The sequence below is a fragment of the Accipiter gentilis genome, chromosome 2, assembly GCF_929443795.1.
Source record: "Accipiter gentilis chromosome 2, bAccGen1.1, whole genome shotgun sequence".
NCBI classification, from domain to species: domain Eukaryota; kingdom Metazoa; phylum Chordata; class Aves; order Accipitriformes; family Accipitridae; genus Astur; species Astur gentilis.
Genome location: NC_064881.1, coordinates 27,361,948 through 27,506,126, shown reverse-complemented (window position 1 = coordinate 27,506,126; position 144,179 = coordinate 27,361,948). Strand labels below are relative to the sequence as shown.

Here is a 144,179-nt window from a genome sequence, read left to right as displayed (position 1 = left end):
TATCTTGCTCAGCCCTCATTTTTTTGGTACAGAAGTTTATATGAAACAACCCAACTTGGGGCAGGACGAAGAGGCACGTGCGTGATTCAATTCTGTGACACGGATGAAGATACCTTGAGAAACCTTCTGTAAGGTTGTTCTCAGAGGTATAGTTGGTTCGTTTGCCTGTGCCATTTTCAAAGCTGTGTAGTAGCATGTTTTCAGTTTACCTGCACTTATGGAGGCATTTTCCATAGAGGCACGTGGTTGGATCCATAGTCTGTATTATTCAGCCTTTACTGTTGGGAACCCGCGAGATGCTTTGGGAGCACGGAGAGGTACCGCAGTACACGAGTGAGGCATACACAGCGTGCGCTGTGACTCGCCGGTCAAAGGAGCCCAGGGGCAACGAGGCCAAGTGTAGAAAACCACCGTGATGTGTCATGCACCATGGCTTGTGCTATGGCACTGAACTGAAGTAGTGACCTATCTTCTGGGTGGTTCAGTCACAAGCAGGGCTGCTGAGGGCAGAGCATCCTACCCACTGGTCAAGGCAGGATTTTTACAGAAGGAAAAATGCCCAGCAGTGTAATGAAACACATATCATAAGGCATTTGTGTCCAGAGGAAAAAAAGCAGGAAGAAAGCAGCAAGGTCTCACTGCCTAAGTGGTCTTCATCTTGGCATTATTTGACATTTGAATTCTTTCCTTTACAGCCCGAGTACCATCCAAAGAAGGTTTGTTACCAGCCAAGTGCATCGCCTTGTTTCCCAGTACACCTCTGGGAAACAAGGCGATGCACCTCTGTTGTTACTAGCTGGGTCCATCCAAATTCACGTGGATACTACAGACAATGCTAGCAGATCTACACATCAGGCTGCAACGTTTGAGTTCGAAAGTCCTGTAGACCTGTTGCTACCTTAAATGCATGGACTCAAAATACTGAAAACAGAGGCAGATAACTGAACTATTACCTTTTTTCTGCTCTTTAGACTGTTTAGCAGCTCCAGGTGACTATAGGGTTTAAAGGACTCTGACATGTCAAGTCACAGGGGTTGGAGGAATGCTTTTTTTTTTTTTTTTTTTTAATCCCAAATGGGTACTTATTTAGATGACAATCATATTTCCAAGAATAGGTCAGCATGCTGGGATGCTTAATAATGATAATTCTCAGCTGTATGTGCAGGCTTGAGCTGTCAGACTGAGTTGTGACATAGCTTTCCCTGCGGGCCCCTGGGAGTGATCGTAAGGTTTTCAGTCTTCTTCTGAGGCACAGAACAGCAGTTCAGTGGAGAAGGAGGTCCCACATAGATAATTTGCTGTAATTGCAGTGGGACGGACTGACATTGGTGAAACTCAGTGCTGCCTAATTGGCAGTTTTAACATGATATGAAATCTTTCCTGTCTTTCCCCAAACAAGAAAACGATAAAGAACCTGGTTGCAAATGCCAGTTCCTGCATTAGGACTCCAAAAGGAAGCCTATGGCTCCATACTTGTTGAAAACGGGGCATGTGATAGCAAGATCATGGGCTTAAAATGCGCTGGAGATATATCCTGACTAGTAATATTAATGATCTGCTTTTGACCCGCCAAGGTCAGCCTCACAGACCTCATCGAGATGAAGGATTTGGGGGCACAAAACACCTTGAGCCCTAAAAATCCTCACAAAAAAAAAGCTTTTAAGTATTGATTTGAGCTTGAGAGAGTTCTTTTTAGGATGACTGAAAACTGAAACCTCAATCTAATTTATACCAAAAAAGCATCTTCCAAATCAGTTACCACATTTTCTAAGGGAAGAGCAGTTTGACATGGCATGACTGCATTTCTTGTGTGATGAAGGCAGTTGGCGTAACACAACCAGCTGCCTTGTAGCATATTATTCCTTATGTGGTAACGTCAGAGCTCACTCAAATTCAGAGTTTATTTCTGCAGGAAATAACGTTCAAAACTACAATTTTGTCTCAAATGAGAAAGAATGAACAATATTTCAAAATTTGCTTCAAAATAGAAACATTTTTTCTTGTTTGGAAACATTAAAATCATCTATGAAAACATTGTTTTGCCATCACAATATTACCATAGCTTATTGATTCCATATTACAGTTGTTAAAGTAAAAATGAATCATTTAAATCTTACAGAAATAAAATACATCAGCCTCAATTTAATTTAATGTTTTGATTATTTCTCATAGACTCTCAAATACATCAGTCTGGTTTTGCAGAACAGTTTGATTTCCTAGATGAAAAATTTTTTGGGTGGAAAACAGCTCCCACAGAAAATCTTCAGCATGATACGGAAAATACTGTTTTATTTTATAAAACGTATTATTAACGAAGGAGTATGACCAGCTCGTGAACTCGCAGGCCACAATCTCATCTTTACCCAGTTCTTACGAAAACATCTGCACGCCTTCCACGTAACGCGTTTCAGGAAGTGGCTCAGGTTTGGGCAACCGCGCCGTGGGGATGCCGGGTGGCACTTGGCAGTCACGTCTGCTTGTGTACAAAGCAGCTGCTTATCTTCTGGTATTACCACAGCCTGGCAATCTCTGACCTATGGACAACGGAAGGACACGACACACGGGTGACAAACATCTGTCTTATCTCAACACAGGCTAAAAAATTCATCAGGGAAGGCTATTTTCCCTCTTTGCCGGAGACTTCCAGATGGTGCCCGAGCGGGCTGCCTTGGCAGAAGGAAATTAAGTCCTTGTGTCCTCAGAGAGCTCAGTGACACTAGGGGAGAGTTTTCTCGGTTGAGCAGCAGATTTGATAACATGCAGGTTTCTCTCCTGACGTTTAGAGGGCCCTTAAAGGTTACCGCCATTTTCACACCCCAGTGGGTACCGCCTCAGTGGAGTCCCTCACTGTCCATCTGCATCCTCAGGCTCCTGGAAAAGGCGAGCGGTAGCAGTTAAACCACCTACAGCACTTCCCGGGTATTGACATTTATAACCCCAGCGTTCCAGAAAAAAAAAAAAAAAAAAAAAAAACCGAAAAAACCTCCCCAAAACCCCAAATCAACACCACTTTTTGGGGGGGACAAATTTATTCAAAAAAGAAGGTTGTTAACGTTTCTCCTCCAGACGCCTTCCTGCAGAACCTGCCCTCCATTCACCGCTCCCGGCTACGGCCACCGCTGACGTGCCGCTCTTATCTTTGGGGTCTCCCTCCGCTGGGGGCTCGCCGGGGGAGGCGGGAGCCCGCGGACCCTCCTGCGGCGGCACTGCGGCTGCCGACAGGCCGCGGGGAGGCTCCCCGGCCCGGCAGGCCCCGGCCCGCCGCAGCGGCACGGCACGGCCCGGCACGGCCCGGCACTCCCCGCTCGGCACGGCCCGGCCCGGCCCGGCCCGGCCCGGCCCGGCCCGGCACTCCCCTCCCCACTCCGCTCCGCTCCGCTCCGCCGGAGGAAGCCCGGCCCTCCCCGGCCTGCCCCGCTCATTAGCCCTTGACGGGGGGACGGAGGGAGGCAGGCCCGGCCGGCCCAGCCCCGCCCCCGCCCCGCCGTCCCTCCTCCCCGCCCCGCTCCCATTCATTCCCAGCCCCTTCCTCTGCGCTGCTTTCCCTTCCCCGGCGCTGCCGGCCCGGCCGCCTCCCCGCCTTCCCCGAGAGCCCGGCAGCGGGAAGGGCCCTTCGCGCCGCAGCCATGGCCGCCGAGGGGGTGGACGAGCGTTCCCCGCTGCTCTCCGCGCCCGGCTCCGGCAACGTCACCCCCACCGCGCCGCCCTACCTGCCGGACAGCAGCCCCCGAGGTGAGCCGCCCGGCCGCCGTCGAGCCGCCGCCCCCGGAGCTGTGCCGGGCCGGGGAGCGTGGAGGGGGGGCGGGGGGGGGGACGCACGGGCGCCGCGGGGCTGGCGGCGGGGCGGGCAGGCCCTGAGGGGCTCGGCGCGGCCCTCGGGGCGGGGGGGGGGGGGAGCGGGCCCCTGCGCCCGCGGCTTGGGTGGGGGGTTGACGGGGACGGCGACGGGGACGGGACGCGGCGCCTCCGCCCGGTCGCGGCGGCGCGGGGGATGCCCCCGCCTTTGTCGGCGGGCGAAGGTACCGCCGCGGCGGGGCCGGGCCGGGAGCCGCCGGCGGGGGGGAGGCCCTCGCCCTGCCCCGGCGGCGGAGGACGGGCTGGGGCACAACAGGTAACGCCGCGGAGGGCCGGGTAGGCCGTGCTCCGCGCCGCGCTCCGGCGTGAACTCTTCGGAATGGGGGGGGAGGGGGGGGAATAAATAATAAAAAAAAATCGTTTGCAGTGGCAGAACGAGCCCGAACCGGTCTGCTTATTGTAACTCGCTCGCATGTCGGAGCTTGCGAGGTAATTGTTGGACTTCGGTTCCCCGCTAATTAGGAGGAGGATTAAGTAAAAGGTCCGTCGCTGTGCGCAGCTGAACTCGGCGCAGCGAGCCGCAGGAGGCAGCTGGGAGAGGTGTCTGTCAGGCGGGCGCCTGGAAGCAGAATGCAGTCCCCGCGTCGCCGGGCCGTCTCCGCGGCCGGCCGGGGGCGTTCGGCAGGCAGGAGGTGCCCGCTGGTCCGCCCCTGCCCCTGCTCCTGCTCTGGCAGCCAGGTTTAAATGACGAGGGGGGCTCTGTGCAGTGCGGTACTTGAAGTCCAAAACCACTAGGCTGTCCTTGCAAACGCGTTTCAAGGCCGTAGCTGGTTTTGGCTTTGTTTTTGAAGCGAGTCAGATACTGTGGTCACAAATCCGGAATTGTGGCTTAACGATATGGTGTTAACTTTCCTGCGCAGACTTAGGAAAATTATCTTGTTGATCAATACTGAATATTTAGTAAGCAGGTGAAAAAATTTTACTTGGAAAATATAAATCAGGAGGTTTACCGAATACATTAATAGATTTCCCCCCCCCCCAACCCCCCCCAAACATTTTAGAGCAGAAAGCGAGGGGGGAGAAAGCTGAAGGAATCAAGACTAAATGAGATTAGTGCAGCTTTGCTAGCAGTAGCCTTTAAAATGTAAGATTACAGTCCTGATCTCACTGGCTCCAGTGTGTTGGCCCTTTCTTAAGGGTTTTTATGTAATTGTATAGATTTATGACATATGTATGTAACTAGAGTGCTGTGAGTGAGCATCTGTCTGTTTTGAATAATATTGAACCTTGTGGAAAGCTAGTCCTCTTTGCCTTGATAGGAAAATGTATTTCAGTTAGTGCTGTAGCTGGTGTTGATTCTTTACTTTCATTTGAATTGCACGAGTGACTATTGGCCTGAAAAACAGCAGAGGTTAGGTTTTGGGTTTGGTGGTTTGGTTTTGTTTTGTTTTGCTTTTTTTTTTTTTTTTCAATCAAATTGTGTAGGATTGGTATCATCCCGTAAGTTTTGTAGTTTAAAAAAATATCCAGAAATCCACCTTAGTTTAAATTCTGGTATTCAGTGGTTTTATTCTTAGTAGTCCTTATCCTGCAACTATTACTTTTGCGTATACTTCAATCTGTTTTTAAGAAGGTCTTTATAGACTTAAAAAAGTAATGAAAATGCATTAGAACAGTGACTCTTTCTTGAACTCAGAGTAAGACTCATGACTTGGAAACAAGTTGGACCCCAAATGCTCCTTTCAGTCAGTAGCTGTGCCCTGCCACGCCTTCAGTCCATGCCTGTAACTCGTGTTAACTAGCTTGGCACTGGTGGTGGGGTATGGTGCCTGAAACAAGTGGCTTGTTCCCAAAAATGAGGCAGGACCATAGAGCCGTCTTAAATGTCAAACATTTCTTCAGAAGTTGAAGATCTCTTGTTTGATCAGTCCACGAGCAAGCATACTAGGTAGCACTTAAAACTGCTCTACAAAACTTATAAAAAGATATCTGCAGAACAAAATTTTGTGGAGCTGTGACATAGACCCTGTAGCTGTAGTTTCCTTGCTCTGTCAGTTATCCTTAGTGAAAGGATCTGTGCAAGGTAAACCGCCTTTTCAGTCTTTATCCCTCTCCCCGTTGCAAATCTAGACGCAGAGGGAAGAAGCATTCTCATGGGGCGATGGGGTTTGCTTCCAAACCCCTTTCTGCAGAGCTACCTTGCTTAACATCAGCTGACTGGTATGGAGCAGCAGAGGAAGGAGGAAGTCTTTTGCCCTCCAAACTACCACCTGAATGTACAATAATAGATTTATCCCTGTAATTATCTGTGGTGCCCAATATGTCATCCTGAGCTTTAAATTAGAGAGGCCGTGGTTTGAAAGTAGCCTCATCTTCTCTTGTTGGGCTGCAGCTGAGACCCAGCGGACCCTTCTCAGTGTAAACTGGTGGGTGGTTGATTCCTGGTAATGGCTCAGTGTTTGTTCCTAAGGATGGAAGTAAGCAAGAAAAATCTTTTCAATGTGGATGCAGGGCACGGTAATTTTTTTTTTGTAATCAAATAAACAAAACAAATCCCAAAACAAACTCATTTCTGTTTGACCCAGGTAAGCTGCAAGTGGTTCCCAGTGGTTTCTGCCCTTTGAATACCAAGGGAGGAAAGTGCACAAGCATGACAAGGAATTTCTAAGGTTGAATATGTAATATCTTCCACTGCATCTCTATCCTGTGGGGCTGAGGAGGGAATCCTAGGTTAGAGTCAGATGTACTGCATGGTAGGCACTCTGGTAATTTTGCTGAACTAACTACTGTTGGGATTTTTTTATTTTATTTTTTTTAAAGAAAAACTGATAATATAGCTGTAAACCAGTATGTCAGCAGCAGGAGATTCAGTGTCTCATTAAATGTGTCCTGAAACCTCTGGTGTGTACCTGAAACTTGCCTACCATCCAGTCACATGCAACATGATGGACCTTTATGAACTGGTTTTAGATGTTGTAGTTAGCCTGAAATTCAAGCTGTCAAAAAAAAAAAGTCATACCAAAGTATGTTAAAGTGCTTTGAAACCTTTATTAAGGGGTAATGAGCAGCGAACTCTGAGACAATGGCTTTATTTTCCTTTTCACTTCTACCCCCAATAGTTTCTTTAAACTTAATTTTGGTGGCTTTTGCTGGTTTGTTTTTTGGAGCTCTTCCAAGTTCACTTTTTCTTTAAGCATGAAGGTTGCAGTGCCAAGATACCTCTGGCTTTCTGCTCCATAGCAAGTGTTATTTGCTGCAGTACCACTCTGAAAAGCAGCCATTATTCGTTTGCTATCTGACATTTGCTGAGCCAGCAGGACAGGAACAGCGAGGCTGCTTACCTGGAAGCTGAGCAGCTCCAGTATGAGGCTGGAGAAGTGGCTGGCAGTGTCTGTAGGTGGTCGCACACCTCATCTAGACGACTTGCAAAATCCTGAGTTGTCACTTACAAGTAGGGTGTAGAATATTATAGATGTCTAGAAGGGTATAGTTGTCTGTTCTTAAAGTATTCCAGGGTCGTAGAAAGCTGAAAGGCTGGGGGTGTGCGTGTGTGTCTTTTTACTTCCTAGTACCCTTTAAGATACTGTGTGCTTTACCTTAGTACAGCTGCCCTGTGCCCAGCTGTTAAGGGTTGAGAAGTTGCACTTTAAATGGAGAGGACAAAGCAAAGAAGTTCTGTAACACAAGTGTTGCTTTTCAGAAAAGCAACCTCAAAGCTGGGATTGAACTGTAGGGGTGTCTTGACAGAGTTTGGTGTTCAGTCTGCTGGACGTGCCTTTTGTTTTATGGCTACCTATTCTCCTAGCCAGAAAGCACGTCAGCTGCTGGCTGCAGGAGCAGTTAAGCAGCCCGCTTATGGCCAAAACCCCCTTGCAGCAGCCTTGACTTTGCCACTCACAGCTAAGACACAGCTGTTCCCATCATCCAAAACTCAAACCTGGTTTCTGCAGTGGTCTAGTAGGCTTAAGATTGTTTCCAGTAGCCAAAGCGTGTGTGGCTTGCGGTTTTCTCTTGTGTGTGTTTTTGTTTGTTTAGTATCTTGTAACGTCTCCTCTCTTGCATGTGGCAGTCTTGTACTGAAAATAGGGTATCACAGTACTGCAAAATATTGGTGCTGTTAAATTTTTGACTGGATGCTGTATTTTCTCAGAACGTAAATACTCAGAAAAAAATCAGAACAACACTCTTAAGTTACCTGATGTTTCTTAAGCATGTTGGTTTCTGCAACTGGTGTATCAAAAGCTGAAGGTGTTCACTCGCTCAAGTAACAGAGCATCGGTTTGTATGATTACTTCAGAACTGCATTGTGGCGTATAAGTTAATTTTGTTTCTTGTCTGAAATAATTCAAGTATGTTGGATGGGATTCTGAGACCATGAAGGTGTCTACCTTCCTTCCGCTGCCTCTGAGATAAAATCAAGTGTGAGTCCAGATTGTTTGTAGGCCAAGTAGCAAAGAGAGAGAGAGCACTGAATGGCAATGCTACTTCAAAGCATTGTGATGATTTTTTGGATCTGAAGGGCAGACAGGGTTTCTTACATCCCTCCAGTTTATGACATTCACTTTAAAACAGAGTGAAGGAGTGATGAGTGCTTTCTTATGGGCTTAAATTTAATACTTGGGCTTGTCAGCTTTGATAGCAGCCAATGATTTCCCTTGCCACCCCCCAGCAGATACTATGCTGTCCAGTGCTGTTTGTAAACTGAAAGTAGGCTGATCTCCCATTGCTTCTCTCAAGATTTTATTGGCTGCTTGGATATAATTATGAAATAATTTACTGAAGTCCAAGGCTGCAGAGTAATTCAAACTATTAGTATAAAAAAGTTAACTATGAACTACTAAATGTGCCCATTCCTTATTTGCTTACCTGAAGAGCCCTGAACTTCTCTATGAAAGAAAAGCTGGTGCTATTACATGCCAAATAATTGTGGTAATAAGCTCGTGAGAGGTTGCCGTGTTGAATTGTTTTCATTCCATGGATTCTTAAACAAACCGAGAAGGATCTTGAGCGTTTCCTCCCTGGTTTGTCAGGGGCTCAGGACTGGCAAAGCTGAAATCTGCTCCTCCACGGGTGCCTGAGGCCACTATGTTCTCCCTTGTGTTAGCCTGTCCTAAGTGACTAAAGGCCTCCCTGTGCATCTGTGCTTTGGCTCTTGGACAAGAAAAATCTCTGGAACCCTTAAAAGCAGAAGTTCTTAGGGTTCAGTTCATCTTTTTTTTCTTCCAGATAGCATAAATTTGCTGTTGTTGCACTCAAAAAAGAAGCACTTCATGCCACTTCCCATCCAAGACCTGTTTCCTTAACAGGACTTTTCTGTATTTTTACCTGTAGTATTTGTTACTATATGAGAAACACTTGTCTATGTTTCAGTCTCTCCAGATGTTTGTAAATGCTGGTTATGGGTCTTCTGTCTACTTGTGTCTTGTTTTATCATCTTTGTTTTTTTCTTCAGAAGCCAGTCTCTGGTTGCTACTAATCTGTGGTGAGTTTGGGGTTTGTTTGGGTCTCCCCCCCCCCCCCCCCCCCCCCCCTTTCTAAAGTCTGTAAAAAGTTGGTTTGAAAATAAAGTTGCATAGATGAGCCTTTCTTTTTTTCTGGGGTGATTTACAGTGTGTTTATGTTGCTGGTATGCTTTATGTACAACTACAGTTGATGTTTGTGTACGCAGAAGTTGTGGGGAAGGGGAAAGCAAACAGGTTTGTCTTGTGTTTATACTAATCATTAACTTTGATTTTTATTTTTTTAATATTTTTTCTTTTTTGAGGCTATGACTCTTAGAGACTGTTTTTGCTGATGGTGGTTTAGGATCCCCGGGTTGGTTTTTCAACTGAGATTTCCTCATCTCTTGCAGCAGAGCTTCCTCCTCCGTATACTGCTATTGCAAGTCCAGATGCCAGCGGTGTTCCTGTAATAAACTGCCGTGTGTGCCAGTCGCTAATCAATTTGGATGGCAAGCTACACCAACATGTTGTTAAGTGCACAGTTTGCAATGAAGCTACGGTAAACTGGTTTTTTTGCCTTTTTTTTTTTTTTTTTTTTTGTGGAGGGAAGTGGGGGGAGGTTGAAGTATGTTGTTGGTAGAATTTGTGTCCTCACTGACAAGGGTGAGTCCCTTCCTGCCAGCCCTGCAAAGGACCTGTCAGCACAGCTGACCACTAGTGTAGCTAGCGTGCAAGTGCAAGGGTTGCTGGCGCACAAGGATGGTCATAAGCTGTTAAGAATAAATCTTTGTGCTGTTGAGCTGGCTGCACAGGATGTTTCCTTCTGAGGAGGACAAAAAGCAAAGATGTTGTTTAAGTAATTACTCTTCTGTGAAGAAGGGTGAAACTGGTTTTGGTGGGATGAAGAGAAATGAAGAATTATTGTAAGAGTGGAAGAAACAAAGTAACTAACCCACACCTTTCCCTGGATGTATGCTTTCCTCCTGCAATAGTATTTAGTCAATTTGTTAGCTTGCTAACAGACCACAATGCAATGATTTTGAAATGCATAAATTGTAGGTTCTTTTCCAGTGATCACAGACCTTTTTGTTCATCCTCCCCTTTTCTTAATTCAAGTCTACAGTATTTGGCCTCATGCTTCTATTTTTTTTTTTTTTTTGCCTTCTTTCCAGTTTTAGTTTCAGGATCTGATACTGTAGCACTCCACAGCTACTGGGGGCATTTGCATGAAAAACACTGGATTGGATTTATTTTATGAAAAGAACTCTAAATGATGTCCAGAAAACAGGAAGCCTTAAAACTGTAGGAAAACTTTTTTTTTTTCACTTAGAGAGTAGAGAACCTGCCATTAATACTTAATTTCCCTGCCAATATATAATGTTTCGAGCCAAACAAAGTATCTTGCATTTTTCGATTGGCTGTATAAAGGGGAACCAGAAACTTGACTCCCAGATTGGAGAAGGATAATTTCAGTACAGTTTAAAATAAGATTACAGTTCAGTGATGTCTACAAATTCTCTTGGTGACTGAGAACCAGACTATGATTCTTTCACTGTCGAATAAAGCCATTGTACCAGGCAAGGAGGCTTGTTTGATGTTTTCACTGTTTTTAAAAAAATATACCACTACTTAAGCTTACATTTAAAAAAAAAACCACAAACAAAAACACCAACTAAACTGAGGTCTTGAATTCTCCGTTGCTAAAATATGAATGTTTTTTCCATTAGTTTGCAGAATCTCTCATTTGTTCTAGTGAGGAAACTTGCACTTCTTCCTCCGGGAAGAGAGAGAAAACTTCTCATTTTGTCTTGACTCTCAAGTTTCCTCTGTAAGAGGAACTGTATTTCTCTGTTAGCAAGAACTTGTCACTGAAGTCATTCTGCTTTGTCATACTTTTATGAGGAAAAAAGTGAATTGCTATGACTTCTGATGTGTGTTCCCTGGTGGGTTTTTTTTGTTTGTTTGTTTAGCCAATCAAAAACCCTCCTTCAGGGAAGAAGTATGTTAGATGTCAATGTAACTGTCTCCTTATCTGTAAGGATACGTCTCGGAAAATAGGCTGTCCAAGACCAAACTGGTAAGAATAAAAAAACTGTAAGTGCCTTGAGATAGTTTTCTTTAAAGCAGTGGTGTTCTTTGTGTTGAGTATTTAAAACTAAAAGAGGTTCAAGCCTGGGCCTCTGTATGTGGACACTTACAGAGCATTACTGAATTACTGTAGAGACAGGTTGTACTAGTGTCAATTTTGAATTTCTTTTTTTTTTTTCTTCTAAGATTAAAGAGGAAAAAAATTTTTTTATTTAGTGGTAGTCTCAAATGTGTGTTTCCTATTTTAGCTACTTCATAAAGAAATAATAGTATAAAAAACAATAGAGAAGAAAATCACCTCTTGTTTCTGGGACTTCACATTCATAATTTCTTGCAAACTTAATTACTGTAAACAAACAGGTTGGTGACTTTGCCTAGTTCAGAGTGGGGACTTCAGAATTAAATGGTAGACACAGCAATAGGTTGGCTTCGGTCCCATCCTGACTTTTCAATCTCCTCTCAGTTTTTTACTTTAATTTACACATTTGTTATAAAAGAAACAAGTGTGATTGCCATAGTGAGCATTCTTATTGGTGGGCTTAGGGTGTTAAAGATCCCACTGAGGTAGGAGTAATTTGATTGTAAGTGGTGCAGCTCTGACAAGAGGAATTGAGATGAAGGCTAGGTCTGCAGATACATAGATGGGAGCTCTACCACACCAGTTGCCTTAGTCACCAGTCTGTTGGCTATTCTGGTTTTGAAACATAGTTTGAGACTTGAGGGGACTTTTTGGGTTTGTTTTGTTGTTGGGGTTTTGTTTGTTTGTTTGTTTGTTTTTTAACTAATGCAGCATTGGGGAAAACTTTAAAACATTCCAAATATTTTCTGGAAGTGAAAAGATGTTCATGGGATGCTTCAGTTGTAATACATCATATGGTTGGTAACAAAGCTGAATCGGAACCTCCCTAATTTTATTAAAATAATTTCAAAAGTATGCATCCTGGCAGTTTCCCTAAGATAGCCTATGTATTTGTCTTACTAGAAGATGAGCAAAATAGGGATAATTTGAAGGAGAGAGTTGGGAGTATACCCTAAATGGAAGGCTCCAGATTAAAGGGAGGCCATCCAGAATACAATTTTGGTTGTATATGGAGAGAGATGCAGTGCAAGTTAAATAATGCTTTAATTTTTCCCTTTACTTTTTTCATGCTAGGAAGTCTGATCCTCATTCTGATTTGAGTTGGTTAATTTGGGTACTATCATTTTGAATGGACAAATTGTATAATTAAACTGGAAACACATTGAACATAAAAGCAAATACTACAAAAAGGTTTTTTAAAGTAAATTGATTGCATTTAGTCAACCTGGGATAGTTTTCTTTTTTAGGTCACTCAATTTGAATGGAATTTTTACTGTACAAATGTGGATATGCTGCTTATATTGACATAGTTGTCAGTAGTGTGGGAAGGAGTATCTGACTTGGGAAGGAGAACTAGCTTATGGAAGAGTCCTTACTCTTCCTACATGTTTCACATGGGTATGTACATTCCAAGTCATGGGCTTGCTCAGCCTGGGTATTAAGATTTCATTTTCCTGAGGAGTTTTTCTGCCATATGATGGCAAATCTTTGATCTCTACAGGGTTCTGGCTGATCTTATAGTGAAAGAGAATGTTTTCAAAACTGAAAAGGAATGCTTTGGAGAGAGACCAAAACTGGGTGCATCATTTGTTTAAAAAGCAGATTATGGTTTAAAAGTATAAAATAGTCAGTAGTGACTGAGCTAATTGCTTAAACGCATCGTCCTTCTCTTTTGCTAGCTTAATTACATGTACATCTAATGTTCTTAACACAGTAGACGCATCATTACTCTTGGTCCAGTAATGCTGATCCCAGAAGAGCAGCCAGCTCAGCCTGCCTTGCCAGTTCAACCAGATGGAACTAGAGTGGTATGTGGGCACTGTGGAAATACGTTCCTTGTAAGTAAAGCGCCAGATTCTCCTTCTCACCTCACTGTGCTGTCCCTCAAGCTATTTGTTGTAAGCGCTTTTAAGAGCATATTGCCTCACTCTATGGCATTGTTGAGGAACTAAAGCTTCTTCTGTGCTCATATTGCTATGGATGTATGGTCTGTATTTGCTTATCTTTACACGTTTCAGGAAAACTCTTAACAGTCTTTCTGTGCATGCATGGATAAAGCCCAAAGTCAGTCATACTGCTTAGTGATGTGAGAGTGGACGGTGCTGGAAAAGGAAGTTATGCTTCCAGGTTCTGTTTAGGCTTGCAATGATGGTTATGTTCTGCAGTGGCTAAGAGACCAGTTCTGCCATTGCTGTATGGACCCCTGAAAGCTGTTTGTTACAGCACTTGCCCTTAGAGTATCTGTCAGTTGTTATGGAACTGGAGATTTTGGTTTATATGTGAGGCTGACAGTTAATCCCATTTCTGAAGTGGAAGAATGCAAGAATACTCTTGCTGTTGAACTGTTTGTAGTCTTTTACATGGATGAGGGATTGCCATACTTGAATTTTGATTTAGGAAGAGTCTCTGCAATACACACCAGTAAGTTAGCTTTAGCTTCATCAACGAGTGGTGCTAGAATGTTTGTCAGGTTTGTGAGTTATGGCAAATGCCTAAGATGGCTGGTATAACTGAAGGACCTGCATAGTCACCAGGGTGGTGTTAGGTTCCTGAAATAAAGGAGCGTAAGATATGTAAAGGCCAGAGAATACTCAAGGGCATTTTGTGAAAGGAAAGAGGAAGCATAGGGGATGGCACTCCGTGTTGGCTTGTATCAGCAGTGAGAGAAGGGTTTGCTTGTGATGGGCTCTATAATGGAATAGAGTTGTTCCTTCATATCTTTACTTCATGTATATGGATCAGTGAGGTGCACAGTAATGGCTTAACTACTATAGTAGATGATGAATGCAGGGAACAGGAGATGGCTCTTATGCTTTTTTTTTTTTACAGGGGATCTAGGGATTTGATTATGAATCTACAAGTAATGTGGTATCTGAGAAACCATTAAGAGACATGCTTGAGAAATAGTCTTATCTACTAAATCTGCCTATATATTTAAAACCCCCCATATATTCCTATTATAATCTTCACTGAAGAACAGCAGTCTGTAACTGGAGATAGCTGGAGTGGGTTTTCTGTTTGCCTTTTTTTAAATGCAAGTCTAATGTGACCTTAGCTAGTAAGAACATTGTATGCAATATAGAATAATGTTACTAACAGAAAACTGCTGGATCTGCGGAAGAAGGCTGTCTCAAGTACATATTCTAAACCAGGAATCTTTTATTAAAGGTTGCCTTTTCTTTTAGCTTTTTTTAAAAATATAGTAGCATGTTGCAAACTGTTAAGTACATGCATGAACACTGAAGTTTGATAGAGAGTCGTAATTTGATTTTGTAATGCAATTATGTTTTCTAGCACAGCTTTGAAACTGCACAGGCAAAAGCAGCACTGTAGAAGAGTTATGGTACTAAGTTTTAATGTGGTCTCTTAACAGGCCATCTCTACTATGTGATTTTTATTTTATTTTTAATTAGGGAGAGTCAGTGTTATGGAGTAAAATTTTCATTGCTAAGTTATTGGCCTATCTTTGGGGGCTTTCGTAAGCGTGGGAGTTTTATTTATCTTTATCTCCTATTTACTTTCTGTAAATGCAGCCCAAATGAGTTCTGTAGTTCACTCTATGAACTTCTTCAGGTGAACATAAGGAAAAAAAAAAAGCTATACCCATAAAGGCTGGTTTTGCCCATAACTACTACTGCCTTAAAAGACTAAGTTTTCTAATTTAGAATTGTGCATGTGACTTAAGATCTGATGGTTGCTTTAGGGAACTGCATTGTTTTTAATTCCCGTAGTCCTATCTGCCAGTAAGACCAATTTACCACTTCACAGTACACTGAAAAGAAACCCTTAAAACATTAGAAATTTGAAGATTGTATTCTTTTATGATGAGTTATCAAGAAACAAACCCCTTTTTCTCACTTTACACAGCTTTCCCAACACTCTTTTGCTTCTGCCTTTTTCTGCTACTAAGTTTGAGATTCTGCAAATAAATTTTTTTAGTTAAGAAAAATCAGAAAATTTGGGGGCTTTGAGAGTGAGCAGAGAAGCAAAAAAATAGAAGTGCTTTAGCCAGCCTGGAAACTCAGGGTATTTCTGCCCTTTGAGATCTCCACATTGTAAAGGAAATACACAATGCTAGATGCATCTCTCAGCAACTTGGTAAGGTATCTCCTTTACTTTACATGGCAGTTAAAAAAAAATAAAATAAAAAAACTAGACAAGCAAAGCTAGAATCCCTGTGGTGGAAAAGTTAAATTGTTGCTTGTTCTGTGCTCTTTTAAGTGTCAACTTGTTCACCACCTTTCCAAGAAATTTTTTTTTTTTTTTTTTGCTTCCCCCCCCTACATGAAAGCATAAGTATGGGCTGTGCTTTCCCTGCCTCTGCACGTGGGGGGTGTGTTCAGAAATTATTAGAAGCATGCTCCATGCTATGGAGTGCCTTGAAGTTTTTCTGTCTCAGCTGGGAGAATGACTTAGTACTGAAGTGACACCGTAGCTGAACTATCACTAGTTACTCACATTTTGTTCATCAGATTATTTTTTTCCTTGGGTAACCTGATAGGAGTCTCTTCTGTGTTAAGGTTTCCACTGTTTCTAGCAGATCTGGAGTTCAGACAAGCAGAAAAAGGGCTAGAATAGAAAAGGAGGGCAGGATGAAGGTTTAACTGTCTTGCTAAATCACAGTCTGATTCATTTTGGGCTTTTTAAGAGCTTCTGGAATTGGGCTGTGGCTGTTAACTGTTTGTCAGCAGTAAGTCATTCCCCACAACCCCTCTCCCAGTGGCCTCTGCCTGTGATGATTTGTGGCTGTCGGAGGCTGAGTTGCCTTTGGAAATGGTGGTGGGCAAGGGATGGCTGTCCCTGTGTTGTCCCCCCCTCTGCCATCCTCCTTTCAGAGACACCTCAAGGACAAGAAGCCAGGAGCAAGCTATGGAAGCTACAGGCTGTGGGCTAAGCACTGTGGTTTGTCAGTTGTGCTCTCTCAATTTTGTTTTTTTAAAAGTAATCAAATATGAGAGGTATTTCTTCTAAAATAATTCAATAGAAAACCCTTTAAATTCTTTAGAAAACTAAGAAATGCTTTAATCCACAGAAGTATTTTGCTTTCCCAAAGGACCTGGGGGGAGCAGAGGGCAAGCTTTTTTTGGCAGAGCACCTGTATGTAGGGAAGTGAGTGTACGTATGTATATATGTCTCCCCCCCCGTCTTGTATTGAACACATTGAGAACTATTTTAGGCTCAGAAGGAAGAAAGTTTGACATATTCTTCTGGTAAATCCCTTGATGGATGTCTGGTTTTGTCCAGTGTTGAAACATTTAAGAGTGCTCTGAAATCCTCATCTGTGTTTCAGTACATCTAACCAGGGATTTGGGCTATTGTTTATTGTATTGTTTCAATGGGAAAAATACAGTTTGTATTGTCAGCAGGGAGCTAAATTTCATGTAACTGTAGCCTCAAGTTTTCTTAACAACATGACTCAAGATTAGGTACTTTAAAGCTCTCTGGAATATGGGTAAAAATACCAGCTTTAAACATGATTTAAACTACTTGTTAAACCCACCAAACCTCCAAGAATTAGTATGTGCATGAAAATAACCTTTCCCTACTGTGCTAATGTGATCTGAATTCTTGTAGTTTGAATGTCTTGTTGCATTTTTGCTTTATTTTTCTGCAAATATTTCCGGTATGTGCAGAAGGCATCATAACAGTTAGTGCTTCTCTTACTTCCATGTAACTCTCAATGAAAACAGGTTATCAATGCCTCTGTTTTTTCTGTCAATATTTAGAGCCCAAGCGCATTTCAGTTTTGTATCCATTAGTAATTAAGGCTAATAATCAGAAATCTTAAAATAAATAAAACTCTAGGAACATCATTAATGAGTAACTACTTTGGATACAGAGTTGCCTAGCCTGGAATAAAACTAGTGTACAGGAGTGAAGTTGAATTACAAATACAAAAATTATAAGCCCTGGATTTAGATTTGCTTCTGTTTCTGGAATTGCCATTTAAAAAGCTGAAACGACAGCTCTGAAGAGGCCTGTCTCCATCCTTGGTACTGACAACCGCACCTTATCCCAGTTTTGCTGTGTAGAACTAAGTGAAACTGAGTATTTTTGACAGGAGTGCAGGCAAATAGCTAACTTGCTCCTCTGGCAGGAATGTGGAAGTAGAATTAATGCTCCTAAAATGCATTGCTCAGGTGGGGAGTATTACAGAAGCTTTCATTTTATTAAGGGATAAAATACAACTGTGCTAAATCAGTTTGGCCAAGTCTTTGTAAACATATACATTTTAAAGAACAACTATGTAACTGATATTGTAGTTGGATACTTCAGAACCAGGAAAAAAATGATGGAGAATTAGCCCCATTAAAGGTAAATGAAACTGAGGGAGACCTTCAAGAGGCAGGAAAAAGCACTCTAAATGCTACAGATCAGAACCTTGCTCACAGGAAAACCTGCTTATACAGGCAAGGCATTACAAGCCACATCCTCTTTCTTTGCACATAAAATCATAAATTCATTCTCAGTGTTTAAATGGTGCTGTGCTGTAGCTGGGTCCTGTTTTCCATACAAGGATGGGCTCTGATTTTGGTTTGTGTTTGTAGCAGTTATAACGACACTATTCACTTCAGTAGACAGACTTCTGATTTCTCACAGAGATAAGGAGGATCCGAATGGAGGTATTGGTGGTCTGTGCTGTGGCTTCTTCCCCTGCTAGTAACTTGCAGTGTGACTTTTGCATAAATTAGGAGCGGACGGGAGAGGAGAATTATATTTCACCAGGAAACTGTGCTAACTACCTCCAGTTGAGAAAGGCAGCGGAAGAGAGCTGTAATTACAATATAACTACTTACAGAGTGAAGAACAATAATCTTACCCCTTGTTCAAGGCAAACATGTTTAAAATACTTGTTTAATACTTCTATTATCACAGGATTAAATTTAACAAAACCTGCTGGTTTTAAATGAGCATATGACCATGTATCCTCTGGTTGAGGTAGTTCTAGGCATTACCTTCATTAAGGCTGTTTGCCACATAGGTTTTAGTCTGTGCATGGAAGGTTATGACCATACCATGTATGGTTTTATATATCACCTTTTTAAAATATCATGTAAGTAGCCAATAGCGTTCTCTATTGATATAAAACTTATAAAGACATCTACTTTCTAAAGTATTCTTTAACTAATCTTTCTGTGCACACTTAGTTTTCACAAATGATGCGACTGTTGGGGGAAGATGGGAAAATGCATCTGTCTAATTGTGCCAAAGAAAACACATTTATTTTGATTCAGGGTGTATTCATAGTCGTGGAAGTAAGAGAAAAAAACTGTATTAATATTACCATGTTGCTTATACTGCACCCGTGGATGAAACCATATTACGTCAAGCAAATCTTGTAATACTGAGGCAAGTCATGGGAAATGTTCACATGGAAATCCCAGTTCTATGTTGTCACTGACAAAAGGGCATCACATTTATGGAAGAAAGCAAGAAACAAGTCAAAGAAAGCCTGAGAAGCAAAATGTTTTCACAGTGACATTTGGCATGAAGTACAACAAACATTTTCTCACGCCAGTTTTTCAACCTTTTTATTTTTTCTTTTTACAGTGGATGGAACTGAGGTTTAACACACTAGCAAAATGCCCACACTGCAAAAAAATGTAAGTTCTCTGAAAGCAAGGTTACATAAATTAACTGTTAAATAAGTTGCCAGTGTTTCTTCTGTAAAAGTCTTTTGAGTAAAATCTGTCTGTTGTGCTGATTATTTTGCCGTGCTCATCTGAATTTCAAGGCTAAAGAGCATGTTATGTGCACATGAATTCTCTACTCTTTATGCACAAATCGGTAACTTTGACAAATCCAACCTTCCAACCTGCATTTTGTTAAAATGCTCTGATTTAATTGCTAGAGGCAAAAAATAAGCTGCTAACAATAGACAGGAATGTGTTGCTAAAATTAACAACTTGCATCCCTGAAATTTTACCACTTCATGCAGTTAATCAGATGTCATGTTTAAATGCAGTACTTTGAATTGCCTTATTGTAAAAGGAGGAAAGGAAATAATCTTGTCTTAATTTGAAAGAGGTTTTACTGATTTCATAAAACTCAACAACTAACTTGTGTTAAGCTTTTTAATGCATAGCTTGTTTAATGTTTATGAATTACTGTGGAATAACTTGTCTATTCATTTGTTATTACTTCAGTAAGAGGGAGAAAAGTTAGAATACAAGAGCTCTAAAGGTTTTTTATGTTTTGGGTTTTGTTTGGGGCTTTTTGTTAAGTAGTTGTTTGGCCTTTCTTATCTGAGGTCCAGAATACTTAGTATGAATTGTTAAAAGCTACACTACTAACATACTTTAAATTTGTTTGGAATCTCAACCACAGGGTGTGAAATAAGACTTAAAAATATTACTTCAGAGACTTTCTTGTCCTGCTGATTTATTTAAATATTTGTCTGTCTTTGATGGGCAGGTACGATTTCCAGTTAAAGGAGCAAATGTATTTTCCACTGGGAATGGAGAGCCACAGCTGTGTTACATGTTGTAGGAAAACGATCAGGTCCCTTAGGAAGCAGAAGGCTTAGGATAAAAGTGCTGTAGGTGTTGGCATGGCCTGGCCTTCAACAGCGATTGAAATCTTTTACTGGAGTATTTGATAGAGAAGTCAGTCTTGTGGTGTGTTTAACCTCAGGAGTGTAACTGATGGGGTGTGGAGTAGTGGATATGTTCTAGTTTGCTTAGGTCAAATAAACTCACAGTCTTGATGAGATGTTGCTTTGCAGGGGTGTTTTTACTGACTCTAATTGCATTCAGCCTTTTCAATCCTGGGGGGAAGGGCTGGTGTTTTTGTGGTTTGGTTTGTTTGTTTTTAAACTAATTGCCATTATGCTTTATATTTTATCATGTCTGAAAAGCTGAACATGACCCAGCAATGTGTGCGTGCAGCCCAGAAAGCCAACCGTATCCTGGGCTGCATCAAAAGAGTTGCGGCCAGCAGGTCAAGGGAGGTGATTCTGTCCCTCTACTTTCGTGAGACCCCAGCTGGAGTACTGCGTTCAGCTCTGGAGCCCCAACATAAGAAGGACATGGACCTGCTTGAGCAGGTCCAGAGGAGGGCCATGAAGATGATCAGAGGGCTGGAGCAGCTCTCCTAGGAGAATAGACTGAGAGAGTTGGGGTTGTTTAGCCTGGAGAAGAGATGGCTCTGGGGGCACCTTATAGCAGCCTTTCAATACTTAAGGGGGCCTACAGGAAAGATGAGGAGGGACTCTTTATTGGGGGTGTAGTGATAGGACAAGGGGTAATGGTTTTAAACTGAAAGAGGGTAGATTTAGATTAGGTACTAGGAAGCAGTTCTTCACTGTGAGTGTGGTGAGGCACTGGAACAGGTTGCCCAGAGAGGTTGTGGCTGGCCCATCCCTGGAAGTGTTCCAGGCCACACTGGACTGGGCTTTGAGCAACCTGGTCTAGTGGAAGGTGTCCCTGCCCATGGCAGAGGGATTGGAACTAGATGATCTTTAAGGTCCCTTCCAAACCATTCTATGACTCTATGTAACACTTGATAGCTGACCTCAGCTTTTTTCTTGACTATCCTCAGGTACAAAATTATCTGCCATTTGGGGTTTTTTTGGTTGGGTTTTTTTGTTTTTTTTTTTTAAGGTTAAACAAAAACCCCAACCCCAACAATAACAAAAAAAACTTCAAGCAACAGACTAAAAGTCATACGCTGTGATCTTTTGGTTTGTCTTCTGTTGATTTGTTGCTTGTATTTTAAAATCCAGCTGGAGTCTAAGGATTTCTTAGTATTTTTTTCTGTAAAGTGCAAAGCATGTTATCTGTATGAAATAAAACCAGAGCATCTCTGCAGTGCAATTTGAGAAAATTACAGCTTGCGTGGCAACTGAATTGCAGAATACAAAACAAATTTTAACAAATAGGCATTTCTGTCCTTGGGCTGAGGATGCAAACTATGGAATGTTGTAATTTAGCTTTGAATTAATTGCCTGGTGTCTTCCTGCATGTCGTGGTTTAACGCCAGCCAGCAACTAAGCCCCACACAGCCGCTTGCTCACTCCCCCACAGTGGGATGGAGGAGAGAATCGGAAGGTAAAAGTGAAAAAAAAACCCAAACTCGTGGGTTGAGATAAAGACAGTGTAATAGGTAAAGCAAAAGCCATGCACGCAAGCGAAGCAAGGAATTTATTCACTACTTCCCATGGGCAGGCAGGTGTTCAGCCATCTCCAGGAAATCAGGGCTCCGTCACCCGTAACGGTTACTTGGAAGACAAACGCCATCACTCCCAATGTCCCCCCTTCCTTCTTCTTCCCCCAGCTGTATATGCTGGGCATGACGCCATATGGTCTGGAATGTCCCTGTGGTCAGCTGGGGTCAGCTGTCCCGGCTGTGTCCCCCCCCAACTCCTTGTGCCCCCCCCAGCCTCCTCGCTGGTGGGGTGGGGTGAGGAGCAGAAAAGGCCTCGGCTCTGTGTAAGCGCTGCTCAGCAGTAACGAAAACATCCCTGTGTTATCAACACTGTTTTCAGCACAAACCCAAAACAGCCCTATTATAGCTACTGTGAAGAAAATTAGCTGTATCCCAGCCAAAATCAGCACACCAGATTTGAGATGTGATGGTCAGGAGTTCTGCACTTCCAGCAGCATAAACGTTCCTAATGTATGGATTTAGAGCACAGCATAGGTGAGGCAGAGCTTTGAGTCATGATGATGGAATCAATAACTGCAGTAACCTGCTGCTTTCGGCCAGCTCTTTGTCAGAGGTCGTCGTACCTGTAGCTGAGTAGTCAGAAGGGAATGTAGGGTTCTTTATTTCAGCTTATTAATGCAAAACTACTTTCATTAATAGCTGACTAGTTAGATGCAAAACTATTCATTCCTTCTGTTGACTCATTTGATGATTGTCACTGAAAAAAGGATAGTGTAGACTGAGGCAAAAGGCACCTTGAATCACTGCAACAGTAGGTTTTTCAAGATGACATCTGCTGAGACTTCTAGATTCTCAAATAATTTCATGATTTTGTTTCAAACATTTGTTGTTTCTTGTTTGTTTTTTAATCCTATCTACCTGCTACCATTGTGGTCACAAATTTATTGTTTTGTGATATACTTTTTTGTTGACTGTGTCATCATGTCCCCGTCCCCTCCCAAGTAACTTTTTTTGCAAAATAACTTGGGAAATATAGGACATAGGTTGTGATGTGGAGAATAAAATCACTTATTTGGTAAATGACCAAATCTCTTTAGAAATGGACTACAAACCTCGTCATGCCAGTATAGGTAAGGTATTTGCAGAAGCCCTACTGATGCATAGTGGTCTGCCTGACATGGACCCTTAGTTGCACATTATCTACTGCATTGGGACAAGAAATGTAGGTAATAAGAAAGTTGTTACAATATAGTTTTATAGTGTAGAGGATGATGCCTGGGAATGTGGGAGAAACTGTTTCTATTTACTGTTTTAGTGTTCTTTTGTGTTTCAAAATACAAAAGACTAGATGTGTATCAGCCTGTTTCCCAGAAGGGTGAGAGGTTTAAGGAAGGCTTCTGGTATTTTTCTCATTAAATGACGGAGAAGAAGCAGGAACTGGTTTTTTGGCTGCTGCTCTCTTTCCCAAGCTGTATATTAAGTAATGTAGAAATGTCAGGATCATGAATTCAGTTACTAGAAGGAGAATTGAATAGTACAAGTTTTTTATTTCAGAATGCCAAATCTCTTCCCCACCTGCCTCTTTAGAACCTACTTATTTTTCTTTCTAACTTCCGACAAAATGATGGACCCTAATGAATTTATAACACTTTTGCCCCATAAAGTCTGCAGGACCTTTAGGAAAGAGAGAGATGTTGGAACCCTGTCACTACTGTGGAGGCTAGTTTCAGCAGTGCTATTCACCTTCAAAATACTGGCATTTTGATCTTCCTCTTAAAAACCTTTTTAAAAGCATGTCTGAAATCCTGGCAATAATTCCTATTATTTGGAGCACAAGCAGACCCTGCATTCTTTCCTGTGCTACTCCTTTAATAGCCTCCTTCACTTGTGGCAGTTTTCCCCTCTTCTAATTACTGCCTGATGCTAAATTGGCTTTGGTGTCTTTTATATCTGCTGCCGCTGCCCAAAGGTCTGGCAGGTGCCTTTGCTTCCTTAGCAGCAGCTCAGAAAGAAAGAGCCGTTGCCTTCTGCATAGCTCTGTAGTGAGTTCACCCTCATTAGTCCCACAATGGAAACAGCTGCTTCTGTGACTTAAAGCTGGGGTTAAAAGAACATTTATAATATTTCTGAACGTGCCTGTTACAGTTGCCACAGTTGGTAGGGTTTGGGTAGGGTTTCAGCTTTCTTTATTCAGAGTTAGTTTGGGGGGTTTTATGTGTAATTTGGGGGTAGTAGAGGGAGGGAAACCTCACTATTTAGAGTGGCCTAGTGGCTAATATCACTGTTGGGAGATGAAAAATTATGATTTATTGGGATTGCTAAATATTCCCAGGTCTGTTATATGACCATAGAAACGTAATATATTTATTTCATCTTTGTTTTTTTGTGGAAAGAGAAAGACAGTTAAATTAAGACATTCTTTATATTTCCTTTTTTTGGTATTTGAGGTGATGGTTTCTCCCCCAGCCTTTCTTACTGGATAGGAGCTTGAGAGAAATATGGATGGGAAATACACACCACACCTGCGATATTATGATTACTAACCCAAGATTGTAAGTCAGACAGCTCTGAAAGGGAAGGTCTCTTTCCCAAAAAGAACTTTGTCTCAGTGTGAAATACACAGTGCAGTAAATATCATGCATGTTTTAGGTGTATTGAACATGACATTTCTACCTGCTTATCTTAAGGTATCCAGCTCTGTAATAGAATTAACTTTCTGAGTACGTAGCCAGGAAATCCTGCAAAGGAGGGAACCTAAGGTCAGTTTGGCAAGCTCAGTGCTCATCAGTTCAGCTTTTTGGAGAAGTCTTCTCCCTGTTCCCTTTTATAAAACTCCTGTTTTGTTTGGTTTTTTCCTTCATGTAACTTGGAATCAGACAACATACCCCTCTTCTAGAATGGCTGTAGAAGTATTTAGGGTGGCTTTTGGGGAGAGTGTGGGGGGTGGGAGAGTGTGGTTAAGATACCAGTATTTCCCCAATTGGGAATTCTTCCATCCTAATCACACCACACACCTCCCCCCCCAAATCCCATCCTAAATGTGTATGGTGAGGCTTTCAGTAAGAAGTAATTTCCCCTGGGGAATTAATGAGCAGAACAGGTTTCAGACTTTCCCTTTTCTTCTGAAAATGTATAACAGATGGCTTGTTAGTGGTCAACTGTATTCAACCCTTGCCTTGCAAGATGAAGCTCAGCATGTTAGCTTGAGGACTGTGGTTTGGGTTTTGGTTTTTTTGTGGGTTTTTTTTCTTTCTTTCCTTGGAGCATTTTAGAAATTCCTTGTAAAGAAATAATATTGGAGTAAAGCTGCTTAAACCAATCTATTTGAAGCTAAGATGAATGCTTAAAAAAGTCTAGTCACATGCTAAGCATGAGGCCTTACTATGTGGTTAATTAACGGGAGCAAGAAATTTGGTCAGTCATATGACAGATGTATTACTTCAATAGTTCAGCAGTGTTTTTTTGTTATACATTTATCTTGAATATGCTGAACTATCATGAGATGAAAATTACTTTCCCTTGCATCTTTGAACACAGAGTACAAGCATCCCAGTATTTCCAAAGGCATGTTGATCTCCCAGAATGGGATGAAGTACTTAACTAATGACAGCATGTTTCAGGATGCTTCAAAACTACCTCTTGGATGGTACATATTTTTTGAAAGCACTTCTGCCTCTAGTCCTTTCAATGGACCTATGTCTTCACTGTGTTTCAAAGGAATTAAATCATGTTTCTAGTTTCCTCATTAGTATAGCAGTATGTGATTACAAATGTGTGACTCAAGATGCATTTGCTAAACAACGCTGAGCTTCTGGAATAATTTTTCTAACCTGCAGTAAAGAATGTAATGTTTTATTTGCATTTTATATTCTGCTTGACTGAAGCACTGTAATAGCTTAATGTAGCAGGTAGAGACAAAGCTATCTGTCTTGGAGTTCATAGTCTAGATGATGAGTGACAGAACTTCCAGGGGATTTATTTACCGTGGTTGTCAGCAGTGATTTGTGCAGCTCGTGTAACTTGTGGTAGAATTCTAAAAGAAAATTGGAAAGTAAAAAGAACTTGTCATGTTTTTGAAGTTACTAATACTGACTTAAACGTGTCTAAAGAATTTCAGTCTTCAGAAATGTTGAACATGAAAAAATTTTCGTGTTTGTCACTAAAACGGTTTGGGTTTTTTATCTTCAAGAAATGGGGTAGAGTTTAGCCACTCAACAGTATTGAGTGAACTATTCCAGGAAATAGTGCAGGTCATTACTGTTAATGACATTTATAGGTGGTAGAAGTGATTTCTAGTTACTTGGATGCAGTGAATGTATTAAAGCCATGTCTGATGAATTGAAAGTCTAAAGGGCATCTTGCAACCTACATAGAAGCTGCAAAGAAAACTTGGGTTTTGTAATCCAAAGGCTATTCAAGATAGTTATCTGGGTGCACTGGGGATATAGGAGGTAGACACACTCAAGCTATAGGTGTGGCGACACACTCTTTATTGTAAGTACCTAGATTTTTAGATACTAGATAATCTTCACCAATAGTTCCACTTTAGAACAAAGATGTGGGCTCTGTCTTTTACTGCTTGGTATAATTCTAGACTTTGCCTACAACTTTATAAACTTAAGGTGGTGTATGTGTATTGCCATTCTCTTCCCCTCCCCCCATTTAGACTGAACAGTTACTATTTATGTAGTTTGTTTATTGTTGGTTGGGGTTGTCTTTTTGAATTTAAAATGCCATTTATTTTCTAACAGTTCTTCTGTTGGAAGTGCACTGCCACGGAGACGCTGCTGTGCTTATATTACAATTGGAATGATATGCATCTTCATTGGAGTTGGATTAACTGTGAGTGATGTACTATGATATACTTGCAACTGTGTGCATGGGTGTGTGTGTGTGTACAAAGGAGCTCCCTTGGTTGACCAGCTCGTCTTTCCCAGCATTTGAGTAAAACCTCCCAAGTTTGTGTAGTTTTTGTCATCTCTATTAAAACCAGGGACTTAATCATCTGAGTTAGCCAGAAAAATGAAATGTTCCTTAAAAAAGTGTTCTGGCACTTTGAGAGTCTTCTCTTCCTGATGTTAAATTTGACTCTTCATCTCTCTAAAAACTTCAGTTTTATGAAAAATGGTTTTACTTCACTGTAGAAATACTGGAACATCTTGTTCTTGCTAGGGCTCTCAAAATGTCCAGGTTTCCAGAAATACATATTGCTGTATAGCCAGGAATGTTCGTTGCACTGCAGTGGAGGGGAATAGGATTCCAAAAGTTAGAAACGTATATATGCCTTTATAATTTGTACAAGCTATACAGAGTAAAACCAGATAATAAGCTATTATACAATCTGAAGGCTCACGTTGTTGTTGCTCTATTACTTGGAAAACTCTCTGGCTTGCTTGGCTCTGAAGTATCTGGAACTGGTTATTAGAGTCAACTTTCTACCCGGCAGTCCCAGAAAAGTACGTATGAGGAAATAACCTGCAGTTGAATTCATGTGTGTGAGTCTCATTATACCTATAACTTGCGTTATAACTTGAATAATTTTTTATTATTAAATAAAGCTTAAATGAATTATGAAGGATTTTCCAGTTTCCCTAATAAAAACAGTGGCAGCCAGAAATAAAAACAGCGAGACAGATTTCTTTTTATATTATTTTTTTAACAACCTTACTGAGTTTGAAAATGATCAAAATGTTTCTCCATGAGGTGTGTCCAGAGGCTTGTGTAGCTTCCATCCTTGGAGTTTTTTGGGACCCGGCTGGGTTAAAACCCTGAACAACTTAGTCTGACCTTAGAGTTGACCCTGCTTTGACTGGGAAGTTGGGATTAGAAATGTCCCGATGTCCCTTCCAAGCTCAATTACCTTATGATTGTGTAAAACTAAGCTAATAAAATATCTGATTTATACTTAACAGAGTAAAAAAAGGTGCCAAAATGCTGCTTCTTAATATAATTTGCTCTTCCCTGAAGAGCAGATAGTGCTGTATGTTTGACACTTTCGTTTTCTCTTTTTAGGTTGGTACACAAGATTTCGCCAGGCGGTTTCACGCAACATATGTTTCTTGGGCTATTGCTTATCTCTTAGGTTTAATCTGCCTCATTCGAGCCTGCTACTGGGGAGCCATTAAAGTCAGTTATCCAGAGCACAGTTTTGCATAGAGAAATTGTTAGATTATAGCAGATGAACATCTAGTAATTCTGGATATTACATCTTGGACACTTTTAAAACCTTTCCTCTAAGGATTCCATTCTGTTTAAAGTAGTTTTAAGACTGGGGGTCTCTAAGAACAAATGTTCATTGCACTACATAATATGCAAATAGTTTGTTTTGCTGCTAGATTCCCTAGCTCTGAATACTAAAGCTGTGTTTACATGTTCATAACTCTGTCTTTATAGGTGTTGAATTTTATTTCAACAGACAGTATTAAGTTTTACATTTCCTTTGTTATGTTAAAATCCGTCTGCCATTTTTCTAGATGATGAGTAAGAATTCAAAAGCAAGAGTGTTTATAAGTGTTTCTACAGTAGCTTCACATTTGTACTTAACATTTTAACTAAAATTATATTAAAGTGGCTTGCTTTAAAACCTAAGCAATAAGCATTTTGCTTGAACTGCTAACTGTATCTTTTGCCTAAGATCATAGTGACCTTATTCAGGAAATGAAAGTTATGAGTGTACTTCAAAAGACTGACACTGTTGCTAGAGAGACATTTGTAAACACTGTATGCTTTGAGATTTTTCAGGTAGAGATGCTATTTTGGTAGTCCAGTAAAATTTCCATTTATCCAGAATTGGATTTCAGTTAGGATAAATGATTTCTTCCCAAGGATCCTGGGACTTAGGTGTTTGGTTTTGTTTTTTTTTAACTGGCAAATCCTAAAAGCCATGCTCGGATTTTGGAACTTAACTCCACTTATTCGTACAAGTTCCTTTACAGGGTCTAAGGGAAGCATTTCATATGACTTGTTTCGTAATACTTCAGTGTCACGTAGGTGACAATAAGATGGTGATGGGTTGCCTCTTACTTTCCTCTGATCATGTCAGGTTTTCCCTGTTTGGGAGAGTTATGCAGTGGTCACTGCAAAGGGAGACACTGTAAATTCACATTAACTGCTGTAATAAGAAAATGAGTAAACTGTTACTTGGACCATTCCATCAAAGTACATCTAGTCAATTTAGCACTGACTTGCTAAGAGAATACGGAAACAGAAAGTTTTTTCTAATGATGTATTCACAAAGGATTGAGGGACCAGTTCTTGCACTGCCCATCTTTATAGTTTTAAACAAGTTTTTGCTAAATTTGGAAGGAATGTCCTGAGTGATTTAGATGACTGTAGTAATTTAGATAATGGGGTCAGATGGGTAAATTAATGTGGATGTTTCAGGGATACATGTAATTTAAATTATCTATGTTCCTGCTAGGACAAAATGATATTCAGATAAGGATTTTGGAGCACAATAAATGTAAATGATCAAACTGTAAATGATCTGTCTTTGTATGATGCTAAATGTATAAAAGCAGTAGCTCAGGATTACAATGTACCTTTTACAAATAAACTAATAAAGAAATAAAGATTATTATTCAAACTTAATATATTTTGTTATTTATACATAAATAAAAATACCCAAGTGGAAGAGTTTCCTAGTATGATACAGGAACAACAAAGGTATTGTGCAGCAGAGGCGGGCTCTGCATTTTTGCCAAATGGCAGCCTCAGGAATGTAAGAGAGCAAGAACAAATTGCTGGGGTTTTGATGTTTTGGAAGGAATGAGGAAGTAAATAAGGGATGAGACCACTGTTGGGATTATGTCGTCGTTAGTCAATGGCTTATCGGGGGAATATGGTAATATACTTTCTTCTTTTCCTAATGCTGTTTACATCCCTTCACTGTAGGGATTTGCTGTGCTCGTTTCCATCTTAAACCTTTGAATACTCTTTCCAGTTGTCTTGTATTTCAAAATACTGCCTGCCCTCCACATCCTGAAATAAAGTAGGCTGGGGCTGTACAGAAAATCATCCGCTGCTTTTGTAACTTAAGGGATGGGAGAGCCTGGGTATAATGTTACATTAATGAATCAAAGGAATTTGTACTTTTTTCCCCCCTATGTTAAGCTGTACTTTATTTCCTATCTTGTGTTCTCATTTTTTGTCTTGACCTTTTTGAGCAGAAGGGAAGATACGTGGACAAAGTAATTTATTTTTGTCTGGATCAGGATAATAGCATGATATTTGCTACTGCTTCCTTTTGCAAAGTGAAACATTGTAGTTACTTCTGTAAAATATGAATGTATTGTGTCATGACATTTCAACCACTTCTGGGTACATAAGAATCATGTTATTTTCACCATGTAAGAAAATTAATGGTAGAATCTGAAGGGCCTCTACAAGGGACTTGACTAGATCTGGCTATTTGTGGAGTAGGCTTGTTTGCAGACAGTCATGATGTTCTGTGCTGAATACATCTCAATCCATTGACCTTCTCTAAATTTTAACTTAACAAAAATAAAATAATCCTGTCCTGTACATACTGAGCACTATAATCATAATCGCTCATTTCTTTCATTGGCTTTTAATAGTCTTTTCCTCAATGTATTATTTTTGTGTTAGATGGGGGAGGAAGTTACCCAAATTCACAGTGAAGGGCTTCTATGCTTTCAGGTTTTATTTTCCCCTTCCCTACTCTCTTTCTACTCCTTCCCACCAAAGAGTTTTATATAAACTGAGTGATGTTGACTAGGAACACTTCAGACCTTAAACTGTGTTTTATTTTTTAATTACAAACCTACTGATGAGTGAGTGTTTTATTGGTTTTATTTGTACTCCTCATACATGTTGATAATAAATACTAGAGGGTCGTGTTTCTGAAAATTAGATGATCAGGAGATCTTTGTCACGAGTAGCATGTTGAAAGAAGCTAGAGGTTTCAAATCAGTCCAATAAGAAATTTACCCTAAAGTGCTTGGAGAAGATGCTGAAGCAACCATGGAGCCATTATTGGTTATTACTGACAAATGGATGATGAGTAATACTTTCTTTTTCCTAGTCTTTCAGACATAGTGTATGTCTTCACAAACAGGGAAAGCCAAGGCACCACCTTAACGTGAAGTGGTAGAAAATCCCTGTAACTAACTAGGACTTGAATAATAAATAGCAAAGCAACATAGCAGCAAAGATGATTTGTCATGTTAGATCAATCTAACTGCCTTTTCTGACAAGGCAGAAATACTGCACTGAATGCAATGTGCCCTCTAAAAATATTTGTGGAATGTTCTTCTAAGCAAGCTTGAGAACCACATCAGTAACATTATTCAAACATAGTGATTATCAAACTGGAGGATCTGGCAAATACATGCCAGCTATTTGTAAATACTTAATATTTTTGTAAAGTTAGTGTGCTGTTTATTTCATCTATTTAACTCGTAGCTGGCAGAAACTGAGAGCAAGCTGAACAACTGGATTAAATTAACCCATCCTGTTTCCCTATTTATTTTCATTCTTACATGTGATTCAGATTTACAATGCCAACGACTGAGCTTTCCCTTTGAAAAAAATTTGTTGTGGAGTAGTAGATAATTGTTGAAGAAATTAGTATCACTTAACTACATTTGTCTCATTAGCCATATCGGATTATGTCCCCGTTCCTCCGACTTCCAGTTGTGTCCGTCCCTATACCATGGCTCAGCAGCAGAGCTGTACGGCCATAAGAGTGTCAGTGACTGCACTGTACACCCACCACTGGGGTGGGGGTGGGAAGCCTGCTTGAAAGTTACTTAAAAAGTGCCTCCTTAATTCAGATTTCTTTCAGTGATTTTATTGGTACAGTCGATATGCAGCAGATGGCATGAAGGTGAAGAAACAAAAGGCTGGCGGTCGTGAAGGAGAGGGGAGAGAGGAACTTAACCTGATTTAAGTTATTTGCAAGATTTTGTTATGGTTATTTAAGCCAACAAGAAAAGAATATCTAGGCTCAGTTTCCTACAGATTTAACCACAAAAGGGCTTTTATTTTAGAACAATAAGGCTACTTGTTAGCCTGATTAGCTAGTAACCCATCATGTTACACTTCACTGAAGGATGGAGCAGTCTACCAGGGAGGTATCCCTGTGTCACTTTTTCTGCTTTTATACTCATCTGTAGGCATGCACTGTTGGTTGCTTTTGGAAAAAAGGACATAGAGCTAAACAGATTTGGGATCTGGACCTGTGTAGTGGCTTTTATGGTTCCTTTTTCACAGGTTATTAGCAAGAACTGTGTTCAGCTAAATCTTGTGAACTGAAACAACAGATAGGACAGAGTATGGACTGGAAATTGCAATGATTAAGTAAAATGATTATCAAATGGGTTTAAGAACACTTATAAATAATGGCTAAAAGGCAAAACTGAATGGGAAGCATGGGTTCATAAGGACAGTTGTATATTATGGTTTTATCCAATAACACTGTATCTGTAATGGAGAAGCAATTATTTCAAAGTAAATGCAATACTAGCTCTGTTGCATAGCTTTATATCAATTTGTAATGACATGGTTATAGTTGCAGCTTACTTGAATTTAAGTGTGCTGCTTAGTGTTTATAAAAAACTGGGGAAGGGACAAAGAGACTGAGGTTAGAAAAACACCTCTGAGGGCATGCTGCTTATTTTTCTTGCAATATTTACTAGGGAAAATGATGTGGCTGATGGAAGTTCCAAGACTGATTTTGGTAAAAACTGTGTGAGGAAGAAGTTGCTATCAGGCTTAGGGGTCCAGGCCAAATGACATACAGCATATTACCTTCACAGAAAAATCAGACTGAATTTTTACTATTTCCAAAGCAACATCTTTAAACTTTCCCTGTTATTTAATTAAGTCTCTTAACCATGTATAATACATCTTGTCATACTTTCAACTTGTTTAAAAAAATTAGCGTAGTTGCCTAGATAGGACATAGGTAGAGAATTTGATTTTTATATTATTTGCCTCCAAAATTTTGCCCAGGTAGTATTACTGGGGTATTTTTCGGTCCTCTTTATTTTGGAATGTGATTATCAAGTTGTTCTTCAGATATTTTTAATTTTTTATCTGTAACTGATGCTACTGTGTGTAGTATCTGCCAGTTTCTCAAGTTAAACTTTTGAAATACTTTGAATTCTTGCCTATTTATGGGATGCCTTCACAACATACTGAACATGATTTCTAACCGTTTCAAAGAAATAAAACATAAAGCACCTTGAAGAAATGAATGTTTAATAACAGGATTTCTAGTGAACATCAATTTGAAAGGTGTAAGACACCTCCTGAGAAGCTCTGCAAGCTTGTAGCCTCTCACCCTGGGCAGGCTGCATGGCAAGGAACCCCAAACATCCACCAGAGAGCACACAGGTTTCCACAAGAGTTCTCTGGCTGTATTTCACTGAAAATGCAGTCACCCTAGAAGTCTTCCCTTCAGAAATCTGAGTTTGACAAACTGGCATTCTCTGATTATTATTTCTTTTTTCATCAGAAAATACTCAGCTAGCTCTAATCAGTGCTGAAGAAGGCTGAAAGAGTCTACAGCACAATTTATAGTTTGCGTACCTTTCTTATTTAGGAGTAAGAAAACAGAACTTTATATTCCTTGTAACTTAAATGCACACTATTGTTATTTTGATGGAAAGGTCAATGAACTAGAAAGTGTGCTTTTAAAAATATTTAACTTGCTTAATGTTTCCATTCTCTGAGCTTTAATTGTCTCTTATTTCTGTTTTGATGCTTATGATGTCAAACATTAACTTTTTAGATCAAAATTTTCCATCCCAGGTGTTTATCTTGGGCATATTTTCTGTGCAGTTTCAGTTTAAATAGTACTGTTTTTCCAGGAATGAGAGCCGGGGAAAAACTGTTTATTTGTTTATGCTTAAGTAAAACCACATAGCTAGAAAATTTCAGCTATCCCTGCCCCATGCTTTGGAGCAGTTTGGCAGGATCAGTTGGCATTATGTCGAGCACGTTTTCAACTCTCCTGTGGAAGTGAGCTGAAATAATGGCTGAGTTATGAGACTTAGAAAAATTTCACTTGTGGGTTCTCGGTAGACATTTATTAGAACTAGTCAGCTAAGAATCTCAGAACAACTGTTTTATACTGGATATCCATTTCCTCTGAACTGGTCAAATTGGTACCTTCATTCTGGAGGTGCAGGAAATAGACATGGCTTTCCTGTAACTCCTCCTTCTACCATACATGAAAGAAGAAAAGACTGCCTCCAGCAGGGCTGCAGACTATTTTTTCGGCATTTGGGCAACATGAAAGAAGAAAAAAAAAGTAACAAGCATCAGGATGGAGAAGCAGCCTAGAGTGGGATAGTGATACAAAACAGAGGCAGAAAACAATCTGCGAGAGGAAATCACACTATGGAAAATGAGGAAGAAATGCCTAATTCCTTAACAACATTAAATTCTGCTTACACCAACCTTTACACAGACTGCTATTTTTTTTTTTGCCTGGTATGCCTTTTGGTGTAGTATCAAGTCCACAAAGGATTGCAGCATCCCTGAGAAGATGCTTTTAGTACTCCCAGTCATTATCCACTTGACTTCACAGCAGAAGGATGAGGATGGAGAGAACCTGGGCTACAAGCTAATCTTCTGGGCTTACTCTGTGACACCACCACTGTCTGCATCAGTCTATCCTGTATCAGGTAATGGGAGCTGGAAGACCTGTAGAAGCAAGACACTCCCCTCTGACATTAAGAGCGCACTTGTCATCCTCCAAGTTCCCTCCATCAGCACTGTCCTGTGTGACCAAGGGACCTTGGAGTTCCTGGCAGAAATGCCCTGAGCTTGACAGCACCCTGGGGGCATCCTGCATGTGCCAGAAAAAGTGGGAGCAATATAAACTTGCCAGTTAAATCCACCACCCAAGGGCCAAAACAACTAAGAAACAAGAACTACATGGGCAATCTTAATTTTTGCCTTTTTAAAATTATAAATGGGTAAATGTCACTTACAAAGCTGTTGTATTTAATGTTATATTTCGACTGTCTAAACTGGACACTAGGAAGCTAATGGAACTAAGCAAAATAATTAAAAATGCATGCACAGTACAAACCAAAAAGAACCCCAAACTCAGAGCCTGCTATGAAATAGCTTAGGTTTTCCTCAGAGATCTGGCTCTCACAAAAAAATATTAAAAAAAATAATATCGTTGTTATGCATTAATCTCTTTCTGAGTTGGTTTGCGCCAGCCCTGACATGGTTGATGAAACATCACTAAGCATCACTGTACCTACTGTCTTATACAGTGCTAACACAAGAACTGTCCCCAAATTAATGAATTCTATTCTTGTTAGAAAACCACTAAAGTGGTCTCATTTACATATTGCTGAAGAGAACAGATGCTGTAGGTTTCCTGAAAAATCATTAGAATCTGCATTTCTATTCAAAATACTTCCAGTTTTGTTTAAAATGCCCTAAATGCCCTGTCACCAGTATCAGAGGTGATATGCAATAGACAAGTCATTGACTGTAGGCTTGGAGCAAATTAACACGTTTTGTGACTGTTAACAGTGAAAATAAGACAAAACTTTACAAATGGGTTTATCTTTCCAAATTTGGAAACTATAACATAGCAGCTATTATTGATAATAAAACCTCAGATGTAGAAACATACTGGAATTTACTTTGCAAAGGCAGAAATGGTGTAGTCATAAGACACTGTATAGTTCTGGTATTACATCTGTGGCAGGAAGCTTAACAAGAATGCTTTTTCCAGATTACCAAAGTAAAAATTAGTGAGAATAAACCTTTTTTCTTCATCTTTGTTTTAAAGTCAAAAGTAGAAAACATGCTCTGTCAAATACAGTATCTTAAACCAGTATCATTAAACCAGAACAGAAACACCCTGCAGCCCTTCTGTTTCAATTTAGTTTAAAACCAAAATTTAGTGCAACTGGCTTGAAAAAAAAATTAAATACTTTTTGGGTTTTATTTTAGAGAAATCCAAACTGAAAGCTTGGGTTCTATCTCATTTTGGGAGACAGTAAATGAAAGCTTTCCATAGTTTCCTACCTCATGAATTACAGAAAGAATATTGTTGCCTCCTCTAATTCAGGCTTTGTCAAACAAACTATTGAAATCTCCTATGCTTTTAGCATTAAGAAGACAGGGCAGGTTGAGAGTGTGGAGGACTCAATGTCATGCGTCGCTGCATGTGGGAAAACCAGTGTTCGTCATGCACAGCGTGGCACTGTGTTGGGTGTGACACTGCCCTTCTCTACACCAGAGAAGTAGCCTGGCTGTAACAGTAGCCAGCCATTAGCACAGTGACAGGAGCAAGCTAGTGCTGACAGAAAAGACAGTATTACCAAAGCACAATTTATAATCTTGTTATGCCCAAAACAGCTCATATATTTTTAATATAGCATTAAGTGTATTGGACTGTTGCTAATACTGATTTGATTTCTGAGACCAGGCAGAAGAATAATTAAAGGATAAAATTTACAATTTAAACGTTTATATTTGTGAAATTTAATTTACTTCCCTACTAGGATTATCTGCTTTTAGTTTCACACTTGTAAGTGCACAGGCTGGCTGAGCTAGAAAGCTTGAATGGAATTTTCAAATAATAACATCAGATCCTAATCTTGGCTTGAAGGAAAGCCTTGGTGTGAGCTGATTTAATGAGATATTTATGTGAGCTGACTGAACCCTAAGTTTCCTTTTTCATTATTACTTATGGCATCTCCCATTCTTCTAATATTTTCTAAATCAATAAGGAATATATGCTTTAATGAATATAACCTTTCTCTTTGATACTATTTGACTAGAGTGATATTTTCTGTTTAGTACAACTATCTATAATATAGTTTCAACGATGGCTGTATTGCTAACTTTGCTTATATTCAAAACATCAAAAGTTAAGATTTACTTCTGAAAAAAATGGTATTGCTGATAAGATACTGATACCACTGGAGTCCTTCGAATTCGCTTTCCAGGAGTGAGACCAGACTGAACAACAAATTCCTGGCCCAGGGCCACACATGCTTAATGTTCAGAATGGGATACTGATATCCATGTTTAACTTTCAAAATATGTGTATCTACCCCTAGTTGTGTGGGGGGTGGAGAGAGGGTTGCAGCAGCTCACAAGCTGTTTTGTTTCTTGCTAAAACTCATTTCTGAAGAATAATAATAGACTTCTTCAAAGAATGGCTGAGAAGACCTTCAAAATCTCAACTTCCTAAATACTTTTGTACTTGATTAAAAACTTTGGATTAAAAACTAATAAATCTGAAAATGGGTTATATTTGTTGATTAAACTGCAGTTAATATGTTCTTAAAAAGACTATTCCAGAAAAGTTCCAGTTTCTCATAAACCTTGGTTTTAATTGGCAGTGGCAGTTAAAAGACAGCATGAAAAGTGAAATACTTGCCAAAAATATTTTATATATTTACAACCTCTAAGGAAAAATAGAATTTCTTTATTTTTTTGCTACATCTCATATAAACAGACTTTTTTTTTTTTCCAATTTCCTTTCACTACACTTGTATGATAAACATTAAATCTGGATTACAGCTCTTTGTAAAAATATTTATCAAAAATATTTTTTTAAAAACTAATAATATAAGCTGTGGTAGAAAAATATAAAATAGAGAGATACAATGTACTGGTATAAATTTGTTCCAGGCCAAGGCACAGTATTACTGTAAAACTTTTAAAGCCCTAGAAAATAAGGTTTATAAATGAAAACAAAGGAATACCTGCAACTGCCTTGGGGGGCCAAATGCCTCTGTAAGCATAAGCTTAGAGAAGAGACTGATTAACAAACAGTATTTCCTACATAGAAATGAGAACTTTATCTATTTTTTTTTTAATGTTTCCTTTTTATTTTTAGTAAGGTGAATCTAAAATCCTTTTGGTTTTGCCAGTTAGGGGGCCACATCCTGCGCTTACTCTCAGTAATGTCAAAGACTTCAACTGTTCATTTTTCAGGCAGTGAATTTATTTTTCAAATTCATATATTGAAAAAGAGACTTTTGCTTATTCAAAAAATCAAATTAATTTTGATTCCTGTGGTGCTTGTATGGCTTCAGTTCCAGAACAAGATTTCTAGGCACTATTTTTGCTTTGTGTTTTTTTTTGTTTTGTGGTTGTTTTTTTTTAATATGAATTCTGTGTTTGGTTAATAACAGCAACAATTCATTTGTTTATGGCCTGCTCTTGTTCATTTTTCTCATTTACTCTTTGGTGACCTTTGCTTTTTCCCTACTTTTGTCAGTGTTTAAGAGGCACACAGTAAATTACAGCATAAGATCCAGCGCATCTGGGCAAGAAAAACAACCTTGGCCAGAATAACCTGCTGTCCTGAGTTATGTAAACAGCTGAAATTTGATGGGTCCATTCCTACAATGAAGGGGCAAGCTTAGATAACTGAGAGTAAGTAAAGGGTAAGTCTACTGGAGCATAAACTGTACAGTTTCTGGCTTCTATTAGGAGGGTAATCTCCAGTAGGCAATGCCAAGCCAAGCCCCACAATGCGTTAATTTTCCCTTAGCACACCCCAGTGCAAGTCTTCACTTGCCAGAGCCTTCCTGCTTCCAGCAATTAAGTTTCTATTGCAAGGAGTCCCTGCCCAGGCAGGAGTTAGTTCATTAACTCTATCAAACTGCTGTTTCTGGCAGAGAAAAGGCAGCCACTAAGAGCATAGACAAAACTTACAGTGCTAGACTTTTTTCTGTATTCCTCTTAACTGCTATTTCTCAGATCACTTCAATGCACTATCTTGATTCTCTTGTGCTAGCTTGCATGGCAAGAGAACGCAGTTCCATGCAGTGAAGCAGAGAATGATATTCTTACACTCTCACTGTCTTCAACAGCAGACACAGCAGCCAGATGATCTCTATGCTGTAGGTAGGTGTATGCTCCAGACTCTGTTTTAGGACAAGACTAAGGCTCTTGCCCTGCTGCTTCCTTGTCCTGCTTCCAGAGGGGATGGGGACTGTGAACTGCAAAGAAGCTGCAGTAGTTCTCCCTATCCTTTTCCACAATTATAATGTCTGCTGGACATTACATGAAGCATTATCTGTACTGAAGTATATTATACATACATATACATACTGGTGCAAAGACAGAAAGGGCTGGAAAGCACATTTGCTCTAAAAAGGATTTGAAACCCTGATACACATGCAAACAGAAGAACACAGAAACAGAGACAATGCATTACATAATGCAGAAAGATCAATATGTGCTAAAGTTATACTGACTGCTGTCTTGATAGTTCATAATTACAAGCTATTAGATCTACACTACCACGTAGAACAGTGAACTGACTTAAGACAGATACTATCTTAAAAGCTACAGAAATACTAATCTCTTTGTCATGTAAGTAAATTAAATTTTAAATGGCAATGTAAGTAAGAAACAAGCCATACCGTGCATCTAGAGAAAGCTGAACACAGTCAGAATTATGCCATTCCAATATGTGGTAATTTGCATTTTGTAATTTTAGAATAATATATTTCAAGGTGACAAAGCAAATCTGATTTCCCAGGGTGCATGACAATGGATTAATTTACATAGGATTAATTTTCAGTTATGTCATTCTTACCCTCATATGTATACACACACATCTGAACACGTAACAGTTTTATTGTCTTGAAACCATACTTCCTATCTGGCATGTAAACTAAAATTGTCAACAATTTTGATAACCATTTTTCCGCACTGCTGTGATAATAAACAATTATCTCAATCCAGAGAAACATGAATGCATATTTTTAATGTGTGTGACTTGTATAATCACTACTCTTTTGCACAACTAATATATGTTTCCTTGTGTCACATTCCAAACTTTGGTCTTTTTTTTTTCCTGTTATGCTCTTAGTCCTGACTCTTCTATCCCCATTTTACTGTATCTTTATTTATCAGTACAGGTTTTGGTGGTATTTGCTGAATCATGCTGATTTAATCTGAATATAAAGGTAGCAATGTCTTAGTCATAAGACACTATATATACTCCTGGTATTAAAAGCTACGACAACAATAATCTCAGTCTGCATAAGAACTAAACACAGTTCCCATGACTGAAATACTGGAAAGCAAAATTCTGCATTCTCTTGGAGCATGAGCTGATTTCTCTTGGAAGTTTCTTTTCATATTCAGAGACTAACTCCAGCATATATAAAGATTTTTAGGTCTTGTAATTCAGCTATGATAGATCATATGTAGGAATTCAGAGTAAAGGAATCTATACAAACAACAGGTGAAATTCTGGCCCAAACCCAGAAAAAAAGTGCAAAACTTGCACTAAGTTCATAAAGCCACAGTTTCAGAATTCCAGTCCCCCAAATCAAACTGAACTCTTCCAGGAAATTATTATCAACTGTTAAATGTGTAAGTCTCTTTCCCTGTGTATATATAAAAACACACATGAGAAATATATGTGTTTTGTTTGTTTGTTTTTTTAAATCTGTCTACTACTAAGTGTATGTGTACATAGATTATAAAACATTGTTTTCTGAATAATGATAGCTGTGGATGACTTTTTATTGACTGATTCATGTAGGACCACAAATCTTTCCTAACTTCTTTCTCTTAAGCTTCTTTTAATACAAAAAAAATGAGCAAACAGCAGGTATCTTGATACTTTCTGATACCCTCCTTCATATACAAAGATAGCTCATCAAGCTGCAGTCTAGCAGTTTTTCTTCTCTAGTGATCAGCTGTGCTGTGGCATCTTCTTCCACTATCCAATGCAATCATAGCAAAATAAAGTTCTGCATCTGAGATATGCCCTCCACATGCTAGTTCCTTCAACAGAGGCATAGTTTAGCCTGCCAAAACCAAAAGGGCAACTCTGAGAAGCGTGCAGCGCCTGTGCTGGTCCAGGCAGTAAGAGCAGACCCTGCTGCCCAGGTAAAGCCTCTGTGACATAACAGACCCTACAGGTTTCCTGGGCGTTTCTGCCTGTTAATCCTCCTGCCAGTAGCTTTTGGGATCCCCTTCAAGAAGCAGGACGTGCAGGTGATTTTTCAGAGCCTACAAAATAAGGTCAGATGAAATTTTGATGTTCAGTGTCTGCAGTTATTGAGAATATTTAGTTCATACATCCTGAATGCACTGTTCAGTTTAAGTGTGGTAATTAACCCCTGCAATTCAGTACTGCCATCTCTCAGTGATGAGAGATAAGCAAGGCAGTCCTCCCCCAAAATAATGAACATTTGATTTTGATATGTCTTTTATATATTTATAAAATTAGTTTTATTTGCCATTTGGGGATCTTTTTGGTACCTGTATGGTGCCTTTGATCCCTGTTGTCAAGATTTTTCTCCACATTCACCGAAATCAGAAATTTTGAAGAAAAACATTGAGAATCTGTTATAATTAATGATCCCAGAAAATTAATTTTAAAGAAAAATACAAAATCCTAATCCAAGAGAAGCATGACAGTTGACAGAAGTGAAAGAAATTTTGTATGTGAAGAAAATATATTTGCATATCTTAATGTACATAGTATTATATGCTGATCATAAACATTCAAACCCCTTTTTAGTTACATGTGGTAAGCACTAAGTACAGCAACAGCTTCCCACTTTTAGTTCAACAGTTTCTCTAGTCAAAAAGAACAAGATTAATGCTCATGATTAACATTCTGAATTCTCAAATCAATTGAGAACAGCATCAGTATAGTAAGTAGTTCAACTTCAGTAACAGGCAGGGGGTAAAAAAGCTTTTGCATTCTTTCCCTGTCGCTAGTTTAGCTGAAGCAGCCACTTCACAAACATACAACTAAAATACTCTGTGTGCACACATATACATTCTTGTCTCTCAGTGTTTGTTCTATTGACTGACTAAAAAAGCATACAAGTTGTGATGAAATTACTTTGAAAGTGGCTTTGGAAAAAAAAAAAGAAGTCTCCCCCAAAAGTACTGCTAAATAAATTACAGTTACATATGCAAGCAGGCTGATTACATTTGGCTGCAAAACTCAAGGGCAAATTACACTGAAGATGGCTTTTTAAACTTGCAACTACAAGTCTGCCCCCAGGCTGACCCAAGAGTCCTTTCATTTCAGCACAAAGCCATTACTTTGCTATTAAGTGCCATCCATTCCAAAACTAAAATCATGTGCAATTACAATTACATGCTCATTTAGATGCGCAATTGCTCATTTTTACACGTTGCCGTGGTTTAACCCCAGCCAGCAACTAAACACCACGCAGCTGCTTGCTCACTGCTCCCCACCCAGTGGGATGGGGGACAAAATCAGGGAAAAAAAAGTAACACTTGTAGGTTAAGATAAAGACAGTTTAATAGGACAGAAAGGAAGAAAATAACAATGATAATAATTACAAAAAGAAAATGACAATAATAAAAATAATAAAAGAATTGGAATATACAAAACAAGGGGTGCAAAATGCAATTGCTCACCACCTGCCGACTGATGTCCAGTTAGTTCCCAAGCAGCGACCTGCCCCCCCCAGCCAACTCCCCCCAGTTTATATACTGGACATGATGTCACATGGTATGGAATATTTCTCGGGCCAGTTTGGGTCATCTGTCCCGGCTGTGTCCCCTCCCAACTTCTTGTGCCCCTCCAGTCTTCTTGCTGGCTGGACATGAGAAGCTGAAAAATCCTTGACTGGGTATAAACACTACTTAACACACTGATGTTTTCAGTTGTTGGTATCAACATTATTCTCACACTAAATCCAAAACATAACACTATACCAGCTACCAGAATGAAAATTAACTCTATCCCAGCCAAAACCAGGACACATGTGCAATATTGATATTGTCTTTCATAAATGTTTTATGCTTTCCTGAACCGTATCTAGTAAAGGGAGTAAATGTGACTGTGTGGCTTTCTGCAATCTACAGCCTTTAGGAGCACAAGCAATATATTTAAAAAAAAGGGAATAATCTCTCTGATTAGTTCACCAAGTAGAAAAAGGCAGTTGGTTTGGGGGTGGACTTTTTCTACATACATGCGTTTTGTTCACACGGCAATAAAACCTTTAATATTTATATTTTGCTATATATATAATAAATGTCTCTTGTCTAGACCTGTCATTGGCTCTTTAAATTAATTATTGTATATATCAGGTATTTGAGAGAACACTAGATTATCATCATGTAATGTAAGAACATAAACAAAACCAAATGAAGTAGAAATTTCCAGTAGGGTAACTACCAGCACCAGGCACACTATGAGACAACTGATAAAGTGGAAAAAACATTAGCTTGTATTTTCATTTCCCACGATCATAAGCAGGATTCTCTCTAGGCACAGGCGAAGTTGCTTAAGACAGCAGGTTGCTGGGATCTGCAAAATGGCTGCAGTCCAGTGCTCCCTCTGCCTACGCCAGACTGCTGGAAGGCTGGCCTCATTGCTACTGCTGGTATTGCCAACTCATGGGCAGCAGTGTGTGAGGTGCTAACTATTCCTGCTGGGACAGTCGGCACCTCAAAAAACAGCCATTACCAGCTCTAATATTCCCATCTTCCCAGCAGGCCCAGGAGCAACAAGCTTTCAAAATAACTGGCACACTCCATTTCTTTCCTCTTGCCCTATTTCTGCTCCTGCCCCTTCTCCTTCCCTACATATTAACAGCAGCAGCCCAGTCTACAGGCCCTATGAAATACACAAGTGAGGTTTTTTACAGTTTAGTTCATCCTTAGCATATTTCAATTTGCACAAATACCAGAAGGATATGTAATTCTACATCACTGTACACGATACCATTTTGATAGTTCAACCACAAAAAGAGTTGTGCAAATCTGGTTCGCAGCACCTTACGTGCTTCTTTCAAAAACCACAACAGCGCCCATGAAAAACCATACATTTATCTTGGTTGTCCCATTGACTTTCCCGTTGGTAACTGTTCTGGAGTAGCAGCAGACATTTAATATTTATGTGCACTTACATATTAATAATTGATAATTAGTTCTAATTTAGCTAAGGGAAATGGTTGACATGAATAGGGGAGTAACTGTTTTACATGATAATCTTGTGAGACTAGATGATGGGTCAGAAGGAATATGATATGTCTGAATATAAACTAATTCACTTGGGAGAAGTTACTTCAAACCAGACTTTAAGTGGCAGCAAGTGGGTTAGTGAGTATGCAGCTGTACTGAATCAGTGTCTGCAAAAAGAATGTGATGGTGCACCATGCACGAACAGTTCAGGGAACTAACTGGAAGATGATTTGAGAAGACTATGGGAGCATGACATGTATGTATTAGCCTCTATTTCAGGAACAGTATTCAACTCTCCATACCTGACTTGAAGAAAAACAAAATTCAGAGATTGCAGCAAAGAAGAACCAAGATGCTTGGTGGTACAAAAACATCTTTATATGTAACAAACCAGGACTGTAAATCTTAACATTGAATATTAATAATTAAATACCTATTATTTAAGTACTTGCTATTTATCTAAGTTGCGTACTTGATGTTACCTACCTGTTCTGAACCTCTGGAATCAGAGTTAGTAGGTGCTATGAAATACTAAAAAAAGAACAAAAAGTTTAACAAAAAAGTTAAGGACTTTTCATTAACATTGTGTACTGACGTAATTTAAGTAAGGTGACTACCCAGAATCTAGCAAATTAACATCAGGGAATTTTAGTGTGCCCTTTGGGAGTTAGCAGGGTATATCCATTGTTATTGTTGGTTACACGTTGCAAGCAAAAATATATTTTGACTTCCAAAACATGCAGGATGTCATCACTTACATAAATGAAAAGCTGGTGGCCATCCTCTGGTCCCTCATCCCCGTGTTAAGTGGTTGGTGCAACTGGGCCGGCTGGCAAGGGCCGTTCTGATTCACTAACCGCACCTGACAGCTCTCTCACGCCTGTGGATTTTCCTTTTCTTTCTGGACGAGTCTAGTTGTGGAGGCCTCACAATTGTGTTCAAAAGTCACTTATTTCCTCCTAATTTTCACTGTAAGGCCCTGACGAAACGCGACTACGCTCTGTGGGACGGAGGAGTAGTTCTAAGGGCTACGAACGACACCACCTCCGCTTCTAGTCTCAGTCCCGACAGAAGAGGGAGCTGGCGGCAGCACCAAATCTTGCCTTTCCTGCTCCTTGACGGGGCCGACAAAAGCCGCCGCGCCTCACGAGGCACCCTCAGGCCTGCGCCCCCTCCCTAAACCACAACAGGTAGCGGGAAGAAGCGACGGCAGCCCCGCTAAGGGACGCCGGAGGCCGCCGCTAGCCTGCGGCCGCCACCCGCCGGCGGCGCGACCGTTGAACGGCCGCCGGCGCCCGACCCCGCCCAGCACGCGGCTGTGGCGAAGCCGCCGCGCGAAGGCCGGCCCCGCCCGCCGCTGAGGGAGAGCGGCGCCTCGCAGCCTCTTCGGGGCGGTGGGGCAGAGGCGCGGCCGGCGGCTGGGGACGCTGCCCGGGGAGGCGGTTAGAGGTGGGCTGCGGGCTTGGGGCAGCCCCTGGGATCCCTCGGCCCAAAGGAGGGCGGGAGGGGCTGGCGAGCGGCGAGGTGAGCGGCCGGGGAGGGCCGCGCAGCAGGGAGGCGGCCGCTGTCCGGCTGGCTGGCGGAGAGCCGTTTCGTTTTCCCGTGAGATGTGGTAGGCGTTCGGGGGGCTCCCAGGGAAACAGTGGTGTGCCCCTTTGGGCAAGGGGAGATGGCCAGTTTCTGGTTACTCGTGGGCCTGCTGGGCTCGGAGGACTTTTCACAAAAGTTGTGTTGATTCTCTTTCACGTGTTCAGGAAGGAGTCTTCCAAAGAACATTTTTGGTGGGCCCTCGTAAGCTGTGTGCTGTGAATATCCAACTTGTTGAGGCGCTCAAAAGAAAAAAAAAAAAGTCATACAGAAATCCTGCTGGGCCTGTTCGCTACTGCAGAAGGCTCCCTTTCTAGTGGGCAGGACGCCAGTTGGAATAACTCCTGAGGAACAATACGCTCTTTGTGAGGGGGAAGTCTTGGGGTGCAGGAGGTACCCCTGCAGCAATAGTCTCTCATGGAAGCAGTTTATTTCTTGGCTATTAAAACTAATCTTTCTCCACTTTTCTTGATACTAGTCAGATAGAACACTGTATTAATCTAGAAGGTGGGCTAGATAACTTGTGGAGATCTTTTCTAGCCACCTCCTTCTGCTTAAAGGAGAAAATAGAGCTGTTACAACACTGCACTTGATTTCACCTCTGCCCAAATGCCCCCCTCTTGCTCATACTCTTTTCTGTTTTGCTTGCTTTGGGAGTATGTGGTTTCTTAGACTTCCTCATGGAAAGGGGGGGGGGGGGGGCGGAGGGACAGAATGTATTGTTTTGCTGTCACCACAAGTCATCTTATTTTCATCATCCGGGGAATGCCTTAAAAAATACAGGTGTGCTATGTTCTAGAATCTACCTAGCTGCTTAACTGTTTTTCCAATTTTAAAAAAGTGTGCATATCATTTGCAGTCAGGATATGGGAGAAAACTTGCTTTTTTTTATCTTCCAATGCAAATACTATTACCGCATTGCTTTATGCAGAAATTTAGTATCTAGTATAAATATGAATTAAACAAGCATTCCTAATATGGATAAAATGAAATATATCTTCCACATCAGTAGTCTCAGTTCATTCATCTGCAGGAATTGTTATTGTTGCTTTTGATTACAGCTTTCAAGTCTTTCTTTTTAAAATGAGAAGATGGGAAAACCAGGGAATCAAACCAGAACTTTTTTCCTAGCTTTAGCTCAACAGCAACCATTTAACAGTTGGTTTCTAGACCCGAATGGGTTCAAACTGGCTATGTTGGAAAACTCTTACTTGAATGTATTAAAAGTTCAGTGTTCAAGTTTGAAAGATTATAATGTAGTAAATTGTCAGATGATTTTTTTTTTTCTTTCCATAATGCAAAGACCAGTTTAAGTGGGGAGTGATACTGGATCATATTTGAAATAGCCTAACTTTTCTTACTTTTCCTGTTCTATACTGGAATTGGATAATAATCTCTGTAGTTTTAACTCCTGAAGTCATGATAGTTTCCTGTAAATCATTTTTGTTATAACAATTATTCCCTTGTCTTGTAAAGTCTCTTAGAGAAAACAGAATTTCAGTACCATTATTATTGTGTTGACTGTTGTTTCTGCTATTCTTTTTCTCTAAAAGAAGATGAAGTTCCTTCAAATCATGAAATCTCCCAGTTGACAAGTGAGATGGGGGTGGTAAGGAGAAGAATTATGATATAGATATTACAAATTAAGGTTTTACGACGGATGGTTTGCTTATAGTGGGGGATTTGTCAGCCCAGCATCACCTTAGCAGTTTTTTGTGCTTCTATAGCAGGTAAACTGAGTGGGAAGATGCAAAACTCTATTAATTTAACTATAGTAGATATTAAGAAACAATTATGCAATTTTATGTAGAGAGAGAGAGAGATAAAAGGAACTCCTATGCAGCCAGTAGACTGTAAAGGGTACACTGATGTTAATTAATTAAAACCCCATTGAATTAAATTGTTAGAAAATACATTCATTTCCATTACGTGTCCCCATCTTCTTTCTTCAAGTGTACAGACATACGTACAGGAAAAAAAATCTTTTTGAGAAGCAGCTAGGGTAGCTCAGTTGGAAGGAGAAATGAGATGTCTGATTCTGTCTTTATGCAAATTTTATCCGGCACATTCGCTCATCTAAGAAAAATTTCTGTGTTAGGCCTTTATTCTTTTTCCTGCCCAGATACTAAAATACAGTGTATCCTCTTGCCAAATGCAACTAACGAGTGGTAGATAGACTGTTCTCCTTACTTAACATCCATATGTGAAACTGAATGCTCTGTATTGACTTCTGCTGCTTTTTTAAAGTGTGATGCTTCAAAATGTTAAAGGAAACTAAAAAGTTTATTGGTAAATCCCTTCAGACAGCACGACCTGTGCATCATCTGTCTTCTAAACAAGGTGAGTAGCATGGCTAAGATACAGTTCACTTTGCCAAAGCTTCAGTTGCTTTTAAGGAAATAACAACTTGTAAGATGACTTGGATTTTAATTACTTTGTTCAAACTACAGTGCTGTATAAATATCTTCCTCTGTGTTGATCTTACTACATCATCTCTGTGAGAAAATCTGAATTTAAACTGCATTAGGTTTATGCAGAACTCTCTTTGGTGGTGTTCTTCTCTACCAAGATGGTAGCTTGGCATCTGAAATTCTGGCTTCAGAAAGCTGGATCAGGATTCTCTATTAGATTTGGATTTCTTGGGTTAGTTGACTCCTGCTATTGAAAACATAAAATACACATAATCTAAGGAATAGATTATTCTTTAGGTTTTATTGCAGTTACAATATACTGCACTGTACTATTCTTATCTAGCCTTCATACAAGTTTAAAACAAACAAACAAGCCTAAGAAAAAAATCATGCAGTATTTATGTCAGGTGTGTATATTTTGGTTTTGTTTTTAAATCTCTGTATGCCTTCTAGATATGCAGTATTACAGCTCTTATTATTGTTACGTTAGAAATTTTTGGTGGCCAGAGAAACAGTGACAGTTGTGCTAATGTGGACAGAAGTGAAGTGACATGATAAATTCTTACTTTGTTTAAAATTCATGGAAGAAATGGAAAAATGGTCCTGTGGTGATTTAGAGCTTTTAAGTTGTGTATAAATGCCTGTATAATCTCTTTGCAGTTGGATTTCAGTGATGTTCTTGTAGCAAGCATCACGAAATAAAAATGTGGAGTCTATTTAAAATACGTTTTCTTAATATTTTCTCTTACCTTCACTGGCATCAGCCAGTGCATTAAACTTTCAGGCTGAATTACCCAGCAACATTGAAGTATGTTTGCAGAGTAAGGTTGACTGGGTGAGTATTGAGTAAATAGTAGATGACGAAGTTGATGGAGTCTGTTCTGGAGTGCTATAAATTGAGGGTCAGCTGATCCCTTATATTACCAAATAAAAAGTAAATTCTATTTCCAGCTAGGAGTGTCCTTGAATCTGTATGGTATAAACCAGCAGTGTCAGAAGTGTTAAAAAGAAGTATAAGTTTCAGGAATGCCTTTCCCTGATATTTGCATGCACTAGTAGCTGAAAAATACATCTTCTGAGTTACTTATTTAAGAGTCTTATGAAAGTCTGTGTGGCGTTTCTTTAGTCTTCATTGATTTTAAGACAGCTATTTTAAACTCAAAGTACACATACTCAGTTTTTGCTTATTACTTGTAAAGAGTAACATTAGACATAATTTTTGTTTTGTTTTGTTAGCACGTGCCCAAATTCATTTGAGGCAGCAAACTTCACAAAACTAGATAATTAAACAGTTCCAGTGCATTCAGTAGTTCTGTTTCATTGTCTCTGCTGGACTGGGCAATAAATGGGCCTTAGCATTCAAAAAAAAAACCTGAGACACACTCTAATTAATGCTTTATTGCCAGAAATATTTGGTTTTAGACATGGTACAATGTGTCCTTCAAACTTGAAATTGGTTGTAGCTATTTGCTGCAAAATGAAGTTTGTAGTGTTCCAACTGAAATGCTTAATGTTTCATGATTTGAATATTCTTCAAAATATATTGAAAGTTTTAAAATTTGTTGTTGTTGTTAGGCCAATTGTCTGTGCCTTCATTTTTTTATTTTAAAAGAGGTCTAATAATCCTGTAATCCTTCCTTTATTGTATGAAGCTTCTGGAAGCTGCCTTTGACATTAAAAATGAAAAAAAAAGTCAAGGTGTTGGCAGCCTATCCTTGACCACACATAGGGACATTAACAGTTAATGCTTGTCTCTTGATCAGTATGTATTGAGGAGAACAAACTGTTACCTTTTAGAATAGGCTTGTGGTCAGCAGTGTTGTAATACTCAGTTTCATTAGTATTTGGCTACATGTAGATATGCATTTCTTTGATGTTAGTATAGCTGTATTTTTTCTTTTTTAAACTTTTTCTTTGGCATAGGATATTGAAAAAGTTTTTAATGCTTTGGACTGTCAGCTGTTGCATGGGTTACCTCCAAATACCACCTGATAGTACCCTGTGAATCCCTACTTGATGGGCAGCATTGGCCTGAAGGCAGGCATAGCAACTTCACAGAATATTTTTCTATGTAGGAACATTCAGTATCTAGTTCTGAAGATATCTGGACCTGAATCTGATGATACAGAGTTGTGCATTACCAGTCTTTAATGAATCTTGCTGAACATTCTCTGTGCTTCAAAAAGCATCAGTGATTATATGAGAAAGCTGTACGTTGTTGTCCATTTGCTCTTTGGCTCCGGATATGGTGAAATAATGTCCCCATTCCTAGAATAATATATATATGTGTGTTTCAGAACTTGTATATGTACTTCAAGAACTTGTTCTTCAAAATTGTAATTATATCTCAGGTACTTTAAATCTTACTGCCTTTTTGGCAAGACAGTAATAGTGCTCTGTATCTACAGTCATAACACTTTAATTATCCTCATCACCTTTCCTTCTTCCTCCAATATATTTCCTTTTACAGAAGATAAATGAGCACAACACTAAACACACTGTGAGGTGAAAACCAAGAACAGCTGTTGACATAACACTTAGTATTGCTAAAGGAAATCAACTTGTTACAACTTTTTATACCAGTCATAGACTTATGTAGAGACCATCTATTGGAGAGAAATTGCTATAGATTAGGATACAGGAAATGCAAGTTACTTTTTTGAAAGCATGATGAATGGTGAAGATTTGAAAAAGTAAAGCAGATTGTATTTGCCACTAACTTATAAATAGATTTTAAAAAATAAGAGGTCTTAGAAACAAAAAAAAAAACCCCAACTCTGACAAACCAGGTTCTTAAAGCTGCGAAAGAACTGAAGAAGAATCTGGCAACTGAGTTCTCCAAACTGCTTTACTCTTGGATATTTAGTTGGCGCACTTAAAGCTGCTTAGACTTCTGCCAGGAAAAAAGAATCATCATTATGGCACATCACGAGTACTGTTCAATGTTAGATTCAGCTCTGAGTATAAAGAACCATGAATTACAGAATTAAAACTGCTATCTGAGGAACTTCTAGTCACCTTTTAGTCTTAAGCGTTAGAGGAAGTAGAGAAGAGCTACTGTTAATAATGAGCACAGTGATAGTCCTTGTATCTAAGATGTTAGCCTTGATTCTAGGGAATTTCCGCCAAACTGGTGTTCAGAGTGAAAGTGCCTGAATACTCACTGTGCCCTAACTGGCTAATTTAAAGCAAAGAATAATTTTTTTTACTTCAGGGTATGCAAAGAATTTTCAGAAGATCTGAAGAGTGTTGAGTCCACTACCTCAGATCTACTTGAAGTAGCGAGAGTTGAAAAGTCTCTATCAGTCAGTATCAGTTTTAATTTACTACTTCTTCACTACCATTTAAAAATTATGTTTAGCTTCAGAAATACATGCCCTGCTCTAGGGATATTCTTTATAGATGGATTCTGTTCTTTGTAGATGAAATTCAGATATAGGAACATGTATAAGACTATTGTTGTGAGTGGTGATACTCAAATCAAATGCTAAGTTTTGGACTGAAACCCAAACATAATAGAACTCATTATAAAGCAGTTGACAGGATGATGTGATGGGAAATGGTGCAAGAAAAATATAAAAATATTGTGGTGACATTGTGTGGCACATTGCTGTAAATTTTGCTTTATCATGCATGTCTTTTTTTCTTGTGGATTTGAGAATGTGTTAAATCCTTGTTTGTACTTAGAAAGAGCCTTTGAATAGCTAAGATTTGCAAAGACTAGTTGAACATCACAAAGCAGTTAGAATTTGCCGGATGGTTCTCTTGTTAATGTCGTTCTCTGAAATCTGTCGATTTTTCATATTTTTTTCCCCAGAAGTTTTAGAAAAATCAGGAAAAGATAACTAAATTTCAACCACTGAAAATGGAAGCACGAGCAGGGTGGATAATATACTAGAAATATTTTGCCATTTCACAATTTGTAGTTTTGGTACACAATGAAAGCTGGTGGTGCAGTTATGGTACAAAATGTTAACTGCTGTCTCTGTCCAGAAAGTAGGATCTCTTTCACTTTTGACAAATGCTTCCCAAAATTTCAGTTCTGCCTGCCCCCACCCTCCTCCCAAAATCTGTCTCAGAATGAGAATAAAACTCCTCAGCCAAACCTGTGGAGCCTTTTGGGAACCAGGACAAACTGTTGAGGGTAAACTGCTTTCCAAACCACTCACTTCAAGGTTTTGGCATCTGGAAGGAACTCATTGTTCTACTGTAGATGTTGAGTCTTGATGCTTATGAAACCTTTCGCAAAGTGAGAGAATCCAAGTCTCTCTTTTGGTCTTAAGGAAAGTACTTCCTGCTTTTATTATTCCCCAGTGTAGCAGCTTCTGGCTGTGTTCTGGGTGAGATAAGAGAAAAGGAGGAGATAATTGTGTTCTTTTTAAAAACTAGCAATAGCACTGTAAAATTGTCTGAAAGATTGCTGTCTCAAATGTGCCGATGTCAGTCATTGAACTATTCCTTTATTGTATGTTATCAAGAGTAACAAACATTATACAGGTTCAAATTAAACTTCTCAGGCATTTTACATTACCAGTATTCCTATTTACAGTTTTCTGCAGTTATTTTGCAGGACCTTCATCCTTCAAGTCAGAGATGCATCAACTGTTATAAATAGATACAGTTCTGACTACAGTGTAATTTGTGCAAGACTGTTCCTTTTCAGACTGTTCTATACTGAAAAGAAGATGGTGATTCAATTGCAAGGAGTAGAAAAAATGAACAGAATCCAGTTTTCTTCATGCAGAGAAAGTATTAATTGTCCAAAATCTTGGTGACTGGTAAAAGCAAAATTGATTACTGAAACTGTACTACAACTCTTATTTTTAACTAAGAAACTTAGAAACATACATCCTTGTTCTAATATGCTTAAAGGAAACAAGCTCCATAACTTAATTTTGTGAAATATATAAAAAAAAATTAACTCTTTCCTCCCTGTTTTAGTTATCTGAAATGACTGAAGTGAAGATCTTAACTCAAACTATGATGTCCTGTCAACCAAAACAGCATGAATCAGAAGCAAAAAAAGGTAAAATATTGTATGGACATCTGTGTCAGAGTTGTATTTTCTAGATGGAAGACAGTTAAACTTTGAAGAGATGTGGGCTGTGTATCATTTTTTCTGATTAGCCAGTGCTTTGAGAGTTCGGCTTCCTTCCATGCCACAATTTGAGAACAATATGAAGCATTTCTGGTTTTCACATAGCACGCTAGAGAAAGTGTTAAAACTTGGCCATAACTAAGATGGGAAACCTCCACTGGTAGACTTGCTTGCATATATAAGGGTTTACCTGTCTCTTTATTTTTTCTTTTCTCTTTTTTTCTTAAAAAAAAAAAAAAAAGCCAAAACCAAGAAAAACAAGCTCCAAACATAAAAAAGCTTCTTCACACAAAATCCTGGTTTTGTGTAAATGGCTTCTGTGTGTGGAAGTACAGATTTGAGTTACATCCTTTAGCCTGTTGCAGGGGTCAGTCACGGCATACAGACTATTGCATGCAACCAATTTAAGAACTTAGTAGTTTGGCTTCCTTTTCTACTCTTACTACAGTGCTTCTGAGATACTAATTTTCTGATGGTTAGAAATCACTTAATTTCTTGTATTAGTCTTGGACAGTTTGTTTTTGTGTCAACACTGTCCTTAATGTTTGCTCCTTATGCTTTTCTTTCTGTACTGCCTGTCACTCAGTACTCTTAAAGCCTAATAGGTCATGGTTTGGTAGTTTAAACAAGCCAAACTTTAACTCTTTTTTTTCATTAATGGATAATGTCAGGTTCCAAATGTATTTTCATAGCCCTTCTCTGCACTGCTTCCTGCCTAATTCTTCATTCTTAAACATGTCACAGGAACTGTGATAGTAATACAGGTTAGATCATCGGTTCATTGAGACAATTTTTTCTGTTAATGTCTTCCTGTAATCAGGCATCTCATATCTCCACATCTGTAATCTCCAAGCCTTAAGTAATATCAGAAGACCTGGTTTGTTCTGTTGCTGGTAGTACTCAAGAATTGAAAGAATTCTGTTAAGTTCTATTAAGCCTTTCCTATTTTTCCTCTGTATGAGGTTAGCATCACCCAGGTTCTTGAGCAGTAATTCTACACTCTTGTGTGTTACTGACTTGAAAATAAGTCTTCCATGTATCCCCTTTCAGGTTCAGGTTTGTTTCTTCTGTTCTTGATCTTGGTAAATAGAATAATGTTCTGTGCCTTGGATCTGGTTTGGTGCCAGGCTTGTCAAGTTCTGTCTGTTGGTGGTGGCTTTCAGATCCTTTCACTGATTCTGCTTGTGGTGTGTAGAGAGTATTGTGTTCTACAAGATCTTAAATTGCTTCTCATCAGATCCTGGTCTCTTATATAAGCCATCACTTTGGATCTTTTTTAGAGGTTAATTGCTCTGTGATGCCTTCCTGAGTCTACTCCACATTTGTCCATAATGTCAAACTTTTTGCAACACTTCATTTTCAAAGGGCTTTTGTTGGCTGATTGTTGTAATCCTTTCCTTCAGAGTAACACAACTTTAGAGGTCCTGTTGTTCAGGTACTACCTACAAATAAGTCTCTCCTTCCACCCCCCTTCTATTGCACTGTGAAATTTCCTTATTTCCAGCTGTACCTTCAGTTCTAGATAATTTCCATTTGATACCTGTTAGGTGGTAGTATGCCTTCAATTATCTGTCTCTACAGTTATGAAGTGCTTTTTATGGCTATCTCAGTCAATTCCTTGCTTTCTCTTAGAATCATAGAATAGTTTGGGTTGGAAGGGACCTTTAAAACTAGTCCAACCCCCCTGCAATGAGCAGGGACATCTTCAGCTAGACCAGATCACTCAAAGCCCCATCCAACCTGACCTTGAATATTTCCAGGGATTGGGGCATCTACCACTTCTCCAGGCAGCCTGTTCCTGTGCTTTACCACCCACATTGTAAAAAATGTCTTCCTTATATATAGTTTGAATCTACCTTCTTGTAGTTTAAAACCATTACCCCTTGTCCTGTTGCAACAGGCCCTACTAAAAAAGTCTGTCCCCGTCTTTCTTGTAAATCCCCTTTAAGTATTGAAAGGTTGCAATAAGGTCTTCCCAGAGCCTTCTCTTCTCAAGGCTGAACAACCCCAACTCTCTCAGCCTTTCCTCGTAGGAGAGGTGTTCCATCCCTCTGATCATTTTTGTGGCTCTCCTCTGGACCTGCTCCAACAGGTCCATGTATTTCCTGTGTTGAGGGCTCCAGAGCTGGATGCAGTACTCCAGGTGGGGTCTCATGAGAGTGGAGTAGAGGGGCAGAATCACCTCCCTTGACCTGCTGGCCACGCTTCTTTTGATGCAGCCCAGGATACAGTTGGCTTTCTGGGCTGCAAGCGCACATTGCTGGGTCGTGTCCAGCACTTCATCCACCAGTACCCCCAAGTCCTTCTCTGCAGGGGTGCTCTTAGTCCCTTCATCCCCCAGCCAGTATTGATACCAGGGGTTGCCCTGATCTGGGTGGAGGACCTGGCACTTGGCCACGTTGAACATGATGAGGTTCACATGGGCTCACTTCCAGGTCTCTCTGGATGGTGTCTGGGCCCCTCTGGATGTCATTCTGTTCCTCAGGCATGTCAACCGTACGAACTCAGCTTGGTGTCATCTGCAGACTTGCTAAGGGTGCGCTCGATCCCACTGTCTATGTCATTGTTGGAGATATTAAACAGTACTGGTCCCAATATGGACCCCTGAGGGACACCGCTTGTCACTGATCTCCATCTGAACATTGAACCATTGACCACTACTCTCTGGATGTGACCATCCAGCCAATTCCTCATCCACCGAACAGTCTTACAGGAAGCCTGTTATTCCTAAAGGAATAAACTTATTTGTCACTGAGGATCAGAGGTAAAGTTTGTCCCTTCTTTGCCTAATTCCTTTTCTCTTGTTTCTGCTCTTGTTTAAGAATGTCAGCTTAAAATACGGACATGGGTAGATGTATTATATCTGAGGCTACGCTAGAGTAGAGATATTGGTACAAACTCAAATGATAACATGCACATTCTAACTGACTCTTGTTGATTCGGTGTAAAACCCTCAAAACTGTTTCACTGGTATTGATCCATTTGCCAGTTTAAATGCAGATCTCATAATTACTTTTAGCTGTTGAAAGACATCAACTTAATAGCACCAAGAAAAGAGACACTCCGTTTTTTTTATCTGTGCCATAGAAATGTGTGCCACTTTGTGTGAGTTATAAACAGATTTTCTTAGGGTTTCAAGACCAGTTTGTGGTGTTTCTGTTAATTAGAACAAGATATAGGGAGTCTGTAGTATAAGGTTGGATTCACCTTTTTTTTGTTCTTTTGTGTTAAAACAACAAACCCTTATTAGCTTGGAATAGTCTTCCATATTTACTAAGTCAATTTGATAAGAGTTAAGGTGAAATGCTCTGTAATTTACTACAAATTATCCTGATGCAAGGTCAGACTTAACTTACTGCTGGTTTTAATATTGATTTTTCTATTCCACATGCAGCATTTCCACCCTTCTATAACAAACCAAACCAGTTCTCTGAATTCCCAACTTTAATGCCTTAAACAACAATGTTGAACTTAGTGATTTTGTGTATTCACAGAAAGGATCAAATACAGCAGAGATTTCCTTCTGAAACTTGCCAGTGTTTCCCTCTCTCAGAAGAAGCCAGAGTTTCTTCCTGATCATCCAATTGTTCTTGAAAAGCCAGTAAGTGCATTTTTTGTATTAAGTGAAGTTATAAAAACAGTCATGGAGGGTTTGACAACCCATGTGATAGGGAACATTTTTCTTCAGACTACCCTGCCAAATTGATAAAACCTTCAAAAGACAGATTGTGCAGTTCAGCTCTGTTACTTTTGTACATAACTTCCTCAGTCAGTATTTGGCATCTTACCATGGCAAGTACCATACAAAGGAAAAGGGTTTTTTCTTTGTTTTCAGGCAAAAGATATGTTTCCAAATGTAAAGTCAGTATGAAATCATATTAAAGCTTTCTGTTATGAAATCACAGTGCATAGCTTTGGTATTCTATGTGAATTCCATCTCTGTCTTTTCAAAATAAGAGAACAATCTTGATAAATTTCTGGCTTTGTGAAAGTCGATTCCAGTGTTTAAGTTGTCCGTGCCGTCAGTGTCCACTACAAAACTGTTAATGAGCTTAATGCAGTTTGTGTTATCATCAGCTCTGGTCTGTGTTGTTGGGGAGAAATGAATGACGAATGTGAAGGACATCCAGGAGTGCCACCTTAACCTCTGAGATGAAATAATCCTCAAATACTTTGTATGCTAAGAGAAAAAAATCTAGTGGTTGGCATTCCACACACCAAGTGTGGGAAAATGTTCTTGGGTATGAACATTATAATACCAAATCAGGCTACATACTAGACTGATGTTGAGGCCATTGGGGTGTAGTTCTTCTAGAAATAGTATTCCTATCCTGGAGAAGTATGTCCAGATGACTACTGCGTTGGCCACAATTCAGGGCAGTTTTAAACTTCTTAAATTTCTGTTCTTTGGAAAAGCAAAGTTAAACTAACATATGACAGTAATCAGCCTTCCCTGGTCTTACTGTTATATTTGTCCTCAAGATGAAAGCTTTACTTGTTTGAAAACCTGCCTGCAGATAGGGAAGTTTTAGCTCTTGAATTTCCTAACTTCTTTTCCCTCCTCTTCTGTCGCTCAAGTTTCTAAGGGGGGCAAATTTTGATAATATATACCCTTTCACATGGTTATGTTCATAGCTAAAGGAGGACCCCCTCAGAAATGGAATCAGTGGCCAAATGAACTCTAAAATTGCTCATGACATGGCTAAATTGCAAATAATTTGGGTAGAGGGAAAGAAGGATAGTAAAAACTGGTGCAAGCCAAGATGGGTTGCATGTGTTTTAAGAGATTGTTTTGGGCTGGAGGATTTATGTCTGTAAGATGATGTCATAAGTGTATCCAGTTATATACAGTCTTGTCTTTAGAAATAAGAGTGTCTCACTGTTTGTGAGTCCTGCTCTTAAAGTCTTTCCTCTGCTTTGTGTTAGTCATATATATGTAAGCCCCCACCTGCATATGCTAGTTTATCATACAGATAAAAAAGCAGTGAGTATTCTGATTCTATTCAGCTGCAGAAGTGGATAGGTAAATTACAAACTTTTATTAGGATGTTGGGTTAGAATAACAAAGTGTATTACTTAATTATCAGTATTGGTGTCTTAAGCACAAAGTATGGATGGTTGAATAGGAAGCTAAAGGAAAAAAATCCTGTTCTCATTAAAAGAAAGCAAAAGTTGGTGATTTGCTTTGTGATCTAGGAGACAGTGTTGAAAAGGGTATTGCAAGTATACTGGTCTCATTAGTATATAAAGGTGATATCATTAGCTTGCCAGTCCTACTTCAGAAGTTAGTTCCACATTATAAGCATGAAACTTGATCAGTGATAGTCTGTATTTTTTTTTCTGCATTGACTAGAGTTAATGTTTTGCTGTTAATATAAGATAAAACTGTCCATTGTTGTATTCTACTGTTGAACTTTAGTGTAGACATTGAATTTTTAGTAGTTTGGGAGCTTGTTTAGAGGCATATTAACGTGAATTAAACATGTAAGTTCTTTGGTTGTGGACTGTGTCAAGATGTATTTTGCATGTCTGTATGGATATACCAGCGTTTTTCACTAAGCAGTTTCCTTGTTGGCAAGGAAAAGCTAAAAATTACCATTGTTTCCAAGATCATTGTAAGATCTCAGTTAAAATATATGAACCTTGTTAGAAATCCCATTATCATATACTGAAATAAAAATTTTATTAGTGAGACACGTGAACTGTACCCAGCTAGTCACTTTCTATAAAAAGATTGAAGCACTTGGAGATATTCAGTTTTTCTGTACAGGAATTCAAATATATGAATCTGTAAATAGAATAGAAGTTGAATGTTACCCAGGAGTGCCTTAGACTTGACTTGGCCTGTCAACTAATAGATTTTACTCTCAGGTCTCATATATTGGTATGAAAAGATACATGTTGAATTTCAAGAATGAGGAGTGATAAAACACATTTCAAAATTAGAAGAAAAAAACCCCAATGACTACAAACATTTTATGGGACAAAGACCTGCATTATTTCCTCTTCTGAGTTAGCTGCATCTCTTGGAAGACATTACTAGTGAGACTTTCATGAAATACGGGACTGATTAGTCAACATGGAAATAGGCAAGGCCTCTGTCTGTTCAGAAAGTGAAGCTGGGTGTATAGCTCCTCTTAAAACAGTGACACCAAGTAAGCAATTTTTCTTTCCAGGAGAGGATTTATCTCAAATTTGAGAATAGCCCAAGCTCAATATCCCATAAAAGAATGGAGCCTGTTACAGATTTTTCTTAATACTACTTATAATATGTAGACTGAAGGAAAAACATTTAATAATTCTTGACCATGTAATCTGAGAAGGCATGTAGAATCAAAGAAAAAGTGAAAATAAATTCAGAACAAATTTATCCAGAAAAAGCAGTGATTTCAGGCTCCTTCTGGTGCTGTATGGTGACATCAGTCTGTCATGTTAAATTGCCTACTTTGTGTGACACCTTGCTTATTGAGACTGGGTTTCAGAGTTTGAGCATTCTGCACTGAAGTAGAGAACAGGTTGATTAATAGTGGAAAACCTATAGGACAAGTACAAACCGTTTTAGTTTTGATGCAAACAGTGTTTTCCAGGTGCTGTTTCTTTTTAATCTGTTCAGTGATGAGACAGAATTATAATCTACAGCCTTGGTTTGGGTTTGGGTTGTTTTGTTGTTTTTTTTTTTTTTCTTGTTTTTCTTTCCTAAGCATGTTTTTGGTAGCTTTTAATGAATTTTCCCAGAATCATTTAGTTTGGAAGGGACCTCTTGAGATCACCTAGTCCAGCTCCTCTGCCTAAGCGGAGTCAGCTAGACCAGCTTACCCAGGATCACGTCCAGTCAGGTTTTGAATATGTTCGCAGGCAGAGACTTCACAACCTCTCTGTGGAGAGATTGCACAGCCTGTTGCAGTGCTTGGTCACCCAAACAGTGAAAAAAAAAAAATTGTTTGGGGAGGCTGTGAAAGCTGTGTCTCTTTCATTAGATCTTACTGATGTTCCCATTAGTTAAAAAGAAAAAAACAAATAAAAAATCTTCCTCATAGCCTTTGTGGTTTCTAGAAGAGTGGGAGAGATACAGACTAATTTTAAGGACATCCTGTAGTAGAGCTGACATGATAGTGAGAAATTAATGTTGCTGTTCCCAAGATCTGTAAGGTAAGCTGAGGTGGATTTCTGTGCAGTTTTGCTTGTGGCATCCCGATAACAAGTCACCTAAAGACAGTACTCTTTTCATAGAGCAGTACCAGAAATGATAGTAGAATGTTTGTATCCTGATGATATCATTATTCAGGACTTGTTTTCAGTGGAGTGTGCAAAATCACTTAATTTACTTACACTGAACAGTAAGTGGTATTCAGTTGTTCCATTATCCTCTGCACTTTAGTTTCCTTCATGCAGCAGATTTCATGGTTACATGGGAAAATTCCACTGTGTTGACTGATCCCATGTCACCCATTTTTCTGCACAGAAACCAGAGGGATTAATGAGATGCATGTGTAAATTAAATGAATGATGCATAAAAGGGGCAGAAGGAGACCTCCAAATAAGTTTCTAATGATGAACAGTCAATCCTATAACATGTCAATGAGCTTGTATTTAGGAGCAGGTGGTTGTCAACAGTTTGCCACTGAATTTAGTATTCAGGTAGTTCTTTACCATCTTAAGACTTCCCGAGTTCTGAATTTTTGAAGTTATTGCTGAAGTATATGCCCATCTATGACTGAAAGCTATATTTCCAGGTGGAGAAAGCTCCCTAGAGTGGCTGGTACAAGGGAGATGCTGCTCTTACAGTTAGTGGGCTATGGGTTGCATTTGTCCCGAAAGACAGTGGGATTTTTTGAGATGTAGGGATCAGGGCTACCTATACATAGCTCAGCATTTGAAGCCGAACTGATGTTACTGTGTTGACAAAGTCTTCCAAGGAGATTTCAGATTAAGTCTCTATGATTAATGAAAGTAGAACTGTTTGCATTTAAAAAATATCAAATTGTTAAATGTACATGGAGTAGAAAAGGGTCATAAGCAGACCCATGAAAACTTTGTTTAAATGACCTCTTGTAACTGAAGTAATTTGAGGGTTTGTTTGTCTTGCAGGAAAAGAGCAACCTTTCTATTGACATATGCAAGAAGTGACAGGTTGTTTGGAAGATGAGAAATCCATCAGTGAAGGAGCAACGTATGATGTAGATCTTAAAAGATTTTTGAAGGTACTCGGGTGCCTACAGATGAAAGTAGGACCCTATGAAACTAATGGAAATGCTTGTTTCTTCCTGAATGCTTTAATTTTTAAATGCCTGAATGCTTTAAAAGTCAAAACTTTATTTGTAATGCCTGAGATGGTAATACAATTACAGTGAAAATAAATAATTTTACATTTTGCTGTGACAGAATTTGTCTGTGTTATATAGCCATATAGTTTGTCTGACCATAAGTTCTAAACCAATACTTGAGTGGGACTTTTTGCTTGCTCCCACCTCCCTTCCTTAGCAGTAATAATGGAACAACAAATATGGCTGTGTCAAATCTCAGATCCTTAGGATATGTAGTCCTCTAGCTTAACTTTTTCTTCCCCCCCCCCCCCCCCCCCCCCCCCGACTTGCTTTCTTCCTTAATTTGAAAACTCTGTCTTGACACAAGAGATTCCTTAATATTTTGTGGATACATACCTTCTTTCATGGTATGAAGTCTCTTGTTAATAACCATTTCAATAAAATGAGACATCTTCTCTCATCATAGATCAGAACAAAAGAACTGCCTACACATTGCATTCCTTGAAGTTCTTTGTAAATAATTGTCCAGTGTTTTTGACTTTGAAAAGTGGAAGTAATGGGCAAAATTGGGGAACAAGACAGATTTTAATCACGTCTTATATGGGTAAATACCAATGCATAGTGAAGTGGAAAGCAGTAGTTTGAGTATTTCCTGAAAGCATCCTTCAGTTGACAATCATCAATAGTAGTTATTTTGTATGAATATAATTACCTTCAAAAACTGTATTAAGACCTACAATAACATCATTTGGGCACTGAAAGCAATATTTTAACCTCTGTCACAAATGATAATGGAAGCTAAATGAGAATGTGTTGAATAGTAATTGCAATAGTTGAGAAAACTTTCAAGTTGCATTTAATAAGACACTAGATTTCTTTCCCTGAACTATGTAAATAAAATTGCTTGCATTCAGTTTCTTCTATGTTTAGCAGCAGTTAGTCAATTAAAATAAGCTTGCAAGTATACTCTTATTTGTATGTTGTTTACAAGTAACGTTACAAAGAACTGTAATCTTTGGTTGGTTGGTTGGTTTTTAATCGCTGGGAGTTTTTTCGAGGGAGTCCTATGGATCTTTTTCCCCAGTGTGTGTTGAAGGCAATTTCAGTGTGTAGCTCTCAAAACTCTTTAAGTGAAACTTCTCAAACTTGTTCTTGTGTAGGATTCATTAAAGTGTTTGTTTACTAGTAAATATACAAAGGAGAATAACTTTAGAAGGACATACGGCCTACTAGACCTGCCCCCCTCCCCCCCCCCTTCCCTCCCCAGCATCTGGTTGACATGCAGTTCTAAAGCAGGTTATTTTAAGAATAATCTTTAAATATAGTTTTCCAGTGAAAAGGAAAAATGTCAGAAACCTCAGTCTAGTGTGTCAGTTTTCACTTAAGGATTTACCCTGCCGCAGTGTCGACATGTCACTGTATTCCTTTGTTGGCAGATCGGTAGTGACAAAAGAAAACATGCTGTACACTAGACTGACATCTTGGCATAGGAAAAAAGCCAGCCAGATCTTCAGGAGCATGAGTAGTTTTACTTTTATTTTGCTAAAGACAAGAAACCTTTAAACTTTAACTGACACATAATTTGTGAGTATAATAGGGTTATTTGGGTGCCTTTTTAAGAATAGACATATCTCTAGTTGGACCATGTCAGTATGGGAAGGCTTTGGACTTCAGTATTAAAAGCATTGACTTTTGCTGAGTTATTGTAAGAAGATTTAAAGTTGAAATTTGTCTCTAACATGGGCATCTAAATTTAGGTGTGTGGGTATCCCTTTCTGACGTCCACATTTGTTTAGAGAAACTAGGCTCCGTTGACTCTATTGGCAAAGGGTTTGATTCAGTTGCCTAAAGGTAGGTATCTAGTGTGATCTGAGACACGTAGGATATCTGAAGCAGCTGCCTGGGGCTGGCATAAATGACACACAACCTATAGGTAACTCATGTCCTTCTGAGCTGGAGGTTGAAGACCAGTTGGGATACCCTAGAGTATCTCGCATGTACTAGATGCCTTTGTTTAGGCAACTCATTTGCCTCAGAACTCCACTGATACAATAGGAGCTAAGGTGCCTTGGTCATGTGCAGGTACCTAAATGAGACACCTTTCTTAATCTTGAGCTCAATCCTGGTCGTGGTTTCTGGAATACAAAACCTTACTACAATGAAGATTGCTTGTATGTAGTCTGAATTCTCTGGTTTTGATTACCTATGGTAATGTGTTGGTTGAGTTGAAGTAAAAACAGGTAAGATATTTTACTGAATGCGACTTTTAAGTTACTTTTTGGGTACTATTTGTAACCTTGGACTGCTAGATGAGTGGAGAGAGTGGTCATTTAGCATGTAGAGCTTGTCAACCTGTGTTGGAGGTGTCGGGTTACAATAGTCACTTGCCTTTCATTCTTGGGCTGGAGGACACACCTACTGCTCAGATGCAGGGGACAACCGCAAGATGACTTAGGGAACAAATTATTTCTTCTTGCAGGTTTATGGCTGTTTATGCTCTAATGGCAGTTTCTCTAATGACTTTTCAGTGAGCTGCCAGTGATCTAATGAAAATATTTTCTGAGCGGTCAGGATGTAGGGTTCAAAGCAAATTGGCCGTGAAATGTTAAGACTGGGTCCACAGTGGCTTGACAGACAGGCAGTTGTGTATCCTCTTGTGAGGGTAGGGGCTAGAGGCTGTGAAGAGAAAATGGTCCTGCCTTGTCTTGTCATGGGCAGAAAATACCCTGTATGAGTAGAGTTGTGTATTAACATAAAGTTGTCCCTATGTTTATTCTCCTAATTAATGACTTAGAGCTTCTCTGAAGCATACGACATTTATGAAAATGTGTGTTCATGTTCATACCTGTTTCTTCTGTAAAAGGAGAAAAAGCAGCACTAAGTAATAACTGTTTATTAACGCAAGACTAAAACTTTTCACAAATATTTAGTCATACCAATCAAGATGCACTTTTCTGTGATAGTTTGGACTGAATATACACAATAAACCGTTTAGCACATTTGTCTTATTTCAGCTTTTAGAATGCATCATTTCACTGAACTGGTCACAAGAAGAGAAGGTAATAATGTGCAGTTTTCCATATTTTAAAACAGAAAAGATCACATCCATAATAAACAGTATCACATCATAACTTCATAATCCAGCACACCTGTACACTGCTATATGAATGTTACTGTAATGAAAAACAATGCGATGTTAACATTACTTGCAACCACAGCTTCTAGTTGTTATTGAGGACCCACCATGATGCTGAAAGAGAGAAGAATTTATTTGTTAACATAAACAGTATTTCTTTTTCTACCTATTGTAAAAATGCTAAATAAAATAGCTATAATGTATATAAAGAAATGTTCATTTATATATGCAGCTAATAATACTTTATTTGAAAGCTACATACTTTCAAGGACAAAAGCTCTCTGGGCAGGGGAAGAATATTTAAAATACTAGGAGAGCTGAGTATAACTGCTGGGGGGATGGCTTTAGCAGAAGAATTTATATCTCCTTTTGATAACATCCAAAGGAACATTAAAATGTCATAGGTGCAGTTGCATAGAATTAAGCACCCAGATCCCAGAGAGCAAACCACATAAATCCTCACTCCTATTCTGCTGCATGTGTCAGTATTTAAGCTCAGCTCTGTGTCCCCTGGGTGATTTTGCTGCCTTCAACGACTTTCTTTCCTCGTGATATTATTCAGACATGGTGTTCTTTTTACACAACTCTAGGAATTAAATAAAAGTAATTTGCCCCAAAAGTAAGAGAATTGATAAACCTGTAAAATGTCATTCCCATAAAAAAAGATTTGTAATCACCAGATTATAGGCAGGGCTGGAGTGAAACACATTTGCACTTTTTCCCCACAGGCCCTACCCTTTGGCCTTTTGAAATTGAACCTTACTCAGAGAGGAGCCACAGATTTATGGAGAGAGACAGGAAGGAAGGAAGGGAATTGTGACTGTATCTGAGATGCCAAGTCCCTTAGTGGAGGGGTGTTCTAGGCTCAGTAGGTTTTGTACTACAGTTTGGGGATTAAAGTCATTAACTTGTTTCTGTGAATCTGTCCATAAATACTTAAATTTATGCCATTTTTATTGAAAATGTTATTCTTGAAGAAGAATGTTGAGAAGATACTTAAGAATCTTACCTGAATGTGGGTTATGAAAGCCTAGTGGTCTCTGACACATCAGTGGATTAATGAATTTTGGCCAAAAAAAATGCAAATTTAACAGTTTATTTCATGGATTATAGTGCCATAAAGTGTTCAGTGGGTTTCCCCCAGCTTTTTTTCTTCACCAAAAGGCTCTCTAGTGTCCTCAGGTCCAGATCTTATATAAAAATTAAGCATTCACTGAAGATGAACTGTGTGGTTCATGCCACTGTGGTAGATTGGCCTGAAGCAACTTGGTCGCTTAACAGGTGTGCAAGTGATTATAATAGGTTGTAGATCCTGTTAACTGATGGTAAATTAATTTGCTTTAGGATAATACTCGATCTAAGTCTTGAAAACCCTTGTCTTCCTTAATCACTTCTTGGCCACATACGTGTATCCTTATTAATTTTAATTAATAGGTGGAGTAAAGACTCCTGGGTTGTAATCTTTGAATCAGATTCAGATTACAATTTTCAGTTGTTTCAGTTCTTAGTTACCCAGATGTGTAAAAAAGCATGGATGTGTCTGAGCTAGGGTAAATTTGTTTTTAAAATAGAGCCTATCCATGTGCTAGTTGCAGACAGGTTTGGTTTTTGCTGATTTTACAGTGGTATCCCGTTTCTGTGTCTAAAATTCTTTCTTAAAGCCATCATTTTTTACTTCAAGAACATTTTCTGTCTTTCAAATACAAATATGATTTGTATAGATCAAACATGGGAAGTACTTTTCATGAAACAAAACTTCAAATTTCTGCACAGATTTCTAAATTGTAGATAATCTATAAAATTGTAAAAATAATTGTGAATGCATTGCTTCCCATTGCCCCCCCCAGCAAGGAGTGCACAGTGAGAAATGCTGTTTCTATGGCAACTGTCTGCTGGTATAGAGTGCTGCAGACTGAAATCCTTCTTAGCACGCAGAGTTGATGCTTTAAGAAGCATTTTGAATCCAATTTCAGACACTTCTATATTTAGGTATTTAAAAATTATGTTTACATTTTAGTTTATGTTAATTGCACTTTAGCTGTGAGTAAACCACCCCTGGAATGCTCCTGGGTCATATGCATGCTAGCTCTTGGACACAAAGAAGTTTGGGAAAAGGCCACATTGTTTCCTACAGGCAAATTTGTCTTAAATGCAGCAATTTCTCAGTAAGGTACAAGATTTGAAGGGATTCTTCGTTAAGTACAATCTCCTGATACTGCAGGAATCCCTGGCCTGTAATTGTGTGTCCAGATCAGGCTTATGAGGTCTGAAAATGTCTTGGCTGGTTTCTTTTAAGGAGACACCCCAGGTACAGAACTATGTAAATTTTTTTCAGCTAGGTGGGGGCTTACTATTTTAAATTTAGTTTCTACTCAAACGTAGGAGAACTTAGGGTTTCATTGTAATAGATTTGTGTTCCCCAAGATAAAAAATTTGCTGTCCTTCTTCTGTAAATATGGGACTGATGCTTGCTTTGCTTCATCCTGCGCTGTCTCTATTAACTATTGTTTCTAGGAGAAAGAAGATGTTGCATGCTCATTGTTTTGTATTCGAAATAATAATTTTCAATCTTTAACACCTTGCTTTTTCAAAGTAGTTTGTTTTTTTTTTTAACATAGCAGAAAGTATGTATAAAAAATTGATTAGTAAATATCAGTTATCACTAATTAAGGCTCCTTTCAGTCAATGTAAGTATGATTAAGTTGAAGTCTTCATCAGAAAGCAGTTTTTTGCCTGAAAACCTTAAATGGGATCTATTTTACTATTCACAAATAGTATTGTTTATTCTAGATATTTTCTTAAATGCTATATGCTAGTGTAACTTTGCATTATATAAAATAAAGCATTGTGGGTCTTATTCTTGCTGATGCATTTTACATTTCTATGCTTAAAAACATTTGAAGTCCCTTTCTCCTCCATACTTTACCAAAGAAGATCTGACCAGGTGTGGTATTATGCAGTGGTCCTGCGTATGGAACACACTAATATAGCAGAATTCTTCACAGGGAACAAACAAAATAATGTGAAAAATTGATGTTTACCAGGGACTAGCATTGTTGTGATGAGCTCTGGAATTTCCAAGAAGTCCACATTACTTCTCTGGAATGTCTTGCTGTAATTCATTTGAAGGTGGCTAAATAATTGTAGAAAACGAGAACATATCAAATTTTTTAAAGGGGCTAATTTTTTTTTTTTACGAGCATTAAAATTTCTACAATTAATGCTGTAACAAAGATTTTGTGCTTCAAAACTTAGGCAATGATGATAGTGGGAGAGGAGACCAGATAAGCTGTGAAGTGCTTGCATGTTATATTAACAGGTTTTCTTCTGTACAGTTAACTGTTACTCTGATGCTCATCTCTTGGTTGTGACCCAGTATAGCATTGATGTGCATTACTAGAGTTCTTGAGTCTTTGTGAAAGTAAACTTCGAACTGGGGTTTTGTTCAAAAGGAAAGCAGCTAAGCTTCAAGAGACTGCTCCGTCTTCCTTCAGAATGGTTTCTGTCTACAGATTTAGGATCATGGGGTTTGGTTGGTTGGTTACTTGTTTTTTTAAGAGTAAATGTAGTTAAGGAAAATCTTTTTGTCTCTACTCAATTTCTTAGCCAACTGCCTGCTGCAGACTAGAATTTGGCTGGTGGGACTTTCAGTCACTATAACTTCTATTTGGGGCCCAAAAGAGACACTCTAGGAATCTGTGGGATTGTTTTTTGTGATGTGGATTTGGGATGCTTTGGGAGAGCTCACCATGACTGCCTGCATGCTTAAGTGTGTTGCTGGATGGCACACCTCCTGTCTCACTCATTGGCTCCTTTTGTTTCTTTCATTATCATTAAACTGTGGTAATATTGCTGTTTCCCTGTTGTTTTGTCTCTGATGAACTAACATCCATCTGATGCCATACCTTTGTCTATTCGCTTTCAGACTTTTTATGTTCTATTCAAATTAGCTTTGTCTTTCTGATATTTTTATTTATATGTTTCAGTATATTTTAGTCTTTAGCAATTGAACTATTGTTCTGAAGTATTAGTTGTGATGTATTTAGCAAGAAATCGATTAGCAGTATTTAATTTGTATTCAGTCTTTCTACACAATTGCTTTCTAACCTTCAAAACTTTATTAAAAAAAAACCCCAAACCCCAAAACTTACCTATTCCAGGCATTGCTGTTCTCCCAGAACTCATAAACAATGAAGCGGCAGTCACTTGCAAGCTTCTGTACAGAAACACTAAGAATTGTGGATAGAAATAATCTAATAAAACACGACAGAGTTATTGGAAATACACATCTTATTCCAAACTGCTTATGAGTAGAACCAAATGCAGTGATTTTTGAGGCAAAAAAAAAAAAAAATCCCACAAAAACAAAAAAACAACACAAATAATAAATTTAACAAGTAAGTGACCACATACTGCAAATTATGTGAGCTTTTTTAAAAAAAACACCTCTTGGAGTATTTTCATGGCTTTTCATTTATTAATATTTAATATTGCTACACTTCTGATGTACTCTTATTTATGAAACTCATTTTTCATATTGCTCCAATAGTATAAAGAAATTTCTAAAGAAATGCTAATCATTAATACAGAAAATGAATCAGACAACTGTGGTTCAGAGAAAAGCAGCAAATACAGTATACTGCTCATAGAGAACAGTTCAGTTAAGTTTACAGAATAACTCATGCTGTTTCCTTGAAAAATTACACTGTGAGAAGTCACCCTTTTGTATGAGAGATTCGTTAAAGTGGCGTAGAGTTTAGGTGCTTTGAAAGCAAATATATAAAGGAGTATACAGCCAGATAGACTGATGTCTGCTGCAGAAACACTTTAAATAATACTTTTGGGTACTATTTAGTTGTTCTTAACTATTCGGCTAACGATTTATCATGGGTGAAAAATGACCCACAGAATATCTGCTGATCCTCTACACAGAATCATCCTGCTTACACTCTCCTGAGTATGAAAGCTTTACAGCATGTAGGGTACTTATGCCTTTGGGTACTCAAATTGGTGTTTAGATGTATAGCACAAAAAATATATATACGTATTTCTCCAAGTGCCCAAGTGTGAGATTACCGATCTTACTACTGATGTGCTTGAAAACTGGTCTCAGATTATATTTCATACTGTAATAAGCAATAAGTTATATGATTTATTGGTTTCCTCCTGCTATATGTGAAAGTACATTGTAAAATAGCAAAAATATAAAGAACTGTTGGAAAAAAACAAGTCAACGTTATAAACGGCTACAGTAAAATCGACCGGTAGGTGGCGTTACAGACTTACCAAACGCCTATAAAATTGGGAAAGAGTAGCTTTTTCCCATCATTTGTTAAGTTGCATTCTGAACTCACGTAAGCTCTCTCCCCTGACAAGTTTGCATTCACTACAGTGTTTTGCTGGATGTTCGTTTTGGAAGGGGACTAGGGGGCTTCTCTTCTTTGTTTTTTCCAGCTCTTGGCCCACAGGAGAATTTTATTTTCCTCATCAGTCTGCCTTTACAAGTGAACCACTGCAAAAAGGACACTCTGTTCTTCTTCCAGCTTAACTTGCCTTTCCTGGTCTGTGTGAACACTGCTGATACGATCCTAAGTGTGATGATCTCATAGCAACAAGGTGCATAAATTAGGGAGGTGATAGGCAGCCTCTGAAGCCTTTGAATATATAGGTAGATCCTGTACTGTGTCCACACTATAAAAATATTTATTTCATAATGGTCTGTAGTGTGTATGGTAGTAGCTTTCTCCAGGACATTAAAGTAAGAAATTCAGTACAGTGGTGAGTCACTAAAATTTATTTTTAACCCAGTTCTAATGTTTTATGTAATTCTAAAAGGAGCAAAGCAGAAATACACTATTTCATTGAAAATTTTGCTTTTTAATTTTCCCCATTCTTTATTATGAATGGAAATTTTAGAATGACAGCCTAAAGGGAAGGTTCTGAAACCTTCGAAGCAGAGGACTGGCAAACAAGTTGATAAGTTGTTCACTTGCCAGGTAAGCACAAATGAAGGATGGCAAATGAGTTTTCCAAGAAAGAGCGTCAGCCTAGGAGCTTTCAGAAGCCATGAATTGATGACCTGCAAAGCTGAGAAGCCTTAAAAGGTTGTTTAGTATCTTTGGGATAGCCTGTATTATCATTTTGTGATACTACTTAAAGTCTGCACATATACTTCGATGTTTCTTTCTAGTTTTAGTTGTCTTTGAAAAGCTCTGTCTTAGACACATGCATAACCAACCAGGAAAGAAGATGTTACAGGTTCTCCCTTAATAAATAATCCAGCTCCATTTAAAAGTAAATCAAGAAATTAAGACTACATTCTGTCCTTCAGCCCAAGGACAATAACATTACTTACTGCAGGCAGCCACCCTGAGTAGAAGCAGATTCCACGTACTGCTTCAGAGCAAGCCGGAATTCCTCAATTTCTTCTTCTATCACAGACATTTGACGTTGAACAATCATTATGTGCTGATACAAAAACATGACAATATTACTGCCATATCATCCTCTGAAGTCCTTGTACTTTAAACTCAGAAAAGTCTGTCATAAAACAATAAAAACCACAATCATCAAAGAAAACCCACAAAAGTTCCTTTGAAGTTTGCAGTCCCTGTTTTAGTGCTCTGGATTTGAGAAGTAGAAATGCTTGAGTGTGGGCTTTTATGTCTAGGCAGGCTGAGGCACAGAATGGAAACACCCAAAACAAGCGTCCACCTTAGAGAAGGTGAGAGTTGTCTGAATTGTGGATGAGAGAGTCTCTTCAGGAGAGTGCAAAGCAAATGTTGATCTTTGAAATGTTCATAATAAAGTCAGCATGTTTCCTTGGACGAATCTGTATGCCAGCAGGTGTGAGGTTTGACATAAGAGCATATTGCCACAATCTGCATTGGATGCAGTGTGACCTTCACTGAGGTGCTCTCATACTCTTTTACATTATAGAGCTCTGACTCACACCTGAATGAGATGCCTAAGGTAGCCCATGTTAAATCATGAATCAAGAAGGTTTTTTTTCTTCCACCTTTCTGCAAAAAATGAACAGTCTTTATAAGCAGGACTATGGAAACAGTCAGTAGTACAGAAGACCTATTTATCCTGAATTATTATGATTATCGTTTAGCTGTTTTGTTTACATATTGATTCATCTATTGAAGCTTGTCAACTTTACTAATGCAATATTTAAAGAAACACCATATGCTTCTTGATTAATACAACTTAATCTTTTTACAGGTTTTTGACTCGTTTCTGCCCTGATGATTGATACTGTTATCTCATGGATTATCCCTCCACCATAAGCAGCCTGTCTAGCAATATTGTGTAATCTCATTAAACAAAAGAAAAAAATCTAACGCAACTCCTGCGATGAAATAAGGAATTTGATGGATCATCTATTTTGGTTATTTTTTTCATGTGTATTTGATTTTCATTTTATTAGGTTCAACGCCCTGAATTTAGGAATGCTAGTGTATTTGAAAAACTGAGCTCAGTCTTGGGACATAAACTTCCTTAACAGTAAGTTTATTTCTGGTCATGATTTTGGTTTTGTAAGTTGTAATATTGATTATTGCTTAGCACTGGATGCAGTCCTATCTTTCCTGGTAGGGTTTCCTATGGCAGTTTTGGGAGGGAGGGAGAAAGGCTGTACAACTGTGATTGAAAGCATGCATGGAGCATTAGCTGATTGGGAGCAGAGAAGCTAGCACCCCATAAACACTGCTGCCAAATTTGGTAAATCTTATTAATGACACCTTTCCCTCCTTATGAGAGTTGAGGTTTTGGCTTACTGTATCCTTTGAAAACAATGCAAAAATTAATATAAAAGTTTTGCCCACATATTCTAAGTTTTGTTTTGTTGCCTCTTGCACAATGTATTCTGCTAACTAAAATGGATTCTTATCACTGGAAAAAGTGAGGCTGGTGATTTTTTAAAATTATTTTTTAACAAAAGAGATAAGGTGAGATTGTTGTCACAATACCTGGCATTCAAAATCAAATGTCAAAATCATTATCTTGAAAAGCACTTACAGATCTTGCATTTTCTTCCAAAACTTCCTCTTCAAATGGCTCAAGCTTTAGGTCCTTTGAGGCAGTTGAAAAGAAAATAGAAATATAAGAGGCAATACTAAAGCTGTATTCTGCTCTTACCTTTGTAACAAACTATTCCAATAGCTAGATTCTGTTTTATTTCCAGAAGTTATAATTAAATCCCTTCTTTATTAGCTGTAAGTCAAACACAAGCAATGTCTGCAAAATCTTGCACACTTCAGTGGTTAAATCCAACCCAGGCTGTTCTGTAAAGTTTTATTTATAATGTAATGCTGAGCAGGTGATTTTTCATTTGTAACAAATCCACTTGTTCACAAATGTATGTTGGACTTAATTGAGAAAATACAGATATCTTCTCAAATGGTCATGTGGATTATGGAGATGAGCAAGAATGGCAATTTGAAATGAACTATCAGCTACTATTATGCAATCAAGACTGTACACAGAAGAAACTCCTCTACGGAGCATTTACGGTTGCAAGGGACTGTTTTCTAGCATTGAAAAAGATGTGCATGATGCTCCAAGTGAGGTTTCTGAACTGCTGGACTTGCTTCTGAGGACAGGCTGGGCAGCAGCAAACAGATTCATCTGTGAGGCAGCAGTATGCTTGCTTGGCACACAAACTGGTTGTGCACTTCATGAATCAGTGATTCATGCAAACACCATCTAATAATGCACACAAAATTATAATTTTCATGCTAGGCACATGTAGTACCTTCTAACCCATTGCCATATGGATATTCTGAAAAATATCCATATGCTTGAAAAAAAGCAGGTCAATTTGCAATAAGCAGCTGGAGCAAAATGTGCTCTTTGTTAGTAGTGCTTCGCTTCTTACTGCACACAGTTCTTGTGTAACAAAGATAAAAAATTTTCTTCTGCTTCCAGCTGGGTGAGGATTGATTAACTTCAGGTAGCAGGTGTTTTGCCAGCACAAATACTGTACTCACTGAAAAGCCAACAAGAGGCGTGCAGGTAGAATTCAAATGAACAGGGGACTTCCACCAGCAGCCGGTGGCAGAGCAAGGCAGGAGTGAAGGAGCAGTTGCACAGTAACTGCTGTGTCGCTGTACCTCTCCTGCAGAATGTGCATAGAAAGGCATGGAATGTGTGTGTGGGGGGGGAAACACCCAGCTTTAATAGCTCATTTGTCAGTGCAGACACTTCAGGTAAAAACCCTGAAGGGAAATGCATATTCCTGTGGTTCTTCTGTATTTTCAGTGCAAAATTTTTCCAGGGAAATGTTTGGAAAAAGAAAGGAATGACTCCAGTTGTACTGCAAACTTTCTCTTAAGGTATCAAGAAAAAAAAATATCTGTTTTCCCAGCACATATAACTTCAGAACTTGAGAAGGAAAAGGACTTAGAAGACTGATTGATGGTTAAATTCACCTTTGACAGAAGACAGCAGAAGAGTTAGACAGACAATACGAAATCAACCATTCACCAGGTAGTTTTCCAGTAGGAGCCACTGGTGGAAGTGAAAAATAATCTATAGCAGTTCTTCAGTAACGTTATGTCATTAGGCAGGGCATAACTACACAGACGGGGTAAGCCTACACAGACAGCTTGCTGTGACCTTGGAGGATGCGAGCACTGACGCACAGTCCTCATCTGTGCAGAAAGAGCACTCGGGCATCGGCTGACTCGACACTGAGCATGAGTGAAGTAGCTCGATGTGGAGATGAGAGCTCCTGCCAGACACTTACCACGCAGCCTGGAAATGAAAACTGACCCAAGACTGCAGCTCAGAGCTGGGGCTTTACAATGCCTCCTCAGGCCTACCTCACCTCAGCTGAGAAGTGGTAGCTTCTGAAATTGCCTCTTAGTGTGATTGTGTGATCCTTCTAATCTGCTTCAGGGCAAAGACAAAAAGAAGAGCCTTAGTAACTGCTGACAGACAGCTGAAATGTAACACTTGGTTGGATGTGGTGGGTTAACCTGGAACATACCTGAGCTAAAAATGATTAAGTTACTGCTGAGAGATGGCATGTGTAACGGCCTCATCCCAGGTGGGAAGTGATGACCAGCCATTTGGGTTTTTTAATTCATTTCAGCCTGAAGTCAGTGGTCATTTAAGCAATCAGCTTTGCTTTTTCTTGACTTTGCCTTTTCTTGACTTTGCTTTGGAATAGAGTAGATGGGCTCACAGTGTCCTACTGCTAAGAAGCACCAACATCCTTTTTGCATTACATGCCTGTCCCAGTCATGACCCAGGCACTGTTTTGCTAGATGCTGTTTGAACATGGATCACAGGGAGTTGCTCCTACTGTAATGAAGTGTAAATGCTAATAAAATGAGGGCAAGGGAATTTTGTTAATGCAAAAGAATTCTCGTAGTCTTTTTAATATGTCTTATGATATTTTATAGGACCAGAGGTTTTATGATTTATAAGTTGCATGCCTAATAAATTGGGTTCACGGAGGCCAGAAAGAAGTGCCAAGAGAAGAACAATCAAAGGAGGTGGTCCTGGAGAAGCTGAAGAAATGTGAACTCACGTCTCGCAGTTAGACCTGGCCATGAGATACGAAGTCAAGCAGATGCAAAGTTAGGCAAAGGTGGATGTAGTCTGTCTATGGGCAAAAGTAGGTTTGTCTAATTGCTATGTTTTATTAATCAGTAATCAAGTTTTATATTGATGAGGAGATAATTATGGAAGTTCTATGCCCTGCCACTGTTTTCCTTTGGCACTGAGCTGCTTTTCAAAGGAGGTTTTCTGTCATTTACCTGTAGCAGATTTGATCATTTTATAACATCTTTGTTGTAAGTTTATTTACTACAAAATGGTTGGCTGTTTTCTGTAACGTTTGCATTGCATTATTGCTCTATGCCAGGTTTCTTTTTTCAGTAACATTCTTTTAAATGTTAAGTTTCCTTAAACTCCTTTGGGCATCAGTCCGTGTTGGGAGGTTACTGTGGCAGGGCGGTCAGCTGCTGCTGCTTCCAAAGCAGAGCTGGGACTAAAGCTGGACCAAAGGTGAGAGTTACATTTCATGCAGACTTCGACATTTCAAAATACAATTTATATCTATTCAGAAAAAAGTTGCTACTAAAATGTCATTAATGTGGCAACTGCTGTGTAATTGTTTTTCTCATGCAGAAATGACCTCTGGGAGGAAGCTGTTGTGTGCAGGAAGATAAGTATGCCCTGGCCAGAGGCTTGATGAACTGAGCAGACCACGAGGAGCTGCCGAGCATAGCAAGGAGCAGAGTGAGAAGCTGACAGAAGTCACAGACAGCGCCACGAGGAATGGCTGAATTTCACAGCTGGTTAAGGAGAAGCAATGCGAGAGACTGTTAGACCTCAGGGATAACCAAAGGGAGTACTGGGCTTCTTTTGGGGAGCAGAGTCTTGCAAGGCCAGCAGTGCCGGGGGTGACCGTATTGGTAATGCAGCTCATCAGTAATAGGCTGAGATAACAGAAATGCCACATTTTGGTCCCAAGCTGGGACCAAAGGGGAAATAAGTAGGGGCAGTTTGTTCATTTGGGAGGGAGCAATGGCAGAGAAAGGTCAGTATGCTTGTCTTGCTGAGCCCTGTGCCAGATCACCACCGTTTATTATGTCTTCTTGTTAAATCCCTTACTTAACTATTTTCTAGGTGTATAATTTGCTATTAAACTGAAGTTGGACTAGCAGGTAAGTAGGAGGAGACGCTTGTCTGCCAGACCCAAGGTCTGAGCCAAAGCCTGGCTAAGGGGCATGGGTCCAGCCACAGATACTAGATGGACTTAAAGCCCATGCTAATGTTCACAGGGGAACGTCCATCCTGATCAGCTGGAAAGAAGGAGCAGGATCCGGCTGTTGCACGTTCATGTTTCTGCGAGCGCTGCCTGTCTGTGGGCACTGGTGAAAGCACCTGTGCTGGTGAAGGCACCCATGGTGCTGTGTGTGAATCCATGTCTCTGGAGTACACGCACAGCCTCGCCACTGGTGAGCACTGACCTGCAGGGAGGAGCAGCATCAGCATCATTGCTGGGACTGGAGCAACTCCTGGGTCTGAGAGCACTTCAACCTAAAACCTCGTCTCTAGGGCACCAGGAGAGAGAAGTTCCCTGGGTCTCAAAATCCACCAAATTCAGCCATGCTCTTAGAACCTATCAGAAATTGTCCATCTGTCCTTCAGTAGGGACACTTTATGTAGAGAACAACACAGGAATTTATAACCTTACTTTTTCTTCTGCTCTTCTTTCTTCTCCAGAAAGAAAGAAGTCACCACACACAGACATAAACCAATTTTTAAAACCTAGGCTAGCAATAAATCTGAATGAAAACAAAAGAAATAGACATTTTCTGTGCAGACTGATGTTACTCAGGTTTTTACAAGCCCTGGGAAGCCTTGGTATCATTGGATCAGACAGGTCATTTTTCAGACTCCTGGAGGGCTTTGCTTTGGCGTGGGAACTGCAGGCGGTCTCGGGGCCCTGGGGGTTGGTGCAGCCCTGGAGCTGGGGCGGCTCCTGCAACTCCCTGGCGGGATGGTGGAATTTGCATCAGCTTTTGGTTGAACTGTACTTATTAGGAAAGTGTTTTAATCTATAAATTAATATTCTCTCATGGGGAAGGAGGAAACAGAACTTTCTGTCAAGCTTTAGTGGGAAAGTTTGGAGAGGAAGAGAAAAAAATCTGATCCTAAAAGGAGATGCTTATCCCATGTTCCCCAAACAAGCATAACTAAATACAATAACATCCTCCAGTTATAGAGTAATGTGACTTTTCAGAGCTTTATGAAAAGTTGGATCGGTGGTGATGGGAAGGGGAAAGCGGAGTGTGGGAAAACCATGTCATGCTCTCATGAAATAAGAAGAAGGTGGAAGGAAAATGTAGGCATTTAATGAGTGTTAGCTCTCTTAGGTGATGTTGGAAGTTTCACTTATTATTTATTGGAAGGACTGCAACTGGGACATTGAAAGCATTTGTGGTTTAAGGATTGATTTACTGAAAGAGAGAGAACAAACAAGTGAAAAGAAAGGCACACCTTCTTTTCCAGCCTGTCAATCAGCTTTTGGAGTCTGTTTATCTGGGTCATCCACTGGCTGTCTTCCTCAGTCCAACCTTTGGAAAATATAAATAAGTAACATTTATAAAATGTTACTAAACACTGGAACATAGTGTATTCATTTATTTTATAAAAAAGTTTTTCTTAGCTTGCAACTTATTTTGCTTCTCAAAGATTGTGCTGCAGCTAGTTCAATGTTCATTTAGGTGTAACTAAACTAAAGCATGATTTTGACTATATGAATTATTTTATTTCTTTTTAAGATACAATCCAAATCCAATACAGAATGAAAACTACATTCTAGATTAATGCCAGTGCTTTTGAAATCACACTGATACCTGAAGAAAGGAATGCTCTTCTTTGCAAATGGAACCAGCTCATAACCTGAACACCTTCTGCTCAAAATGCAAAATCATCTTGGGCGGGGTGTGTGTGTGTGTTAAAGCTTTCTCTGTGTTAATATTTTACTTAGTTTGCCATTTCTTCTTTATGTGAAAGTTTCCGTAAGAGTCAGCTTTTTGGCTACATAGCCAGCCTGTCTTTGGGATTCCTTTCAAATACATCCCATGGAGGGACCATGTGCTGCGTCTTGTCTGCAGTTTCTCTTCCCCCTGAGAGCACTGATGAAGGTGAAAGAAAGGCAGCCAAGACTGTCTTAAATATTCTGGCATGGCTGGTACAGCTCAGGTGATAGGATCTTACTTCCTCCTGCAGAGAGACAGCAGACCTGCTGTAGGGCCCTGACTGCAAGGACATTGCTGTGGTCAGCCTGTTGCTGTTCTTAGGGTCCTGACACAGTGCTTCCAGCAGTATTCCAGGATTATTTGAGGTTAAGGGTGTATATGTTCCTTCCCAATAAAAAAAATACATTCTTATGAACAGCAGAAAAGAATTAATTGGGTATACATGTACAGCTAAATGATCTACATTTCTGGCGTGGTATGTTGAGGAATCCTGATATTGAGGGATTCCTGAAGGAGCCTCCTAACATAATTGTAGAATGTCTCATATGCATTGAGAATAAGGAGCTTTCTCTCCATTCAGAAAAGGTTCATTTAGTTGCACCAGCTTTTTGTGTACTCGCACTTGGGGGTTTTCAGCTTTGTTGCAGTCATCTGCAATATGCTGTCCTGGGGGGGTTTCATGTGTTCATCCACTAACTACAGATATAATCTTGCAGTGGACTCTATAGCTGATTTAATAACATTAACTGGATGTCCCTTGCAGCTAATGATCCTTCTTTACCTTTCCAACTAAACAACGTTCCTAGGTGCTTGATGAATTGCAGCAATATGATTATTACAATTGAGCCTTCCTACACTAGATTTTTCTAGAATGAGATTTTGCTTTTCAGATGTGTAATATATGCCTGTGGTGACTGCAAATTTTGACCAACTCAGGACTCATTATGTTTCATTGTAATAACTTTCCTATGTTTATTTTTCTCCCGAGTCACGGAATTCAGCAGCAGAGGAAAGACTAAAGACACTGGGACACTGGATGTTAACTGTGTCTTGTCTTTCTACATGGATAGGACATACCCCTTTCAAAAGACTTCCTAGTTCTCCATTCTGCAGTCATACGTGTGACTGTATAATGACCAGATGTCATATAGCAAAGGTTAAGCTAGAAAATGTTGTTCTGCAAAGGCACAAGCATCTCAGAGCCTCTCTAAAGTCTCTGGAAAATGTTGCTTTGCTAAAGTCTCAAGAAAATCGTCTATGAGATGAAAAGGATAATACTCAAGGAAACAGATACGTGCATTATGAGAGCAGTTCCTGGCATCACCCACAGTGTGAATGTGTACATAAGTGATTGCTCTAAGGAGAGAGGAAGGTTGTTTATCAAAAACTGAAGATCTTTCAACACATGCTTTTGATGTGTGCATTCATTAACCTGCTCACTTTCCAGCTGAGAGTTCTAATGGCACTTGGACTATGTTTTGACCAAAGAAAGAAATAGAATCATAGAATGGTTTGGGTTGGAAGGGACCTTAAAAATCATCTAGTTCCAACCGAGGTGATCCTACTGCTGGGGACATACCACAGGTGTGATATGTAGAGGAGGTAGAGTGTGGCTTTACCGGAACAAGTACAAAGGGTAAAGAAATGCTGGCGTGAGTGTTGAGTGCATAGACGCATCTACAGTGTTACTGTGCTTGTGGGCAGCAGGCAGTAAGGAGGAAGACCAAGTGCCAAGACAAACAAAGATCTTGTCTAGGAAAGTAGACAGCTGTTAGACAGCTATTAGAACAGCAGAAAGATGTTAGCATTTAAAATTACATTAATACAGTAAGTGGATTTGGTGCAGCTTGGATATGTTTGGGTTCCTTCTGAACTCTGTGAATTAGGAGTGCAGCAACAAGGCTACGTGACCTTCCTTGTTATGAACACCAGCAGCTCACAGCAAGGGACCAAACATCATCCCGCATCATTGTGCTGAATGAACAGCCTCATTCGTTGAGTGGCAGAAGGGCCTTCAAAAGAGGGTTAAAAAGGAAGAGGTAATCATGTGGCTGCAAGCAGTGAGATCTGCATGACTGGTCGAGAAGTGCACTTGACCCGTTACATACTGTGGTGTTTTAGTCATCTACATGCCTTGATACTGAGAGACGTCACTAAGCCTGGAGATGCCTTCACTGCAGCCTCATGCTTAATGTCACTGCTTCCAAAGAATCCCATTTACCAAAGTACCCTGTCATGTTTTCCAGAGCAGAAATGCTGTTTCAGATTTTTTTCATATCATCTTAAATGAAATCTTTTTTCCCCTTCAGGTTTTGTATTTTCCATTTCCATTTCTTATTTGTTCCCTTCAGCTGGGATGTAAGTCATGATAGAGAACTTGGTTGTGTATAAGTTATAGCCTTCACCTTTTCATTCTTATCTGCAGGCTACAAATATTACCTAAGAAATGTTGAATCAACCCACAGCCCCAAAACAATATCACTGTTTGGCCCATAGTTATGTATTTATTTTTTATCAGCTCAGATCTATGGCTACATATTTATTTTCCTTACAGTTTGAGCTAATACATTCTATAGTAAATTGAAGATTGGTTTCTATCAGTAAAGTATCTAAGTTAGTTACCATGTCTAAATTAAATTTTTGAGGAATATAAATATATATTTTTCTGTATGTGTGTGTGTATGCATGTGTTTTAAATATCTTTAAAATGTGAAACACCATACCTGTGCTAAAATGAGGGCTATTTAATGACAGGCTGTTGTTCCTCTGAAGCCTTCGAGCTGAGCGCTTTCCTGGCCATTGAATTGAGAGCACTTCTGGTTTTGTTGGGCCTTGTCTGCACAGAAACACAGGAGACTTCATAAGGTAAAACGTGTGGGAGAGCTCTCCTCTCTCTGTTCTCACAACATGTGCTTTCACGTTCCCTTTTGAATTAAAAAAGGAGAAATACCTATTGAGACCACTGAACTATTTTCCAGATTTTCACTATTACAATTTAGTTGTGTTTAGGTTGCTAATCATTAGAGAAGTAAAAAAAACCAAAAAAACCAAAAAGAGGGTTAAGCTGGCATAAACCTGTCTTTTAGGTAGAGAAACCTCGGGGTCAGTGTCTATGATGTGGTTCTGACCTAAGGAACGATTCACACTGTTTCTTCATTCACGGGAGTTTCATAGCATCTCTGCAGAGGAACTGGGGCCACAAGAACAGCTAAAAGTGAAATGTGAACTTTAAACATTGACCCCTTCGGATTAAAGACTGAAAAGATAAACAGCAACGTGTATGTGTTAATAAGGAAGGAAAAATGATGAGAATTTGCTAATACTGGATGGAAGACAGACATATTTCTGGGACTAGTATTGTAACATAGCAGTTACAGAAATGACTTATGTTTGTACTACAATGACAGAGTCATTGAAGCTTGAGAGTTTGTGTGGGGACTGAAGGCTGTCTCTATGTGGTTCTTCATCATCATCCAGCTGGAATGAAGGACGAGGACTATGGTTAGTTTTGAACAGTTAGTTGGATGAGAGGTTGCTAAGAGTATTAGACGGTAGTCTAAACAGTTCAGTAAATAATTCCCAGGTCACTGCTTTGGAAAGCTCTCTGAAGACCTTTGGAAAGGTCTCATGAAGCACAGAATGAAGGCTCACCAAAAGCTCACACGCTATGTTAAGGAGATGTTTTAGGATGGTATTTTCTGCAGCATAAAATCCCCCCCACAGTAAGCCAAATTATGGCAGTTCCTGAGTGTAAGCACTCTTAAATTAGTTTAGGAGTGTCTTAATGGGATTTTGATTCAGACAGTTTACCCTTCAGTTAAGTTAAACATAATGGAAGATGATTTTACACAGGGACTGAGGCATCTCCAAAATAGCTGTAGTTGAAGTGCTGAGTTTGCCTGGCTTTTCCATTGCTACCTCAGCAAATGGGGGAGATGTTATGTGGCTTGACAATATCACATGTCTTTTTCATTTTCTTTGCTATAAAACAAATTCACCATCCAAGAGGATGTTTCTGAAGTACTGTACTGATAAAACTGGAGAAAGAAGTCTCCACAATGCCCTACCAGACAGTCAATGCAGATGAGAAAGCTGGCAGCAAAAGGGATGGTCATATCACCCAACTTGACACACCCAAGTGAGTAGTTTGAGTTACTCAGATGGTCTTTCTAGACTGTGTTTCTAGAGAGGGGGTCCTAAAAGGCAAGTCAGAGAAGAAGTTAATGATTACTCCAGAGGATGCCAGCGCACCTTAAGTTAGGTGCCAGCTCTGAACTGCCCATTCAAGACTTCTTTCTCACCCGTCAGTTGTGTGAGGAACCTGGAAAGACATATGCATGAATGCAGGGGTATATATATATATACATAGTGCATGCTCGGCACACCCTCAGCCTTTCAAAACCTGCTTGATTCCTGCAGTCAAGCTGCTGGCACAAACCCCCAGTGTATTATTCATGTACTTGAGAAGTCTCAAAACCAACAGCAAAACAAACAAGAAAATGACATTTCCAAAAGAAAGAATGAAAAAGCAATGCATTTTAAAATGTATGAAGTGTGGAGATCTTGTCAATGAAACACAACAGCTTGTATTTTGCTTTCCCTATCATCTTTAACACTAGCATACTGAGGAAAACGGATCCATAAAACCAAGTACCTTTTAAAAAATGTTTTGATCCTTGATCCTACAAACCCTCATATATGAGGTCACGGTATTAAATTCAGCTAAACCCCTTGGATGGTTATAGGTTACCCAGGTGATTGAGAGTTTACAGAGTTAGATGTTGACCAGTACTATGGCCCTTTATTCTAGGAATAAGCTGTAACAAGCAAGAGCCTTGCTATTTCTCCTTTTAACATTAGGATAGTTGTGCAACCAGGAGTAGTAATAAAAAAATAATCACAATGCTGGAAGAAACAAACAAGGAGGCAGTCAATGGTCTTGGCAATTTCAGACCTTGTCATACTGCAGTGGTCTGGTTTCTGCATTTGATATTAAATAGTCAATGGATTTAGAAAGAAGTTGAAGGAGAAGAACCTAGAATGTAACAAAATGGTCCTACGTACAACCCACCACGGGATCAGATTGGAACCTGCTTGTATTCAATTACATGAAAATTCCTATTAGTGAGTTCCTGTGTGGAATAAAAAGTTTATCTGTTTTTCTCCTGTTACTCCCTACATCAAGTTGCTGGGTGAAATGTAAGTGTCTTGGAGGTTCCTGGTGACCCTGCTCCTCACCCCCTTCAGTGCAGCTGGGCAGAAGGTTTGCTCACCTCTCCTGCCGGGTCTGCTCCTCCGTGGTTTCCATGGCACACTCCAGGCTGCTCTGGAGGGACTGAAGCTGGTTCAGTGTTTCCTTCAACAGAAAGCGAGTCACAAACTGCTCCAAATTAGAAGCTTCCTGATAGTCCTAAAAATGGTATTAAAAAAAAAAAAAGAGGAAAGGATTTGCCTACTATGTTAGAAATATGTGAAGGAAGATTCAGACTTAATTCAGAAAGGAAGCAGCTTGGGTGTTTTGGTGCTTATACCTGCAAACCACATAAGCAACCTTTACGTTTCTGGACAAAAAGACCTCTGAATTTCCAGGTATAGATACTGATCCCACCCAAGCCGAGAGAGGTTCAGGTACACAGTTGTACAACATAGCTTCTACTTAAAAAAACCCTTTTCCTTGCATTTCTTAACTCCAGTTGATGGCAGTACAAAATTACTTCTTAAGTATGGAAAAGCCAAGATATGATTGACAGCTGTAGCAGTGAATTTAACGTTTTTATTCAGATACACTCTTGTGAAAAGATGTTTATCTTGCCCACTGGCCTGTCTCTAACAACGATTATGGGAACAGTCTTTGATCAGGGCACGTGCTTAGTGACACTGCCCTGGAAAACTCCACCTGCACTTTGGCTGAAGGACTGCCTGTGCCAGAGATAGTACCTTTTGAATTTAACAGTCTTTGACTGATTTTTGTTCCTTTAATTTGTTTCATTATTTTTGAAACTATATATCTATATAGTTCATAATTACATGAAATGCAGCTAAGTGTTGATTTGGAGCTTGGCTATTTGAAAAGTTTGCACCTATATTTAGTGGTCTCTAATGTTTCTTTGTGCAACTATGTTTCCAATATATTTTATGTATTAAAAAATATTTATGCCTATTTTGCATAGGTAATTTCAGAAATAAATTCTTACGCCTGCTCTCTCCCTTGCACAATGAATCATACTTCCATGAATGGGGTCAACTTTAATGTTTCCAGCAAGCCCAGATCTGCAAAACTCAGTTCTGCAAACAGTGATATGCAGGTGAGTGCTGTGTGAGGAGGTGACCTATGCAATAATATAAACACCCCCTTTGTTGTTTTCTTCTTAATAAATGTAATCAAGAGGATAAAGCAGCCCCCTAGAGCCTCTGCTTAATGTGTAGAGCTCCCATCAGGTGCGGAGAAGGAAAATGGACCTCCATCTCCTAAACTTGGAATTAATTTTTTGGCTCCTACTCTGATGAAAGTACACTGATACTCATTTTTTATATGCCCTAAGTCTGTTTATCTGTGAAAAAAATCCATTCAGCTGATCTTGAAAGCTTTTGGGCACAATTCCATCTAAAATGGTTTCATAAAATATGAGGAACATTGAATGAAAGATTTTTCTAGTTACCACATCTGAAGATAGATGATGGTCGGTTATCTCCAAGCTTTAAAGAAAACTTCTCATTTAAATGGTGTTGCCTCCTACCCTAGCTGAGAATCCATTTGAATATTTTTGGCAATGCATAGGAGGTTTTTTAAAGCTGTTTCTTGTTCTTCCCAATGTGAATTACAGCTGAAATGCCTTTCTGACATTTAGACTTCTCTTTTCATGTATGCATTTGCAGTCAGAACACAAATATGAGATGTTTTGAAATTTAGATGTAAAATAAAAGATTATAGGATAATAGCTTTAAAAGCACTTTGCTCTTAAATGAGAGCAATCTATTCACAAGATGTTATTAGTTCTTGTTGGAAGACTTCTGCTACAGAAATGTCAGATGTTAAACCACCTGTGAGTCATCAGTTAGTTATGTAGCCAGGAGCTTCGTGGTCTTCTATATTTACTTCTTCTATCTTCAGAGTAATCAGGTGTGAGCCAATCTCCAACAAAAAATTTCTTATTTATAAATTTTTAAAATAGATACTAATGAGAGATTGTTTGTCTACCTTTTGAGTGAATACCTCAGACTCACACCAGTTCTGTAAATAACATTTATGGCAGCCTTTATGGTTACTACATCTTATTATACAATAAGAAAGCTGATTTTTTCCTTCTTCTAAATTGTCTCCATTGTAACTGATTTAAAACTTTGGTGGACCTGATAGAGATAATTTAATTTCCAACATTTTTGATTCTCTGTGGCATGTTAGAACAACGTGTGTGAATATGCATAGCATGGACAGCTAAACAAAATCCTGCAGTAGAAATCCAAGTTATGTTTTCATTTTTCAGCTTTCACCAGTGCACTTGGAAATAAGTGAACAAAACATGACAGAACTGATGGTTTCTCGTAAGTTTTTAAATTCCAAAGCAGTCTCACAAGAGGAGGATAATCAAAGTGGACATCCAAAAAGTAAACACTACGGATAGCTCCATATAGCTTCTTGCTCATAGTCACGATAAATCTGATACTGGGATGCTGAATTACAACTTAAAACATGCATCAATACTGTTTCATTTTGCAACTGTTCAGGTGGGCCCTTGCTGACGGGAGGATGGTGTAAACATTGGCTGTGTAATACTTGCCACTGCCTGAGGCTGTCTGCTTTTTGCCTCCCTCAGAAATGCTTTCCTGCAGCTGAAAGTTATTAAGGTGTTTGTTTTTTTTTTATCAGAACTACTCTAGGTTTGTGCATTGCACCAGGATTTGGTCTTTTTTCTTCCTGTTCTGTTGTCCCTTAAGTTCTGTATTTAAAGGCTTCCCTATGGAAAAGGTCCTTGTGATCTTTAAATATGGCTTAGAGTTCCCTTATCAGGTACACAGAGCTTTTTTGTAAAGATGGGCTAGGCAGACAAGATGCTAACATCATCTGTGGGCATCTGGAATTATCAAAGACTCTTTCCTTACTTATATTTTACCCAAGCATTGGTATTTACAACTCTTTTATGCAGAACTACTTAACTTGCTTAATGTACCCTGTTAGGCAAATGGCTGCTCAATATTTTTCTTTAAATAACGGCTCTGAGTCAAGCAATTCTGAGCTCACAGCAACGTTAGATAATTTCACTCCGTCCCACTAAAAGTAACTACTCCTACCCGTCCTTCTAAAATTCTTTGTTACGAAAGAAGGTATTCAGCAAATATAAATTGCCAGCATTATTATAATTTTAGTTATGGAGGGAAAAAGATTGTCTGCTACAATTCAACTTAAATCTTAACTCCGCTTCTTGGCAATGAGGAATTACCAGCCATGCTTTGTTACTGCTTCACCATTCTACTTCCTACAGAAAAGTGCCCTCATTTGCATTTTACTAAAGGCACACTGGTACAAGATTTCACTAGAAGAAAGAAAATGTTGATTCTGAATTAAGAAAAATGTGTATCAATTTATTAAGTCTATATTATGGTAGAATCAGCTTAACTGGCATGCCCAACATTTGTATTGTCAGTATACTGCACCACCAATTAATGATGGGACCCACTGATGGCATCTGTACATAAACTAGAAAAATGGCCTGTTTCTTGAATTTCATTAGCTGTAAATTACCGTTCATTAGCATATACATTATAGTGCACAGGAATTTGGGCAGTCCAGATGAAGTAAGCGTGTGTTAACATACCGTTCTTCTTGTTAGTTTTACTGGTTGTGAGTGAATGAGGGTAATCTTCCTCATCAAGAGACAACTGCAACCTTTGTAAGCAGCTAAGATTTGAGTTTCCATTAATGCAACTGAAAATACACATAATTAGTTATTTCCCTGTGGAAAAGGTCACTGTGGTCTTTAAAACTGGCTTACGGCTATCTTAAAAGGTACAGAAGACTTTCTCCTTTTATGAAGGTAGAGGAGGCAGCACTTAGGTATCTCCTAAGGAAGTCCACATCTCAGGGCTAACAGAGGTTCAGCGACTCTCTGGATCCTCTCGAGCCCTGGTGCCAGCCCCGATCCTCTCCCCTTGGGTGACCTGACACCACACCGATCCACTTAGCAGAAGAGCAGCTCCTTGAGATGGGGAAGGAGGGAGATTCCTGTGTTCACTTACTTGGGGCAAGCAAACTAAACTTGGCTGGGACAAAAAACCCCTCTGAAATCTCTCAGAAAGGGTGGGAGCTTAGGCAAGAGCTCCACAAACTTGGTGGGAAAGGATGTCTGACTGTCACATCTAGTCCAACGCCCTGTTCAGAGCAGGGCCAACTTCAAAGCAAGGTCAGGCCACTCGGGGCCATGCCCCCCTGAGTTTGGAGTATTTCCAAGGATGGAGATTACACCATCTCTCTGGGCAACCTGGTCCAGTGCTGCACCACTCCCTCTGTGCAAAGTATTGTCTAGTCAGCATTTTCCCTTCCGCAAGCTGCAGCTGTTGCCTCTTGTGCCTTTGCTACGCACCCCTGAGAAAGACAGTGTTGTCTTCTCTTCTCTACAACCCTCCTTTAGATAGCAGAATTACATCTTCCCAGAGCCTCTTCTCCAGGCTGAACAAACCTAGTCCCCTTGGCCTCTCCTTCCTATGTTGCTATTTTGCTATATAGTAGTTTATGTTACATAACACTTTATAACTTACTTGTGCTTTATTGTACTTGTAACATTACTTATAATAGTTATTACTGTTATATTACTTTGCAATTTTCTGTTTCCTATTTTATATGTCGTATCAAAATAATTTCATAAAAATTACTTATGCTTATCTTTATAGAAAATATCCTCAGGGCAAGTAAAAAGTAGTTACCATTGAGTAAACTCAGTAAGGAGTAATCTATTTAAATTTCCCCTGGTCATGGACCATGGCCTGCCCAGTGTGTTCAGATCCTACATTAGTGGGACAATACCCTGGGTTACAACTTTAAATTGAGGATATAAAATTAGTCAGAATAACTGTACTAAAATGAAAAAGAATTTAAGCCTTTTTAATGTCAATCACTAAGATCTAATTCTCCAGACTGTAGGATGGAATCAGGACAGAGTTGGAATAAAATCGTAATTTCAGCAGAAGCCAGATCCACAGATGCTCACTGTGATAACTCCACACAAATGGAACTTTTAGAGTATCCTCATTGTAAAAGTGAGCAAAGGCATAACATGCCAAAGTATTAAATAGGTTCAACTTCAATTTTAGATGTGGCACAAACTTTACAAGTTTATTGAAGTATTAAATTTGGAATAAATTACATGTTTAAATTCTGCCTAGAGAACTGGAACAGTGACAGTCTCTACTAACCGCTTGCAGTGCTGACGTTAAGAGCGATGAAATAAAATAGGCAGCCATGGGTGATTATAGGAGAATATTGAGACACTTTTGTAATGGCACCCATCAGAACAACACAAAAGGATTAATGCATGGATAAAAAGTAACTCCTATTTAACTGCTCTTAAGCGTACCACATAGCTTAGAGACAAGAAACTGTGTTTTGGCTGTGTTTTATATCAGCAGGTGGCAGAGATATGTATGTGTAATGCCATTGCTCCTGGGAGAAGGTTGTAAGAATACAAGGAAAACATCAAAGCTGTTGGTGGTTTTGTTGGTGATATCTATGGGAGAATGGCTAGGTTAAATGTTTCTTTTTCTGCTCTGAAGTTACTTCTATACACTTTTATGTTTAAAGGTAAAGGTATGGATATTAACTTAATTAAGGTTGGGGGGTAGGGGTGGGGTGGGTTGTGTTAAGTCCTGACTACTTAACACATGTTCTCTGCTATCAGCAAAAATTTGACCGTTGTCTCTTTCTGACTCAGCAGGTATAAGACTTCTACAAAAAAGATCAAAGGAGTTCCCAAGAGTTTTCATTACTCTGATAAGGAGCTCAGAGGAAAGGGGTGAATCTCTGGAATATCCTTGCACGACTGCTCAGAATTCACTGCCTGCAGCTTTTTGAATTTATCTGCGTTTGACTTGACTTGCGCTAATAGTCACGATCTTAAGTAACTTTTATAGATAAAAAATCCTATGAAATGAAATTCCAAAACCTCATTTAATAATGTCCCTAGATAAAAATAGCTGTTCATTCATAGGGTCCTCTCTGCTTTGTAGCAGGGAGCAACTGGTGATATATTTAGCACCGTCACCAGCATTCCTCTCTTCAACTGAGTTTACAGATGAACAGTTGAGTACCTGGGTTTATGCAAAAAGGATCCAGACTCCAGTTCTAACCACTGGCAAGTCTGGCTCATCAGAAATTAGGGAATGATAAAATAAACCCCCAAGGAATTTAGGTCAAGTCATCCATGGTCAAAAGAAAAAATGTTCCTGATAGTTCTTTTTAGGAATTTACAGACTGCATTTAAACAGTTTTATAGCTATTTTAGCTAGAAAAAGTAGAATACGAGAAACAACTATGCCTGCAAATAGGAACAGTTCTTAAAAGCCTAGTGCAGATGGAGCTTAGTACAAGTTCATTTATTGCTCTGACATTTTGATGTTACTACTTTTTATCCCTTTGTTGAGCTCTGATTACTCAAAAAGGATTGGTTGAAAAATTCCCACCAAAAATTTATCGAGCTTTGCAATTTAAACACCACAAAAATGCATTGAAGGCATCTGCTTTACTCCACTTTTTTCTATTTTTTAGTGAAAACCCTTTGACAATTCTTCAGAGTTCAGTCAAGAAAGTCCAGTCTTTAGGACTTTCTTCAACAATTGCTTTAGAATCCTCTCTCATTTTGTAGATCTAATGTTGAACACTGTTAATATTTTAGAGGGCTGTGTTTGGTCTCGTATTAGAGCTGAATGAAACACCTGTGAGAAATGGAGGTGGGAGCGGCACCATGCCCATCATTTCTTTGAACGAACGGTATGTATGAAATTTTGAAATTATTGCAATTTTTTTTTTAGAATGAAAAACTGAACTGCTTTTTGACTAAAAGAATCTTCTTTTATTCCTCTTTCAGCCCAACAATTAATGCATTTTTTTGCTGCAATGTAGCCAACATCTGCCTGGAAGGGTAGGATGGTTTTTTTTCTCCATTCAGTTTTGTATTCTTGAGGCTGGGCACTGGCAATGCAAGGCACGTAATGCCTAATCTCTAGGCAGCCACATCTTTTGTTGGTTTTCTGGCTCTGTCCTTCCCTTTGTGAAAAGCATGAATTTACAGCAAATCTTTCAACCCTCGTTCCCCTCCATGGTATTAATTTATGACATCCATGCAAGTGTTGCCTAGCCACTAAAGGTACCTGAAGATAGCAGATAGGATGTGAAAACACACTACTAATGAAAGAAAGCTAAATCTTGAGTCTGCGGTTTGCTTGACTAGTTGGATGATAAATATTCTGAGAGGATGTTTTATGATGTGGCAATCAGACAGTACTCACTCTGTGAAACTATCTTCTTCATCTATGATCTTTTAATTGGTATTTTACGTCTTCTAAATAATTACGAGAATCAAAACCACTACTCACTGTAATGGAAGGAGATACAATATATGTCCAATTAAACTAGTGCACTAGAGTAAACTGTCATTAAAAGACAGCCTGAAGCAATCAAATATGCAGGAAGACTTAACTGTGTGCAGCTAAGAAATACATTAGATTGCAGTATTTTTGTCAGTTGGCTTACAGTATTAAGTATTAATCATTGCATGCTGCAGTATGTACTCCTGCTGCTCTTTATGTCTTGAACTTCATCTGTCTGCCTTCAGTGTTTTATGTAATATTAATCCTGAAAGGATTTCTGTTTCTTTAAAAGGAATAATAAAATGAATAACTCATTTTTGTTCTGGCTTTTCATTTTCAGTGGAATCTGGATAGTTTGTCCACTTTAAAACATCAACATAGGAGATGGCTATGGTATTTTAGACTGATGCTGACCTGAAAAAAAAAATCAGTGATAAATGCAAGGAACAAATTACCTGGATTCAAAGCCAATGCATGAAAATTATTAACCAGGATAAACTGAGTAATACCTGCCTTAAGTTATTCTTTGGCAGCAGGTATTCATTACATTCATTCTGCAAAAGGTGCATTTGTAAAAAGTGCAATTTCAAAGAGAACAAGACTAGATTCTGTGGTAATTGTTAATAAATTCTAATAATGTGAAAAAAGTGGTGCCACCCAATTTAACACAGATTTTGAGGAAAAAAAAAATAAAAAAAATTAAAACTTCATTTTTGCTCAAACAGAATGTCAGTTGTGGAACTCTATTGTTGACATACGCTTGTCTAGCTTTTTTTCAGTTATTTTGTTTTGTGATATAATTTACATAATTGCTACTGTTACTATTACTTAAATATGCAATAAAAAAAATCTAGGTATTCTGGTTTATAATAGGTATCAACCCTCCAGAGTGCAGTGATTTACATAATTACTATAAATGCACCATCAGTAACTAAATTCATGTCCCTGTGTTACTCGTTCAGCTCCTATAATCTTCTCTCTTACTTTGACTGGCTTCTAATTTTAGACTGTTCAAGAAGTTTTCCAGTAATAACAAGGCTGCATTGACTTCACTTAGCTTTGAGTTTTTCTAAGCAAAGCAGAAAAATGAATGATTTCATAGGAGCAAAGAATTAGACATGCTGTGTCAGTCACTGAATCCAGCATCTTGCTGTTGCACACCATGCACTCCCCTTTCTATGTTTTTGCAAGCAACGTGTAGAAAGAAGTTAGGGGGTTTTGCCCCCAGATGCTTGGAACTCTATTTCAGAACTTAATTGCGCTATTGAATAAGAATTATCTTTCATTTCCATCCTAAACTTAATATGTTTATGTTTTGCATATTTAAATGCTGGGTGTGAACCAGTCATGGTTATTGCTGCTTAAGTGGTGTTTGCTAGTTCACCGAGTCTGGTCCCCAGCTATCACAGAGAGCTGGAAACTGAGCACCACACAGCCGCCCGCTCACTCCCCTCACGCAGTGGGATGGGGAAGAGAATTGGAAAAAAAAGTAAAACATGTGGGTTGAGATAAAGACAGTGGAATAGGACAGGAAAGGAAGAAAATAATAGTAAAGGTGGTAATAATAATGATAATAGTAATAAAAGAATTAGAATATACAAAACAAGTGATGCACAATGCGATTGCTCACCACCAGCCGACCGATGCCCAATTAATTCCTGAGCAGCAGCCCCTGGCCATCGTTCCCCCCAGTTTATATACTGGGCATGACATCACATGGTATGGAATACCCCTTTGGCCAGTTTGGGTCAGCTGTCCTGGCTGTGTCCTGTGCCAAATTCTTGTGCCCTTCCAGCCTTATCGCTGGCTGGGCATCAGAAGCTGAAAAATCCTTGATGTAATAGAAACACCTACTTAGCAACAATCAAAAACGTCAGTGTGTTACCAACATTCTTCTCATACTGAACCCAAACCATAACACTATACCAGCTACTAGGAGGAAAATTAACTTTATCTCAACTGAACCCAGGACACGTGTCCTTCATAAAATAGTTGCAAAGGAGGGAAGAAAGTTCCTCCAAAGCAAAGAATGTGAGACTTTACAGAGTCTGAAAAGGAGAAAGAATTGCAGTGTCCCATTCCTCATTTCCTACGTTGCCTGCCATTCCTTTCCACGGAAGTCTGCAGTGCTTTTGTCTCCAAAAGAGCTGTACCTCTGTATTTACAGGAGGAGTGTGCACTCAGAGGTCATCGCTCTCTTTATTCAGTTTTGAAGAAGTGTACGTTAACTATTCTAGCCAAAGCACCTTCTGGCTTTCATCTATGGAAGAAAGATTTTGCTGTACTTTTGAGGAAGAAAAGAGATGCAGAGAAATGGAATAAAACCCATGAAATAAGGATAATGAAAATATGACACAGAAGAACAGATCAAGGGGGAATCTTCAATATTTGTTTAAACAATTTCCTATTTGCTGACAGTCCTTCTTGGTTATTTTGATGTTCCCTTTACTTTAGATTTGAATTTCTTATTTCGCTGTTCATAAATATTTTCTATTGGCTGTACAAAAGTCCTGCCCAACTTCATCCAGGAGGTTGCTGTTGCATTATAGTTATTGGATTTGTGCTTCAGATATAAAGTGATATAGGGTCAAGCTCCACTCTTACACACCGGATCGAAGTTTAATCTTATAAGCACAGTTAACTATAAAAGCCAGTTTCAGGTTACATTTTAAAAAAAATAAATTAAAAAACTCTCTTGCACTATTTCCTTTTGGAATTAAAATATATGAGCTAATAAATTTAACCAATTTAATCTAAGAAAGAGCTTAGATATGAAGCTTCTTTTTGCTGGAGGTTGGATCACTTTTACAGCAGGTATGGTGGTCTTAGTTTACTTTTGAGACAGCTCACAGGGTGGCCTCCATGACTGCTACACAGACTGCATTCGCAAGGAAGAAGAAACAACTGCATGGGCGCTCAGTGCCGCTCTCCCAAGGAAGCATCTCTGCCGCGCTCTGTTGTTCCCAGTGATTTCCGATTCCCGCCACCTCGCTGTTGTGCCAATGCAGAAAGTCTGAATTTTAGTAGTTACTCCAGCACGTTAACAGCTGGTACTCTGTTAAGACCATTGTGGGCTCCACGATAGACTAATGGGTTAGGTGAGGCTCAAGCCAACAGTCACCGAAATCATGGAGCAGGAAGCATGTCCCATCCTGAAATCCCCCTGGCACAGTCACTTGGCCACCAGCCAGCTGTGGTTAGACTTTCACCAACACTGCAGTATAAACCGCTCTCAGGAGCAGGGGGGTTAAAATAACCTGAATTGGTCCCTGCTTCCCTGCAAGCCTCAGCGGCCAGCCTTCACTGTGCGGGTGCCAGTGCGGACACACGGGGATACGTCGGGGCTGGAAAATGACCCTGTGCTGTTGGCAAAAGGGAAGCTGGAAGGAGAGGGGACTGCTCTTCAGCTGGTGAAAAAAAGTGAACTTCAAACGGGTGTTATGACTTTGACAAAAGGCACTGTCGGCTCAGGGTAAGCCATCACCAGCCCTTCCTCTGTGAGACAGTTCCTCTAGGAAAAATCCTTTGGAGACCTCAGAGCTATTCCAGTACCTAAACTGGAGTCTGGTGCCCTACAGAGACCCACCTGGTTTCCAGCTGCTGCCCCAGAAGGGGACCTCATCCTGCCCGGGGGTCTCATCCTGCCCCTGGGTCTCCTAGAGGTCCTGTGTGCTATTTGTCAGCCCTGTGCAGACATCTTGGACACCCTTGAATACCCCAGGTTTTCTAAAATACCACTAGACCCCTGTTTAAGCCCCTGAATACTTCTATATTGTCAACTTAATTTCATATGAAAATTACATTTTTGGTGATTAAATGAGCTTTTGCTAGTTTACTGAGTACAGAATAGTTCACCACCACCAGCAGGTTGCATTTGCAATAAACTACAGCAATACCAGAAATAAAAATCGTACAGCAAAGCTTGTTCTTACTGAATAGCTGACAAATGGCAACAATTTTATGGCTTAATAACTTAAGGAAGACACGTTCTTTAGTCTGTAAGTTTCTGATTTTCAGTACTCACAAGTCAATAGAACCAACATGTCAAGCACCTTAAAAAAACTGGTCTATTTTTATCTATCTACATCATTACTCAGTGATAGATTTTTTTCTACCTACATCATTACCCAGTGATAGATTTTATTTTCTGTGCTGTGGGCTGCAAAATTTCTCTTCATTGTATTTATATGTGACTGCAAGCTACAGAATGTAATAAAAATGCAGCTTGATGAAAATGGTATGTTTATTTGGGTAATAAAAAAGTTAAGATTAAATATTTTAATTAAACATACTTCTGTGTTTTGTTATAAAAATGTCAGAGAAAAAGGCTTAAAGCAGCAAGCCTTCCAATGCATTTGTAAAGTTTTGCTGAGTCTTTAATTTTTAATGCTTCCTGTATATAAGATGAAGAAGAAATGAGATAAACAGAACTATCCCAGCTTGTACTTTGATCAGGAAAATATCAACCTGGCAGGTACAGGGAAAAAAACTGACACTGATGATTAATCTGTCCTCACCACTCCTCTATAAGCAACTCATGCAGACTCTCCATCCTAATGAGAGGAATGATCAAAGACCAAATGCCACAAATCCCTCTAAAAATCCTGATATGTGTTTCCCTTCCTTGTGTAAGGATAAAACACAAGAGACGAGTACCAAAACAGAAGGACTGTAGCTCCCCTAGCATCCTCTGGTAAGATGGTTTTTGTTTTAAAAGTATGTTTCTTGCAAATGCAGCTCAGCCTTTTCCCTGCTGAAAGATGCCCTTTGCTATATCTAGTTATCTGCATTTTTAGCTCAGCACCTTCCAGCAACGGAGCATCAACCACTCCTACAGCCCCGAGGGCTTCCTGTCTTCCCGGGTGCTGTTTAGTTTGGTTAGGCTGGAGGGATCTGGCCCCAGAACACTGAAAAAGAACTCTGGTTTCAAAATTTCTTGAACCTACTAACACACTGGAATGTTTTCTCCCATAGATGACTTGGTATTTTCGCTTTCAGATAGCACAGGACTGGAAGACTGGAGAAAAGCTCAGTTCAAGAAAGCTGTGCTGACAGCTCTTTCAAACCACAGAGAGAAATAAAGTACACAGAAATTATGCTGCAATTACCTTGCAGGAATCAGTTATCTGCTAATCTGTTGGGTTAAAAATATCTACATGTGGAAATAATTTGGAGTGATGGGGACGATTTGGTTGATCTTAATTTAAATCCAGGATTCTGTAGCCAGGCCAAACTCCAGTTGGTCCTGGTGGGAGATCTTTCTGTCTAAAGGCTGAACAGGTTGGGAGTATTTGCAAACAAAACCCAAGGTATTTATTCAGTAATGCATGTGATTTTCAAAACTGATTGTGAATTAAAAAAACAAGACAACATGTGCAAAAGCTAGCTGGTACACACTTGGGTGCTGGATTTAAGGATATGATTCAAATAATGCCACACACTTTGTTGTTATCAAACTTAGATTAACATATGCCAAAAAGTACAGTCTATTAAACAATACATTTGGGGATGTGTGTGGTGTGTGTGTGTGTGTGTGTAATTTCTAGTTCTGTCTATATCTGGAATAAGGAGGGGTTATAGATTAGGGTTTTAGATTTTTCAGACATGCTGATCCATGTTCAGCTTTTCACTGAAGACTGACACATCTTCCTTCCCCAGGGTTTCCTTGGAAACTGAAGCTGAACAATTTTTCTGGGGCTCTGATTTTGCAGCTGCCTCTCATGCAAAGTATCTACTGAGTATGGGCAACCTGAATTGGAAGGAAAGCAGGGATCTTCTATAGGAAGGACGGAGTGGTGATTGCTTATCTGGCTCTAAGCTGGATAAATAAAATAAATGAAGTACCAAGCTGCTCCTTTTTCCCCCACAATATTTAAGACTGAATGAGATGCCCACCTCATGCTAGAGTGGCATGCACTCTGGGAAAGTTTAGCAGAGACTGATAGTAAGAGGTGCTGAACTTTCTCCAATCCACGAAAAGTCAGAGGGAGTGGAAAGCTCACGGCAACCCTGAGGACTGGGTCCATAACCAGCCCCATGCTCTGCAGAGTAGAGTTCAGGACCAATCTTGGCAGTTTTTACTTTTGGTTTTTAATAGGATAATTTGGTCCTTGGAAATTTGGTACTGATCACTGGAAACTGACTCAGCCGCTATAGGTACACCATGTCTTTGTAGCTCTGACAGCATAGGTCTTCAATTCTGGGCTTTTTTTCTATATATGAATTTTCCAACTAGGTGATGGCTTAGAAGATAGTAATAAATGCTCCCGTTACTCAGTGACTCTTCAAGGGACCAGGTGGCTGCAGTGGCAGAGCAGTGACAAAGTTTTATTTTGCACCAGGAGAGGAAACCCAAGCCTTGCTCCGATACATGCCAATGGCCCTTCATAACCAACCACACATTTCTGAGCACCTGCTTTTCTGAGCTGGGGAGTCAACTCGACCTAGGAGCTACACCACATCTAGTGTGTCACTGATGGTGAACGTCATTTATCCATGCTATCTCAGTATGCTAACTAGCTTTTGCTGCACCCCCAGCTCTGGTTTTAGATGGATATATTCCAGATTTTAGACCATAAACTTCAATAAAAACTTGGGCTATGTAAGATGGAAATTTTAATATTTGCACTCCAATGATTTATCAGGTAGTCAAGTCACATAACCTATCTGTTTCCTGAGAACTGAGTTCCTGTTGTGAATAATCCCAATTTTGAATTGAGAATTTAATTTCTGTACAAAGCTGTAATTGCCGGGCATATCCTTGGCAGAAAGCTCTACTTTAGAATATTTGAGGATACATTTTTTGTTCGACCGTGTTCACACACTGCTTCTACTAATTGGAATTAGAAGTGTTCTTCCCAGTGTTAGCCTTGCTCTAGTTCAGCCACCACTAATGAATAGTCACTTGGAATATTCCTGAAAGAGAGAAAACCCATTAAGCTTGAATCTTCAGTCAGGAAAACAAAATTCAAAGAAATTGTCATTTGGTTATTCTTTAGATGGGTCCTTCAAGCAGAAAAATGAAACACTTATTAATAGGCTGGATTTTCTTATCCATTTTTCTGGTCAGGCCAATGTTTACTTCTTACAACTCTGATTAGTCTACTGGGACTCCTCCTTGTAATTAACTTCTGAGGTAATTCTTAAATGCTGTGTTCTATTAACTTCCAGTAGTTATCAGATGACATCCTGCCCTTTAGCAGTAGTTTAAACACAGGGCTAATTTTATTTTATTTTTATTTTTTTTTTTCACATTGTGCATAGCTAGAATGAACTGATCTGTTGCTTTTTAGTGTCCAGCTCAGTGAGGCAGTGAGTCAGCGCACATTCACTTCATTAGGAGTGGAAGATGCACAGCATGAATGGAGAGGCGTTCAGCTTACTGGCTCAAGCACTAAATAAATAAGCTACGCTTTCAGGTTTTTATTTTTGGCACTTCATGTAAAATGCATGAGTACTGCACTCTCCCAAACACCCAAATGCCAAAGATAACAGCTTCGCTAAAGCAGCACGGCTTTCTCCCCATTGATCTCTCCATTGATTGACTGAAAAAAAGGGGGGTTTCCCCCATGGGATCTCACTGAGTACATTTGGCTGAAATTTCTGTTCTCGATGGCTCTCCTTCCAGTGAATAATCTGATGGTGTGGGTGTGGGGCAGGGTTTGGAGGGTCTAGGTTCACTTCCTTCCCTGGTTTATGCTTTCCCTCACCTTTTGAAGCTGTTCCACCTCGCACAGAATATCTAACTGTTCAGCCAGGGAAAAGGAGCCTATTACCCAAAGTCTTGACATCTAGCTAGGATGTGGTATGAACGAGCAGGTCTGAACAAACGAGCAGGCACGACCGTACTGGACTGAGTGCCAAGTGGCTCAGCCGCCTCGCACGTCCTGCAGCACAGCTACATCCCCCGGCGGGCAGACGGATGGAGAAACCCAGCTTCTCCTCCCGGGAGAGGTCTCCTCCCTCCCGGGTGAGCATCCCCTCGCTGCGCGGGTGGGCAACAGCCCTAACACCGCCTCTTTGCAGACTCTGAGCGCTGGTTTTGCTCAAAATGCCTGAAATGGAAATGAAATCTTGTTCTTGGTCGGGACGTTTCACTCAACCCAAATTTCTGTGTCTTCCGTTGTTACCATCAGAAATACTTTCAAGTGATTTACACTGGCCAGTTATATTTTGGGTCTAAGTAGTTTGGATGCACAGCTGCTGCCTACAGGATGGTTTTGTAATCATGAGAGTACTGGGCGTCAGCTTCAGGGAACACGGGGAGAGATATTCCAGCCCTTTTTAATCTCTTTAAACTATCCTGGAATCTACATTTAACAATAACATAAATACAACTCCCCAGTATGTCTCCAGATTACTCTTGCCTACCTAATTTAATGGTAGTCATTAATGTAAAGTCATTAGCATCTTTTACCAACATGTTTTCTACTTCAAAAATTTGGATTTTTTTTTTTTTTTTCAAATTCAGACTATTTCCAAATACTGATATGCTGATAATACTTACTCACATTTGGCATGGGTGTCCTGGTTTCAGCTGGGATAGAGTTGTCTTCCTAGTAGCTGGTGCAGTGCTATGTTTTGAGTTCCGTATGAGAAGAATGTTGATAACACACTAATGTTTTCAGTTGTTGCTCAGTAGCCTTTAGTCTAAAGTCAAGGATTTTTCTGCTTCTCATGCCCAGCCAGCGGGAAAGCTGGAGGGGCACACACAGCCAGGGCAGCTGACCCAAACTGGCCAACGGGGTATTCCATACCATGTGATGTCACACTATAGTATAGAAACTGGGCGGGGGGGGGGGGGGGGGGAATCGCCGCTCAGGGACCGACTGGGCGTCAGTCAGCAGGCCGTGAGCAATTGCACCGCGCATCATTTGTACATTCCAATCCTTTTATTATTGCTGTTGTCATTTTATTAGTGTTATCATTATCACTAGTAGTTTCTTTTCTGTTCCACTAAACCGTTCTTATCTCAACCCACGAGTTTTACTTCTCTTCCCGATTCTCTCCCCCATCCCACTAGGTTGGGGGGGGGGGGGGGGGAAGTGAGTGAGCGGCTGCATGGTGCTTAGTTGCTGGCTGGGGTTAAACCACGACAACAGGACCTGGAACCCTCTCTTAGTACAACAATGTGAAGAACATTCTTCAGATTATTTGCAAAGACAATTTTGGTTATATCCAAACTGTAATACTTTGCAGACAGAGCTTTCCATCTTTGATACTCAACCATTTTGACGTGCCTTTTCTGCTACAAACGTGTGTATGTGGAAAACTTAAATATGAATTAGTAACTTTATCTAGATAAGAAAAATACTGGATACATGTTCAAACAAAATATATAATGTAAAGAAATTGTCACCATTTTACTTACTTTCTTTGTTTTGTCCATTGCCTTCAGTATGGTTATGTTTAAGTCTTCCAAGACAGATAGAACATTTTCATACTCTCCTAAGTGCTGCGAAAAATATTCTAAAAGAAGAAAACCCACATCACCCATTAATGACCTGAAAAATCAATGTTTCATTCAATATCAATTTTATCAAGTCTGAATCAGTTATGGTATTATTAACTGCCTAAATATATAAAATGAACAAGAGTTACAGTGAAAAGGATGATTTTATTTTTAAGTTTTATATTATTTCCCCCTCAAAAATAATTCCTGGAGTACCAAAAATACCAAAATCAGTGTTTCAAAACATTTTCTTTCAATAAATGCATTGCCAAATTGACAAAAATTTAAAATATCAGTTTGAGAGCTGAAGCAGACCTATTTTCAAAATATCTACATTTTCTTTCTAAACTGGATTTTCAGTCTAATAGTCTGCTTTACAATTACTAGCAGGAAATGAAGTTTTCATGTGTATGTACTAAATCTAATTATATTGATACAAAAATGAATAATTCTGGTAAAACCTTTAGAGGAGATAAGATCAAATGGGGGCTGTTGTGAGTCAGGGTCAGCTGAGACCAGTTATTTCTCTCTGAGAAATGAAGAGACCATGAGTTGGCCAGATAAGCTTCTAGTCCCAGGTACTGTGATTATATTTTCAATGAATATGATGTATGCAAAATACTTTTAACAACAATTATGGAAATAACATAGGTTGCAGGATGCCCTTGCTTAGCTGCTCAAAGCAAAGGACATTTTAACAGAAAGAGCTCATATAAAATCAGGGAACATAACTCAGAGGGATTACAGCAAGAGAAGGAGGCAAACCTGGGAAATCATGACCTAAGTTCCCATTTAGTCAATGCAGCAAAATACAATAAAGGGAGGCCCAGGAAGGAATAAGTGTGAAACAGAAAGAAAGAAAATTACGTTAAAGCTAGAGACTGTTTTAGACAAGGCATTTAGACATCCGATCACCTGGAAGAGCATGAAAAACAGTCTAAATGGCAGACAGAAAGAACAAGATTAGATAGAAGCTTTCTGAAATAATAAATAGCAATACTTTGAGGCTTTTAAGAGGTCAGCATGAGCTTCTCGGGGAGTCATGAAAGCATAAAGTTTCAGGAACTCCGTGACATAACCTGGTATTGCTGAGAGGTTGAATGAAATGATTTAGAACAAAAGTGTATTGTCAATTAGTATCCTGGAAATGAAGCTTCATTTCTGAGGAGAACTGAGATAACTCAGAAAGAGGTGTATAATCCCTAGCTTAAACATGTGTTGAGTAAACTCAGTACCAGATTCACAGAAGAGAAACGCTGTAGAGACAATCTATGAAAAAATTAAAAGGCAGCTGAAGCAGCCCATGTTCAATCGAAACAGACAGTGAACAGAACCAGTGCTAGGCTGACACCCCCCTCAGCCCTCTTGCTAGCCTGAGATGGCTGGTGGGGTCAAGTACTGAGCAAACCTGTAAGCCTCCAATACAACACCAACAGCAATAAATCCCTTGTAGAACAAAACCACCTGTCTTCCTTGGCCGTTTTTATATAATTTTGGCCAGATGCTCAACCAGCAGAAGTCGTCACAGCCCAATTCACTTCAGCTGAGTCTCATGTCATATATTTATAAGCCACAGGCTGAGGTGCTTCTCAGTGGGTTCTTGGTCATGGGTAGAGTCACTTTGTGGGTGAGTAAATGAGCTGTCATGTAACACGACAGTATTTTCAGCTTTTATAGGTTTTCAACATTGTTGACCATTAGGAAATTTATCAGACTATCATCTTTCCCTCAGAAATAGGCTGGTTTTGACAAGTATAACTGTTTTTTTGACATTTTGTGGGAGGACTTGCAGAAATTTTCTGTGAACTGCTTCTTGCTGTAAGCAGCACTCCTACATCAGGTGCTGTAAGATCAGCTGGAGAGCAAACAGGGTTTTAGGAAATGACTCACAGCCCAGGATGGGGTACAGAAATGGGTAACTGGGCCACATTCTAAGCCTTGTGGGAGTTTTTTGTGATGAAGGATGATAGAACTTGTCAAACTGCTGTTCTCACTGTCTCAAGCTGGAGGAAAGTAATGAATTTTTGTCTAGTGGTGTACTAATGTGATAATCTGTTTCAAAATTGCCAAAGCACTCGTACTTCAAAGCGATCAACTAACTAGAAAAAATATCTCACATGAAAGGGAAATAAGATAAAAGTTATCTCTCCATACATCGGAACAGATCTTGCAGCTCAGAGAATGTGAAGTATTGATTAGGAAAAAATATTTTTGAAGTAATTTCTGCATGTAATGGATGACAGAGTCTGAAAAGATTGAGCCATCTGCATTTTCTCAGGAGTTCTTTCAATCAAAATTATTTTCTGTTTGAGCTACAAAGATTAAACATTAAAAAAATCATATCACATAGCATGTTCACTTGCACAGGGCTGCTGCAGGCATAGATTATGTTAGTGCCCAAAAAGAAACTTACCGCAGAGCTCTTCTGTGTCAAGATTGCTGGAAAGATAAGAGAATAGAAGGTTAGTGAGCGTAGTAATATTTTTTGTTGCATTGGTAAATAGCAGAACTCAAAGATTAGCCTGACTGGGGTATGAAGGCTCCCTGCCTGGGCTGTAGCAGGAGGTGTGAGCGCCTGGCCCTTGCTGGCCTTGCTCTGCTGCCTTAGGAACGCCTGTTCTAGGCTGAAGGCTGTGCTGCAGCCCTTCTGAAGCTGGCTGCAGGTGCAGCCTCCCTTTCCGATCACGTTCCCACTGGCACCTTCCCACTCACTGACAACCCTCTTTGAAGTTCCTCACCCAGCCTTTGTGCATCATGGTGCAGAGTCCCTGCTCCTCAGGCTTTATGTATTTGGTCCCAGTGCTGGCAGGAATCCATCTAAACACCAGAAAAATTGGATTTTCCCCCAACTTTCTGCCTGTACTCCTCTTCTGTGGCTGTCATGCTGGACAGCGTGGCTCAGAGAGCTTGTCCCTCCATGCTAAAGGAGGGAAAACCCAGTACCTTTCTCCTATTTGCAATCCTCACTGTGCAATAGTGCTCTGCGGGAGAGACGGTACAGTAGGAGGGTAAAAGCAGACATAGCCCATCAGCACACATAATTTCTAAGATCTTCTGGCCACACAAAACCATTTCACCAGTACTAACTTCAGCAAAATTAGCAATGTGAAAAGTATAGCTGTATTGCCATATTCCCGTGCCAACATTACATAAATACATAACTGTATGCAAGTATTCTATACAATTCAAAACTTTTCACTTCAAACAGATTTCGTCTTGATCCACTCTGAAGTGATATTTTCTCTTAAGCAATATTTTCTCTCTGAGGCTTTAATAGTCAAAAGAAAAAAAACATTCGACCTACAGCTCAATTCTGAAAGTTAGCATATTGACTTTCTTCCAAGGAGGAGAAGAAACTGATTATTAAAGAAACTTAAAAGCCTGAATGTCCTTTTGGAATCTTGCTGAGGGGTGAATATTGAATGGCTGATTGCACTTAGGATTTTTTGACTTATCTTTTTAATTTAATAGGACTTTTTTTTAATTGACCTTTTAATAAAATGATGACACAGTATTATCTTAAAGTCACTTTCACCAATGCCAGCTTTCATATATCTGGCTTTTATGTCATGATGAAGAGAAACAGACAGAAATTGCAGGATCCTGGGTTGTCACAAACTTGCATACTCAGGGCTATAAAAACTTCTGAACACTTTTAATTGATGATGTAAATGAGATATTCCTACAATTTTTATTAACTGAAGCTGACCTTATCTGCATTTGAATAGGCCAGGTTGAATGGTTGCAAATGAGTCTTGCACCTGATTTTTCCAATGACCTTGGTGGCAGGTATAATGAAATTCATAGTCTGTAAGAATCGGTGTTGAAGCTGAGAAACTTAACTCTTATGTCAACAAACTATGTGATGGGAAAAAGTGTCTGTTGACTCCTTAAGGCTGTTCACCACAGATCACTATGGCATCAATGATCAAATGTGTCTGACCAACCACTTCTGCAGCTCAGCAGTCATTTTTAGAACAGTCCAGATGTTCGCTCCTTGAATGCAAACTGAAACCCTGAAAGCTGGAAAATTGCCCGAGTCAAAAAGCAGTGACAGAATGTGATGATGTTAAATGACAGGAGTTTGCTGTTATGATGCTTACTCCTTGTTCGCTGTCCCTGCATTTTTTGCCCCTTCACATCATCTGCCTTAATGCCTTGTCTTTGTAGAAGACACTTCTGCATTTCTTAATGTACAGCTTGATAACTGTGTTTAAACCACTGTTTCACATTGTTAGCCTGTCAAATTCATGCTCTTTTTTCAAATTTCGTATTAAAATCCATTCTGGTCCTTGGTCTTCTGCAGTATCCTCAGCAGTGTGGTAGCGATATAGTAAGGGAGTGGCTCGGGGGCTCTCAGCGTTGCTGTCAACAGAATATCGCTGTTAGTCCTATTGACAGGAGTGACACAGCTGCAAATGGACTACGAGTAAAAACGGAAAAGTATTTAGGTGCTGAATTCATTTTCAGTTAGAATTGGGCACCTGAATAATGACAAAATTATTGTCCGAAGTGATTTGTGCAGCAGCTTTCAGGAAGCCTGCGACAGAACATAGAAATGACACAAAGAGTATGGATTTCAGTCTAGTATACTCCTAGTATTTCCTTCTCTATTATAAATACCTTCTGAGGCTACTTACTCTTGGCATCCTGTTTTAAGGGGATGCTATTCTAGGCAGGGAAACTATAATTTTGTGTCACTGAATATTTCAGTTTCTCAGAAATAATAACATGCTGCTTCAAACACAGTTGTGAACAAACCTAGAAATTCCTTTTCTGTATACTAACAGTTCTGAGCTCCCTGCAGTAAGCTACAGAAACAATTAAAGAAGTTTGGCATATATTTAATATTATAAGAGTGAGGTGCACACCGGGGGGCTCTTTATGCAACTCAATACTCAGGTTTACAGTGGGCACCTCTTCATGATTTCAGTGGGTATGTATGCCAAAGATGCTTCGGCTTAGACCTATAATCTGGCAATGCTGAACATGTTATGTGCAATATTTGCTGGATGACTCGCGTCCAGGAGTCAGCACTCTGCTCATGATAAGCACCTGAAGCACAGGGTGCAGCCAAATGCATTCACATCATGTCAGCAGGACTGTTTTTTAAACTTCTGCTCTCAGTTTGCTTTCTGACTACCAAATGCAGTCCTTTTACGTCTGACTCCGTCTAAAATGTTTTCTACCTAATAACATGAGCTATTTTTAAAGGACTATTACAAATATTCCACTGAGCAGTCCTGATCACTGCCAAGTTGATCGCATCTGTTGCTCAGTGACAGAAACATAAGCAAATTCACTTCAATAAACTGTGGCAAAAGTGCCTATTTGTGATACCCCTGGCAGTGGCCCAAAGTGTAGGCGTGCAAAGCAGCTGTGATCACACTCTTGTTCTGCCCACCACAGTCAGCTGTGGGCTGGGGCCAGCCAGGGAGGAGGGAAGGTTAAAGCTATTCCACCCATCCACTGGTGTGAATCCACTGATCCACAGCCCCATCCATTGACCTGACACGTACCATTCTCTGGCACAAAAGGTACCTCTAGTCAGAGGTACCCGCAGAAGATCTGCATGTTTTCCCTGGACCACAAGAAGAGGCAAGGACATCTCTTCAGTACAGGAATTAATTATATATGAAGCATAGACTCTAGCATCTAAAGCAGTTATTATATTGAAGAATCCAAAGCAATAGGAAAGACTTTATGAATTGACTTAATTTATGAAATTCATTGCCATGACTATCATAGCTGGAGAAGTATAACACTTCCTTCTTCAGATCTCTCTTGATTCTCAGATATGAGATGGATTTATTTCAGAGACTTGAACCAACTCTTTTTTTGGGTCCCATTTTCACGTCTTTGCTAAATTTGGTTTTAGGGAGGAAAGTTTGAGGCTGGTATCTCCTATTGTTAAGTAGAAGCATATAATTTGTGACTGAAAGGAATTAAGTGTTACTTAGGCTGTGCAAGGGCAACTGAATAGTCATCCATGAACAATCTTAGCCAAAAAGCTGTAAGCTCTTTGCAACAAGAAAGCCCGCATACCATCCCACTTCAGGTCAGCAAAATGACATAAGTGTTTTAACACTACAGAGGGTGTTGTGCACAAGAGCCTTATGTGTGCACTTCCATTTTAAGAATATTCTGCTTCACAGCTCCTTTGCAACAGCAAAGACCTTTTTGTTCAGGTTTGTTCAAGGTTTCCTATCAGTGGAGGCAAAACTGCCTTTTGCCATCAGTAGGATGTGGTGTTGGGACACCACATTGGCCTCTTGCCACAGAAAAGGGAGAGGAGGAAGGGGCAAAAGTGGGAGAGAGCTCCTGGGGCTGGCCCCTGGGGAACCAAACTTCCCACTACCCCAAGGACACTGATGCTCTTCAACCCCAGGGCTAGCTGGACTGTGCACCCTCTGGCCTTTCCAAGGCAGCAGCCAGCTTGGCTTTCTGGGCTCTGACACGGGCAGTGGGGTCACAGCTGTTTTAATGACCCACATTTAGCTGTGCTAAATAATTGCCTAGTTTGCTTGTGCTTAGCTCCAGGCCAAGTGATAACTTCAGAATCATCGCTTACTGCTCTGCATGTGGCAGGACTGCAGGAGAGAACAAAAGTTTTTTGGCTGACTGACAACTCATCTGAAAAAACCCCACCCTAGTCCTTTGCATTAGGCAATGATTCACAGGGATGCAATGACAATACAGCTGGCTAGACACCTCAGTCAACCCAGCTATAACAGTCTCTGTGTTGCTAAAAGGGTCTTAATACTATTAAAAGTGCATCCTAAAATCTGTAGAGAACTGCACAAGGGCTGCAGAGCTATGATTTTTTCAACAGAGTCTGAATGATACCAACCTCAACGAGGAGATGAGAGGCAACATCATGGTGGGTGTCTTGCCACAAGGAGAAAATTTCTGAGTTTTCACCCCATTGAAGATGATGATGTTTCAACTTCTAGTTTTGTCCCAAAATGATTTTTTTTTTAAACTGATTAAATTATTTATTGTTACACAAAATAAAATGTTTATCTTGGCTAATTAAACTCCTTGGAAATGCACCTGTTGATAGAGATACCAAAGCTGCCGCGGTTCTCTGGGAAACTCAGATTCTGGAAGGGACCAGGCCCTCAAACTACACCTATCATTAAGCAATGAGCTCACTGCTAGGAAACCAATGTTATCTTCTGAAGAATTGAACTGAAATGAAGCATTCTAGGTCAGCTCCATTTAGGTCAATGCAATTGAAACTACTCATTACCACTTGCTTTTCCCAGTGTGAGCAATCCTAATTTTTTTTTTTCTGCAGAAAGCTGAATTTCCCATTGTAAATAATCATTCATATGGAAAATTTCCAAGCAACTCTCTTTGCAGCTTGTCTGTCTGACCAGAGGATCTGTTAGCATCAGGACTGTGTAAGTCATTCTCAGGGAACTTGTTTTGTTCAGTCATGAAATACTAAGCTATAATCAGCTCATTCTGATCAGCATCTTGCCTTTTTCTCTGTACTTAATTTCCAAATTGATTTCTGTAGCTATTGTCTTGAAAAGTCTGATAGGACAAGGGGTAATGGTTTTAAACTGAAAGAGGGTAGATTTCAGTATGAGGAAGAAGTACTTGACTGTGAGAGTGGTGAGGCACTGGGACAGGTTGCCGAGAGAGGTTGTGGCTGGCCCATCCCTGGAAGTGTTCAAGGCCAGGTTGGATGGGGCTTTGGGCAATCTGGTCTAGTGGACGGTGTCCCTGCTCATGGCAGGGGTGCAGGAAGTAGATGATCTTTAAGGGCCCTTCCAACCCAAACCTTTCCATGATTCTATGGAATTCTTACTTAATTGAGAAGTTGTAGTTTTAAAAAAAGGTCAAAACCCAATGGATTAATTTCCTCCTGTATTTTTTTTTTTGCATTCAATAGTTCCTTTTTAGAAAAAGGCACTTTTCACTCACCTGCAGTTCACCTAATTAAAGAGCCTGCCTGTATCTCACGCTGGTTTTAGTCAATCTTTTTTTTCCCTCATTGTACTTAGTTCATTATTTTTTTCTGTGTGCTTGTATTGAACCGTGATAAATCAGCAATAGAATGACACTAAAATATGCCTTCCAACTGAAACAAAAGAAAACCATCCAAGGCACAGATAATTACTATCCTTAGAGTATTATTAAACTACTGAGGATTTGTCATTGTTATCTTTACAACCAGAGTCTTGAAGGAAGCACTGTGGTCCCATGTAACGTGCATTTCATTTTGGTTTCAGTGCACAGTACTGGGCTGCAGGCTGATGCAGTCAGATGGTTCCCACAATTGCAAGGATAATGCTAACCAACTTCTTGCTCTCAGACATCAAAGTCGCATCCTTTTGGATGGGCAGATGATCTCGGCATTTCTCTTTTGACCCAAGGGAGGAACTAGGGCTCTGCTAATGAAGACCTGGGCAGGAGGGAGGGAGGTGGATTCACTCTGGGGCTGAGTCCTAAATGTAGACAGCCATATGTGTGCTGGCTGTCCAACCTCCCCTGCCAGGCAAAGGAGCCCCTTCATGTGTATTCAATGAATTTGGTTTTTTTTCAGTACACCAGCTAACAGAAGTCTGAGTAATTGGGTACAACACAGGTATCTAGTGTTGTTTCAGATGCTCCAGCATTTCTCCCACCACCCATGTCCCAAACACATCTCCTGGGTTATCCTGTCCACCTTGGGCTGATGTGTCAGCTGGGAGCATCTTAAATGCCTTCTGCCCGGGCAACAGTGCTGAAGCCTATATGAGCAGAACTACTTAGGTGCCAGTGACTTCACTGACTATGAGGGAGCCTTAAACACCCTGCTGACACATACACATGCAAGTCTAGATGTGTAGATGTGTCTTCATAGTGCCAAGTCCCAGCCCTATGTGTGCAGTACATGCAGCATGACAGACTGTCCCAAATGCCCAGCACAAGCTCAGCGCCGCAGGTGGCTGAGGCTCTCGGGTCCTCACCAAACCCATCTCTGGCTTGTGCATAGTTTATCTTTAACTTGTGCCACACGCAAAGGCTTAATGGGACCTCCCTACTTTTGGGAGGTTGCCTGTGCCCCAGGCCTGCCTCTATAGTTCTAGCATCTCTCCTACCTTGTAACTAAGGCCCTGGCTGAGGACTTCATATTGCCAATGAGAAAACTGAGAAAAACAAGTCTGATTCCCCACTGGCTCCTATGAGTCAGTAATCAGTGAAGCATTTACGGCACTATCTCTCTGGCAGTGCTGCAGACTGAATCTCCTTGAGATCCTCTGCATATCTCTTAGATTGTAACTTTGCCAAATCTTCTCTTTATCTTCTGACACCTTTTCCCTGAGGGTGCCATTATGCAAAAACAATTTCCCTGAAAGTTATGACTCAGGGGAGGGAAGGGAGAAGGATAAGAGTAAAAGGGAGGTTTACATTTGCAATGACTGCTAAAATCTATTCACTAAACCATTAACAATGTCAAGGATTCTTGCTCTGCTGAAATATAGGCTCGTACACAGTTGACATTGAAGTTAAGCAGGGGCAGATTTACCAAGGAAATGAGCTGTGAAAGCGTTCGCCCCATAAGCCACAAATTTCAAACTTTTCCTGCATACTTCTCTCCATAAAGACCTGTGCTGCTGATACTTTTCTCTACTTTCACTACAATTATTCAGGTAATAAAACATGTAAACAAAACAGCTATATTCCTGCAGACCTAGGTCCTCTGAAGCTGAACTGTGCTGTAATACTCTCTTGCAGCATTCGGTAAAATGCAAAGTTCTCTTGCAGCATTCAGTAAAATGTGAAGTCCAGGTAATGCAGTCTATTAATTGTTTAGAGCATGGTAACACCACAAGTTAGGGTTTTCTGTGTTGGGATAATTGGGAGTTTAAATAGCTTCTTCAGCAATATTACAACCCCCAAGGCAGCTGCACTGAAGGTACACACACATTGGATATAGAAGCCAGATGAGAGCTCATAGAAAGGTTAAGATACAAACTAGGTAGTAGGAATGATGCACACATTATTAAAGTACTTAAAGTATCACGTTTACAATAAAAATATGACTTTTGTTCCTGATTAGATCCAAATATGGGAGGAAGATCTTCAGATTTGGATTTGGTGTGTACATTATGATATACTGATTCAAAAGGGCCAAGAAATGAAATAGCAATGGAAATAACACCAAAAAATTCTTCAATATTTTTCAGGTGGAAAGTCAGCAAAGCCAGTCACATTCCATGATTCTTCTTCCTATTTAATCCATAAAATACTCTTGTGCTCCAATCTGCTCCTAAAAATAGTTCTTAGGAGAATATGTTAAGAAACTTAAGGTTGCAACACCGCTCCTCAGCCCTAAACTTCTCAGGTATTGTCTTTGTAAAAGTCTGCGATTTTTGAAAACATAAACCACTTCTCACTTCTTGTAGTTAACATCACCAGCGCACTTCTATCTTCAGGTGGCTTTGAGCATCAGACCGTGATAGCCTTTGCCTTGAGCTGTGTGTATTGATTTACATTCGTGCCATCATAGCACAAATTGCTATGCAACCAAAATGAGTGTTTCACATTCACTTCATAGAGGAGCTCATAACCAGGATGCTCTGACACAGCAGAGCATGTGAGTCTTCGTCTTCAAAATTACTTCAACTATGACCTGCAGACCATGTTCTCCATGAGCTGTGTGTTGTCACCTTCCTTGTCAGCCATGGGAAAGACTTTTGGTGCCTTTGCAGCACCTGCATTTGCCTCCAACACCCTTCCCATTGTTCCCATCAGCCCTGCAGAGCCTCACTGAGCACTGTGTAGCTTGGAGCTGAGGCTGTTGGAGGAGAGAGGGGTGAGGAACCCCACTGCGTTTCCTTCACCCTCACAGAACTCTGAGGAGGTTAATTCAGCTTTCAAGTAGAGTGCATTGAGTTTTTTTGATGTCTCAGGGCAAGCACTGACAAGCTCCCAACTGTGACATTACAAATGTATAACATAGATGTCATGCCAAATATACATCAATTCAGGAGGCAAAGATGAGCTCGTCCTCTTGCTCCTTCCCTGCTCACAGCCATGCCCCCACATCGCTCTAACTTGTACTGTGGTGGCTTGGCTCCTACTCAACACACTGTGGGGATCTACCTTGGCCTCCTGATACCTTCATCAGAGCTTAAGATGTTGCCCAAATGCTTAGTGTGCTTATTTCTGGGCTATCTGCAAAACACTGAAACCATTAGGAATAAGGGGAGAAGGATCATTGTACAACTCTAGGTTGAAGCTTAAGTCTTTAATAATCACTCCTCTTGATTTCTTGCTTATACTTTTTTTTTTTTTTTTTTTTTTTTTAAGGGTCTGTAAATACAAGACATTGCTTTGCAGTAGATGCAAGTGCTAAGCGCATGCTAGGAAACCAGAACCTAGAGACCTGGCTGTAATAGCCCAGACCTAATAACTGCTGCATCAATGCAAAGCCTTTTCTTATACTGACAGAGTGAGGGCATAGGAATGGGGACCTTCCGTAACAGCTTCGTTATACTATTTCATGGTATGTGATTGCATAGGGATTGCCCAAAGGTTTCATGAGATCCTGGAAAGCACAAATAGAAGTGACTTGCAGTGGAAGTCAAATGCTTAATTGGCTTTCGGCTTCAATTGGACGTAATGACGATACTGGAAACTGCATTTAAGGAAGAACAGTTAACTGGTACCCCCCTAAAGCAGTCACCTTGTGCTAATTACACATCAGGAACGCTAGTTGTATGGCCTAATCAAAGCATTCTACTGTCTCTTTTTGTAGCTTTTGAAGCACACTATCTCTGAATAATCAGTTGCTTGTTTTACTGAAGAATGTTAACATTAATTTAATGTATGAATTAATTCTTGGTATTATCTCCCTGCCTTCATTTACAAACAGGAGACATACTCACTGGGTCACCACAGTGGCCCATTGGTCCAGTGTCCTCTTGTTTGTGGTCACAGGAGGCTTTTTAAAAAAACAACAACTTATTTTAAGGCCTTGTGAACAGGTATCAGCTAGTCTGCCCATGGGGAGAACTTCTATGTAACTCTGTGTATCTAGTAGTTGGCCCATAAATTAATTATTATATTAGCTTATGGTTCAGTGGATGGAAGACCCGACCACAAATTTAATTCTTTACAATTTATCTTCTTGATTGCCAGTTCTTACAAATACAATTCTTGTATTAAAACACCTTCAAGAAAGGTAAAACATTGTAGCAGTACTAAAATATGGGAAAAAATAACTTAGTTTTTGCACGGACACACTACTTCACCTAATTTGGTTGTCTAGATAGCGATAGCATAGCATCATTATTAATCTATGTCGTACCTGGTATATATTAACTTATACATTTGTTTCTGACTCTATCAAAAGAAAAAAGGAATGGAAGTTAAAAAAATCAGGCAATCAATTTGTACGGCGTGTCTTTACTGGTGTTTATTTAATATTTAAAATGTTATAAAAAGGTAATGTAGTTTTTATGAAATAGAAAGAAAAAAATAGCCAGTCTACGCAGAAGTACATTCATAAACTGCAAAATATATGTCCAAAGGATGTACTGAAGAAAGATCCTGAGCTAATGCAAATTTTCAGTAAAAGCAATGATCTACCCTGAATGAATAACCTGTACTTTAGGGTCTAGACAAATTGTAAATAAAAATTCATCCTGGCATAATGAATTCCTATTCAACCTATCTCTTGGAAACTTTATGTGGTGGTAACTAACTCTTACCCATCTTTTGCCTGGTGATTATGGTCACTGCAGTACCAATTGACTCTTCTTTTACTTTGTAAAAAGATAACACCTGTCTGCACCAAATAGCAAGGCACAGAGACCACAGTTAGGCAGACACAACCTTAATTACTGGGAAGTTAGCCCCTGTATTATTTGCCCTGCTGTCACATTGAAAATGGTAATTGCTCATTTTAACAGTCTTCCATAGCTCACCTGCTTTGTAACAGGTATGCTACATTAGCTTGGCTTGGTCTTTTAAAAAGTTAATAATCTTCTAAATCTCTCTTCAACAAGACTGACATTAGGATCTGTGTAACAGGGGTTTTTAATACCTGGTTAATTTAGTTCCCTTAAAAGTGTTAAGGCAGTGTAAGTCTTTTATGCTTTGAATATTTTTGAAAGATTGCTGCAGCAGAGCTGAGAAGGGAATTCAGATTTCCTGAGCTTGTGGCCCATGGATATCACCCCAAGGCCACCTCTCCTTTTTTATCCTCAAGCTTTGAAGTACAAAGACTCATGCACACAGACAGTGAGGATTTGAATGCTGGCAGAGTTAAAAGATTTAATGCAGGTGGAAACAACCCAAAGTCTGCTCTTGTGACAAGCTGGATATGAAGTCTTGAGATACGCCAAGAAATGATCTAGCGGATCATGACATGCTTCCCTAGCCATCTGTCCTAGGCATTTATGTGTAGTGTAAATCACTGCATAATCTCAATGCTTACAAAAATATTTCTGGGATAGGGAACTACAGTCTGCATTTTGTAAATAGTGAAGCAGAGAGAAGATAAATGATTTTCCCAGAGTTTGACAGAGTCTGTATTTTAACTGGATGAGAGAGACAAAATAATCTGTGCAAATCTCCTACTAGATACGCAGCTGAGTAGACTTCCTCACCCTCCCCTACTGAAAACCAGCCATAAACCTCTTGGGAATTACAGGCACAAACCACCATTTTCATTTCATTCCCTCAGGTAATTTGCAAGTGAAAACATCACAAAATAGGTGGTTTGGGGATTGTTTGATATGTACATGATTCTCTTAATGTTTACATTACGAAACTTCCCAAGGCTCAATGAACATTTTGCTACTTTTCTTAGCCAGCTAGTTAATTTGAGACATTTTACATAATCTGCCCTTTTCAGCAAATGCCAGTGAGTAAAGTTTTTGCCTCCTTATTATATCTACTTCATGTGATTTTTGCTGGAAAACTATACACAAGAGGAATTTATATTATACTGTCCAAGTTGTCTCTCTCTGCTATATCCATCTGATATTTGGCATGCTCCATCTTGCTGCCTGTCTGGTGACAGGATTCTCAAAAGCTTTCAAAGGTGCTGAGGAAAAGCGTTTGAAATACATTTGCCTCTGTCAAAGAGAAAGATCAAGCAGTGTAGAATACTTTTCAGCTGCAAAGTCAGGGACTAAGCCTTTTATCAGTTAAAGACTTCATGAAAAAAACATACTCAAAAAGCTTCTTGTTGCTGTTTTAAATTTAAGTTTTAAGCATGTTTTCTTGTTATCTATATCTAGGTTCTACTCTATAACAAATGGTAACCAGTCAATAGAAAGCCCCCTTTCTTCTGATTGGAAAAGGTAATTTAATAGGTTTTCTTAGTCTTCCACCTGTTCAGTTCCCTGAAATACATGAAAATATGATCCTTCATGGTTCTCTGTGACTTTTGTGCCCTGCTTTTTGCCAGGCTTTTCTTGGACAGTGAGAATGATCCCTCACTCAGATGGCTGCTGTGCCAGTTTCATTACCTCAGCTACTAACTGTAGTATTTGGCAAAGTTGCACCTATTCTTCAGGTATGCCTATTTCCCAGGAGGAAAAAGTAATGTTATATTCTCACTTTTCTACATATTTTTCAGATCCAGATATTCTCCGCTAAAGAGAAAAAGGTTTACAAATAATAAAAAAATTACAAATAAAAATACTTTACAAATTAAAAAAAGGCTTACAAATAAAAAGAAAGGAAAAATAGATGTAGAACATCTATCTTGTTTCTTAGAAATCTTATGTAGTCATCAAGGACATTTGCCTTTATCAGGATGCTCCCTGACAAATTCAGACAAATGGAATCAATGGTAAAATAAAACAACTCTCATGCAGTTATGTGGTGCACATGAGGAAGTCCAAAGCTGTATGAATGAGTATTTGGCTCTGAAATGAGTCTTTGACTCTGGGTTAAAAATTTCTGTGAAGGCCCTTAATCTGCTAAGCAAATTCCCAGGGTGTTCTAAGAAGCACATGATTCATTTTGTTAAGATTAGTTACACTGCGTGCATTGTATTTGCTGAAGATCATATTTGTTTCTCAGTCTTTGCCACTGATTTTAAGAAACCTGAGGAAATTAAAACGTTACACTTATTTCTTCCGTACACAGTACGTATTTATTTAGCAGTATTTCTGCAACCTTCTGCTTTGAATTTATAGCATGTAGGTACTTTTGACAAATTAGGGAAATACAGGAAATTAGGGAAATAATGACAGCCTTCTCCTCTTTTCTTATGATAAGAGATAACCTGTTTATATTGCTGCTTCTCCTGTGTTGTTTGTTATGGAGAATGATACATCTGGGAAACCTGTTTCTCTGTCTTTGTTGCATCCTAGCACCAAGAATCTTCAGCACAGGATGGTTTACTGGATGCTTTAGGATGGCCTTGGGATTAGGAGTACAATTCCATGCTTCTTTTGTGCTGTCTTAAATCTAATGATGATTCTGGGGAGGTTATGCCTGATTTACTGAAACATAAGTGAGATCAGAGCTAAAAAAACAAATCCACAGTTATACAGGCATTTACTCTTAGGGGATATATTCCTCTGTTTATATGAATTATGTGCCCATGTGAATGCTTTTAAGACTGCAGAGAACAGATCTAGAAGAGGATTCCTAACTGTAGATATTTCATATCTTCATATGATCACACAGACAGTATTGCTCATGAACAGTACTTCATACAGGTTTATAAAAAAGCAACTAAGCTCTTAAGACAGAAAAGAAATGTGGTTCTGCATATAGACTGTATACTTTAATGGACTTCGAGGTCTTCTGCTGCAAAGGTAGTTATGTCAACGGTCAGCATCACGCCTGGTCGTTGACAGGCCACCAGGGCGATGGGCCTGGGCTGGGGTTGGCATTTGGGGCTAGTGATACACAACTGTCATGGCAATTGGGTGTTTGCAGAGGAGGGCTGGCACAAGTTGAGAAAGAGGGGAACAAGGAGGGGCATGATGCTGTGACACAGACATCCAAAGGAGAAAAAGGCATACGAGAGTCACTGTCAGGAAGAGCTGGCCAAGGGGAAAGGCCTGTCTGGAACTACCTGGGGTAATGTGCAAGTCCTAAAGTATTAAGGTGATTGCCAAATTCATGTGTCTGAGGAACAAGGCTACAGATATCTCACTGTGAGTTAGTGTCTGGATGTTTACGAAGTAGATGAATCATAAAATCACAGCCTGCTGGTTTTGTTTCCCTATGGAAGGTAAAAAACCCAGAGACACAGTGGAGATTGACATTGGATGAGATAAGGTCCTGTTACACTTCTCCTACATTTTCTTACAGTAAACATAGGAGGCAGGGCTGTGATACCATCTTAATACTTGTTGCTCCACTGTATGCAGCTGAGAAAAGCAATACTGACTTACAGTGTACTTTCTCCTTGTAACCAGAATCATAACTCACACCATGATTACTACACGATGTCTTCATAACCTCTTAGCAAAAGCAAAAATGGCCTCTCCTCAGGACCTTCTCTACCACAGAAATAGTCCGATTTAAAAACCACTAGCTTAGTAACACCCTCCTAATTAACAGTAAATGGGACACCTGCTGTGAATAACTGCAGATGGCCAGAAAGCAAATAAAAAAGGAAATTCATTCTCTTCAGTTGTAATATCATAGGATGGAAGAGGTTGGAAGGGACCTCTAGAGGTCATCTGGTCCAAGCCCTCTCCTCAAGCTGGGCTACCTAGAGCCAGTTGCCCAGGACCATGTCCAGACAGCTTTTGAATATCTCCAAGGATGAGACTCCACAACCTCTGTGGGCAACCTGTGCCAGTGCTTCACCCTCACAGTGAAAAGTATTTCCTGATATTCAGAGAGAACCACCTGTGTTTGGGTTTGTGTCCATTGCCTCTTGGTCCTGTCATCAGGCACCACTGAAAAGAGCCTGGCTCTTTCCTCTTTGTACCCTCCCTTGAGGTATTTATATACATTGATGAAGTCGCCCTGATCCTTCTCTTCTCCAAGCTAAACAGTCCCGGCTTTCTCAGCCTTTCCTCATACATGAGGTGCACCAGTCACTTAATCATCTTTGCCACCCTTCATTGGACTGTCTCCAGCATGTCCATGCCTCTCTTGTACTGAGGAGCCCAGAACTGGACCCAGCACTCCAGATGTGGCCCCACCAGTGCTGAGCAGAGGGGAAGGGTCACCTCCCTTGACCTGCTGGCAATACTTTGTCTAATGCAACCCAGAATGCCATTTGCCTTCTTTGCTGCAAGGGCATATTATCTCATGTTCAACTTGGTGTCCATGCCAGGTCCTTTTCTGCCACGCTGCTTTCCAGATGGGTGGCCCCTAGCATATATTGCTGCATGGCGTTGTTCCTCCCCAGGTGCAGGACTTTGCACCTCTCCTTGTTGAACTTCGTGAAGTTCCTGTCAGCTCATTTCCCTGTGGCCTTGTTAAGCCCAACCATAATGGGGATATCCAAACAGCCTAAGTGACAGCACCAACACAGTTACCATGCCAGCAGCATACAGGATGGCTTTTTCTGCTCTTTACTATATATGATTTCTTCATTTTTTATTTTTTTTCCCTGCTCAACATCTGGTCCAAATATTCATCTCATGTAATGAATCAGCAAAGTGTGACCAAGGATTGAGGAATTCATCTTTAAAGCTTGAAGGAGACCCCAGTCCCTTTTCCTTACTATCATGGGTGGGGAACACAAAAGGCATCCAGTTTCCAACCTGTGTTCTCAGTACCCAAATCGCATTTATTGGAACATGCAGGTATTTCTACAGGGTTTAGAAACACTTCACTTGTATGGTTTAGAGCCATATGACACAGCCTACCTTCCCTGAAGCAGCATTCTTCTTAGACTTGTTTTCTAAAATCAGGCTGATATCTTTTTTCTGTTCTGAGGTACAGAGGGTAGGACTGTATTTGTAAGAAGAGGGTACTTACTCGGTATTGTGTGTATCAATGGTGTGAAAAAGTTCATGCAGTTCTTCTCCACTCAGAACTCCGTCAGCAAAGTAAGCTTTGAATTCATCAAAGGACAGTTTTCCATCATCTGAAACAATGAAGACATGGAAAGTGCCTTAGTTTAATTTATGGTTTTTCTTGTTTACTTCATGCAGTAGAAGAGGAAACTATAAAAAAACCTCTAGCACTTCAGATTAAATGTAGAAACTTCACATATTTGATCAAGACAGATAAAGAACATGATGCTAAATGCATCAGCTGTTTTATCAGAGTTCTCAGTTTGCCTGGTAACTCTGTTACTCTTCCTCCTTCTTATCCTTCAAGCAAAGATAGCTTAGTTTTGGTAAGTCTTTCCTGACAAACATGTCAATAGAGTCCTGTCTTTGCCCTGATCCCACTAACTGTGGCTTCTCCCCATCCTGCCCTACGCTTCCCCTACTTGCTCCCTGCCTGTGTCCTTGCCTCTGCATGGAAGATCAGTGACCTCCTGAGACTGAGTGGGACATGTTAGTTCAATGAAAATTTCTTCAGCTATCTAGAGCTATTTCCCTTTCCTTTTCCTCCTCTTTCTTTCCTCTGCTCCCTGCTTCCCACATGGGAGACTGAGACTCACATGCACAATTCAATAGCAGCAGGGATCTGACCCTGGCTCTCCTCTCTAGCTGAGGACACTAACCAATACACTGCACTGGTCTGCAGCATTTTGATTCTCTCTTTCTTCGTAAAACATATCTTTCTGAAAAAGCTCTATGCTTGGTGTGTAATTGACTAAAATTATTTAAAAAATTGACTTTCATGGAATAGGAAGCCAGCTTTGTGTCCTCTTCCACTGGAAAGAATTTCAGCTCATTTTCTTGGTCAGCATAGAAAACAATAAATTTCTATTTGCCAGCATGTAATTCATCTGAAGAGTACACCAAAATATAGGAATGAGAAAACTGGTTTGGACATATATCAGAGGTCAGTAAAAATCTGCAGATGGATTTTCAGATGGAGTTTGAATTGACCATTTAATATACAATGAAGCCCAACTATCAAGAAGTTGACTTTTTTTCCTAAGTGTCCACTGTTCTCATTGTTTGGGACAAAACCAACCATCACCACATGGGTCCTGATTATCACCAATAACACGTCCATGTAGTTAGAAAGTGTCTGCAGGACTAATGGGACTCAGAGGAAGGGGAAGTACCATATGATAACATTTAGAAGAACAGTAATGGAATGTACATTAATTCAAGAGGAGAAAGTCCTTGTCACAATCGGTACTACGTTATTTAGTGGAGTCTGTGTCATCTGTTTCTTAAGTTAGCTTTAATTATAGCAAGTCCTTGACTACATGAGGGAAAATCCTTGAGATGAGATGTATTAAATAGATTAATTCATCTGGTATTTTCAGGATGTTACCACTTCAGATTGAGGCTCTATTGTCCTTTTGTCAGATTGAACTCTGCACAACCATCAATGCTTTCTAAAGGGTATTCCAATAACCACTAGAACATTTTATTGAAGAAAGGATTGTTCTTGTATCCCACCTCACTTACGCATGTCTGATAACCCCAGAGAAGTTGCTATACTGCAGATTTTGCATGCTTTTTTTTATTTTTTATTTATTGGTGACATCAGAAATGGATAAAATGTGCCGCAATTTGGACAGCCTGTCCCACCCCAGTGTGGCTGTGGCTGCAGTGACAAAAGTGGCAGACTTAGGCTATTGTCTGTTTTGGAAAGCAGGACTCTGGGGTGCAAGGAGCATTAGACTTTAACTCTGGCCTTTAATCATACCACAATGACTATTTAAACATCATATGACAGTCAGCACAAGTGATTTTTTCCTGAGTGTATGATTCAAGGCTGAGGAGAAGGAACCAATTAAAGGAAGATATATAAAATAATTCTGCATGCTGAAATGACCTAGAGCCTGGATGGGGCTTTGAATGACATTGTATAGAAGGTGATCTGAGAAACCAATAAATGCTTGTCAGCAGGATGTTAAAAAAAATGAAAGAAAGAAGTTTGTAAATGAAAAGCTGACCTCACAGACGTCCACGAGATTTCATCACGGATCTCTCAGCAACAGCTATTTGCTTCTGTCCTGAAGAACAACAGTCCTTTTTTTCTTTGCTGTACAGGCACGACTTCAGAAGAAGTGCATGAGTCAGGATGAGGCAAATTGGTAACTTCCTTAAAACAGGGCAATTTGTTCCTCTTTGACTAGTGCAGTAAGCTTTAAATGCAAGACTGATAATCAGCAAAAAAAAAGCCAAAGAAAGAAAATCCACCTTTTGCTTTTATTTGGAAGAAGTTTGAATGGTTAAACAGTAGCTAAATAATAATTTATTTAAACCGATTGAGCCTTTGCATGAAGCATAAAGAATATTTTCAAAGCCTAACACTTCATAACTGTTTTGGGTAGCACTAAGTTTAAGTTCGCATGTGTCTTTCTCTTCCTTCAGTAACATACTGAATCGCTCATAGGGCACTGAACAACTGTAGAGGATAAGACTAAGATGTCCTAAGCACCAGACTAATCTACAACATATCGTGGCCTAATTTTATAGTGGTGAAGAACCTATTATAAAGGCAGTATCTGAATCCTGTGACTACATGCTGTACTATGGCTTGCAGATTTGAAGAGCAGAGCTGAGATGTTTCCTCACCCTTTTACTTGCTATTATCTCATAATTTCTTTGACTTGAATATGTCTTCAAATATGTAATCATCAAGAAGTTTCAAAATTGTACAAATTAAACGTCTGCTTCAACAAAAACATTTTGAAATGTTTAATATGAAAAGACAGATTGTAGCTGGAGATAATCATCGTTATGATCAAAATAAAATGTCAAGATCTACAAGAGCTGAAAACCAAGATGGCACAATACTGTGTTGAAGGTAGGCAATTGTCTTTGACAGAGCTGCCATGATTACCTAATTGAGATTCTAAATACATCTGCCGTTTGGCACTGGTTACAGAGAAGGAATATCAAATATTAAGTGTGTTGAAACGGGCTTCTTTTCACAGCTATGCTTCCTTTGGCTTGTACAGATGCAAGTGACTGTTCAATCAAACTGCCTTTGCAGCTTTAGCCTTTGCTGGGAAGGGTGATTTGCATATAAGTTATACACATACTCAAGAAACTAGTGATTTTTGACAGCTTCCCTGAGATAAACATATTATGAGTTTACTCAAAGAACAGTCTAGGTGTGACACAAAACCTGAAACATCTGTCTGTTTATCTCTGTTCTTCAGGATCATTGGCTTTAGATCAATCCAGAAAATCAATGGTCTGTCAACAGCCAGATTGGGCATTTTAGCTATTTTCTTTATATTTTATCATCCAAGAGCAGACATTGCCTTTTGCTTCCTTGCTATTTATTCTCAATAACACTTTGGACTTTATTGACATTGACCGACACATCACTGAACTTGTTGCTGGCAAAGCAGGTTTGTACCTGTTCGGTTACTTGCAGACTTCATACAGTTACATTTACTGAAAAAAGCTTTGATTCTCCAGGACATGTCTCTGATTTTGTAGGAGTGTAGCTGTTTCGCTAGTGCAGCCAGGGACTCGGCCACTGGTGGCCCAGGCCACCCTGGCGCTTCCTCAGTGCTCAGGTGAAGCTCAGACCCAACCCCTAACAAGGGCTCCTTGTGCCATTTGATTGAAGACATGTTTGCCTAGCCAGTTTTTTTTTTCAGGTGTCACAAACGGCTTTTAGTGTAAAGGCTGTGTTACGTATCCTCAGCACCACTTCCCTAGGGCACACGTTGCTGTGCCCAGATAAATACTGTCTGGCTTAAGTGCTTCGGAGCAACTGAGCAGAACCATCTATTACAGATGCTTCTATCCTCGTCACTGGCAAAGCGACAGGGGATGGATGATTCACGAAAGACAAACTTCTCTGAAGCCATGCATCCCTCAGACAAATCAACCTTCAGCAGCGTTTGCCTTGGCAACGTTATCTCAAAGAAGCTGTTTTGCAAGCCTTGCTTACTTTTGTGTATCTTCTCTGATGTCTTTCAAAAGCAGGGTTTCTTCAAAAATGGGCACAGTTGCCCATCCTCCCTAGAGCCAAAACACTCCTGACTGGCAGACAAAAATATAAACAATAAAATGTATCTCCCCATGTTGCATGTGCAAGTTTAGAAATATATTTACATGGTGCTTTAGGGGAGCCTTCCTTCAGGTTACAGTTGCATTCTTACATTTATTTCAGTAAAATTCACCTCTCTATTGAATAGATGATTTTATGTCTAAGACCAAGTGATATCCCCCAGCCAGTCCATTCCAGAAACACTAGTAATCTCCAGGACGCATTTCAGATAGCTTATGACTTCAATAGACAACTGCGTATCTGATGAAGGAAAGCCATACACATACTCTCTTTTTGAGCTGAAAGATGACTTCAGTGAGTGAAAAGACACCAAGCAAATAATGGACAAGGGCATGTATATATTTGGAGTCTATGTGCCCGAAGACGACCACAAATCGTGTGTCCGCAGCCAGTGAAGGAAGTTACGGTGATGTAGAGGAGCAGGATGTCTCGCAGAGGTGCCAGCAAATGCTGGAGGGCAACAAAAGAGCTTCCAGTCCCACGTGTTTCGGGCTTCTTGTTAGGACTGTGAGCCTTTTCTAGCAGTTAAACATGCCTGTGGGTGCCTCAGAGGACCACCAAAGTAGTCTTTCCATAGCAGGAGCCACATCAGATGGAGCTCGGTATGGCTGAATGGCAGCCCTGGGACTTACGGCTATTGGAAGAGCCACATGGAAGAGCTTATGGCAATTGGAGGAAAAAACCCCACTGGGCTAAAGCTCATCCTGGGGTTCACCCTGGTGGGATGGGATTTGGAAAGCAGAGCCCACGGCACTGTCCCAGCCTAACCAGATGGTGCCCAGCCTGCCTCCAGACTGGCAACGTGCACACTGCCAGGGCAGTTGGGTTATTTAGAGTCTGGGGCTCTACAAGCACAGTCTTCCGCCCTTGTAGGGCAAAAATTAGCAAAAGAAGAAGAGATAACAACAAGTGAAACCAATAAATGGAAAAATCCCCTGCAGCAGAAAGTATTTATTCTCCAGGAAGGTACAACAGGGACTAGGAAATGACAGTGCTCAAAATGAAGCTGTCACTTCTGCCATGGGAAAGGCAAGGGCCAAAACCACAGCCCCATCCAGGCCCTCACAGTTCTCAGTGGGAGCTGACTTCCTAAATCCCTTGCGGGAGCTGTGACACCCCTTTATGCCTTTTGGAAATCTGTCTGCCTTTGAAGAACTTAAAACCTTAAAGTGCCTCACTCAGGCCACAGTCCCCTGCATGGCTGAAGCAGACACAGTGGGAAGGCAGCATAAAAGTGGTCCTTCTCCCAGCTCACCTGCTCCTGGGGACCTGCTGTGTGACTTGCCTTTCTGGAAGACACTGATAGTCCATCCCTGCTGTAAAAGGTTTGGATAAGAGCACTTGAGTGCTAAAAGATATTGCCCTATACACAGAGAAAATGAGGTAGTGGGGACACACAGATAGCAACAGACACGGATGGACTGAACCAGATGCAAAAGTTGAAAAAAAATTGATTTATTGGCACACGGCACATAAGCTGGAATCAGACCACGGAAGAGCTGCCAAAATAATAAATTTCAGTGTGCCAAAGAGTATGCTGACAATATCCACCAGGTCCCAGGCATAAGGGGTTGCATAAGAAAAAGCACAGACTTAGGCTGAAGCTTTAAAGGTTCTGGGCAAATGCACTAAGCTTTCACTGACTCTGATCTGTATTGAGCATTGATATAATCAGAAATAATGATTTTGAACCATTATTCCAGCTCTTATGCTGGAAAACCTTAGCACATGTAACCCAGTGGTCCCAAGGGGACTAGGCTAACAGGGAGAGGGTTTAGGCTTAAAAGTAGGAATTTTGTCTTTATAGAAATAATAACGTTTGGAATCTGGAGCGTCGAGTCCAGCCCTGCAGCATCTGAAGGACCCACGGATGTCGGATGGGGAATCCCACCACAGGCAGAGCCCAGGCTCTGAAACAAGAGCCAGGGTGGTGTCTGCAATGGATCCAGACGGTCAGGAAGCAAACAGCAGCGTGGTGAGAGTCCCTGGAGGCTGGTTTACAAGGGTTTTGCCTTACAAATTCATTTTACCAGTACTAATTGAATAATTTGGTAGCTCAAATCAGCAATGCTGCAGTTCAGAGAATTTCTGTGCTCTGGCTCCCATTCAGAATATATGTTCTGTAAAGTCATTCAGTACATGCATAGCTCCAATGTGGCCACTATGATGTTAAGACCTGGCCCTTCTGCGTATCATGGTGCATAGAACTTCCCCAAGCGATTCCTGCACATAGCTGTTTTTCTCAAGGAAGGGCACACAAGAGTTGGGCCACCCTGCCACACTGTGACATATCTGGCCAGTCGATGTGTATGCAGCAGAGAGCCCACACGCTGCTGCAGCTGCCAACGCACAGCACTGCTGGGGGCAAGTCTATGGACTAGCTGAAGACCTCATGAGATGCCAAGACATTGTGGACTCTGATTACGAGATACTGGCCAAGGAAAAAATGCTGAAATCGGGGACTTGGCATGCTTTGCTTTGGCGTAACTCGAAAACTTTTCTTGGAAAAAAGTTTAATCCCATAAGTGGTGATCTGCAGAGAGCCTCCAGGCCAACTCTGATGGTTCACATTAGGGCGATACAGGAGAGCCCCTTCCTGAGGTGCTTCCCCTGCCTCTCCCAGGCATAGTCACTCAGTCCTCTGGGATGGCTTAAATTAGCACTCCAGGCTACAAGCTAGAGCCACTGAGAAGTCACCATCTGAGGGCTGCTGCAGTGAAGCAGCTATTGCCCTGCCAGAGCTCACCTGGAGACACATGAGCAGACACAGCTGGTAGAAGACTCACCTGCAAAGTCAATGTTTGTCCTGCAGTGGCACTGTCAATAAATAATGAGTATGAAGACACCTATTCTGGTCTCTGCAAAACTGACTTTAGAGTGAGTGTTGTGAGTTTTCCTCTTGATCATCGTACAGGTGCACCTTGGTGGCTTTTTGGTTACTCTGTGGAAATTTTGTCAGGTGATGTAAATGTGTATGCTCTGTGCATCAGTCTCTTTGGACACTGACACCAGTGGAAGCTATAGGATGCTACTGCTGCACTCTGTTGCCTTATTTTAAAGAGTCCTTTATTTATGACCTGCAGCTTTTTGTTGGGCTAATGTGCGCACGGTTTTAGAGCTGGTCTGAAATCCCCAGGCCACTGCAATCAACAACAATTTTGCTACTGCTGGAGTGCCGTGTGTTTTACAGAAGGCACTGGGAGACTCTTCCTATATAATTTCTTATGTTAAAGGCAAGACAGAAGATACTGTTAGTATTATCATGCTATACAGTTTTAGCATTCCACATTTAGAAGTGTGATGTCCCTGCTCTGTATCACGGACATCGGGGGTGCTGAACGAAGACATATGACAGACGATTAGTCTCATCTGACTGTATTTGTCGTTTTACAACCCACTTTTATTGGGGGGGGGGGGGGGGGGCGGGGGGGGGGCAGCAGCTTTCAGTGAGTGCTTGTTTGAAATGTCAGAGAAAAAAATGAAACCAAACAAATGCGCTTATTCTGGCATTAATAGTATTTTGTTGCTGGTCTGTTCTGGGTGTTTGATATTCAGGTTTGGCCACCTCTGGAGGTTTAGTCTTGCTTTGTTTAGTCAATTTTTTAATTTCCCCTTATTTGGTTGCAGTCATTCCTGACTGCCTGCAGCAGCATACTGTTTACTGTGCTCCTTACAGTTAAGGCTTTTTTTTCTTTGGAAAGTCTCTGCTTCTGTAGCAGATATTACCTACAGTGTTTTCAAATATCTTCCTCTTAGGAGCTTTAAGAATGTTTGAGATATAGCTTATACTCAGTGCTTTTTCATAACAACTGACTTGTATTTGCAAATCAATGACAGCATCTATACATAGACTTTCTTTTCTAAACCTGTCATATTAGAGCTGTCCCTTTTAGTTAACTCCTGCTTGGAGCTGATCCGAGGGTTTGGGGGCAGAAGCTGTAACTCTGGAGCAAGGCCATAATCAAATATCAGTTCTAAACTTGTAGAGGCGAGAGAGACAGCTCAGAGGTTCTCCTTCTGGAGGACGTGGCTGGGGGTCGCTCTCTCCTCCCTCCAGGTTTAACTGGATGGCCATTTCCACACTGAAAAGTGCTGAAGGGAGTTTTAAATGCTAGGGCATGCCATGTCAAGGCAGGAGAGGAAGCTCACGCCTTAAAGGGTGGTAATGGTGCTGGGATGTGCGCTCAGCAGCCCACGGCCAGGCAAGCATTGCGCTGGGCTCAGAGTCATTCATGTCCACCTTCGTAAGGGAATAGACCTGAAGCAGCCAGGCTCCACTCAAGAAAAAGCTGGAGATGATAAAGTAGAAAGGGAAGAGCAGCCCTCTTCTCCCACAGGAGGATGAGAAGAGAAATGACCCCCACCATGATGCAGGCAAAGGCAGGGCAGTGGTCTCCAGTTACTTGGTGGTACTCCCCAGTTCTGGTCAGTGTTGAACCATCAGTGTTGAAGCACCTTGCCACAGCTGAAAGAAGACTGTTACTCTTGCATGCTCAAGAGTTGCATTCTCAGCAGATTATTGCTTTTTTTCTTCTCCATTTTGACAGTCAGACTGTTTGTGATTGGATCCGTTTCTGTGCTAACAGGAGGGAATTATAGCATGAGGCTATACTAATAGGGCACATGTCAAAGCTGCATGGTCAGGAGAGGTGCTAGGGTGACCTTTACCAACAACTGATATTGTTTCACTCAATTGCAAATCACTGCAAGTCTAATGGGGTGCCCCGTGTCCCTTAGCATATCAGAAGGTAAGAGAAACACCTCATGCAGACAAGCAGGAGGATAAGCACATACAGGTGCTGCAGTCACATGTGTGTGGAACAACCACTGTTGCCTGTGAGATGAAGGAGATAAAAAATGATGTTGATTAGGAAAGCTGCATTTGGCAGTTCCAGTTTTCCGTATTACTTGTCCCTGCTGTCTAGAGACAAGATTCTATTTTTTTAGAGGAATCTAATGAGTTTGATTTTGGTTTAAATAGCAAAAGGAATGAAATAAATGAACAACTTTCCTTTCAGCTAGAATTTTTCCAGATTAGCTTTCCTTTGAATGTATGGAGTTTTGTAAAGCAAACCTGACCAAAACTTCATTTTGACATGCAGACCCGAAACTTCTCCTTTCCAAAAAGGTCAATGTGCAACATCTTACCTTTATGAAATTGCCTTTTTTCCCCTCAGGGTTTTCTGTTGCTTTTGTCAATATTATGAACCATATACTTCTTAGAAATGAGATAATCCTTCCCTATGCCTTGTTCTCCCTCTAAGAAAATCACACGACCTTTTCAGTTATGGGAGGAGTGTGGATCTGCTCCGTACGGAGCGGAGCTGCTCAGCCATGAAATAAGAACTATAGATAAGAGTTTATGAAGCTGATCTTCTTTTTTGAAAGCTGTGCATAGCTGATATTTCTAGAAACAGGAGGGTAACAGAATGACATATGTACCTGGACTAGCAAAGAAAGAAGCCACCACCCCAAAAGAAACAACATTTGTATAGCGTCTTTCAAATAGGGGAATGACTGGTAGAGGAGTTTTTCAATTAAACCCAGCTGTCATAAATCCTTGGAGTATTTTTGAGTAACAGCAATTCAGCACAGCAGGATTTCTTGGCTCTTTTGATCTCTTATTTTATATTGTCTTGCAAGAATAGCTGTCTTTCCTTGTGGAAGGCTAACCTGAAGTCCCACAGTCCCTAAATTCATAGCAAGAATGCTATCTCCTATAATACTGCTATTTATCAGCTTGATCCACTTTTTTGGATGTATTTTTTTCTTGCTGTCAAGCAAGTACCTAGTAATGATTTTGATGATAAATTTTTGGGGGATATTTTAATCTCACAGAGAATGAATATGGCAGCTCTGAGAGAGTCCTATTAAAAGTGTGTGGGTTAACAGGAGCATGACATGGAGAGTAATGTAGTATTTGTTACTGTAAGCCAGTCCTCGGTTTTCTGCAGCACAGAAAGGCGACGCTGAAAGCGTAACTATCTGAGTCATTAACAAAAGCTAATAATCTGTGTAGACAACAGTGTAAGCATTTTAGATGAGTGTTCACTTTCTGAGAAGGTACTTAACATCCCAGCCCTAAACCAAATCTCCGCCGTATAAATGTGGCATGAGCTTGTGCAGTGCTAGATTAGCAAAGTGGAAGTCCCACGGGCAATTCATGGTTGAGCAAACACAATTAAGCACATAAGAGCTGAAACCATTTCAAGCTCATGGACTTTTAATAGAACAACGTGGCTGACCTTAGCCACTTTTCTCCCAATAAGATGTTGTAAAGGATCCATATACGGGCATGGACTTCAGTGACCGAAGTCTCTAGGGCCGACATGGCTTCACATTGTTCTGGAACAAGCAGGTTTGTCACCGATCATGTGAACTGTTTGCCCAATTTTAATAGCAAAGTATCAATAATAAACTGTGGGGTAACCCCACAGAGGACTATAAGTCTTCCTGACCACCGAAGTGCTGTGGATCCACCACAGCTGGGACAGAGCATGAGCCCAAAGTCCAGGGCAGGGACATGAAGCTGCAGGGGCTCTTTTTGACCCCCCCGGGGGATGATAACCGCTGCTCTGCACCACGCGCTCTGACTCTCATCAGTCTTCACAGCAGACACATAAACGTCTATTCCAAGCATGGCAAGGAGGTCTGTGGGGGATGCCAGTAGAGCTTGGCTGTGGCTGGCACACAGCTGAGCTGGAAAAGTGCCACTGAAGGGGAAGGTCCTTCTTCTCCTCATCCTAGCCCTCACCTTGGGATCCAGCCTGCACCATCACTGCCCTTCCAAGCCACTGGCAAGCTGACTGAGGGAGATAAAAAAACCCACTAACAAAAACCCCTCACAATGATGGGTTTTGTGGTCCCTGAGCTCTCTGAAGGAGCCTGCCTTGGTTTTATGGGAAGTGCCGGTTGCTGCACACGAGCTGGGGCAAGAATATGCAGCCGGAGGTGGGCTGTCAGGGTGGGATTGCCCTCTCAGCAACAATAAACAGTTATTTGACAGACTCAGCTATACCATCAAACTGTATGGTAGCCCCTTACTGTCCAACAGCTCTTCCTTGAAAGTGATTCTCTCTGATTTTCCCAATAGTATCCATGATCCCTTTAAATACCAGAGAGTACACTTTATTGAACCTGCACAATACCTGTTTTCTGAGGATTCAGTGGGAATTACTTGTCAGGGTTAAACCTGTCTGAGCTGTGGGTTTGACACTCTTCAATGCTTTCAGGGAAAGACCAAAGTTTGGCTTGTGCTTCTGCATGAAGTTGCATCTCCCTTCTTCCCGTACTTTGGTATTACTGTGCTAAATAATTGTGAGCTTGTATTTCCTTCTCGTCCTGCAAGATCTAACTCTGGCTATCTGAGTTAAGTATATATACTATCATGGTAACTGCAGAGCTACCGAAGCTCTTCACAGCCTCCAGCGTACCAAATCTCACACTCTGTGTAATGCAGGGAAGTAGTAGAGACTTCAGTTCTCTTCTGGGGTATGTGGCACAAACCTGACAATGTAACTTGTCCAAAATTGTGCAGCAATTCTGAGATGGAAAAAGGAGTTAAAGTTGGGTTCAAGACCATGACTATATATACCAGCAAAAAATTCCAGTGGTTACACTTGCAGTCCTTACAGCAAGGACCTTTCCCTGCTGCAGCCAAAATAGGAGCATTTGTGAAGCCTTACAGTACTATGCTCCAAGTTACTGAATTTAAATAAGGGAAGGAAAATCAGTCAGTAGCATGAGGGCAAAACTTTCGATCAAGAACATAATAAAAAAATCATGACTTTTGTGTTATAAATATGTGAGTTGAATTCAAGGCTTTATTCTGCCTACTGATATGACAAACCAATACATAACTGCAAAATGTAGGAAACAAGTCTGCTGGATTTAGCCTATGGTGTTTTTAAAAAATAATAAGATGGAGCTACTAACAAATATTTCAAACCTGCTTGTGAACATGGTGTCACTAAGAAAAACACCCACGTGTACCCAAAGTGCAAATCAGACAAACATGCCACGTTGTGAAAGCACAAGATCTGCCCTTTAAAGAACCCGTAGGGAGGATCTGTGCATAAAAAAATACATTGCATTGAACCTGTAGAAAACATAAAATGACATGAGGGATGGCTGGTTTTCCTGTTAGGATGTTTAAAGCATGACTTCAACTGCTGAATCAACTATGGATTTTTTTTTCCAAAGGGAGGGGGGAAGACATGTGACCAGTCTTACCATTCTTGTCTGCTCTTCTTAGTATCTAAACAAAAAGAGAGAGAGAAGAGAATCACTTTTTTTTTTTTTTTATGGGTTAGTAGCACACAATGCTGTATTTAGTGGGCATTTATAGTTTCAGCTCTACACCATATTTTCACAAGGCTGCATAAAACTGAAAAGCCCTTAGTGTGTCTCCATCCTTCCCTCAAGAGTATTGCTTTCTTTAACTCCTCCTGTGCTGTGTGCACAGAAAACCAGGACCATAATAAGAACCAGCTTTATTTTCTACTTTGTGCATGGCTTATAAGGATAATGTTCAGGCACAAAACCTGATACCGTATGGCTACCATTGAGAGAAGTGGTTTAAAGCAGCAGAGCAAGGATGATAGCTGGGAGGATGTGCTGAGCATCTGAGATGGTGAGAAAGATTCAGGGTTTGTGCGGGCGGAGGAAGCAAAGGGATAAGTCAGGAGAGGAGCCGGGTGGCATGAAGGGATCAGAGTGGGTGTGAGAGGCAGCGAGATCAGATGTGTGGGAGCAAATCTGAGGATTGCTCTGATAGCAAGGAGAAACCAGATACAGAAGAAAGGGGAGGGGGAAAGTATAGAGGTTTATAAGGTGGGAAGTCAACGGCAGCACGAGGGTGCCTGCTGTAGATCCTTCCCTGCGATACTTCTGCAGAAAAACTGTATGTGACCCCAGCTTATGCTTACGGTGTGCAGGTCTGCCTTTTCTCCCCGCTGTAAATGGCACCTGCTGGAGGAGCTATTTAAATACGCAGGCGAGAGTCTGTAACCTCTCCTGCAAAGTCTGAGAAGATGATCCTGGGGGCTGCATCCCATGAGGAGAGGTGGCAGAGCCTTCCAGGCCCAGCCCTGCCATCAGCAAGGGGGCACAGCACCAGCCCACCCGGGGCTGTATGCAGGTGCAGTGGCCCCGTCTTACTGCCGGTGACAGGCAGGCATGCCCGCCTGTCCCTGCTGGAGTCCTGCCGCAGGTACCACCACATTAGTCCACACTTTGGAGAAGGGATCAGGGATAGGGAGTGGACGCAACAGAAGGGGTCTCCTCCACTTTGCTCCTTGCTCTCCAGACGAGGTGGTTTTGCCATGGCATGGGTCACCATGTGACACTTCAGATACGTGCAATTGCCATCCATTGTCACCCTGCTATGTTTCCCGATGTAGTCCCCATCGCTACTTCAGCCTGAAACGCAATGGGGAGTTGTCTGGGCAACGCCGTAAGAAGTTTAGGCAAGGGAAGAAAGCAAATCTTCCGAATACAGTTTCTATTGCTGCCATGAATATCAGTAAAGGGAAGAGTTTCAAAATGAGCACATATAATTTTGAGAGCTGACAGCAATGGAAATGTTCTCCGGTTTGATACACTGCTAGTAGTGTTTAAACAGCTTCTCCAGCACGTGCCATAACTGCTTTGTTCCTAGAGGTGAAACCAAATGAGAAACCCAAGGATCCAGGTGCCAAGCTCTGTTGGAGCATCTTCATGAGGGTAGGGTAGGGTTGGGTTGGCGGGGACCTAACAGAATTGTGACCCACATCCAGGACTTCACTGATGATCTCTAAGCTGAACTTTGCATTGGACCAAGTTTACAGCACATAAAGTATGAAATAAACTTAGTAAGATGACATCTCCCATCCCTATTGTCCTGGTTTCAGCTGGGACAGAGTTGATTGTCTTCCTAGTAGCCGGTACAGTGCTATGTTTTTGAGCTAGGTATGAGAAGAATGTTGATAACACTGATGTTTTCAGTTGTTGCTCAGTAGTGTTTAAAGTCAAGGATTTTTCAACTTCTGATGCCCAGCCAGCAAGAAGGCTGGAAGGGCACAAGGAGTTGGCACAGGACACAGCCAGGGCAGCTGACCCAAACTGGCCAAAGGGGTATTCCCATACCATGGGACGTCCCATCTAGTATAGGAACTGGGGGGAGTGGGGGCAGGGGGATCGCTGCTCAGGGACCAACTGGGCGTCAGTCAGTGGGCGGTGAGCAATTGTACCACGCATCATTTGTATATTCCAATCCTTTTATTATTACTGTTGTAATTTTATTAGTGTTATCAATATCATTATTAGTTTCTTCTTTTCTGTTCTATTAAACCGTTCTTATCTCAACCCATGAGTTTTACTGCTTTTCCCAATTTTCTCCCCCATCCCACTCATGGGTTGTTAATGGGATCTGAGATCTAATGGCTTTCTTCTGCCCAGTTACACCCGCTAAAAGGGAACAGTGGATGCCCCCAAGCAGATGCATCCCAAAGGGGCTAGCGCTGAGACCCCGCTCCTCGCTTTGCAGGTGCCTGGGCCGAGCTGCACGCTGTGGGTATGTGCGCAGCCATGTCTGATGGGACAGATCAAGGTGTGCCTCAGCGAGGTGACAGATATGCCCAGCACAGACGGAGCCCACACCTTGTGCAAGACATCTCTGTGAGCAGGAGCGCTGGCTGCTCAGGCTTGGCTTATGGACATATAGGACTGGGGCAGCTGTACTAGTGGAGTTTCAATCAACTAGAAATGCCCCATAAACATGGGTCAAGGGTGGCAAAAGTTTCCGCGTAAGTAATTTTTCTTTTTTATTTTAAAATTAATTTTAATTAATTGATTTGTGTGTATTTAATTTATTATTATTTTTATTAATTAATTTTAATTTTAAAAAAACCAAAACACCTTAAGGAAATGTTAAAATCCTTTGGACAATTGATAGGGACTTTGACACAAAACCAAGGAGGGGGTTGCATTAGAAGTCAGGTCTCTTTCATCATTAGGTCTCTGCCTATCTCCCAGTGGTACCAGGACCTCAGTGCCTGCTCTTTCTGTGCAGCCTTACAGCCAGTCTCTTGCTGCCTGGTTTAATATGCAGTTAAGCGTTTATAGGGGTAGAGGTACTTCACTGAGGGGTAATCACAGAGCTGCACCCCACCAAATATCTATGACATGAATGTACTCTCACAGGTTGAAGGGCACACAGGGTCCAGTCCCTGCTTTGAAGCAGGCAGACTAGGTTTGAATTTAAGGTTTACCTCCAGGTGCAAGAGCAGTACAGCAGCAGCTCCCCGCCCCCCCGCCCCCTCCTCTTCAGCAGTTTTGTGAAAGGCATCAGCTTTTCTATAAATATGAACCTGACACTGGTTTAAGAAATTGCTGAAAATTCAACAAATAATTTTCATTTGAATTAATATTTTACTTTGGCTGAAATTGGAAGTTTTCAGTTTATCAGATATTCTGACCACGTGCAGTTTCCTAACCCAGTGTGCTGAGTCAAACTGGGGAGCTGGCTCCATTTGATGCTTTTTAACTCTTTCCTGGCAACTTAGGTTTCTCTTCTGTCTTTGTGATGGATGCCTGTAATTCTCCTGTTTCTCTTACAAGTGCTATTTATAAGACAAAAAAGCTGCATTTTCATTATACACTTGAATGGAAATAATAAAAGTCCACCAAGAGTCTAATTTAAATGGTTTCTCATGGAGACTAGAGAAATCAGGAGATGAGCAGGTGAGGGCTGCTTGAAATAATTTGGGGAAAAGCTTGGGGAAGTTAACGTGGGCACATTACAGAAAACATCTAGGTAAACGGTCCTTTAGTACAGAATGTGTCATTTCCAGCTGATATTGTGGGCTAACCGTGGTGTAAGAGTTGGTCTGAAGTAGATCAGAGTCGGTAGCAGAGTTGGTCAGAAGATTTGTAGGTCTCATCAAGGGCAGGGGATACTTTGGAGATCTTTGGGTGGGAGTTTGCCGTTTATCGGGACTTGCCTCGGACCAAAGAAATGCTCTGTGCTGGGCAAGTTTAGACAGAAAACTTTACAGCTGCATCTTGTGCCCTTGGGGATGGTCTAGCACAGCCTCCCTGCGGGGTAGGATGGCCAGATGCCCAGGCGGGCACCTCGCTGGGCTCCCCCTCAAGGGGCTGAGGGGCTCAGGGTTGCTCTGCCCATCAACCCTGGGCACCTCCAATCCATCAGGGTCTAATGGGATGGGAGGGAGCCTGCACAGTCCTGGAAAAAAAAAAAAACTTTTCCAGGGTGAGAAACTGTTCAGTGAAATGCCCAGGGGAAAAAAAAAAAAAATCCAAGCAATGTGTTTTGAAAAGTGATAGCGTTTTCACCCAGCACCTCTCCTAACCACCCCCAGCCGCTAACCCGCTCTCCTCACACATGCACGCCATTGGATGCAAACTCATTCCCCTCGTTAACATTTTAAACGGTAAGAACATTTAAGAAAAATAGGAAAGGGGAAGGAAAAAGGAAAGGGAAGAGGAAAGGAAAAGACCCACAGCCTTGCTGGGCTTCACCCCCTTCCACCCCAGGGAGGAAATCACGGCTCCAGAAAAAAAAAAAAAAAAAAGAAATAAAAGGGGGAAAAAGAAATGAAAAAAAAAAAAAAGGAGGGGAAAAAGAAATAAAAGGGGGGGGGGAGAAATTAAAAAAAAAGGAGGGGAAAAAGAGAAAAAGACAAGGGAAAAAGGCAAAAAAGAGAAAAAAGCCGTCCCGCCCCCCCTTGCAGCTGCTGCCCGTGCTGGAGGGAAGGGGCTCGCCTCAGGGACGCGCCGTACTCACGTCGCGGAAGATGCGCAGCCCCGCTCCCAGCTCCGCCGCCATCCGCCCGCCGCAGCCGCCGACACCGCCCGCAGCGCCGGCGGCGGGGCCGGGGGGGGGGGCCGGGGCGGGGCGGACCGCGGCGGACCGCCCCCCACCATCCCCCCCACCCCCCCCCCCCCCCCCCGGCCCCGGCGATGGTTGCCTCGTCGGGGGGGCCGAGCCGCGGGCCCCGCCTCGCCTGTCGCCGGAGAACCGGCCCCAACGCGGCCGCAGCGGGGGCGGCTCGGGGTGCTCCTCGCCCCAAAGCGGCGGGGAGCGGCGGGGGGGGGGGGATGTCCCGTCCCGCTCCGCGGCCGCCCCGTCCCGCTCCGCGGCCGTGGCATCGCTGGAGGGTGCCGGTGGCGCGGCTTGCCCCCTCTCCACGGGAGAAACTCGGTTCTCGCAGTCTGCCTTCGTCAGGCCGAGCGTCCGCGGCCGCCCCGGCTGCTCTCCCGCCGAGCGCGGTCCCCGCGGGTGGGCTGCCCCCCAGCCCGCCAGACCCCGCCGCGCTGGAGGCGCTCGGAGGCCCCCGCAGCGCGGAGGGGCGGGGGGGCCGCGGCCGCGCCTTCCCACGGCTGGTGGCGGGCGGCCCCAGGAGCCGCGCTCTGCCAGAGCACCCGGGCTGGAAAATAAGGTCCTCGAACACGAGATAGCCCTCCGAGTGGCCTGGCCGAAAATCAGGGGCCTGGGCGGTGTGTCTGGAGGGGAGCAAGGGGAGCTGCGGGACGGGGCGGGAGCCGGCTCTGCGGGGTGCCGGCAGGGGAGGGGGAGGGAGAGCGGTTCCGAGGGAGACTCCCCCCCCCCCCCCCCCCCCGTGTTAATATTTCGGACACGAGCCAGGAGGTTATTACAGGGACGTCGCGTAACGGGGGGCTTTGTCTTGGCTCTCCCACCACGCACCGCCAGCAGATGGCTTTGCAGGTACACCTTCGATATTGCAGTAATATGTAGGCTAGGTATTACAGTGTTCTATACTATTGCAGAGGATGTGATGCTTCCTAGCAAATGTTAAGAGTGAAGTTTTTGCTTTGAAACACCTTCACGTATGAAAAGCCCTGGCCCTGGCGTGAGGTGCTGCGCATGGGTCTTCCGGCTGCTTCCACCTCCCTTTCCACGTCTCGAAAGAAAGCCTGAGAGAGAACTGTCCGGAAGGAAAAGACATGGCATTTCACAGACTGAGAAATTTTTATCTCGCTTCCTAAATATGGCCTGAAAAAGAGATGGAAAAATCATCTCAGGCTATTTGGGCTTTTTAATAATACTGAAAGGCTTTTATTTAATCTGATTTGTGTGATGGAAGTATGGGAATGTATTTCTTCCCAGAGAGAGAAAAGAAGAACAAAGTCCAAAGGTTGTCTCAAGAGCCAGGAGGGTGAGTGGAGATGAGGAAACGCTTCTCCGGACCCGTAGAGAGGCTTCGTTTGGATAACTGTTAGAACAACAACAACAAGAAGAATACACATATTTAACTTTATTGACTGCCTTGGGATGAAAAGGCTTTTGTTGAAGAACCGTATCTTTCCCCTTTGATTAGTCTTAACATTCACTGTGAATATTTTAAGCTTGTTTACAGAAATCTCCCTTAAAAACGGTAGGAAAAAAATTGCGTAATCCTGGTATTTTTAGGGCAAAATTTAAAACATAAGAAGCAAAAAGAACTCATAGGCCTTTTATTATATTAGGAAGCATTATTTCCATTATTAAAAAACTTATCTGCAAATCACCTTTGCATGATGTAGAAAGGCAAAAGTACTGTTTGAGTAATCATTTTTAGAGGCCTTAGTTTTCCGGTTCAGGTGAGCAAACAAATCTGTGAGTAGAGTATATGCATAACTTACTGGTGATACTTTTTTATGCCACTTTAAAATTACCTGAAGTAATATCTCAATTTTAACAACACAAGCAGGATGAAAGCTCTGAATTTTACCAGCTTCCCTCTTCACTCAATGATTTCCCTCTGTCTCTGAGCAAGGGGCTGTGAGGCGGAGGAGACGTGGCTCCCCGCGATGTGGCAGTACAGCTGTGGTACTTGCTGCCTTCATGGGGCGACGGTGGCCTCCTGAAATACCCAGGTGAGGTTAGCAGAGGTCAGCACCCAGTGATACTCTCACTTCTGCAGCCACAGACCTCTGCTGCTCATAATCTATTACAAGACATAATTTTTTTCGTGCGCGGATGAAGATAAAACCTAAAAGGGCCTGCTCTTTCTCCTGCCCTGTGTCAAATCATTAAACTTTTATTTAGAGGCCAGCCTACTGTACCAACGTCTTTGCTTATGTGAAATGAAGTGGTCAGCAGGTATTTTGCCCTTTTATCTGCGAAAAACAAACGAATGAAAACTGGCAGCAAGAGCTACCTTACACTTACCGTGCAGTGGGCTGTGCAACAAGAGCCATTGATGCTGAGATAGATAGCAAAAGCTTCCTTTCGCAAGCTGCCTAACCACCTAATCAAGTTTCCAAATCACTCCATGGTGGTTAGCTATGTGTATTGCCTCTAAATGACAGGAAAAACACTATATAATGCTTATGTCAAAATATAACCATTCCAGCGGAAGAAGAGCTTGGGTGCTCGGGTACCCCACGGGCCGGTAGCGAAAAGTACTGTTTGCCCTTGGCTACGGAAATGGATCTGCTTTATCGCCCTTTTTGCACCACAGGAGTTGATTGGTGCCTATCTAAAGAGTTGAGTTAGCATAATACGATGTCTGCCTTCTCTCATGTCGTTTTCTCATGGTTTGACCACCTGGTCTGCTGCTGTGTAGGCCAACCCCCAAACCAGCCTTTGGTTTGATTACTCAAATGCTGCCGCCTCTGAGAGGGTCCCTCATGACTTTTCTTGATCATAAGCTGTAAATCCAGAGAAATTTCAGAGTTGGTATGTGTGTGGCCATGGCTTGTTATATGAGCAGTAACAGAGGATGCCAGAGGCCACCTACCTTTTCCATCACCTTGTCTCTTGCACATGGACTAATCTGACCCAAGTGAGGAGCCAGTATCTTTACAGCTCTCTGTTTCCACAAATGGGATTGTAAGGATGGAAAAAGGAGTCCCCTTCCATATGGTATCTGTGCCAGTGACAGCACGGATAGATGTACTAGATCCCAAAAGGAGTGAAGGTGTGCCTGGAAAAATGTTGGGTCAGCTACCTATACAGAGAGTGTGTGGCTACGTCTGGGTCATCGGATGAAGATCACCTCAAAGTCCCCAGCTTCGGGAGCTCACTTTATCCTCATCCTGATTCCTCCTCGGGCAAGACCTGAGTCTGCTCCCACGCCCTTCCCGCACTCCTCCTTTCCCTCTGGTCCCATACCCACTCTTTGGTGGAAGGGAAACCCAGACACAGGCTGGACTGGAGCCACAGCACGCTCCAATGGCAATCCCGTGTAGACAACTGGGATGCGGGATGTACATCAGCAGGTGAACCTGGATGCAGTCTGTGTGTATTGGAGCTCTTACCTAAATCACCAGGAAAAGAAATGTAACATAAAGCCATGATGAGAGATGAGAAATTCAGGGACATACTGGCTTCCATCTTGGTAAGGCCTTCTGCAGGAGGAAACCACACAGCTTGCACTAGGGCATTATTTTGTTCTTTTTGTTTATTTGCGTGCTTTTCCTATAAATGTTTGGGAAAATCACTGAAGACTTACTCATACAATCCAGTTTTCATGTAGGTTCCCAAGCCTAATTTTTCTTAATAATTCAGTGCCTTTGACAGACTCTTCCCAGCCAGTGGGAAATGCCAAGCCTTGGGTCTCCTGGCTTCTAAGGCAGGCTTTAGACCAGCAGCTACGAACCTCAGTCTCTCTTTACTGGCCCCCCTTTCTGTCTGTAGTGGACACATAATACCCCTGGGATAGAAAAGTATCATTACAAAGATAAACATAGTAAAGATGGAACAGTTCTGGGTCAGTAATGCACAGCAGTGCATTAGAAGTGCCTAAGTAAACTAGATGCACATCACTGTACGTGGAATATGGGTTGTTCCTTGCAAGATGTAACACACTTTTTTTTTTTTTTTTTTTTTACATGCTCTTTCACATAGATCCAGACAATTTGGTAGATTTTAGAACAGCTTTTTAGGGACATGTGAAATGCATAAGATGTGTGATGATAATTAATATACTGGGTAGACTCTCCTATGCACATTCTGTTTACGACCAGCCCTGCAGGACCATTTTGGAAGCAACCAGTGTAATAAAAATGACTGTAATGGGGCATCCAGCAGAGACTATGGCTCATGTTGAGAAAAAGCCTGCTGTGTGGCTGGATGCCTAAGTCAGATATTTACTTATAGGATCTAAGAAAAGGAACAAAGGAAAAGATCGAAACGTGACAGACAGTCAGAAGCATAACAACATGACAGCACAGTAAAAAAGATGCACTTTCATTCTTTGTATTTGCAACATTCCCAGGAAAAATGTAGAAGGCAACTGCTATTGTTAGTCTGTGGCTAAAAATAATTTCATATTTAATCCAAACCCAAAGATGTCCAGTTCACAGTACCTGCCAGACTCAGACATAAGCAATGGTCCTGAGCAGTCTATACACTCCAGCTCCTTTCCCCTTCAGAAGGCGGATCGTAAGGTTATTTGTATAGTAAAGCTTTACTCGCTAATTATTTGTCAAACCTGGGAGGACAGTTTTTCCTACAGCTGAAGAAGGGAGAGAACCTCCACCAAAAGGCTAAGTCCAGTCTTAAGGGTCCAGGTCTATCTTGCCTCTGAAGAAGCCATTGACTGTAGAGTAATTTTAAGAGCCTGGTTAATTTATCGAAGTGCTTGAAGCTTGTTGGGGTGTGTAAATAATTACTGTTTCTTGTTCTGTGCCTATGTACCCTCCCACCAATGCCAACCTATGAGTACCATGTTTTGAATTAAGAAGTATTTGAGAACTGCCACTGAGAAAAATGCCAAAGGCGTTCTGCCTCACAACTGGGCCAGAAGTAAGCGCATATATACATATAATAGGCAGCACAGCAATCTGGGAGAGCGTCTGCAACCTATGACATGGAGTCATGGTTTTGGACTTCGGCAAAGCTTCAGTGCCTAAGCTCTGCTTTAGGTGCCCAAATATTTTTCTAGGTGCAGGCCATCATCCTTTATATGCAATAGGGATTTAATTACATGAATCCAATAACAAGATCGTGGATCTGAGAAGAATATCTCAAATTCATTTCTATAGGTGGATGTGAGAAAATGTGAAATTTTTTTAAGAAACACTGTCTTATTCCAAGGATTTTGTGAAATGAAGAATTTTCTCTCTACCCTTCCCAGGCTGCCACTGCTCCTAAGGTACACATCTCCCATGAAATAGTACCTGATGTGACGATGCCAGCTCTTTGCTTTTCAGTTCGAAAACCCCTGGCAGTTGTTGAAATTCTGCTGTCAGAAACAGCCACCTGGCTTATTCCTGTTCAGTGATTTCATCACTTACAGCCACGCTGACAGCTCAGAATCTGCGGGCAACCCCCTCTCCCCGAGACGGGCAATGCTCACAGCCTGGTGGCACATCTCCTGGTACTCCTCACCTGAAGGAAAGCCAAGGGCTCATCAAGGTCTTTTCGACCCATGTTTGTGATCATACTGTTACAACGGCAGCTGATACTCTGTTTTGCTTTCAGAGGATTTGCGGAGAGGACTGAATCCTTGCAGAAAAAGCAGATATGGAACCATCTTATTTCAAAAAAATCTCTAGCAGCTTTATATTGCCAGAGCATTCGGTGACAAGCACTCTGTTTGCTGCCCCGCTGTTATGTTCAATCCTAGGCTAAGGAGAATAATGCAACAAAATGCAAAAAAGGGAGGGCAGGAATTAGGATGCGATTTTCTCTGTTATTGATTTTTAACAATAATTAATAGGTCAATAATTAATAGAATTGATAGGTGTCTACTTGAAATAAAAAATCAGTTCCGCTAAATGGCAGAACTAAACCCTTTAATCCAAACAGAGTGAAGCTTCGGAGAAATGGCTATCCAAGTGCAACTCTGTACTAGATATTGAGATAATTTCCAGTAATGAACGTCAAAGTTCCGGCCTGCTTCTGAATATTGTGCTTCTTTGGAGAAATTCTCCATAAAATATTCCCAGAGAAGTTCTACTTACAGATGGGATTTGAGACTGAGAATAGCAGTAAGTGATTTGGACACACGCATCCCACTAATGCTGTCATTATCCAGCAGCCAGGGCTACGAAGGCTGGTTCAACGCCCTGATGCTAGCGCAACCCCAAGACAATCGGGTTAAATTCCTGGCCATATTGCAGAGTTTCTGTAGGGCCCTAGACAAATAATTTAGTAGCACTGGTGTGCCTAGGAGCCCCTGGATCCACGACTTATCTGCAAACTTGCTGAGAGTGCACCCTGTCCCATCATCCTTGTCATTAATGAAGATGTTATATAGTACTGGTCTCAGTATCAGCCCCTGTGGTGCACCACTAGTGCCTGGCCTCCAGCTGGCCGGGAGAACTGGGACCGTTCAGCTTGGAGAAGAGAAGGCTCAGGGGGGACCTCATCAGTGCATATAACTATACAGATTGGGGCAGGAAAACAAAATTCTGTAGATACGGATATGATCTTAAAATGTGGTCACTCACTGCAATACTAACAGGGAACTGTAAACAAGACTTTAGGGTGTGTATTCTCTACGAAGGCCAAAATACACAAACTTAATCTTCAAAGGATGCAATAAAACAACAACGACATCGTCTGTGTTTCACTGTGAGAGGCGTTTTTAGCATTCAGGGACTGATTGTACAAATCGCATTAAAATTAATGGGAATTGCAAGACTGAGTTTTCTACATGGGATATGTATCCCCTCTGTGAAATTTTAAAGACTCTTTATTACCCTCAGTTAAAAAATAAAACAGACAGTTTATACTTTTTTTCGTCTGTTTCTGTGCCGAGTTATATTAATATAAGAAAAGAATAGTTGTATTCTTTGGTGTCAGTCTGTTGAGCTCCGAGGAGCCCCCTGAAGCAATGCTGCTGGTGTGAGTAGAGGATCTAACAGTATGAGATGAGACATTGACTCCTTTCATTTCAGCTAGCGTGGGAGCTGTAGGAATCAGGAATTCTTCTCTCCTTTTTTCCTTTTCCTTTTTTCCCTTTTCCTTTTCCTTTTCCTACTTCTCCTACAGAGCTCTAAGCGTGCATTCCTTCCCTGGGAAAGATTTTTATCTGAAGGCTCAGCCTCCCACATCATTATGGGCTTCCTGGAACTGCATTCAGTGTTTGGAGCATTGAGCCCTGAAGTAGGTACAATACTGCAGTGGATGATAACGACAGAAGTATGGGAAGAATTAGAGGGGGAAGAACATTAAGTATTCAGATCCCTCAGGTTGTTTTGAAAATCAGATCCATGATTATTAGTGAATGTCAGTGACTTCAATTCTTACTTACTAGGACATTCCTTATAAATATTATACCAGGCATAACAAGAACAGTCACAGGCATTTCCCGGTTAAAATAAGGAAGACTGTCAACCCAAATGAAAAACTTGCTAATTAAAGTTTCAGATCTCATTTAAAAAAATGCAGGCTTTTGTGAATCTCCTCACTGTCCAAGTCAGAGAACAGTTTGCCTGGATGAAATGTAGCTCATTTGGAAAGGCCAGTTTTTCATTTGGATGCTAATCAGGAATTCTGATTTGCTACAAAAGGACGTGACTAATAACGTTATTATTTTCCTCCACTTCGGATATAGATTAGATGACTAGATATAGATAGATATTCCTGATGAACATATATCAGCATTTAGATGAGTTTATATTTAGATTTTGATTATTCTGCCATAATGGGACCTCTCCAAATCCCTGGCATTTGTGACAATTATTGACAAATACGGCAGAACATAAATGGATAAAAAGTTAATATTTTTATTGCAGACAGTCCTAGAAATCTTAATCATGGATTATCACCCTGTTATGCTAGATGCTGAACAGCTGCAGGACAAATGGCAAAACTCACTGGTGAATGATACAAATCACATCATTTTTGTTAAAAACCCCCACAACATAAACATAATGAAATTCCACCTCTTAGTCCTCAATATATGTCTGCTTCTCCTTAGCTCAAATCATCTCCTCAGTAGTTAGGGGATAATAAAATCAAACATCCTGCAGACAATAAATGTATACTGTTGAAGTCCTTGTGATACGCTGTCAGCGTAATGATTGGGTTAAATGTCCATATTATTTTCTGGGTCATTTGTAGCAGTGAATCTGAATCCCATAAATCCATATTGCTAACATTATCGTCTCACAGAGCGCATTCATTGCCTTGTGGATTGTATCATAAAAATACTATTTTCAAAAGGTCATTGGTATCTGACATCTAATTAGGGATTGTTCTCAAACTCTTTCACTATTCAAAAATTGAAAGTGGTTGCAAATGGTATTATCTGTAGGATAGAGAGAGTTTGTTGGTATTAAAGAATTTTCCAGCTTAAAAAATTAGATCACTAAAAAGCTATTCCAAAATCATTGTAACATTCGAATGAAAAGAATCTAAAGTCACAGGATTCTATTACATCTCAGACAAAACTGGTTTCCTTGTTCAAACGTGCTTTCTGCTCTGAAATGTTATTTTTTTGTAAATATAAAAGAGTTGATTATTGAAAAGAAGATTTCAGCATTGTCTGTTGTTTATAGGCTTAGAGAACACTGCCCTTCAATTAGAAGTAAGAGCTTTTTCACCAGCATAGGGTATTTTTTGCTCCCCCCATCTCTAATTGATATTAAACACTATGTTATTTTTTATTTTTAATCTGTTCATGCCAGTCTGCTTCATCCAGTTCCATGTAGCTACTACAGCTGTGCCATCTTGTGGTCTGCACAAAGCTGGTAAAGTTTTGTAGCTTGGAACTTAATCAGGAAGGTAACAACTTGTCATGAGCCACAGCCATGGCAGCACGAATCAAACGGCACCCCCCTAAGCAATGGTCGAAACACTCTGTTAAGCAGAGGATGCTCCACAGACGGATACGTGCCCAAACCAAAGGTTCAGGTCTGTGGGCTCATGGCTTGGCGGGCAGGGAGAGCAAGGGCTGTCATTGTGGTAATATCCAGAGGTGGTAATATCCAGAGGTCTTTTCACCTTCAAAATGCACGCATGTCATAGAATCATAGAAAGGTTTGGGTTGGAAGGGCCCTTAAAGATCACGTAGTTCCAATCCCCCTGCCATGGGCAGGGACACCTTCCACTAGACCAGGTTGCCCAAAGCCCCATCCAACCTGGCCTTGAACACTTCCAGGGATGGGCCGGCCACAACCTCTCTGGGCAACCTGTTCCACTGTCTCACCACCCTCACAGTGAAGAACTGCTTCCTAATGCCTAATCTAAATCTACCCTCTTTCAGTTTAAAACTGTTACCCCTTGTCCTATTACTACACCCCCTGATAAAGAGTCCCTCCCCATCTTTCCTGTAGGCCCCCTTTAGGTGCTGGAAGGCTGCAATAAGGTCTCCCTGGAGCCTTCTCTTCCGTCCTACCTGGACTCTCAGTAATTCATAGCAATAGTCTGAGTAAGCTTTTCTATAATGTCCTGTGTTTTTTTTGAAAGCAGAGGATGTATAACCAACCCTCTGCTATTGCAGTTCACCTTCAGCTGTGGATCTGAATGTTTGTTGAAGTTACTTATGGCGGGCTTGTTGCTCTTCTTGTCGCTATTCTTTTTGTTCTTTCTTTTTAGGAGCAGCAGCAGATGGATTTGGTTCAGGGGGTAGATAGACTTGATTCCGGTTTCACTTATAACTCCAGGGCAAAGAAACTGCTTGTTCTGATGTAGGACTGGCCTTTTAATCCCAGTGTTAATAAACTATGCTGAGAAAGCAGTCTCTCCCATTAAAAGAAGAAGT

At 40.5% G+C, this 144,179-nt stretch overlaps 3 protein-coding genes across 5 annotated transcripts; 2 read left to right on the top strand and 1 right to left on the bottom strand.

The window, feature by feature from the left end:
• The first annotated feature begins 3,395 nt into the window (after window positions 1-3,395).
• PIP4P2 (phosphatidylinositol-4,5-bisphosphate 4-phosphatase 2) lies at window positions 3,396-29,100 on the top strand. 2 transcript variants are annotated; one of them, XM_049827473.1, is made up of 7 exons: window positions 3,396-3,732; window positions 9,650-9,795; window positions 11,207-11,313; window positions 13,118-13,241; window positions 18,955-19,007; window positions 26,262-26,352; window positions 27,523-29,100. In XM_049827473.1, exons 1-7 carry the CDS (start codon window positions 3,627-3,629, stop codon window positions 27,664-27,666), a joined length of 771 nt encoding a protein of 256 aa, XP_049683430.1. In that variant the 5' UTR covers window positions 3,396-3,626; the 3' UTR covers window positions 27,667-29,100. The 2 variants fall into 2 exon arrangements, with proteins under 2 accessions (XP_049683430.1, XP_049683424.1); XM_049827467.1 differs by having other exon boundaries at window positions 3,414-3,732; window positions 9,647-9,795.
• Window positions 29,101-47,291: 18,191 nt separating this feature from the next.
• C2H8orf88 (chromosome 2 C8orf88 homolog) lies at window positions 47,292-60,666 on the top strand. Its single transcript, XM_049827555.1, has 5 exons — window positions 47,292-47,370; window positions 48,206-48,276; window positions 52,383-52,467; window positions 56,034-56,140; window positions 60,628-60,666. The coding sequence occupies exons 1-5, from the start codon at window positions 47,292-47,294 to the stop codon at window positions 60,664-60,666; spliced, it is 381 nt and encodes a 126-aa protein (XP_049683512.1).
• Window positions 60,667-63,681: 3,015 nt separating this feature from the next.
• Window positions 63,682-134,377, bottom strand: NECAB1 (N-terminal EF-hand calcium binding protein 1). 2 transcript variants are annotated; one of them, XM_049822413.1, is made up of 13 exons: window positions 134,303-134,377; window positions 129,751-129,775; window positions 117,385-117,493; window positions 101,885-101,910; window positions 99,391-99,488; window positions 82,718-82,854; window positions 80,168-80,280; window positions 76,960-77,036; window positions 71,962-72,015; window positions 70,295-70,407; window positions 68,091-68,192; window positions 66,981-67,072; window positions 63,682-64,053 (listed from the first exon to the last, which is right to left on the bottom strand). In XM_049822413.1, exons 1-13 carry the CDS (start codon window positions 134,342-134,344, stop codon window positions 64,025-64,027), a joined length of 1,017 nt encoding a protein of 338 aa, XP_049678370.1. In that variant the 5' UTR covers window positions 134,345-134,377; the 3' UTR covers window positions 63,682-64,024. The 2 variants fall into 2 exon arrangements, with proteins under 2 accessions (XP_049678370.1, XP_049678379.1); XM_049822422.1 differs by having other exon boundaries at window positions 68,091-68,168.
• Window positions 134,378-144,179: the final 9,802 nt, after the last annotated feature.

Excerpts from the sequence above, each read along its gene's own strand:
- PIP4P2 (XM_049827467.1), top strand. The coding sequence starts at position 3,627 with ATGGCCGCCGAGGGGGTGGACGAGCGTTCCCCGCTGCTCTCCGCGCCC. Across the intron at positions 3,733-9,646 it reads GCCGGACAGCAGCCCCCGAG|CAGAGCTTCCTCCTCCGTAT; the intron begins GTGAGCCGCCCG and ends CATCTCTTGCAG. Across the intron at positions 9,796-11,206 it reads CAGTTTGCAATGAAGCTACG|CCAATCAAAAACCCTCCTTC; the intron begins GTAAACTGGTTT and ends TTGTTTGTTTAG.
- C2H8orf88 (XM_049827555.1), top strand. The coding sequence starts at position 47,292 with ATGTTAAAGGAAACTAAAAAGTTTATTGGTAAATCCCTTCAGACAGCA. Across the intron at positions 52,468-56,033 it reads TGAATCAGAAGCAAAAAAAG|AAAGGATCAAATACAGCAGA; the intron begins GTAAAATATTGT and ends GTGTATTCACAG. Across the intron at positions 56,141-60,627 it reads CAATTGTTCTTGAAAAGCCA|GAAAAGAGCAACCTTTCTAT; the intron begins GTAAGTGCATTT and ends TTTGTCTTGCAG.
- NECAB1 (XM_049822413.1), bottom strand. The coding sequence starts at position 134,344 with ATGGCGGCGGAGCTGGGAGCGGGGCTGCGCATCTTCCGCGAC. Across the intron at positions 117,494-129,750 it reads AAGAAGAGCAGACAAGAATG|ATGATGGAAAACTGTCCTTT; the intron begins GTAAGACTGGTC and ends TCATTGTTTCAG. Across the intron at positions 77,037-80,167 it reads TAGCCCTCATTTTAGCACAG|GTTGGACTGAGGAAGACAGC; the intron begins GTATGGTGTTTC and ends TATTTTCCAAAG.